This window comes from Asterias amurensis, chromosome 8, assembly GCF_032118995.1.
Source record: "Asterias amurensis chromosome 8, ASM3211899v1".
Taxonomy (NCBI): domain Eukaryota; kingdom Metazoa; phylum Echinodermata; class Asteroidea; order Forcipulatida; family Asteriidae; genus Asterias; species Asterias amurensis.
Window position 1 is genome coordinate 21743152 of NC_092655.1, and position 113573 is coordinate 21856724.

At 37.7% G+C, this 113573-nt stretch overlaps 5 protein-coding genes across 5 annotated transcripts in view; 2 read left to right on the forward strand and 3 right to left on the reverse strand.

Moving 5' to 3' along the window:
- The window catches only part of LOC139940678 (uncharacterized), a 5726-nt gene extending 3091 nt beyond the window's left edge, over positions 1-2635 (reverse strand). Inside the window, exons 1-3 of the mRNA XM_071937042.1 lie at positions 2451-2635; positions 1645-1838; positions 978-1250 (exon numbers count right to left, since the gene is read on the reverse strand). Coding sequence (XP_071793143.1) covers positions 978-1250; positions 1645-1838; positions 2451-2499 — 516 coding nt within the window. The 5' untranslated portion in view covers positions 2500-2635. The remainder of the gene's footprint in view (positions 1-977; positions 1251-1644; positions 1839-2450) is intronic.
- A 4135-nt stretch (positions 2636-6770) lies between these two features.
- On the forward strand, positions 6771-53927 carry LOC139940637 (fucose mutarotase-like). Its single transcript, XM_071936986.1, has 6 exons — positions 6771-6895; positions 23512-23580; positions 24505-24575; positions 35486-35587; positions 42835-42908; positions 48962-53927. The coding sequence occupies exons 1-6, from the start codon at positions 6811-6813 to the stop codon at positions 49020-49022; spliced, it is 462 nt and encodes a 153-aa protein (XP_071793087.1). The 5' UTR covers positions 6771-6810; the 3' UTR covers positions 49023-53927.
- A 684-nt stretch (positions 53928-54611) lies between these two features.
- On the reverse strand, positions 54612-63218 carry LOC139940309 (syntaxin-18-like). Its single transcript, XM_071936507.1, has 11 exons — positions 63058-63218; positions 62194-62261; positions 61335-61450; positions 60822-60899; positions 60281-60347; positions 59175-59269; positions 58163-58242; positions 57741-57799; positions 57034-57103; positions 56000-56080; positions 54612-55096 (listed from the first exon to the last, which is right to left on the reverse strand). The coding sequence occupies exons 1-11, from the start codon at positions 63208-63210 to the stop codon at positions 55004-55006; spliced, it is 960 nt and encodes a 319-aa protein (XP_071792608.1). The 5' UTR covers positions 63211-63218; the 3' UTR covers positions 54612-55003.
- Positions 63219-63289: 71 nt separating this feature from the next.
- On the forward strand, positions 63290-74502 carry LOC139940310 (3'-5' exoribonuclease 1-like). Its single transcript, XM_071936508.1, has 7 exons — positions 63290-63660; positions 64851-64999; positions 65589-65805; positions 66515-66598; positions 67628-67737; positions 70066-70200; positions 71004-74502. The coding sequence occupies exons 1-7, from the start codon at positions 63388-63390 to the stop codon at positions 71143-71145; spliced, it is 1110 nt and encodes a 369-aa protein (XP_071792609.1). The 5' UTR covers positions 63290-63387; the 3' UTR covers positions 71146-74502.
- A 5147-nt stretch (positions 74503-79649) lies between these two features.
- Positions 79650-112748, reverse strand: LOC139940311 (probable E3 ubiquitin-protein ligase HECTD2). Its single transcript, XM_071936509.1, has 18 exons — positions 112355-112748; positions 101851-102113; positions 99900-100002; positions 98993-99144; positions 98696-98741; positions 97717-97826; positions 96315-96463; positions 94103-94226; positions 92472-92568; positions 91847-91954; positions 90924-91056; positions 90214-90302; positions 88265-88426; positions 87612-87686; positions 86367-86454; positions 85346-85568; positions 84169-84312; positions 79650-84028 (listed from the first exon to the last, which is right to left on the reverse strand). Exons 1-18 carry the CDS (start codon positions 112604-112606, stop codon positions 83908-83910), a joined length of 2439 nt encoding a protein of 812 aa, XP_071792610.1. The 5' UTR covers positions 112607-112748; the 3' UTR covers positions 79650-83907.
- Between the last annotated feature and the right edge of the window lie 825 nt (positions 112749-113573).

A 113573-nucleotide genomic window follows, 5' to 3' on the forward strand; every position in this document is an offset into this window, starting at 1 on the left:
TGGTTTTAGACTCTCCACAACGGGATATTGTTTTTATAGAATCATATAGCCACAAGTTTGCTGATGTTTTCCCCGGTTATAGGGTGGTTGGTTAATTATTTTACATTTCGTTTATATCAAAAGCCTTTTCTCAAAAACACAACCTGCTAAATACTCAGGTAATTTCTTTTGCGACGAGAAGCCATCACAAATTTGTCGTGAAAATGTGCAATGTTGGTTTTACTGTTTGCGAAACACTTCAGTTTCCGTTTTAAAAGAAATTTGCAGATTTAATTCGATTTGGTCCCAGTTAAATATTGGCAGAATTGAACTTACTAATTGAACTGATAAATGAATTGAAAAATGAAATGAAATGAAATTAATATTGCTTTAAAAAGGGACGGGTTGTGAAATGGAGTCATGACCAGTCTAAGTTCCGGTTGAGGTGGTGCCTTCAGACCTGTGAGTTGTTTTTGTGTCAATAGCGGCAGACATGTGGGTTGAATTGTTTGTCGGCAATCGGAGGTTTTAAATTAGTCTCATTTTTAGTAGCATTCCGACGGAAACAGACAGGTCACTGTCTGTTTACCAAAACGTCGGTTGACCATTCTTCCCTAATATAGGTCGTAATCTTAATTATTGCTTGTGGTAAATTCAAAACGTCGCTAACTGCCATTTTGATATTGACACAAATAAACAGATTGTAACTGAAACAATCGAACTTGTTTTCAACTTCCATTTTTTAAATTATCCCATAATTATATGTAGTTGCTATAGATCCCAAACCCGGGCCCTGCTAAAAGTTACAATACTTATTTTCTTGCAACCAATCAAACGAACAAGAAACAAGGAAGGGCCGGTCACAAAATAATTTACTTCAATTTGTATTTTGGCTGGTAAAAAGGGTCCTCCATGCTGGAAGGGGGACTTGATAATGGGGCTAAATGTAGTGCGTTTGGGGAGGGGGTTTGTGGGGGGGGGTCTTAAGACAAACTCACCGTTTCAAGAACCCCAGCTAAGACTCGCTCAATCTTCTTCTGTAAATCGTAGAACCTCGACCCAAAGTTATAACTTGCGTTGTTTTTATTCTCGTCAAATATGATGCCATCCATTGAACGGTTAAACAAGCGAAGGATCCTCACGTGCATCCACATGCGGCTGGGCATTACACTCGGCGAGAGGTTGTTTGGAAAGAGGTCTTTACGGTCAGGGAGCTTCATTAAGATGGACATTTTTGGATTTGGTTCGAGTGAATTAAATCGCTCTTGGACCTGTAGGGATTATAACATTCTGGGATTAGTTCTAACATTGGGTATTTTTTCCCCAAAAATTTAACATAATTTATTTTGATAGGTTTGTACAGAAAACGATGCCAGTTTAGAACAGAAACGTGAAACTGGTGGTTGTGGTATTGGTTTGTTATTTGCTACAGAAATGGTATCAAAGATTCATTTGGGTTAAACAAGCAAATTGACTAGAGCGAAGTGTGAACCTCCGGATTATAATTTGCCAACAATCTCTACCAGCTTTATAAGCTTTCTAGCCCTCTGTTGGCGGTCTCTCTAATTTGTCAATATCTTTGTTTGGGGTGCAATTTCAACTACTACAGAAATGAAGAAGATGGTTTGTTCATATTGATTCTGTAACAAACAATTGTAAACTTACGAAATCGTTGCAGATTGATTCAAGTGTTGTGTGTAAGTCCCTGGCGTAATACGTGACGAGCAGTGGAAGTGTTGAGCTATCTGATAATGACTGGTCTTCGTCTGGTGTGCTTGCTTGTGTTATTACTGTACCGGTTGGAAAAGCACTGATTGAGGCAACTACACCGAAAAGTATGAGGATTATGCTGTACAAACCTGTAGACCAAAATAACAACCAAGATGGAAAGGAAGTTTAATAACAATACTACTAATAACAAGCATTTATAGTGCATTTTATGTATATACGCAAACCACAAAGCGCTTTTGTAATAACAACTATAAAATCTAGGCCAGTAAAAATACTCCAATATAAAATACACTAAATTTGCATCGGGGATAAAAAAACACTTTTGGGTTTGACCTATTGGGTACACCAATAATATAAATTGTAGGTTACAAAAAAGTTTGAGTTCCTTGGGAATGTTGATAAGAGGAGAATTGCGCCCCCCAAATTCCACCTGCTATCATTTTTAAGTGATTGGAGTTGATCCACACACCTTTCATGGTACTGTACAAAAATGACTTTCATCAACACAAATATGAAGTGTACGGTGAGCTCGGTAAAAATGCTGCCAGCGAAATTTTTATTGAAATTGAAAATATTAAAGAACGTTATCAAGAGGGAGTGGGAATAATTTTCAGTTGAACCGTGTAGGAATCAATGAATGGTACTTTTTATGAACGATTATTAAATGATTGTAAAAATGAAACTGCAGTGAAAGTGAATGGGTTTCATTATAATGATTGGTGTTTTCAACGGGTACTTACCCCAAATGTTCCCCACACAGCACGAAGTTACAAACTTGTTAGCATCCATCCCTGCTATTAGGTGAAGCTGGTTACCAAATCTCGATTAACAATTACTGAAGTTATAATTCCCGATCAACTTGTGTTAGAGTAGGCTGCTGGCTAATTCTTGAAGCGTGGCTAGCTATTCATGCAGTACCGACAACTTTGAGCAATTGGCTGATTATACAAATCCAACTGTTAGAGGGCTCTTTATATGCGTTGCTGAGTTTCCAAAAGGGGCGTGGAAATTGGTTCCACGGTGTGAGTCATGCTTTGGATATCGCACCGGGATGCGCTGTGTGTGTGTGACGACAATTTTCACGCAGTGTCCTGAAAATCGCCGGTCGGTGATCGACGGAAAGTCTCAAATATTATGAGCATGGTGATCGATCGTGTACTAGCAACGGCAACCACATCGGAAACTATACGTCATCGGTGTTTTTACCGGATGGTAACATACCAAATTACTTCAAAGCTTCCCTTCATGGTCACTGTTGCTAGTTCGGGGAAACCCATCCGCTGGCGTTATCTTGTGTACTGTGCACTTTTGAAACGGATCACAATTTCTTTAGGTTATCGTTTTTTTAATTGTTTTTTTTTAAGGGAATGCAAAAGGAAAGAACCAATCGTACTGGAGTTATTTTAGGTTGTATGTGTTTTGTCCGTTTTTATTGGTAGGCCCCCATCCCACTACTAATACTTATTTATTTGTTTATTGTATACTTAGTTTAGTAATTACCAGGGCAAATGAGCAGGCGTCATACCGGTAAAGCAGGATGGTGGTTAGGGATCGAGTTTGCATGTAGGGAAAGCCCCGAATGCGATCTGGGTTGGGGATTCAAAAGAATGAAAGGTTCCGGTCTGCTTTAACTCTATGGGTCTATGGGGGAGGGGGGGGGGGGGGTTCGAACCAGGGTCCACTGAGCAAACCTAATATCCCCTTTAGTGTTAATTGATTATTTCTGTGTATGTTTTGTTTCATTGTTTTATTGGTTAGTGATGTTTTAAATTATTTAAATATTGCGTTACTTTATGTACATGTACAATGATATTATTTTGGAACATTCTTGAGTCCAATAAGTTACAAAATGGTTACACAATCATTTATAGCCTCATTTAAATTGATGAAGAATTCTCTAAAAACAAATACACCAACCAGAGAGTGAGAGATACACCAACAAATTTCCACTGAGAAATGGGACTTTCTATAACAAATTACATAAAGCATTTTAACATTAATTTTTATAAACACACTAAATACGATGAAGTTGTGCTATATAGTAAAACGTGTTATTTTGAACCACCCATCCTGTATCGGTTCGTGGGAGTAAGTGTAAAGTAAAGGTCAGGTTTTAATAGTTATCCGGCGTACCTTGTGTGCTGGAAACATTGTGACGTAGAAACAATTTGTGGTTATTGTTGTTTATTTGTTTGGAGGGGGTAGTAAAAGTTGCTATCATTAATTTGATGTTATTGTTGTTTTGTTGGACGTGGGTAAATCGCCGGAAACACTTTTTTGCGAGACCTGTGGTTTGAAAGTCGCTCTTCTTTACTCGTCCGGCCATGATGAAGTTTAATTTATCATACATTTCGGATGTCGGAATACTTAATACTCAACAAAGATCACATTTACAGGCTCAGAAACGTATCGAGCTCCCAATAGTACTCAAGGCTGTATATCTCATTTACTTGACTGCTTCTGTAGGGCTCGAGGCGGACATGGCATGCCGGGGTGACACAAATATCAGTTTTATTTTGTTACACAATGTTGAAAGTTACGAAACAGTTCCATATGTTCGAAACATTTCTTGTTCATTCGGAAAGAGAAAGTACTTAAGGCTCTTTACCTCATCTGGATCCGCCATTATACAATCAGATGATATTTAACCGCAACATTCCCTTTGTGTATATGGAGGGAGTCAATCACAATGGGAAATCCTTGATGGATCTTCCGACAGTGAATGAAGCCAGATTTAAGCCCCAAAGGTCAAACTTACAACAATTATTAACATTATTTAAAAAAAAAAAAAAAGGGAAAGAATGAGTCATGTTTTTTTTGTGATTGATGATGTTATCTTGACTGTTAGGTTCCCTTTCTAAAAAAAAAAAGGTTAACCTTGAAGATGCTTTAAGTGGACGACTGACCAAATAGCAAAGCACAGGATGGTCGCGACAAAAGGAACGCAAGTGTAGTATCTATAAAACCCATTTACTCCTACATAATATTCTTCACATACAACGGTAAGTTCTTTGTGCGATATTTAATAGGGGGTGGGTGTGTGTGTGTGTGTGGGGGGGGGGGGTAAGAGAAGGACAGGCTGCATGTACCTTTACTAAGATTCAATTCACTATCCATGTCCAATATGTCACATGCACAGAGTGTCCCCCCACAATGTTCCCATTACTTTAACATACTTCTCCTCTTGACAGATGTAGGCTAACCCTTAGAATACTTTTTAAAGAAATCGCGAGATTCACGGATAGACCGCGATGAAGACACCAAGGGACTCGTGGGAGGTATAGACCTACACCATGCCGCAGATAAGTTAAGCGGCACGAATGACACTTGAGAAAGTGTGGGTCCCCTGTTATTTACAAGGGTGCATTATATACAAGCGGAAGGCGGGGGGGGGGGTAAATGTTGGGTGTGAAGAGTGAGCTAATTACGTCTTGACTGCTCCTATCCATCTTACTAAACACGACAATTAAACATCTCTTAACATGCATTGTTCTGGAACTTTCAATCAGACGAAATTGTCTGGAGATAATGTAGTCATAAATTAGAAACAATCAGTAGATTTCGATCTCATCAGAACCTCCTTAAAGACATTGGACACTATTGGTAATTGTCAAATACCAGTCTTCACACTTGGCGTATCCCAACATTATGCATATTAACTAACAAACCTGTGAAAATTTGGGCTAAATTTGGTTATCGAAGTTGCAAGAGAATAATGAATGAAAACACCCTTGTGGTACAATTAATTTGTGTGCTTTCAGATACCTAAAAAGGCTTCGAACCTGAAGTCTCAGTATTGTGAGAAATAATCCCTTTCTCAAAAACTATACGTTACTTCAGAGGGAGCCGTTTTCCTCACACTGTTTTATACTATCAACAGCTCCCCATTACTCGTTACCAACTACGTTTTTATGCTTAACATTATTTTGAGTAATTACCAATATTGTTCATACAGTGCTTTTTAACAAAGCTGTTTTTTACACCCCTTTAAAGTGCCACGATCTTCTTCAGATGTTGTTTTGTCCAACTTGACCTGAGACTGTGGTCACATTGTGGACGGGTTACGCCTAGATCGGGACGTCAGAAGCTCCATGTTTTTATTCGTCTGCGATGGAAATTAAGGAAACCACCTAGGTTTCACCAAGGGCTTCCTCGTACAGCACGCAAGGCTTCGCGGTTTCCTTTGGTTTTGTCTCAGGGAGAAAAGCACCTCAAGGAACTCATTTTGGGGTGGGTCTGGGTGCCTTCGGTCGGAAGTCACCCGTCAAACAGTACATAACCTTTTCAATCGTCTAGGCCTATCTCTCTCTCTATATATGGTAGGGCCCACTGAAGACCAAATAATGAAATAAACGGTTAAATTGAATTCAAAAGTTCATTCGGAAAAGTTTCCAGCAAAAATAGATTGATTTTCACTACGAATGTGAAAAACTTTTCTTGAATTAAAAAAAATATAAAAAAACGCGTCAAAAATATATGGCAACAATGTGGTAACTTTTGACACTGAACCTCTCTGTCTTTAGTCTAACCATGGAGGTATAATAGTGTAAACTATGGAGTGAGAAGTTGGTCACTGAGCTGTATCCGTGGCTAAATTCCTCCATCCATCAGCCATTTGTATAAAAACAAGGAAAGGAACTTACAATGTCAGTAATAATATTTAGTCTATATGCCTACATGTCTGATTTGAGGACAGTAAACGGCCTTCTTATAAAATAGGAAAATTAGAATAACCGGTAACTTTGATTGCAGACGACACAGCCGTCGATTTCACAAAACTCTTCCTAACTTAACACTAATCTTAGGACTTAGGACGAGTCCCAACCCTGCACTGTAGCATGCAGACCTTAAGATTAATACTAAGTTAGGACGAGTAACTCGTTCTAACTCGAGATAAGACGAGTCCTAACTCTTTGTGAAACCGACGGCTGGTCAGATAACACTCCTTTAACGAAATCAATGAACTCTTATGACCTTTCTAGATCAGGGCAATGGTTCCCAACAGTTGCAATGCAATGACGCTTGACACTATTGACGTTTGAGTAGGTTGTGAAGCGGAAACCAGCGAGACTCAAAACTGCGTTATCGACTTGGGAAAAAATGGTGGTGCTCAAAGGAATTCCCGTAATTTTGTCGCCTGAACTTCTGTATGCTTTGGCGCAAATGGGCCATGGGGATGAAATAGGTGAGTGGGTAGTGGTTTGTCGTATTTTGTGGACGTTTTGTGACCGTTCGTTTGGTCTTTGTGAAGCTGCTAATTGTTGGGAAAAACGCCTCCAAATTGGAGGCTCTAACCGCGAAAGTACAGATTATTATTGCATTGATTGATGTATTGGGGGTGTGTGTGTACATTTTTTGTGTGCACTTTTTGTGTATGCTATAGCCGAAACAGGTCAACTCGTACCCAAGTCAACTCGTACCCAAGTCAACTCGTACCCAAAATATTGTACCCAAGTCAACTCGTACCAAAGTCAACTCGTACCTAGGTCAACTCGTACCCAGGTCAACTCGTACCCAAGTCAACTCGTACCGTACAACGTACGTTGTATGCCGAAACGGAGAATTTCCGTGCGGCGTGATTTTGTAAGCGATAGGAAATAAAAATGATATTCTACCATCATATGGAGCTCACTTTTATTAATAATAATCTCACGAATTTCGTTTTTAATAATGTTTGTTCATCTCATTTCTGCCTTTTTTCCGCTAGGATATTCATTCAGATCCATTGTGGTTTCTTTTAAATTCCCGTGTTGAAGGGTCGCCGTGAAAGGCGTTGAGCAGATCAGATGCACACTAGTTCTTCGTATCAAGGAGGTATAAATATTTCGACCTCCATGTTCATATGAGACCAATTATTTTCAATGAAAAAATATACTATGTATAAAACGCAACCCTTCATGTTTACCTTGGTGTTTTTCCTGTTAAAGTGTTCCCAAAAGAAAATTTCATGGTAAGAATTCATTCAATTCATTCATTTGCGTTATGTTCTGATTATCGTTTTCCGATTCAAACAAGTACATTTTAACAAATATACTGTTCCAATTTTTCCAACCAAAACACTTTGCGTAAATTCTTATTATCTTTTTCCGAATAAAAAAAACCAAAAAATTCATTCTAACAAGCCTATATTAAAAAAAAAGTTCTCTGATTAATTTTCCCCACCGATAGGGCCTCAGTAAAAAAAAAAAATGCAACATGAAAAAAAAACAAGAAAACGAAATCATTGCAACAATGAATAGCTAAATGTATGATTAACAATATAAATAAATAAATTAAACTACAATATTTATCAGGACGAGTAAAAAAAAATTGTAAACATTTATTTGGGTGCGAGTTGACTTGGGTACGAGTTGACTCAGGTACGAGTTGACTCGGGTACAAGTTGACTTAGGTACGAGTTGACTTGGGTACGAGTTGACTTGGGTACGAGTTGACTTGGGTACGAGTTGACTTGGGTACGAGATGACCCGAATTCTGCTATAGCTATAGGGTTTTAGCATGGTTAGGACTGCTGTCTCTGATTCTGAACGAAGCTCTCTACTGTTATTGTCCGGCAAATTTGCCTTTTTCTTTTCTATCTGACTTTTAGAAGTTTGTGTGCTCTATCCAACAGTTATTGAGTAATGTTGGCTTAAATTTGAGGCATGACTATATTTTTTAAAATTAAATTTAATACAGCATTTGTTTGTATTCGTTTTGAATTACTGTGATTTTTGCAACATTAAATAAATGTATTATGATTGATTGAATTAATTCTGGTTTTTGCATGCACTGCAGCATGCCTTTCAACAAGGCATACGACCACATGAATTCACATAATAGCACAAGTTCTAAGTGAATTGCCAGATTCCTGAGTTGTAACTGTATAAATAAAACATGTGCTATGTTATTAATTTAGTACACTACAGCAGGCTTCAAACAGGCTTGCGAGCAGAGCGCAAGCTGGAGCCCAAGCCATACTTTTAAGGAAAATATTAGCTCCACCACGTTGGCTGTTTATCTTTAATCACTCTGGGGGGGGGGGTTGATGTCAGCAGCAGAGTGTTGGTTTACTTGTACCTTGAGAAATAGGTGTCAGAAAATGCATCAGAAACCACCAGAGAGCACCTACAGTAGCCAGATCTTCCAGGGCCCTTGGACCCCGGCCAAGACGAACTTTGTGCTGCGCGCCCATATTGTGTGCTACACACACAATTTGTTTTTTGTTTAATTTGTTTAAAATGTTGGACACATGCCCACTTTTTCAGTTTGCACTTATTTAAATTTCTGGCTAAGACACAGGTTCGAGTCCCAGACATAATACTTGTGTGAGTTGTGCCCTTGAGAAAATCACTTGACCATAATTGCTTCAGAATTGTTCTTGAAGGTAGTGCATTTTTCTTAAACCAGGCTCCTACCTTACATGCCTAGTAGATGATACCCTTGCCTACATTCTTACGTACACCATTTATACAAAGGAATGCAGAGGGGGCAGTCCCCTGTTTCTTCAGCCCCAGAGAAGCAGTGTTGTAGCCGCAGTGGGTGGTGCAGGTCAGGCCTGCTCGCCACTAAAATTAGTTTAGCTACAACTGAGCTCGGACGATATCTCGATATAATAAAAAATCGCGATACCATTTCCTATTACTGTATCGTCTTGATTTTTTGTTAATCGAATATCAAATTATCAGCAAATCGTGGTTTTGAGAACGTATCACAATGTCTTCCCTAATTGAGCCGTCTTGCAAACACAAAGGGCTGTTTCAAAAAATATAAAGTCCCAAAACCAACTGCAAGATTCCTCAATTGATCCCGAAATGACAGGGTTTCTTTGAAAAACAACATCAAAGACTTTGGCGCCCAGGCGTCTCCCACAGACAGAAGTAAAACCATGTATCATTTACCTCCCCTGTCAACCCTGCCCAAGAGTTACATGTACATGTACGGCAATGTGCACCAGTTAGCAGTTGATCTGGGTCGATAGCACAAATCAGATTTAAATGGCCTTGTGATTTGGGTGATAGGCCCTACCTCATAAAAAAAATAACATTAAATAAAAGTACTGAATTTTCCTTCCTTTTGAGGAGGAAGTTTGTGCACGTTTTCTTTACCTGGGTGTCGAGGTAGAAATAACACCCACACATATTTGTTATGTCTAAAAAAGGTTTTTCTCCAGTACAACCTGTAGTATTCCAAATTTATTTAAAGCCATTATACATGTACACTTTCGGAACAAAAAAAAAGAAAAAGTTCACAGATTTACAAATAACGTACAGGGTTTACAGAAGGTAATGGTGAAAGGCTTCTCATGAAATATTATTCCATGAAATGCTTTACTTTTTGAGAAAAAATTAAAACAATATTCAATTCATTGATAGCGAGAATTACGGATTTATTTTAAACACATGTCATGACACGGCGAAATGTGCAGAAACAAGGTATGGGTTTTTCCCGTTATTTTCTCCCTAAATTTTCACAGGTTTGTTATTTTGATATATAAGTTGTGAATACACGAAGTGTGGGCCTTTGGACAATACTGTTTACCGAAGGTGTCCAATGGCTTTAATACTCAGCGATACTATACATCAAATACCAACTAATTTTCAAACACAGCTGATTACTCCAAACTCAATCAATTGAAACAGGTTTTCTTATGTTGAGGGAAGTTGAACATAAACGGATATTAATGCAGTTGTTGTTCCTTTTTTTTCCTCTTAAAAATCTTCTTTTGATACCAATGAACCAACATAAAAATACAGAGTGTTGTGTTGCTGTCAATCTGTGGACATTAGTTACGGAGGGTTACGAAGCATGCTCGAATTGTAAAGGGCGAAAAAAATTTTACCAGATCCCGGAGCGAAACAGTACAAAAATTCCAAGGTTCTATTTTGAACCTGTCGCATTGCCATTTTGTGACTTCCCGATATGTTCAATGCTTTGTTTTTTGGTCAACAAGGTTGAACCACAGGTACCAGCCAATTGAATTGACGACCTGCCAAGCCGCGGCCGAGTTTGACAAGACTAAGTTCTGTAAAAGGGGTGTTGTAAGGCAGTGTGGCAGGGCATGTGCGCTGTCTGTTTATTATGCCCGCCTTTCACTCATATGGCGCGCACGCACTGCCGCACTGCCTGTCAAAATGGTATGTCTGAGTGCTCCAACCAAAGAAATACGTGTACCATTCAAAGCTTCATTGGATGTATTAAATTGGGTAGAATAAAATGTCAGAAATAAATGTTTAATATATAAATTTGAGCCTGGTGGAGTTCCAGTAGCTAACAGTTACTCATGATAAAGAATACAGCTGTAAAAAAACTATCATTGAGGTTTTTAGAGATAAATAAGGCTACAATAGAGTTTTACATCATAGATGCTACCGTCCGTTTTTACCATTTGATTTTGCTTGGGGTAAAAACGCCCACTCAAAAATCAAGCCTGAGCAAATATTATTACTTGTAGAAATGTAATAATTTTTTACAGTGTTCATTACCATTCATAATATCAACTAAAAATTAAAACCCCTTTCTTAATAAAATCATGTACTTGTATCAAAACATTATTTCTCTGTAAATAGTCCAAAAAAATTGTTTTTTTAAAAAACAAGACATCCTGATGTAAAATCCTTTATGATATGATGAGGTTTGGGATTTCAAAAATATGCCAAGAAAGTAATGAATCACCTGAGGGAAACTGACTGGGTAAAAGTATCATGCGTCATATTATTTTAAGCTGAAACGTTTCTATTCAGAAATGTTACACAACAAAATCTTTTAGATTCAGTGGTAGCTAGGGTTTCCCCAAAATTAATTGTTTTTGTTAAAGCGTAAACTCAACGTGTAATGGGAAAGTGAAAGTGTAATAAGCGAATCTTCCTTTTGAGAAAATCAAAAATTGTGCTGATAACTGTTGTAACTCATAATTATCACTTTAAAGGAACACGTTGCCTTGGATCAGTCTTTTGTGACCGTTTGTTATAAAATGCATATGTTTAGAAAGATGTTTTAAAAGTAGAATATAATGATCCACACAAATATGCCTCGAAATTGCATGGTTTTCTTTTTACCTCGGCCATTTATGGGAGTCAAAATTTTGACTCCCATAAATGGCCGACCGTGATAGTTCGCGACGTAAAAAGAAAACCGTGCAATTTTGAGAGATACTTGTGTGGATCATTATATTCTACTTTTAAAACATCTTTCTAACCATATACATTTTATAACAAACGGTTTCAAACGCTTTTTATAGACCAACTCGTCCGATCCAAGGCTAATGTAATAGGTCTGGTGGCATGGGTTTCCTCCTTTAAAGTTCCCTTTAAAGGAAGTGGACACTATTGGTAATTACTCAAAATAATGTAAGAAACAAATTCAGTTTGAGAAGTTTTTAAATTTCTTAAGTTTTCAACATAGTTTACACTTAAATTTCTTAGGTTTTCAACATAGTTTACACAAAACTACCATGTAAACTTTATAAAAAGTTAGCACTCATGTAGGTGAACTTTATTTTCAATACCATCGATGATATAATTGATCCTGTGAAGATTACATCATCATGTATGTTGAACATTTAAACAATAGTCTGAAAAAGGTCTTTTGGGGGCTAGAAAAAGTAATCAAAGAATGGAAATCAAGTAATATTTCTAAAGTAAGTTTTATGATTACATTTTGGGTGAATTTGTTTATCTGCTCTCAAGTTCTATAAATAGCGCAGTGTCTTAATGTGTACCTCTGATGCATCTTAATTGTATAATTTATGCGGCATTCCTTGAAATGCACAGTTCATCTTGGAGAACACGTCATGGTGCGTCAGCCTCACTAACAAATTCATATCACAGTAGCCAACCACAAAATGTATTGATGTCTATGGTATGGAATAGCCGTTAGAGTTAAAGTTAAAAGTCTTATTTGCAGAATGTGTCACAAGGCGACTTGGAGCATTCATGCCGTTGGATTCGTCAGCTGATAAAAATAAAATATGCGTCAGCGATTTTTTTTGTTCTTCTTTCGGCGGCAGTGTTTAACTGTTTTGAATACAGTGTCAATGATGTAATGGTCAGTCAGGGTTGCGATGTACGGATAGCGTAGTCAAGTGTGGCAATCAGTTTGAACCATGTTAGTGAATCATTTTTTTTTTCTTTCTTTCAGTTTATCACTTTTTCAGAATATCAATAATATTGACCCGAAACCTTGTGCAAAGTGAATGTGAGTTACTTGTGGTTTTCATTGATTTAATAATCAATGCACAGTTGAGTTGTTACTGAGGTAGATTTAACGCAGAGGTTAAATTAAGGTCTAGAAATTGACTTCTGATGGGTAAAGTCAGATAACTATTCTTGAAAATACAGTCAGGCCTCGAATGAACCTTGTGCTTTTGCTGGGTGCTCTTTGCATACAAATTGACATTTTCCTCAAAGAAGTACCCCTTACCGGAGCAAAATTGCTGTGCCCCTTCAAGAGCGAAATTCAAGGCCATCATAGTTATTAGGTATTTGGTCAAGACCAAGACCCTGTCGTTGCATAATTCCAGGGCCCAATTTCATAGAGTTGCTTTTAAAAGCAGAAAATATTGCTTAACAATTTTCTGCTTAGCAGAAATTAGCAGGATACCAATCAAATTTGTATGTGACATTATGCTTGAAAAGCATGAAATTGGGTCCAGGTCGGTTTGACTAGTACAGTGTATTCAGTTTTAGATTTGTCGTCACAAGTTGAATTCTATCAAATTGGGGAATAAATTATAATTCACCTGGATTGTTGGTGTCACATTTAATGGTTTAAGTTCATGGAATCATGAACCTTTGATGTCATTCAGCATCGAATCGGACTTCCGACCAAAACCATTACATTAGGCAATTGGATGACATTGTTTTGGGTCAAATTGGATTACGTAGTTTGTACACCCTTCTTGTCTACAATGTTGTGGTTTTAAAATAGGATAAGGTTTGTACAGGATGTTTATGTTCAAACGGGATTCGGACTGGAACTTCCAAGTAGGTAATACAATCTGCCAAAAGCACTTTGGGAAATATGTATTCAGAGTCAATTTGAAATTAGGGCATACTTTGAACCATGGTGGGTTTGAACTCTGCTCTTTAAGCGACTTCAACCCCCTCCCCCCAAGTTACCCCCCCCCCCAATGAAAGTTCACTTCCGCATGATTGTGAGAACAAATTTAAAATTCTATTGGAATTTGACGAAGTGTGTCATACCCAAATGAAGCACCAACGGAAATTGTGGTCCCCCCACCCTCCGTCGCAATAGTTTTGACATTTAGGATAAGCATTCTTAAAATTCTAACAATTAATAAATGACAATACTAAAAATGTATGTCAATGCCAGTACCAGACATCTTTAACAAAAGCATTTTTGGAAGTGCATCTATACCCTTGGGCTACCACTTGGTCTATAGCGTAGCCCCCTTCATTTTTTATATTAATTTATTCAACTAGCAACAAAGTTCAATGATCATTCTTTTGAGGCAAAAAAGGCATGGATTTTCATCTTTAAAAGGGCAAGACCGTTTTCATTTTGCAAAGGGCACTTCCAATGGGAAATCTTACAAGTCAAGTGGAAACTTTTGAAGGGCACAAAGGCCAAGACCAGGGGCCTGCATGTAATTCCAGGCCTCCAAAATAATCAGGGGAAAAAAACATTCAGTTCCAAAAATGTCTATTATTAGAGAACCAACACATTTGCCTGGATTACTACCTTAATGTGATTGGCACAGGTTTTGTTCTTAAGTTTTTTATTTTAAAAAGATTTTTGGAGTTGAACAAAGAATTGACTAAAGTGGGATTTGAACCAAAGACCTCCAGATTAACGTGCCGGCGCTCTACCAACTGAGCTATTTAGCCCTATGTTGGCAGTGTCCCTATTTATTATTATTTTTATTATTTTTAGTTACAGGCCAGCAGGGCTAGTTAGCATACATGTATCATTTCACTTGTCCGCCAGGATTTTCACTTGTCCCTATTTCAAATGAAACTAGGAATGCTTTTCAGCACTGAACTAGTCAGCTGGACCACTTGGAGTGAATTTAACTGGTCCTTTTGCTTTAAAAAGGGCATTTGGCCAGCAGACCACTGTCAAGTGTGAACACTGGTGCAGTAATTTTCCAAAGTCCATTAATGATTGGTTTGGGTTAAACGCTAGCTATAGACATGAAACTGTTTTTGGAAAGATCCTTCATTGATAGCTATGCGGTTCACTGGTCTATACAGTCACTGAATATAAAATAAGGCACTGCAAGCCTACTCTTTGTGATTGTTATATGTAATGTAAGCCTTTATTACATACTTCTCAATGGTAAATGTGGGTTGGGCAGTGGGGCACTGGAATTTACATGGTGCAAATATTATTCCTTCTTATTTTTCCAGACTCACTAAAAAAACTACTTCCCAAGTACAACGTATAATAATTAATATATCTGGTTACAGGCCTTGAATTCATTGTTGAAGGGGCACATCAGTTCTCCTCTGGAAAAGGGCAAAGTTTTGAAGGGACAATTAAAGGAACGTTACAGAATCGGTAAGAAAATCGTAAAGATCACAGATTTACATAAAAGTTACACTGTCTAATGATGATGATAGTTGAAAACATCCCTTGAAATGTTTCTGTCTGAAATGTCATATTTGATGAGAAATAAGTAATGTAACTTCGTGTTTGGAGTTTATTCATTTTTATTTGGCATCGATGCAATTCAAAATTTGTAATCGGTTTTTCACTATTCTCTCGTGACCCAGATGGCTGATCGATCTCAAACTTCTACAGGTTTTTCGGTTTATGTCTATGGTGGATTACATAAAGTGCTTACACTGCCAGCAACTGTTTTGTTAGCAAAAATCAATTCTGTAATGTTCCTTCAAATGTGTAGGCCTATTGGAACTTTGCAAAGGGCACCACAGCAAAAAGCACAGGGCACCACAACAATTGCTGTGGGGTGCCAAGGGTTATTTAAAACAGTTGAAAATGTGGACCAGTTGGGATCGAAGTTATTTGAACTTTCCCTTTGAAACAAAATTCCTAGTGTGGGGGAGTTTTGATGGACCAACTGATACCATAAAAGAGCCTCCCACATCTATTGTACAATGTGTATCCACAACACACAAATCTAATCAAATTGAATATTTTGTTTGACTTGAATATTTTGGTTATTGTCTAAATTCAATATGCTCTTGTTTATTTGTCTGCGTTCGCATTCCAAGAGAGTCAGACAGGAACTCCTTTTTTTCCCTTTCATCTCCGCAAATTTTATTCCTCAAAGAATTTTTTTATTTTGTATTAAGAGTCTGAACCGCATCCTGGTTCTACCTGCAGTACATTTTTTAGAGTGACTGCTTGGAACTTGTCCACCTGTTTTATTTGAATGTCTGTAATTATAATGTCTCATTCCTAAAGTTCACGCTTACCACAATGTTCTTTGGTACAATATTACACCCCTTACGAAGATTTTGTCTTTTGATTTCTTTAGAGGGCATTACATGATATTCATAAATACCCCAGACAGTTTCGCTATTCCTATTGGTGGAAAGCGCGTCACGTGGGGGTGTTTAAACGGCTGATAAAGACACAGCTAGAGCTGTTTAAAGGGTCTATGTAACTTTTGTAGAACAAAAAACACAATGTCCACATAATTACACTAAACTTACACAGTTTTTGGGAAATGAGTAAAACAATGTCATGAAAATAATTTTCGTCTCATGAGACCAAAATTATTTTAATCATTTACAAACAGATTTTCATAACATTGTTTTACTCATTTCTCAAAAACTACAGCACCTCAGTAAGTAAGATTTGAAGGGAAGCTTTCCACTACCATTATCTTCAAACCCTGTAAGTTTAATGTAAATCTATGGACAATTTGAAAAAGTACCCAAATCCTTTAAGACCGGCTAGCTTTGCGGGTTGGCACGCAAGCTCATGTATGCAATTGTCTGATAGAAGGGCCGATATGTGATGGGATTCTGCCTCTACTAAACAAGCAAGGAATGTGGCAAATTTGAACAAATCAGTGAGTGAATGAGCAGCCATTTTGAAAATTGCTTGTTAGTGTAGAAATATTTTTTGAAAACTCAAATCTGTGATGGCCCTTTTTGCCAAATACTGGCCTGGAATTAAACGCAGGCCTTAAAGGTCATGGCCGTCCCTAGTCTTGGCCTTGGTGCCCTTCAAATGTTTCCCCCATGACTTGTAGGTTTTGCAATGGAAAGTGCCCTTTGCAAAACAGAAAATAACCTTGCCCTCTCCAAGGTGAAATTTCAGTCCTGCAAATATCTTTCCCAGACAAAAAGTTGCCTTTATTTCATAATGTAAACTAAACACTTTTATATAAATACACTCAGGCATGCTACTTTTCCACGGATCAGCTAATTCCCTCTGTTTAAGAAATCCTTGAAATTTTCCAATTTCCTCTTTTTTGGTGAAGTTGCAGTTGCATGCCTGTACATTAGGCCCCAAAAAAAAATACCAGTTGATCGTCCAGATTTTTCAAAAAAGAGGAGGATGAGGACCTTTTTATTTATTATTTATTAAAATTTTTTTCAAGATGGCCGCTTAGTATTTCAAATCAAACAGGCCACCTGTTAACACTATTAACAGGGTCGGATTACACTAAAAAGATTTGCTGTCAGGCATTCACTAATATTGTTTTATGAAACGGGCGGTTCATGTGTTCGAGAGCATCATGTTAGATTCGGGAAAAACTCATAGTCCAGTCCTTTTGTAAAAGATGGATTTATTTTTTTAGTTTACAAAAATCGAAAAATCAAAAATAGTATAAAAAAAAGGATGCGGCCCCAAAAAAGGATGCGGGCGGGGACGATCAACTAGTATTTTGATTTATTTGGCCTTACATTGTGCAAATGCTGGACTACTGGTTTGCTATCAACTCAAAACTAAAAATAGATATGAACATACTTTCACTTTTTCAAAGACTCCAAGCAAGAATGTGACCCCCTTTTGTAAATAGACATAGATTTGTTGGTTTTTTTGTCTGCCATTGTCTGGGAGCATACCTCACCTGTCACCCCACCCACATCTCTGGCTCATCCATTAGATCATGAAGGAGTGCTTTAAATGCCATGAATAGTTCAGAAGAATAGGTCTCTGTGTTTTAGAATAGGTGAATATCATCTGCTGTCATAACAAGCTCGATACGGATCTGGTTCTCTGGTCTGGGTATTAAAGACCATATTGACAATACGTAGTGATGTGGAAAACATCGCAAAACACTAGTGATATTTCTAAAGCAAATAACAAGCCTCGGTTTAACCCACAGCACCCATAGCAATTACCATGGTGCCCTGTTCCTTTGCTGTGGTGCCCTTTGAAAAGTTCCATTTCCAATACAAGGGGTTGTGCCCTTTCAAGAGTGAAGTTTTCAAGGCCTGAAATAATCAAACCCTATCATCTGGACTTGTAAATGTATAATATTACCACAATCCAAAATCCAGTGGCATATCTAGAGGGGGTGAAGCTTTAAATTGACGCCGTGGCGCCCCGTTCTATAGACCGATCCATTAAGCTCTGCCCCATTGCGTTATGACCAATCACAACGGAACGAAGGTCCGACAAATAAGGTCCGACATGCGTGCGCGTATGCTTGGCGCGCGCGGCAGATTGTGCAGAAAGGCATTGCAGAGGCTCTCGTGTTCTTACTCACACGTGCGTCGTGGGCGGAGCCTAATTGATTGGTCTATTGCTCTGATGCCCTTTGAAAAATTCCATTCCCAATACAGATTTACATTTTCCACATACATGTAGAAGTGCCCTTACCTGAGAAAAATTGCCCCTTCAACAAGAAAGAAGATCAAAGCTTAACATAATAACATTTCAATACATTTGGTTTTGTGTATTATCCTTCAAAAGTTTCAGTGGCATAATCTAAAGGGTAAAGGCTACCCCCCCCCCCCCACCCCCACACACACACATCACCACTCAGCTTCCCTTGCCCTCAAATGAGATATTTAAAAAAACAACTTATTAAACAAGAGGATGCAAAGCGCTGGAAAGGAACAGAAAATCATTCACGCACTCAAAATATAACAGATGTAAAATAAAAATGAACATTGTAAAACACAGATCTGTCTTGTTCACACAGCCCACAAGTTTGGAAGTGGTATTTACTAGCTCACCACAGTTGTTATTACTAGACAACCTACGCCAGGCTGGTGTTAAAAGTGCAAGCCCCAGTATCATACGCTCTTGGATAGAGCATAGAGTAAGGACAGTAAAGAGCAATACTCTTTTTATTGGGTTACTGTATCCATCCATGCTGTATCCATCCTTTAGATCATTGACCCATTTGTTAAATCATCACTTGAAGTCCACAATGATATAGCTATTGTGAAACCCACCAGTGGTTAGGTAATAAGCAAACCACAAAGCCACATAAACCAACAGTGTAATCAAACAGGTGGTCCCCACTGGAAACTCAGCAATTGCTATTTTCTATAACAGTACACTGCCTGGGCTGATCGTCTACGTACAAGCAAGCTATGGTCTGAACTTCCTAAAGACTGTATTGAATATGACGTCACCATTCAAATACCTGCCCTACAACATGGCGTCTGTGAGCTTGTATGTGTTCGTATGCGTGTGTGTGCCAGAGAAATAAAACTGGGAATGCTGCGGGCTTATTTAGTTGAGACATGCATACGGCCTGCCTTACAAGATGGTGACTTTCATAGCAACAAAAAGGGGTTAATCGCTACTGTCTAGATACTGTTGTTAAGTTCCAATAAAATTTTCCCTTGTTCACAATGTATAGATTTTAAATTTTGTCAAGTTTTTGGGGGATTAGCAAAACTATACATTTTTGGAATCTGTAAAGCATACCGAATCAGATTGCACAATATGTAAATATGGCGGCTTTCATGGATTTCCCTAAACTGATACTTGAACTTGCAAATGGGAATGCGAAGCGAATTTTGACGTCACATCTAGCTGTTTTTTTGCAACAAATCAACTGATGCAAAGTATTTGTTGCGAATTTGTGACGTCAAAATTCAGATCTCATTCGCATTTGCAGGAAGTATGAACCGGGCTTTATTATTGTATGGAAATAAACATGAAACCTAAAAAACAGATCCTGGTAACAGGGAAAAGTTGTAATTTTATCAAGTATCGATCGGTATATATTGCTGTTTTCTTTTTAAAAGTTTTTTGTTAACAAGTTTTCTTAAGCAGTCTTTGTAATCACAGGCTGTACCATGCAGTACCAGATGTTATGTAGACAGACTAGTGGGGGATTTCCCTAACTTGGTCCCACCTGCTATGGTTCTCCATAATAATGAAGCTCGAATGAAATTGTTTGTTAATGTTTCAAATGACATATTTTGTAAAGCATGTGATTTGTGTCAGAGGAAATCCCCCTTTGTTTCATAAAATGGTGCCCTTTCCAACAATACCTACCCCCATTTACTCATTATGTATTGAGAAGCAACGATGGACACAAATGCAATGACTGGGAGCCAACCCTCGTGCCCCCCCCACCCCTTTTAGATGAGTGAGGGCCACGGAAAGTTGAGTTTAGTGCACTAATCTATTTGGCAATGACATGTACCCTGTTTGAAAGTCTGCGAGGTTACAGTACATTTGGTTGTAATTATTTTTCTATACAACAGGGATGAGATTGTTCAGACTTTTGGCTGAATTCAGACTTTTTATGTCGGCCTGGTGCAGAAAATCAGACAATATTTGTTTCCACAAATAAAGAAATCCTGCTCATTGGTCAATTCTCTAGTGCTTTGGATACTGTTCCCAAAAGCTCCTTGGAATCTATAACCCCAGGAGATATCAAAAAGTAGGAATGGCATCATTTCAACATACCTTTGAATTTGTATCCAAGTTTCAGACTTTTTTGTTAGTAATGACTCTCACCCCTGATATTAATTGTGCAAGCACTGTTAACCAATACATGCCCTTGCACAACCTACATACGTAGTAGAATGGTAGAATGCTTGGGACCGGTGGTGCACTTTATCAAACATGTAGGACAATGAACTTGTTTGATTGTTTGATTGTACTGGAGTTGTATCTGGGTCTTAATACATATAGGCCTACACTAGGAGTCTGGCCAGACCATAGAGAAATTGACCACGTCCTGATTGGGCCTAATTAAGTCATTTTAATGAAAAAGCCACTAGTTTGTGGGACAGCTGTATATTTAGAAAGCTGAAGAACCCTACTGTTGTACCGTTTATGCAATTCTGCGGCATACTGTATGTTGTGGTTTGTGGTATCCTCTAAACCAACACATCAAGTATCAGTGTTTGATAGTTTGTATATTCTACTGGTTTCATGTTTTTCTTTGTAAAGGGTTCAGGAGTTTAGAGTGAGATTATTTGATGTACTTCAGTCTAGATACTTAAAAGGTTTATATTTGGTTCTTTGCTGTAGTTTATTTTTGGACACCTAATATGGTTACAAGGTGTTGTTATTTGAGCACAAATTTGCCACCTCGGGATCACCTTCCCTGTTTTGAGGGTGATGGATCTTTGGAGAAAAAAAAAATGACATGATCTTTCATTCATTTGTTTATTATACTTTCAGGGCCCACTTTTTGTTTTGTGTTTTGAACCTAAAATGATCAGCGTTTTTCCCCCAAAAATTCTGTGAAAAAAAAAAAATTATGAACCCTTTTCGACTTTGTTTTGGCTTTTTGAGTTCCTGATTGCCCCTTTTCAATTTAATTCAATTTAATTCAATTCAATCACTCTTTATTAGATTCCAGTCGTGGAATTTCATTCTCGAAAGGGCAAGGCCATTTTCAGTTTGCAAAGGGCACTTACATTGGAAAATCTTAAGTTTTATTTCAGTGGGAAACCTATGAGGGGCACCAAGGCCAAGACAAGGGGCAACGGAGGTCATGGGCATGGCCTCCGTTGCCTGCGTGCCAGCGTGCAATTCAAGGCCTGAGATTCCCCAAAAGGTAAATCAAATGCTTACGTATACATTGAAACATTTTCTAATTTCCAAGCATACTGCAACTACAAAGTATTTTGAGTATACTTTTTGCCAGTGTTGTAGCCACGGTGGGTTGTGCAGGACTTACAAATTTCGTCCAGCACTCTGAGCAAAATACACAGTGCTGCCCAGCACAGATATCCCCCAGATTGCACTTCAGCAATGATGGCCCCATATCTGAACATGAATACATTTGTTTAACTGCTTGCCTTGGTGGACTAAATTGGATTTAGAGTCCACCATTAAAATTTGTCTTAGCTACAAACACTGCTCATTGCAAAAGGGAAGGGTGGGGGTTTACTTGCAATACTCCATTTATTTCTCAGAAAGAAACATCCTCTAAAGGACGGATCTTGTCATCCGTCTTGTAAATCTTTTCAATTGTTCATACCTATTGTTTGTCAATTCATCGGTTAGGAGACGGACATAACTTGCCTTTTTGCCTTTTGTTGAGATTCAAGACATTCTTGTACATATTATTCCATTCTTTATACTTGTAAGAATTCACCTACAATAAGGTGTCGGTGAAAGCAGATTGTGCAATGTGTAATGGATTAGCTCATTCATAAACCATGTGTGTGTTCCCGAATCCTGAGGCCATCTCAAGACGTTCTTAAATTATGATGTAATTATCGGGGTATGGGGGTTGACCACAAATATGCTCGCTATGGATTAGTCAAGTATTTGAGAAACTTAACAGTAGAGTTTTTGTTCCTTATCGGACACTTTCTAGCAACATGGAGGACTTGTTCCTCCATGTTGCAATTTACCCCATGGGCGGTTGGAGTTTATTTGTATCAAAATTGGTAACTATGGCTACGGCTACAGTTAATGCTAAGGGTGTTGCTAGGGATTTCCTATACTTCAATGCATGATGATGCGGAAATCTAGCCGTAGCCGTAGCTGTAGTCGCCAATTTGGACACAGCTGAAGGAAGAAGAGGGATGCAAAAGGGGTGGAGATAGTCTGGCGTCTAGTGTGTAAAATTTACTATGCATAAGTACTGAAGTACTGTGTAGTGAATATGACCAGAAAATCTTTGTGGTAGCACCATGTCCCTTTGAATTGTGTTGGTTCTGAAAAGAACTGGTGGTTGAACCAACACTACTCAGTACTACTCTGGCTGCTGTATGCGCCATAGCACCTTGTAAACCATTATAAGGTGCTAACTGATTGGGTCTCAGAATTCATCACTGCAATAACCTATCTTTCTGAAAGTTTGTATATACTCAGCGCCTTGAGTACCTTGTTTGGTAGATACATGTGCTATATAAGACTTCGTTATTATTATTATTATTATTATTACTCAAAAGAGATTTTACACATGGTGCTATCGCAAACCTCCCCTACGTGTAACTTCCAACATGCAAAGTTTCAAATCTTACAGAAAATCTCTAAAAATCTTTAATCTTAATCAGAATCTCTATAGTATCCTTTACACAGGGAAGAAACTATTGGTAATTACTCAAAATAATTATTAACATAAAACCTTTCTTGGTAACAAGTAATGGGGAGAGGTTGATGGTATAAAACATTGTGAGAAACAGCTCCCTCTGAAGTGCCATAGTTTTGGAGAAAGAAGTAATTTTCCACGAATTTGATTTCGAGACCTCAGATTTAGAATTTGAGGTCTCGAAATCAACCATCTAAACACACACAACTTCGTGTGACAAGGGTGTTTTCTTCTTTCATTATTATCTCGCAACTTTGTTGACGATTGAGCTCAAATGTTCACAGGTTTGTCTTTGACAATTACCAATAGTGTCCACTGCCTTTAATCTTTATTCTTAACCTAAAAGATTGGAAATCATTTTGAGGAATGATAAATTTCAAATCTGCATACTTTACTTTCTTCTCTCACAGTTCTAGCTGATGCTAATTTCCCATCAAGTTCAGTATGTGCTGCTGGGCCACGAGAAATACGGGCAGATGGTAAGATTTCGAACTAAATAAAAGATTTTCAAAAAAATGTGTATTATGTAACAGGAATTCCTTGACTTATTATAGAAATAGTACCATGGAAACACTGCCTTTAAAGGCACTGGACACTATTGGTAATTACTCAAAATAATTTTAAGCATAAAAACTTACTCGGTAACAAGCAAGCTGTAGATAGAACAAAGCATTTTGGCCTGCCTTATAAGGTGCTAAATAATTGGGTCTCAACATTCATCACTGCAATTACCTATCTTTCTGAAAGTTTGTATATACTTGTTTGGTAGATACGTGCGCTGTATAAGACTTTGATATTATTATTATTATTACGATCAGGGATTAAAACTTACAGTGGACCGCAGCCCCTAGGGCAGTGATTTAAGCATCGGTCCAGTAAACTCATGAATGAACAAGTTTGGCAGTCTTTTGTTTTTAACTAGTGATAAAACTGAAGTGTCTTTTATCCTTAAAAATAACCTCAATGTGTTCAAATGTTGACTTTGAGTTTGATAAATATCTTTCAAATCTCACCCGTAAGGCATTAACAAACTATTTGTTTTGGTAACTCAACTTCAGTAATAGATACATTTTTAAAAGGCTTTACAAATTGTCATTAACGGTATAAAACTTGTAAGTTTGTTTTCATCTACATTTGTACGTATGTAAAGTAATCAACACTGATGCTTCATGACAAGTTAATAAGAAATTTTGAGTGGGGATTTTCCCCTTGCATTGGCCGCCGTTGATGAAATGTGCACGCAGAAAGGCGATCATTGGTTGAGAGACACGCGCAGTGCGTACACGTTTCAATTTTTTGTCTATGGTGGTCAAAGACGTCGTGTGCAATCCATACTTTATTGTGTTCTTTCTAACAGGAAGGACAAACGGTTCTAATACAGTTTGTATTTTGTCCTCCTACAGGTCATGGTATACCAGAACTGTTAGAGGCGATATTACAACTATTGCCGCTCGATGCTTTTGTGGAATCACCGGTAAGTCGTTTCCTTGTACCGTTAAGGTTACCTGAGAAGTTGCAAATCAATGTGTGGTCTTGGAAGCAGGAAAGATTTTCACCAATTAACTCTTACTACTGTAACAGTAGCTTTGGTTTGTATGTATTTAGTTAAGTTACTTTCACTGGATCTTTAGAAAGGCAGGAATACTGCTATCTTGTTTGGTTTTTCTGTGAATGAAATTTGACTATTGGGAATTCCCTTCACAGCAGGATTCGCCCAAAAGTTGCTCTGATTTCCTTTCACTTCTTATAGAAAAGTTGTTTTGTTCCCAATAGATACAAAATACTAGAACAAGGATGGAAATTATTAGATCTATAAATTTTATCTGTTAAAGGCAGTGGACACTATTGGTGATTACTCAAAATAATTATTATCATAAAACTTTTCTCGATTATGAGGAATTGGGAGAGGTTGATAGTATAAACAATGTGAAAAACAGCTCCCTCTGAAGTGACGTAGTTTTCGAGAAATAAGTAATTTTCCGCAAATTTGGTTTAGAGACCTCAGATTTAGAATTTGAGGTCTCAAAATCAAGCATCTGAAAGCACACAACTTCGTGTGACCATGGTGCGACAGGGGTGTTTTTTTCTTTTCATTAATATCTCGCAACTTGGACGACCGATTGAGCTCAAATTTTCACAGGTTTGTTATTTTATGCATGTTGAGATACACCAACAGTGAAGACTAGTCTTTGACAATTACCAATAGTGTCCAGTGTCTTTAATGCAATTTAGAGGTGTTCCTCCCCCAACTCACTGCTTGTTTGGAGGCAGAAGGGATTTTACCTATTCACTGATGAGTTTCTTTTCTTAGTATATGATCAGGGCCAAGTTTCAAAGAGCTGCTAAGCACAAAAATATGCAAAGAATGACGTTTCTTCCTTGATAAAATAAGGATTAACAACAAAACTTCCATTTGTTGCAAATTGTTTGTTATGAGTATTCAACTGTTGTTTACTTATCCTGAAAATCACGAGGAAATTTGGTTGGTAATCTTGTTTTTATCAAGGAAGAAATTTGATTATAAGCAAGTTTTTTTGTGCTTAGCAGCTCTATGAAAAAGGGCCCTGATTGTAATTTTAGCATGGTAATTGTCATTGAGTCATGGGATACATCAAATATCATCCTGGCACAAGTCCACAATGCTTAAAAAAAAGTCTTGGAAAAAAGTCTGCTCTTTAGAACACTCCCTGTGGCTGTCTTAGCTTGACGCTAATTGTGAGCAGCTTACACCATTTCTCCTATCCACATAGGGGGACTTTCTTCTCCCATTGTGTGCTGTGTACACACAGGCTGCCGACAGACTTTGATATAAGCTTTCCTTTTCGGCTTCTCGGAGGTGGTGACAAGTGCCTTCATTGTCGGCAAGTTCCTTTGAATGAGAGTTGTTGAGATCCCCTTTCGGGGACATGTGCGTTGTTAACCAACAAAGTGTTGCATTGAATTAGGGAGGGAGCCGTGAGGTGAATGAATCGGAGTTCAACAGATTGGGTTATCAGGGCAGGCAGTCTTGAAGAGTGAAGCGCTGTAAATGGTCTTGAGGTTTTCTTGATTATGACATCATTCGTTAGAGTTTCGGTTAGGCCTTTGATGAGTTTTGAGTTTTCTGTATTGAGTTTGGAGGTTTTTGAGTAATGAGTTAAGGCATTTTGAGTTACACTTTTAGAAGTTTTTGATTTTTAAGATTTTAATATTTGACTCAGTGCAGAGGTTTTCATTTTATGAGTTTTGAAGTGGGAGTTTTTGAACTGAAGTAAATTTGAGTTTTGAGTTTTATTTGACTTTTTTCATTTTAGGTGTGCGAATAAAATATTGATCATGCTTTTTTTCTCAGTTTGAGGCTATTACCATTTATGAATAATATTTCCTTTGAATTATGAATGAAGACGCCAGGCAATCTTGACTCCATTAATGTGTGATTAGGGGGGGCTGTTAGGCTGGCTCTGTCACCCAAAAGGTCAGGCCATCATTTATCATAACTCGCAGAGCCGGGTAATTTGGTCTTAGTCAACCAAAGCTAAAGGCTTCATTGCTAATCAGTGAATTGAGACGTTAGTGTTTGTCTTCAGTGCCAATGGGCCACCCTTGACACTCAGCGTGTTGGGTGGTTTGAGACCGGTGATTTCATCTGCCAGCATGGTCTTATGTTAGCATGACAGACCTCTGTGTGTTATGAGGTTATTATGAAACCCCCAGGGCCCAAGTTCACTGTGTAATTGCCATCACTTACTTACCTTTTTGTCACACTGTTATAAATCACAATTTTTTGATTAAATCTATAAACTTGTCTAGGGTTGTGAACTTTTAATGTTGACTTGCTGGCATTGAAACTGCCTAAGGTTTAACAATTTGTGTGCCAAATTTGTCCCAACGTTTTTTTTCAAGTTCATGTATAGAGTTCAAATGCAATCTTTAAAACCTTTTGTCAAAAGATGTCAGGAGGAGGTGACCATTCGGAAATCACCTCAGAGTGCATCACCATGATCACAAAGCTTACAATGAAAATAAATGGGCTCTTAGGTGGGCCCAGTCTGAACCCCACACCCACCCCAAGGATCCAAGCTTACACATCACAGGGGTCGAAATTAAGTGTATTTCCATGGTAGTCAGCAGGGCTAGTGACCAATAATTTGTAGTAGTCCTGATAAGATTTTGGTAGCCCGAAAGACACATTATGTCTCGCGTCACGGCTCAAACTTTACAATACACCAATAACATAGTTCTTTATTGTTTGTGATGATGATTTTTGCATTATTTTTCCACTAGCCCGTCGGGCTATCAAACTGGAAAAATCAGTAGCCCGGCTGTAAATGTGGTAGTCCCGGGCTAGCGGGCTAGTGGCAATTTCGACCCCTGACATCAACTCCCCAACCTAACATATACCCCAACCCTTCACCCCCCATCCAACACCCCCATCCAACACCCCAGTCGTTTAAATCTATAAAATTGTCCATAAAATAGCCACAAGCTTAGAGATGTATTTTCAACTTTAGCTCGGTTTGTGAAACTGTTCATTTTCTCTCAATTCTAAATATTCTTGGTATGTAAAAAATGCACACATGTTCCAATTTTAATGTTAGTTTAATAAGCTTCCTACAATGTGGCACTTGTAGCCACCACCCCCACTTCCCCCCAAAACCACAACCTTTTTATATTTCTGCTGATAAATTTGGTATTTAGAAATGCGAGACTAATTTCAAAGACAAATTTGTCCAGACACTTGGAGTGTATAGAAGGCCACCCAGGGTCTGCTATCGTAATAGTTTAGGTTTGGAATTGAGGAATGTTTTTACATACTTTTGGAATAGGAGGACCCTTCAATGGGTCACTGGGGAATACTTTCCAGTTTATGGAAAGTGGAAGTGCTATTTTTATTAGTTTTTTCCATCTTTAAGTGTTAGTGAATGGGTTTTTCATTTGATGACAGAAATAATAACGTATCTGGATATATCAATTGTTTTCCTTTTGGATGTGATCCCATCCGGAAAGTTAGAAGAAGGAAAAACAGCTTCAGTATTCCTTCAGTACATCCAGGTGACTGCAGGCCTGGAATTACATGACGGCAATATTCTTTGTTGCCACTGGTCATGGCCTCGGTGCCCTTCAAAAGTTGTCCACATACTTGAAGATTTGCCCCTTGCACAATTAATAATATGCCCTCTCAAAGATGAAATTTCACAAAGAGATCAGGGCCCAATTTCATAGAGCTGCTAAGCACAAAAATTTGCTTAGCATGAAATTTCATCCTTGATAAAAACGGGATTACCAACAAAATTTCCATTTGTTTCATGTTGCTTGTACTGGTCTTCAGCTGTTGTTTGCTTATCCTAAAAATCACGTGGAAAATTTGGTGGGTAATCCTGTTTTTATCAAGGGAAAAATTTCATGCTAAGCAAATTTGTTTGCTTAGCAGCGCTATGAAATTGGGCCAAGATGAGTTGTCGTCCAGATTTGTATAGTGACATCACACTTTGCTTGGCAATTAATAACTTTCTTAAGTTTGTCTTTATTTGGCAATAAAAAGAATATTGTATCTGGGTACATCAAGCCTTTTGTGATCTCTTTCAGAAACTTAGAAGAAGAAATATAACAAGATTTGCTTAGCAAGAAAGATTGGCAGTAAGGTTCCATCTTAGCTCGAAAATAAATCGGCCCAGACTGATAAGATTTCAAAGAGAGGGCTAGAATTCAAGTAAACAGTTTTTAAAAGTTCCCCTACTTATTGGACTGATCCATTTTTTTAATTTTTTTTTACAACAAAGGGGGCTCAACTCCATGGAGGTTTCTTGAACTTTTTCAGAAATCAAGAGACGTACTATCATTCAAAATCAAGTTTCAAATTGATTTTTATCAAAGCTTACTCGTCATACTTCCACCATCAGTTCAAGCAGATTTGAAGGCCTGGAATTTCATCTTTGAAAGGGCAAGGCCGGGAGCCAGGGCAACAGAGGTCATGGCCAGGGTTGTAGCCAGTAGCCATGGTGAGCGGTGCAGGTGGGCCTGCCCAGAACTTACTAGTTTCGCCCAGCACTTTGTTTGTTTGTTTGTTTGTTTGTTTAGATGATCTTCCCATCAAGGGAACTCGGCAAACTCCCACAATTGGGGATATAAACACCAAGCTGGCAACAACCAATCTCTCTCACAAACATTGGTTTAACGTCTATGATTATGAGTTGCACAAATCAAGAAATTGTGATTCAGTAACTGGACGACAATAATTATTCTAGTCATTGTGAAATCAGCGGTTAGCTGGGGGATTTGAACCCACAACCTTGTGATTGCAAGTCCTGCAGTCTATCCACTTGACCACGGTGACTCTGAGCAAAATATACACTGTGCCACCCAGTACAGATTTCCCCCCAGATTGCACTTCAGCAAGGATGGCTCCATATATCTAAACTTGAATAATTTTGTTGACCCGCTCGCCCTTGGTGGACTAAATTTGATTTAGAGTCCACTATTAAAATTGGTCCAACTTTGACCTTGGCCATGGCCTGCCTAGCCCCAAGGCCTTGAATTCAAGGCAGCATCTACAGCGAAGTACGTAACGCATCAGGAAACACTTTAAATTTCTTTGAAATATTCATTGTATTTTTGCAGTGTAAAAGTTTGACGTTTCCTATTTTGATCCATGTGTACGTGACACTTCACACACTACCGTTTGTTGTTGTAATTGTCTCTGATTGTAAGTAATCGTAATGTAGGTTTTGTTTTGGACATTTCGATAGTGCAGAACACTTTAAGTTTGAGTGTGATGATCCTCAGCCTGGATTGTGTTTCAGGAAAGATGGATAACACCTCCGCTTTAAAACTTAAATAAAGCTGACGTATAAAGCCATGAACGTATGGGTATTGACCTAATGCTTCGGTGGTGGGGGGGGGGGGGGGGGGGTGGGGGGGGGTAGGCAGAGAAAGGAGGGCGGTGCTGGCCTATAGGGACCTGACAATCCCATTTCAAAAGAAAAGTAGTATAACACATTTTTGTCCCACCTCTCATTTTTTAGAAACTCAAATGATGTTACCTTGATGTTGGTATTTATTTACCTCTCGATGGATTAGATCCATACAAGTGAATGACCTAAGTGTAATATGAATCTTGATATATGATGTTTAGTATCAAGTACATGGAATAGCCTGCAATCAAGCAGCCACTTCAAGTACACTGTGACACCCCTGAAGAATTTTGTTATGCAAATGTTGACGTTTTATCTTTAGCACTTTTGAGAACAAGTTTGAAGTCCATCAATCAACCAGTGGGTCTAAACTTTGCGGATAGCCGGCTGTCTGGAACTTTTGGACTTGTCGGAAGTAATCCCTCCTCTAATAAAAGTATTCAAAAAAGTAAACAGAAGAATGTAAAGTATGCTCATAACAATTCCTCGTTCCTTCCTTGTTAAAGGGTTTGGTTGGAGCTTTTCTTGGGTCAGGAATTTATTTCGGAGACTGCTGTTTGTGGGGCAAATATCTGTGGTTCCCCCCTATCATTTTATTAGGTTGAAAATGTTGTTTTTGTTCGGTATGGGGTTAAATTTTTGACCTGGAATTTTATTCATATTTTTGAGTTGGTTGGGGGGGGGGGGGTGGGGTAGTTGTGTTTGCTAGGGCACACCATGGTACAAAAACCTCCACCCATAATTCCTGGTCTCTACTTGAAGGTATGCATTTTTTGACGTGCACTTTTTGTCACAATTTGAAAAACAATCCTGTTTTTAGGTCCGTAATTAATACTGTCCCTGGGCAGCGTTTTGAGTCTTTGAATCCTTTCTGTGGATTGTCCATCTGTTCGCATTCACAAAAGTATTTTAAAGTTAACTTTTTCACATTACATAAGTCGAAGCAAGGTCAAAAACTATTAGGCCTAATTTGCCATTCAGAATCAATCGCACAGATCAGGAACTTCAACCCGTCAGTTTGTTTTTGCACATTAGCGTTACAGTATCCGTGTGTACTTATTTACCTCCCTAGGAAAATGTTGTTTTTGTTAAGTGTGAGGTTAAAATTTTGACCTGGAATTGTGTTCTTATTTTCCAGTTGGTTAGGGGGGGGGGGGGGGGGGGGGTGGGTAGTTGTGTTTGCTAGGGTACACCATGGTACAACAACCTCCACCCATAACTCCTGGTCTCTACTTGAAGGTATGCATTTTTGGACTGACACATTCTGTCACAATTTGTAGCCCACCAGTTGACTCAGGAGAAAACATGTCTGGTATTTATAAATTTAATTTAGGGTTCAGTTTTTACTGTTTCTCTGCATTTTATAAAAAAAATTTTAAACAAGTATTTTCTATTTGATTTCATTCTAGATACACGGATACAAAGCATCTAATGGTTAACATAATTATTAATTTGCACTCATAGCTTCTGATTGGTCAAAGGAGGTCATATGGCGAGTGTTTTTAAAAACAAGGTCTGGTGGAATGGAGTCAAAAGAGAGCCTAATCAAATAACTGTGCGGGGTGTGCAAAAATCACGTCCCAGTTTAAGTTGGTAGGTTGCATATTTTGGTTGTGCAAGGGCTAAGCTTACACTGTGTGTGAGGAGCAACATGTAGGTAGTGCCCAACTTTTATTGAAATTGAAATTCAACGCATAGTCTGTAAACTGTCCGATTTGTTATCAACTTTCAAAGGCTTTGTGAAGGGTTTTTAATGGAAAGGCATTTATGATTGGGAATAAAAGAGTATTGACTCTCAGACTCTACGGTAAACAGCCGTTTCAAACCTTCCGCTTTGTCCTATTTCAGGTCTACAATCGACCATGCTGGTTTTAAACGGCCCATTTACACATGGTCTACAATCGACCCTGCTGGTTTTAAACGGCCCATTTGAGAACAAATCGCTTTCATTTACTTCCTTATTAAAAGACAATTACAAGGTCAGAGGTCATTGGTACTATTTTAAGAATGTGATTCATCATTTATAGGGTCTGATTTACCTTGACGACCAGAGATTCATTCAATAGAAAAAATTAATCAAAACAATACTGGAAACCTTCTCAGCCTAAAATGGCTCCTCTGTCATTGTTTGGAAAAGATACATCAGAATTTAATTTTAAACGCGTCACAAAGAGGACAGGTATTTTTAGCCTCAATCGGAATGCAAGGAATCTGTTTGAACTGGTTACGACGCATAGTTTGTAGCCATGGATGCGCAGTTATGAAGCTTCTGTTTATTTTATTCAGTGGGTGTAGAACTTTCCATTCGTACCCAAATAGCTTCACCCCTTTTGGGGGGAAACCTAGGAGAGGACGCCCTGTGGGCTAAGTTTGAGTATAGACTTAAGGCACGACACCCACCAAAGTGCCGGGATCGTGCTTGGACAATTAGAAGGATAAATTCCAACAAGAAACCGTGCAGATTAAATCCATGGGTACACAAAGATATTTTTGTTTGTCTGGTGAGGTTTTTTAAAATGAGCAGAAAACAAAACGGAGTGACGTCAAAAGAAGATTTCTGACCTGCCCACCTACATTCTTTTAGTTTTAGGTCGCCCCCTAAGGGGGGGTCAAAAAAGTTCCTTTATTAGCTGATGTCAGTGCTTTTTCCTTTTGTATTGTAGCGCTTTATCCAAAAGGTGTCAGGGAATGGAATGTACAAGGTTTAAATATCATTCTAGAGTGTGTAACGCTTGACCAATCGTCAGTATACAGAACCTTGATAAAATTGTACTTTTATAGATTAAAAAACAGTGTTTTTAGCTCTTGCAAACTGCTTACCAACCACAAGGAACTATGGTATCAGTGCAAAAAAAATAGTTGGTGGCCAGGCGTTTTGACCCTAGCAGAGTCGTTCTCAAAGGCTTATTTTAGACAACAAACATACAAAGGGTACACTGCAGCGTTGCATATAGTTCTCTCGATAAATGCTGTTAACAATGTTTTAAATCTGTGTGTAAGTCTCCATTATGAACACCCGCTCCAAAATCAAGGTTTGTGGTTACGCCCGTTTTTCACTCTCTATTATGATTAAAGCATTGAAAACCACTGGTGTAAAACTAAGTTTGTGGACAACTATTATCAGGGATTTGTCAGTGAAGAATCTACCAAGTTGTCAAATCATTCCGCCAAAATTGTTCGGAACAGAGTCTTGTTATTGTGTGCCCATGTTTGGACTTCCCAACGGAAGGAATTGATATTCTAGTACCTAGTGTAGGTTCGAGGTTACTGAAGATGAAGATTTCCTTCCTTTAGGGCACTGATAGGTTCCACTTGTAAACAATGATTACCAAGTATTGCTTCAATAACATAACCTGTACTTGCGCCAGAATCTTCATTAAAAAATTTACAATAATATCCTTGTCTATTACCACAGTGATAAACAACAAACAAGCTCTGTGGTTACTGCTCATGTTTACCTTACAAACATTTTATATTAGCACTTGGAATGGAGCCAGATTTGGGACCTTTTGCCAGGTGCTTCTATTGTGCGCAGACACGCCTTCTGTTTACACTTCATATTTTTATGAATGAAAGAGAACCTTATCAATCGGAATGCGCCAGTGTTTGAAGCGCGTGCCGTCTCTTTTTTGTTCGGCATTTTCCGTTGGACAGGTGACCTCCCAATTTGAAACCTCATTGGAAAGTTGGACCCTCCCTGCCGCCAGTGCCTAACCACAGCCCGGAAGCAACGGAATAAATAAACATGCCTTAGGCTTTGGTTTATCGCTGGTTGAGAGGAGGGATAATGGACAAATGATCTCTAGTCATATTGTAAGGAACTGATTCACTGAGGTTTAAGCAAACCGTCTTCGTATCATCGGGGAGTCAGTAAAGCACCACAGCTAAACGGAAGTAACTTGATGTCATAGGATGAATGGACATTAAACACGGTCTATTAATTAAGAGATGAATAGCGGCCTTATGATGAAATTCCTGGACAATGGAGATGGTTGTGACGCGCATGGCTACTTTTGAAACAGAAACTTTCTAGTGTTTGTGTAGGGTTCACAAAAGGTGACATGTGGCGTAATAAAGCAAAGCTTAAGCAATAAAAGAAGAACAAGTTGAGTCAAGAGGGGTTTAAAGCATTGTCCAGCCCCAGACAAGTAAGCCATTCATATCCTATTCAATAAACTAAGGGCTTCTCAAAAAGCACTCCACTTCTTATAATCTGAGTTTTGTCCGGTAATTGTGTAAAGAACAACAGCTTGAATCCTTAAAATGTTCATTTCTTTCTTCTGATGCAATAATGTAAGTCCTGTTTAAGAATTGTACAGGTATTGCCTAGTACTTAAGTTTGAAAGGATTCAAAGCCAATATTTGTTAAGGACAATACTTGTCATTTTAAAGATCTTAGCTGTAACCTCCCCTAACAGACTCACCACCTCACGGACAGAATGCACGGACAGAATGCACGTACGCATTTCATCTGGAGTGAATCGGTATTCTAGTACAAATGAATTCATTCAAGTCTGACATCGTTTAAAATTTGACACTATTAATTCAACAAACAGGGGGATTAAGGTAGCACTATAATGAAAAGAGTGAACAATGTGGCTTCTACCATAACAGGAAGGAGTAAATACCTGAAAACAATTAAGTAAAATGGGATGAGATAATTAAAAAGGTAATGGTTTAATTCAAATGACATACACTACTTCAGACTGTTTCCTGTGAGAGTGGTAAATCTCTAAGCATTGATTAGCTGGACTATTTGTTGTCGATCGTATTTATGATGTAGGCTTTTTTTAAATAAATTTTTCTTCTAATTAATTTATTATTTATAATTCCTTTTTTTTTTTTTTTTTGGGGGGGGGGGGGTGGTTCAAGCCCTGCCCAAATCACCTTCTTACTCTCTCTGCTTATATGTGCTTCTCAATGTATCCAAATTTGGTATTTCAATAACTCTTTTTTAAATCAATGCCCCCATTACATGTACTTCTTTGCTCTTGATATTCACATTTGGCCTTGACTTAAGTGCTTTAGTGTCTTTAAAATAACACTGGACACTATTGGTTATTGTCAAAGACCAGTCTTCTCACTTGGTGTATCTCAACATATGCATAAAATAACAAACCTGTGAAAATTTGAGCTCAATTGGTTGTCGAAGTTGCGAGATAATAATGAAAGAAAAAACACCCTTGTCACACAAAGTTGTATGCTTTCAGATGCTTGATTTCGAGACCTCAAAATCTATGTCTGAGGTCTCAAAATCAAATTTGTTGAAAATTACTTCTTTCTCGAACACTGCGTTACTTCAAAGGGAGCCGTTTCTCACAGTGTTTAATCAAAAGCTCCACATTACTCATTACCAAGTCAGGTTTTATGCTAATAGTTATTTTTTAGTAATTACCAATAGTGTCCACTGCCTTCAAGGAGATACAACGTTTTTGCACTGACAGCACAAAACGATTATCTGTAACCGTTTATTTTGTTGTGTTATTACCTCAAGGCCATGGTGATGGAACTTGTAGAGAAGCACAAGGACGAAAAACTACCGACTCCCGTCTGGGACAAATATCAACGTCTTCTAGATGCTTCAGAAGAACAAAAAGTAAGTGTCTTTCCCATGCATCAAGTCTATTTACATTGGCTCTTCTGCTGTTGACTTGACAAAGGGGGAAAATTTATTTAATTTCCACTTATTTTTGGGTTAAACTAAAAATTTGAGCAGAACTTGAACCTGCAACCTCCTGCTTAACATAGGCCCTGGGTGACTTCATCACCGCAAGAACTCTTGGTGGCGCTATTTTGGGAGTCAATTTCCCAGAGTGTTATAGAGTGCCATGCGCATTTAGCCAAGAGTCTTGTGTTTCTTAACACAAAATTTGACTCCCGAAATGGCAGACAGTATCCTCATGTGATGTCAGTTGATTTTTTAATTTTTTTTTTCAAACTTAAAGGAACAGGTTGCCTTGGATCGGTCGAGTTGGTCTTTGGAAAGCGTCCTGTAAATGTTTTTTATAAAATCGATATGGTTAGAAAGATGTTGTAAAAGTAGAATACAATGATCTACACAAATATGCCTCGAAATTGCGTGGTTTTCGTTTTACCTCGTTTTCGTTTTACCTCGTGTTAGTTCGCGACGTAAAATGAAAACCGTGCAATTTTGAATGATACTTGTGTGGATCATTATATTCTACTTTTAAAACATCTTCCGAACCATATGCATTTCATAACAAACGGTTTCAAAGCTTTTCATAGACCAACTTGTCCGATCCAAGGCAACGTGTTCCTTTAACCATGTTTGGTTGGTTTACTTGGTTCGAACAAACTATTTCCATGAGAAAATTATGCACCCACACAAACAAGAAATCCAGGATTTGTATTGTACACTTGACGTTTATAAGTAATTGAAACTTGTGATAGGAATTTGGAATTGCCCCCATCTCTTGTTGTCCGGTATTTAACAACCACCCACGGTCAAGTTTCCAATCTCTGGGCTTAGTCCTCAACAAAAAAATAGCCATTAAAAGTTTCAATGCAACCAAATATTCAAATCCCCTGATAAAAAACACATGTGTATGACCAATCTGTGGATGGGTAACTTGTTACCGTTCAGCTTTTTTTCAAATATTAAATAGATTTGGATCAAATAGAAGCTAAGAAAAATGAGTATTTTGGTAAAACTTATTTTTTGTTTAAATCGGCCTAATTTAACTGGATAGTTTTTTAACTTGACTTACCTATTTCTTAACTAAACTCTTATATTAACTAAACTAATAACTTATCATTATAAACCATTTCCTAGCTAAATTAGTATACTACTCATCAGTAACCATGGTCTCCCGCTTGTGTTATGCAATAGTTCTGTTTGAAAATTGTCTCAGTTTTTTTCTTCTTCAGGCCTTACATTATTCCTACTTTTGTCTGTTTTCTGATCTTTTTTTGCCCCTGGAAAAATCTGACAACATTTGATTTTATAGCTTGAGGTGTCTGTTAGAGCCTAAGATCAGCCCTTGTGCTCTCCGTAACATACTTTTTCAAAGGACCAAATATCATTCCTATTTCTTCCAATGTAGATGAGCGTCAAATTCTCAGATCACAGGGATCAAATTCATCCAGCAAATTTGCATAGCAACAAATTTAGACTGAGTTTTTTGTGCACACAAACTGCTAATATTGAGTAGAAAATCTTGTTTATTAGGGAAGTTATTGAAACATTTTGTGCATTATTTTTCTCTGCTATATAGAAGAGAAATATTTCACTGTGTCAAAAGTCTAGAAGTAATTTAGGTTCATATGTTTGTGTGGTGAAAGAGTCAAGCTGATTTGTGTACAAAGGTTGTGTAGCTATATTTAGTTATAGCCCCCAAAATCACCTGTTGTTGGTTATGAAATAATTGTTTCATTTATTGTTTGATTCAAAACAGGTTCATTGTATGATCATAATTTCCTCCGTCAATTGACTTGTTTACAAGAATTGCATACATAAAGACTTTTTATGCTCCTAATACAATATTTTTTCGAGTTTGTGGGATAATAATTACGTTGGTCTTTTCATTCTTGATAATAGCACGCTCCGTTCATTTTAATATCTGTGTTGCCTTGGATTCTGTTTTGTATTTTCTGGTGATTTTATGATCATTTGAGGAAAGCAGTTTTATTGTAAAGCTATTGTTAGGAGCTGTGTTCCACCGAAAGACTTTACAATGAAATATTATAGCTGCAAAACAGGGCAAAATAAAAGACCACCCACAAAAACACATCAGATCACAGGACAAAAAAAAACACTTAAAAGACAATTGTTTGTAGACAATTGTTTGTCTTTTTATAACAACCTTTTAAAGGGTAATAAAAAATATATGGATACACCCACAATTACGCACAACAAAGCTGTTTTTTAACAAGTTGTACAACAACAGGAATTGTAGAGATCATAAAAACTTATTCAGAATAGGAAATGAGAAAAGTTTTGACAAAACCGGTCAGCAGACTTTGTGTTTATCTCACCTGAAATTTAACTTGAAAATAGTACGGACATTGTTAAACAACAATTACCCCATTGGTCGTTAGAATGTTATTACATTTACCAACTTAACAAACAAAGGAATTATTTTTGAAATAAAGGCGGCAGCTTCATTTTCATTTTGCTCTTAATGACAAGTCCTTAAAAAAAAACCAACCTCTATGAATAAGATTGTCCGTAAAGATAAAGAAAATCTGTGATTTTTGTTAATTTATCACCAACCACTCTGCAAAGGCAGTACCGGCATCGCGTTTCATGTTCTCTTTTGTGACTTGTGGTTTTTGAGGAGAGAATAGAGAAGAAAGGACTTGTGTGCCCGCCACTTTTTGAATTCTTCAGTTGACTGCCCAGAATTGTAACCTCCCTCCCAGGTGGTATTCTAACCTTACTTCCTGATATCATTGACTCCCATATAGGCCTAGCACAGACACCACTACATTCCTGTGGTTGCCTTCTCTTTTTTTATCCGAAAATTAAAATTCCACAACTTTAGGTTGGCACCATGCCCATTATGTGGCTCTTCCATATTTATAATTGTGTGGCACCATGCCCATTATGTGGCTCTTCCATATTTATAATTGTGCGTTACGGCTGTCAGTTGACAGTGAATAGGAAAAAATACAGTCCTCTGGTGACATTATAAATCCGTCAAAGAGTAGAGGAACAGAACAACGGGAGGGGGTAGAGTTTAGAAGTTTGAATTGACTAAAGAACATTCCATTGGGTCTCCTTTTGTCCGCTACAAATGGGGGGAGACTGTTGATATTTATTGAGTGTGGTTTTGTTGTTCCGCACTTCACATGGGGTCTTGTGAATTTTGTAGATCCTTCATGTTGTAACACCTGCTCTCCAATCACAAATGCACTCCACTGTATCAATTATGCAATTTGTACAATTCAGAGACCAGTATTTTCACTTGGTGTATCCTTAAACATACATGCGTAAAACAACAAATCTGTAAATTTTTGACTCAACTGGTCATCGAAGTTGCATGAGAATAATGAAAGTGTGTGCTTCGGGATACCCAATGAAAGGCTTTAGACCTGAAGTCTTTTAAAGATGCTATGTCAGATTTTTGGCCGATTTGACCCCAAATTTTGATTTAAAATTCAATAGGTATTTTGATGGAGGTTGAGAAAGTTACAAGCTTTCATTTGAGCCATTGCTCGGAAAAGTTCGCCAATTATTAGTAGCAGTGAAATAAAGTGCTCAAAGGATCTCGACAATATATCACGTACCAATTCTTATGTGTTTTATAAGAAACGTTTTAAATTTTTGTCATGGTTCCTGATCATTAAAAGTAAAAGTTAAACTTTTTTTCGTTAGAGCGGGTGATACTCTTTAAAATACCATTCACTCAAAAAAAATTTTTTTTTAATGTTTGGGGCCAAAAATCTGACATAGCATCTTTAATAGTTAGGTGAGAAATAACCTCCTTCTCAAAACCTACAATACTGTCAACAGCTCTACATTGCTTGTTACAAAGTAAGTTTTTATGCTAAACAACTATTTTGAGTAATTACCAATAGTGTCCAGTGCAGGAAAAGTAGCTAGAGCTGACAAAATAGTCGCAGACAGTGTTCATGCTTCGTGTGATCAATAAAACAAATGAAATAACGAATTTGTGAAATTCGGGCTGAATTTGCCGTGTGATTCAGGAGAAAATAGTGAAAAACCATTCACAATTTTCAGCACAAACCACATGTACTCAGTTGTTCTAGTTACATGTATGTCCTAACAAATCTTTGTATCATATAAAAATTACTTCCGATTCCATGGAATGTCCGATGGTGGAAATGTCACATCGAATTCAATGAATGAATATAAAACCCATTTAGTACGATAATTGATTGGTCCACCGCATTGACATTTGAAACTGTTATGAGGGAAGTTATTGGGTCACCGCCGGGTAACTGAATAGGAAGTGTTTATGCTTCAGTCACGACATTTCATTTGTCAAACTTTCTAAATACTCCAAACCCCAAATACCTAGATGTGTAGGTAGTGATGGCTGTATTTCATACAATTTAATTGTGATGAACACCTTGGAAACATTGAAATGGCAAACGAAACATTGTATCATGAAGTGATTTTGATGTTTTTAAAGGGAAGGTATACTATTGGTAATCATTTTTCACATTTTAAAGTCATAAAATACTGAAGTTACTAAAAACTTTAGTTACAATTCTACAGCAGCTTACTACAACAGCTTTCGATAGTATAAAGCATTTAAAATTTTACTAATATCAGCAGGGAGTCTCCTGACGATGACTAGGGAGAGCCAGTCGAATTGTTGAGACCAATTAAACAACTGACTCCGCGTTAGTACAGTTAATCACGATCCTATAAGCTCAAGTAGTAGTTCCAGCCTATTTTCTATACCATCCTCCCGGGTAATAGTTAAAAAAGCAGGACAGTTCTTTTCGGAACTGAGAAGTCTCCCGAACATCTACCCACGGTATAAGAAGAAAGCAAGACAGTTCTCTAAAAACAAACTCTACCTGGCAAATAGATACACACATGGTGTTACCGCAAACCAAATTATATATATTAATATCGTCTTGTAAAGCACTTCATGATATTTGTGCAAGATGCTTTACAAGTACAGCGTATTGTTGTTGTTTGTAGCAGTAGTATTATATGAATCTTATTCTCAGACAAACTGTACCAGGAACATTCTGAAAATTCTTGTTTATTTCCTGGAAATGACATTGATCTTTTTTGTCAAGATGATGTCATTGCCTGTACCATGTATAATATCAAACCTTATGTCATTTTACTGCCCGGATGCAGTAGTATTATATGAATCTTATTCTCAGACTAACTGCACCAGGAACATTCTGAAAATTCTTGTTTATTTCCTGGAAGTGACATTGAGCTTTTTTGTCTAGATGATGTCATTGCCTGTACCATGTATAATATCAAACCTCAAGTTATTTTACTGCCCGGATGCCCCTGCCATTTACATGTACTCCGTGTGCTCCCTAGAGCGCCTCAAAACTCTGTGCCATTTACTCCCTGGACTGCCCAACAAAACGGCCACTGTCATTTACTCACGAGACCGCCCAAAACCCCCGAACAAAGATATTGACAAAATAGGGACACCGCCAATATAGGGCTAGATAGCTCAGTTGGTAGAGCGCCGGCACGTTAATCCGGAGGTTGTTGGTTCGAATCCCACTCTAGTCAATTCTTTGTTCAACCAAAAATCAAAACCATTTCAGTGAGGAAATGGCTGTGTCATTTCGGGCGGTCAAGAAAGTTAAAGGTAGGGCAGTTTTTGGTCAGTCTGAGGAGCAGACATGTAGCAGGCAGGTTTCTTTCCGTTCATGCAAGGACCTTAATTCTTTAAAGGATTTGGGTACTTTTTGTAACACAAAACACAGTGTCCACAGATTTTCATTAAACGTACACAGTTTGAAAATAATGATAGCAGAAAGCTTACATTAAAATATTACTAGCTGAGGTGCTGTAGTTTTTGAGAAATGAGTAAAACAATGTCACGAAATTACGTTTTACATGCTAAAATATTTTTCGTCTTTAGAGGCGAAAACTATTTTCAGGACTTGTTTTACTCATTTCTCAAAAACTACAGCACCTCATCAGCAAGTATTATTTAAAAAAAAAAATGTTTTCAACATGATGAATGTATTAGTAAATGAGTAAAACAATGAGTAAAACAATGTCGCGAAAATACGTTTTACATGCTAAAATAGTCTTCGTCTCCTTGCACCTCATTTCTCAAAAACTACAGCACCTCGGCAAGTAATATTTTAAGGGGAAGCTTTATATCTTCATTATTTTCAAACTGTGTGAGTTTAATGTAAATCTGTGGACATTGTGTTTTGTGTCCCACAAAAAATACCCAGACCATTTAAAGTCACCTGGAAGTGGTATTTTTTCAAAATAAAGCTTTTTTCACTAATATATGTGTTTTGATGAGTGGAATGTGAATAAACAGTTAACTAAGGTTTTAAAAAATCAGTTCTTATGTTATTTACAAATTTAAGAGTAGACCCCGACCCGAGAGGGCGCTGTTCGTGACGTCAATCGAGGCAGACTTTGCCTGTAATGCGTAGAGTAAACACAATTTCAAAGTACATGTACGGACCAAGTCGTGAGCTTGTACGTTTCAAAAAAAAATAAAAAATTGTTTTTTTCCGGCAATGCCGACCAGGTGTATTGCTGCTGAATGCAGAAAAACACTTTTTGAAATGTACCAACTCACGACTTGGACGTACATGTACTTTGCACGTGTGTTTACTATACGCATTGCAGGCAAAGTCTGCCTCGATTGACATCACAAAAGGGGTAGGCAGAGTCAGCCCCCAAACAACTTTATATATTTTTTAAACATATAAATCGTGACAAACAATTACTAAAAAAATTGTTTTATTGTTCGTAAGCATATACTCTTATGTTTGAAAGAAAAGAAATTCTATTTCCAGGTGACTTTAAGGTGAAATATCCCCACAGTAGCATAACATTATTTTTATTGTTTATTCTTTTTCTGGGAATTTGTTGTTTTTACCTGATGTTCACACTGCCTAGTAGTAACTGTTACCAATGATAACTTTTTGGGACACTAGTTGGCAGCAGATTTGCCTGGTTTCTTTTTTTTCTGGAAGTGTGCAAATGTACATGTACAGAACTGAGTTATTAAGTATATTGCTATCTACTGTTTTTCACTTGAATTTTTTATCTGTCAAATTTTTTTCAGAGACAAAAATATTTTTACAAATATTTCTTTCAATGGAAATCTGGCCATGCAACTGTGTTTTAATGAAGAATAAAATAATTAATTTTTGTCTTTTCACTTTTGATTAATTCAGGTCAGTATCCAGAAGATTGAAAGATTTGCGTTCTATGAAAGAGCCAAGAAAGCTTTTGCTGTAGTGGCAACAGGGTAAGAAACAGTCACTTAGCGCTCTCTCATAACAGTGGTCAAATGCTTGTCCATTCAAGCACCTGGGCCAAATTTAATAAAGCCTGTAGGCACAAATACTTGCTGAGCACAAACATATCTTGCTAAGCAAAAATAGATTACCAGCCACAAACCATACATTCACCATTGCTGAGACTGGTACCCCACTCGTTTCTTGCTTAGCAGAGTTGTTCTGCTTTTAAACACTAAAACAGCTTTATGAAATTGGACCCTAGGACCCGTTTTGATTCTTTCCAGTGGTCCTATACGGGCCAGTTCAGTTTTGAAAAGCATCTGTATTTGGTATGGTTTTTGTACTAAGTGCAAAAGCTGACGGACCAGTGAAAACAAACTGGTCCTGCTGGCTAGTTACTAGAAATGTTAAGGGCAAACCCTGTCACTTCATTCCTTCTTTTCTTGAACATGTTCTCCGTGAATATGAAGTGAATGAAGCCAAGGATTAAATAATGTCAGAGACCAGTATCTGCGCTTTAAAGACCCCAACATGATGTCATAAAAAAAAACTGCTCAATTGGTCATCGGAATCACTAGCCTTGATCAAGGCGCTACAGCCAGCCGCGATCTGCAAAATCCCAGTCCCCGTCACTGAATTCCGCCAGCGCACCTCCATACATAACACAGTGCATATAATACGTGTACTACAGCGTATGTACACATACTTACTGTACATGTACATGTACCATCTGTATATGGTACACTTACGGTACATGGGTACCTCCCAAGTAGCGCCTTGATGGTTTTGTATCTGCCAAAATTTAGGGCGGAGCTCATTATGCTAATGTTTACTAACAACCCGTTCTCATTGGTTGTTGGTTGACCTATAAACTCTCGCTGCGATGTCAATCACAACGTTGTTCTGCAAGCACTCGCACACATGTGCTCGTCGACGTATTGTAAACAAGCAGTGGCTGTAGTATAGTTGCAATAATGGCGGCGGGCAAGGGAGAAATCCCTACTAGTAAAACAAAACTGTAAGTCGCTGGAAATCAGTGGTGTATAATTTGCAACTCAACTACAGAAACTTTCAACAAAATATAACAGCCGCGTTTAATGCATCAATCATGGGTTTAGAAATAGAAGGAAGAAAATTAGACCATGTGAAATGTGTTTGAGAAAGGTTAAAAAAGTATCCAGGTGTCATGGGTTTCCGGCAAGATGGCTACTTGGTAAGAATTCTTAGGTGTTGGGCATATGACAGTACAACACACCCCATCCCCTTGAAGCACAAACACAGACCAGATGAGATAAGAAACCCAGCTGTTTATTTTGTCTTAATGTAGAAATATATTATTCATTACGTTTCTCGCGGTAAATCAAAGTTGGGGATCGAAAATATGTGTTGTCGACAGACGGTAGAAGATGGCGTGTGGCTGAACAACAACTAAATAAAGTTCAATTTCATAAACTAACTCTTGCCATACTACTAGTGCTACACTACAACGTTACACTTATAGTACAGCAGCTTCCAATTCAGGGACAAATCTACCAGCTACGTTGTAATTATGATGCTAGTCCTCGTGTTATAATGAAACGCAAGACAACGGAAGTTGTTCGAAGTTGTTAAACACCATTACCGACCGGGCGAGTCATGTCCGGCTCACCCGTCCGGCAGCGCATTCAGACCCCTTACAATCACAGCTAATATACACCACGCTCCCGACACTGCTATAAAAAGCACGTAGTACAGTACATGTACATATACAGCTAGCTTTCAGCGTACACACACATGGATGTGGCATGATTGCTAGCAGTAATACGTCATTCTCAATCGCGCCTGTGATTGGCCAATGTTTAGAATGACACGCCCACATCATGAATACCCTTTTATCGGAATTCCGATAAAGCTTTACAAACCCATCAAGGCTGTTGTTTGAGCCACGTGTATGAGGTTGAAAATACAAAGACACGACCGTTCTCACGACTACGCTACACTGTTCTCGCTGTACAATGTATGGTAATGTACATTTGTGTATGCACTGCATGCGTGTGCAGCGAACCGGGCCGGGGAACAGTACGTCAACAGCCTTGATCAAGGCTACGGAATCACAAGAAAATAGTGAAATAAAAAACATGTTTTTCGCATTTTCAAACAGCAGGTTTTGGACTCTTGAGATCAACATTAATTCTCTTATTAATTTCTTAAAAACTAAAGCGTTTAAGTCAAAACTAGTTCTGGCTAACTTGTCCCAACAGTCTTTGTACGATGTTAAAGTAATGTGCAAATCTGTGAACCTTATATTGTCAACTGTACCAACCTTGTTCCCAGGGGTGATCGATCTTGCCTCGGGCCATTGTTTCCAGCACACAATGCTCACTTACAACCCCTGGCATTGGATAATTAGAATGCGTCAGTGTATGGCACATTTTTTATTAGGCCATCCACTCTATGCACATGCTCAAGTATAGTACTAGTAGCCCGCAAAAGAGGCAAAATGTGAAAGAGCAACTGGTCCCCCCTCATTATTCTTTGATCATGTGACATGTGTAACTCATTGTAAGGTGGCCGTGTAAAAACATAATTATTTTTTTTGAACCGCATCAAAATATTTGCATTTTGAAATGCGCGTACTAAGCATCTTACAAAGCATCATTAAGTGCTTGAAAGGTTTTAGCGAGGCTGCGCGCAGAGCAGTCACTTTAGGTAGCGGTCTTTTTTGGTACATCCCTAGGAGGAGAAATATCGCCATGGCGTGCTGTCCATGTGATCTACATCAATATTGGTAGACAAATGTGGGGTTTGTTGATAATAAGTAGAGATGAAAAAATAACTTTGAAGTGATTTTACTTTGAGAATTAAAAAATTAAACACCCAGAAAGTCCTACATGTACACATGCTAGTCCGATTTGAAATACATATTTGCCCTTTTGATTGTTAGACTTTGTACCTTCGGGGGTCATTGCTAACTATGTCACATTTACCTGAGGGTAAAGCAACTAGTCTATCTCCGTGTTTGTCAAGTCTAACCATAAACATACAAAGGATACTTCAATCAGTCGTTGAGAACACGATGGACCGATAAAAAAAAAAAGACTACATACATCAAAACAAAACAAAAATATTTAAAAAACAATGCCACAATAGTTGACATTCTTGTCAGATTTGTCCAGATAATAGGTCTTGTTTATTAGACAGTAGGGCCCAGTAAAAGTAACCCATCCATGCCAGCTTTTATCGGTTAGGAAATCCTCCTTACAAACAAACACACTGGAATATGAAAAAGAAATATAGGTCAAAGACCTTAGAGGAACAGTCTATGCCCCCAATTTGAACCTGTGTGGAGAAAATCATGGGGCAGGGACGATGGGAGTGTCTGGTAACCTGTTTGAGAGGTTTTATGAGCAGTGATCTATTGATTGTGGTACCAGACCGTGTATCTGAATACAGTAGTCACAAACAAGTATTATATGTAAATCAAAGACCCCCTAAATCACCCGTGGGGAGGCTTGTGTTAGGGTCACTGGGATAAAAAAAAAGTAATGGGGAGTAAACATTTAGTCTCCTTTCAAATAATATCTTGTCAACACTGAAATCGAATCACAAAAATACTTTCGATTGCGGGGAATGAAAATGTTGATTGATACAAACATGTTTTTTTTTCTTTCTTTTTTCTTTTTCTTTTCTTATTTGCGGTTTACGGGACCCACAAATAGGTCTCCCCTGCCGGGCAGAGGTCCCAAAAACGGAACTGGAGTTAAGTTGTCACACTGCTTAATGTATTGGTGACAGACAGACGCTGAGTTGTTGAGGCTTATTACACCTGACAATGAGTGTGTGGGAACTATTAAAACTCAACCCAGAAAATCAAACAATTTGGGGAAGTTTTTAAAAAACAGGGTGTTTGTTATTCTGCCTGCACCTCCAAATCAAATAAACATGTTGACAGATTTTTCCTTGGCGTATGTTTTTCAGCGAGTCGTTGTCGTACCGAAAGGGGAAAAGGTTAAAGTTACATTGTATCATGGGTTGGATTTTTTTATGCTTTCTAAGGGAGCTAATTGTGGTCATTGATGTTTAACAATAGACAAGTTGGTTTAGTGGTCCCACTTAACATTGTGAGAAGTTGGAGTGGAGTAGCCATCAATTTTGTATCATAATAAACCCCTGGTATTCCAGGTATGCTGGCATTGTCGGATTAGAATAGAGAAGGGGCGGTAGGGTGCTGGTCCTATTTTGACTTGTTGATATGGTATGCGTTATTGCCTTCCTTCTTTTGAACGACCACAATGGAATAATTGGTATAAAAGTGTTGTCAGGAAATAGGGACAAAAGAAGTTGATAACAAGCTGGATTTTACTGTTTTGGAGTATTATAATACTCTTTTATTCCGATGATAATGCACAATTTGTTTAGAGGAATAATACCCGACTAATAATTTATGTTTCAGAGTAACCAGTATCTCTTAGTTTGGCTTGAACACACTTACAAAAAGTACAAACAAGTTTTTTTTTAGCCCTAACTTTGACTTTATGTTTGATTGGTTGGTCTTTTCAAGGGGTGTACAACCAACCTTGGGCACAAGGTTGTTAAGATTGAAGATATTGTTCACAGATGTGCTCATAACTTCAAGATGGTATAAAGATGGTCATGGTGGAAAACTTTACTTGAAATAGACATGTATTTGCCTTAAATGCTATTAGTTTTTGAAAAATGGATATGAGTAAAAAAAAACAATGATTTTTTTGTAAGACTATTTTTTCTTGATAATGTTCTTTTAAAAATATATATTTTTTAAATGACCAGAGTCAACAAACGACTCGTTTTGGTTGATCGCATCACATATTATGTGACATGTACAATGTACCAAACAGGTTGATTGTTTTCTAGACTTTCTTAGTCCTATTGTTTTAAAATTTCATTTTTTTATTTTTTTATTTGTCCATACAACTGTACCTGCTTAGTTTTAGACTAGTGCCCTTTTTCAGTGCCCTTGAGCATGTCAACATGATTAAAGTGCTACTAAAGCCATTGGACCCTTTCGGTTCAGAAAAAAAAGAAAAAGTATACAGATTTACAAATAACTTACAGGGTTTACAGAAGGCAATGGTGAAAGACTTCTCTTGAAATATTATTCCATGAAATGCTTTACTTTTTGAGAAAACAGCAAAACAATATAAATTCTCGTTAACGAGAATTACGCATTTATTTTAAACACATGTCATGACACGGCGAAACGCGCGGAAACAAGGGTGGGTTTTTCCGTTGTTTTCTCCCGACTCCGATGACCGATTGAGCCTAAATTTTCACAGGTTTGTTATTTGATATAGAAGTTGTGGTACACAAAGTGTGGGCCTTGGACAACACTGTTTACCGAAAAGGTCCAATGGCTTTAAGCGTTTGGTAATATTGTTGTTACTATGTGGGTCGACTTAAAGGTGCATTTATATAAAAGAGCTCTTTTCTCCCTGTATTTAACATATGCTTAAATTCTCAAACTGTTTTGCACCAAATGTTTGTTTTAAGTCAAAGATAATGATTAATTGGTCATTAAATATTTTCGTTTTCCTGTCTTTGTCCAAACTGTCCGTCCGTTTACTGTTGAGTTTCTTCTGGTTTTATTTGTCCTTGTTAGGCACTTCACTACAAGCTTCGGCTTCTAGAAGAAGCCTCTTCCTTCGTCTGCTCTCTTTCACACTTACTACAACTTCTTATTATTTATAGCAATTTCCTGCATTTGCATTGTTCAAAAGGGTTTTTTCTTCTTCAAGGAAGTATGGAAATAAAAGTGTGTTTGAATTGAATGGGAGACTTAGGAACGCTAGGTGGCAGCAGACTTACCAGGTAAAAATTGTTTACGTAGTTCTGAGCATGCGCACATTGCCAAGAACAATGGATTTTACCTGGTAAGTCTGCTGCCACCAAGCGTCCCAAAAGTTCCCCATTGAATGTAGGTCAGTCTTTGTAAATGCCTTTTCTGCCTTGTCTAAAGGTCATCATGCCTGTTTTACACCCTCAATATTTAAAGTGTGGTCTACAAACAACATATCAGGTTCTTGATTCCTTCTTCCATTCACAGGGAGAAGGCACTCTACGGAAACCTCATCTTGAAGAAAGGAGTGATATCCTCCGGTCAGTGATCCTTCACCTTTACACTTGGGGACTATTTAATGACAGAGTCGATACCTCTTGTGGTGGTTTGTGGCATGCCACATTAGCTTGTAGGACAAGCTGTAAGTAATCCACGACCCGGGTCCGTAGAGATATGAATTTGATATACAATGCAGATTCGTTACAAAGTCAAAAGATCAGGATAGAACTACATACAATTGGTGTTTAAAGGGGAAATACACCTTTAGTAATTGGAACTATTCAATTATTCATATTATTATTACTATTATTTTTTTGACTTCAAATTTAACATCTGTTCATTTTAATTTTTTTTTTAAATAAATGTGGATACTTAACTGTGTATATTTCATTTCAAAAGGTGGTCGCGCTTTTGAGATATTGATGAAAATTGAGAGCGGTTATGTCCACGTAGGGGAACGATTCGTAATTGGAAGACAGGAATTGGGACTTTAACTTAATTTGGGGATCAAACTGACATGTTTTTCCATGACCACAGAACTTCCAAGTGAAATGATTCTTAAAATGCTTTATATAATCAAATGGTGCTGTAATACCAAGACAGTTTTTATTGCCTTTAATTTAAGAGTAACTACCAAATGTTTACATTCCCTTTAATGATAGATCAACACAAGAGAACACCATTTATTGAAAGGTATTGCTTTTACATCAAATTGTAATTATTTATCATGTTATATCTTTAAGAGAAAGTTGTTTTACTATTGGTTTTTTGGTTCAAGTTCGGTTCTAGTAGATTTTTCTTTTTCGGTTCAAACCCCAAAACTATTTAAAAAAAATTACTCAGTCAGTTTCCCTTGTGATGTTACTTGATACAATTGGTTTTTGAAACAGATTTGTTTCTATTATTGTTTCCCTTTGCACACTGATGTGAATTAACAGTCATGTCTGTTAAACCAGACAGATACCTGATTATTTTAAATTGGTATCATTTCAGTTGGAATGAAATAAGTATGATAAAAAACCTGAAAGAGACCTTTTGTTAGGAAGACCACTTGGACAAACAGTTGTTACTTTTAACACAACATTTTGTTTTGGAGCCTTTTTTAATTTAAAGTTCTTGACAGTCTGATTGATTTTTTCAATTGTTGACTTGTCTTGTAACCACAAACACATCATCTCAGAAGAAACGTGATTATTGTCAACAAGTTCTCATTGGTTTTTGGTCTGAGGTTTCGTCGGGGTAGTTTATTGCCAGACAAGAGCGGAAATAGAAGTTTAAATTGTTGAAGCAGCGCCTCGTAAGGAGGTCTGACCTCAACACACACCTCGGAGGTTAGCGTCTCTGTCTTGTAGATGGTTAAAGAAGTCAATGACTAAGAAGGTATCATACCCAAGAGGTCAAGCCGATAAAAAACTGATCATGATGTAAAGTAATCCACCTGTTTCAATCAGTTTAAATGGCCAAGCCCATGGATATTTAGGCTGTGTGATATGAACAGTTAATTGGTAGAGCTTTTCTTGGCAGACTTTTAGTAGGAGTGCCAGGTTTATTGCCAATGACAATTTTATAGATTTGGTCAGTTTTCTTGCCTGGGGGCTGCAAGTCTACCAAAGCTGGGCGTCTCGGTTTTTAAAGCCAAGCACTTGAATAGGGTGATTGTAATCGGTTGGGTACAAGTTTACTCCTCGCAATATGGTTTTTATCATCTCAAGTCAAAACCACAGTCGGTGGCAGGTGTATGTTGCACTACATCAAGGGTGTGTTTTACCTGTGTGACTCCATCTGATTACGGGAGTTTGAGAGTCTTTGAAGTACCGAGGTTTGGTCAGGTGTAGATGAAACCTAATTGTAACCATTTGGTGTAAACTACCCACCCTGCTGCGTCTTGGATAAAGGTACCATTCAACACAAGGTCATGGTGTTGGGTGTAATGCCTATGGCACTGTCATGTTCAAGAGACTCCTTGTGTTTTGTGGGTCATCGGACCCTACCCTGATGTTTCTCAAACCCAACCCTATCATTATTGTGGAGGCATGGGTAGGAGGTCGAGATGAGGTCATCGTGAGAAGAAGTTGGTCAGAGTTTGCTTGAGGGGTACGAGATGATCAATTGGAGTCTGCTAACCCCAGCTGTGAGGTTATGTCTTAGCGGAGTCTTAGGCACCCCCCTCCACCCTACCTTCATGGGGGATCACAGACAAGGGAGTGGGTTGGATCGGAGCGTATATTACAATTTCTCATTCTGAGCCTAATACATACTCCGTTTGTTGTGGGCTCTTGAGCTGTCAACTTCCTCTGATATTGAGACCCGAACCTCCTCCAGGTTCACCTTGCGGCAATGTTGACACTATCGACAGGGTGCATTGAGACGACAACAAAGGCCCGAGTCTAGGTTAAGTAGTGTTTGAATTGTACTCTAATGCCAAGTGTACCTGAGGCTCAGTATGTTGTATGACACAACGGAAAGGGTTAGCATAAGGTAACGTTAATCTTGGAGTAAGGAATTAGCATCCCGCAGGGCGAGCTGGATTTCTGGCTGGGTTTCCGATAACTAATATTGAGACTTCTCGGAATATATTTCATTGGAGGTCTGTCTGGTGGTAACAAATAGAACTAGGCAGGTTAAAAACATTGTTGGAAAGTATTGTATTGGAAAAAGGGAAAGTGGTTAATGCCCACGTGCTGATGAGGAGTTACTTGAGTTAAGAAACCTACTGGGTTTTCTTGGTATATCTTAGTCAGAGAGTGGGAGATTTATTTTTGTCTTCAATCGGTGTTGGAGTTAAGAGATGAGGGGCATTGACCTACACCTGTTGCCCAATGAGTCCATGGATTGTTTAGGCTGCACGTGGGTCGTAAAAAATATCAGACTTAAAATTATTGCACTGTTATTTTAAGAATGACTAGTCTCAGACGACTTGTAGATTTCAAGGAAATTCTTTGTCTTTGCTTCTATTGTTTACGGATTAACGTTACCTCTGACCCACAAGAAAGTTGCGTAGCCACGGTTTTGTGTTTCCATTGTAGCTTTTGTGAGCTTTAGGGCCCAATTTCATAGAAGTGTTTAACCACAATAAGTAGCTAAGCACAATCAAATTTTGTTCACCAGAATAGGGTTACCAGCCAAACTACCATGTCACATGTACAATTTGTAAATGGTATCCTGCTAGTTTCTGCTAAGAAGAAAATTGTTAAGCAATATTGTCTGCTTAAAGCAGCTCTATGAAAATCGGCCCAGGTCTTTTGTATTTATTTACATGCTTGATTTCCATTTCTGTTCTTTTGAAAAACTAATTTGATAAAACCAATTCTCTTGGTAGAATAATTTTGTTCAGTTAACCATTTAGCCACTGGACCGCCCAGCCGCCTATCGATATACTGTATGTGGTAGGAGGAAACCTTTCTAGCTTGTGTTTGTAGAAAAAAAGGAACATCAAAAGAATCCTCGATAGTCATTATTAAGCTAATGAAGCTAATGATGATGAAATAATTTAGCTCTTACCCCAACAAAACGCTCATTAGTAAACACAAAGGAAACTGTATTTATTCATCATTCATGATAATATTGTCGAAAACTCATGCCTTCGCATTTAATCAGTATAATAATTGAGTCAGATAAAAGCCTAGAAAAGCTATTGTGTCCATTTTATCCTTACAAACAAATGTTCGCCATAAAAATTACCGTAGCCGTTTAACGAGAGACATTTATTGTTCTCATGCGAACTTGTACTTTTATACAAATATCAAGGTTCAAATTGTGCATAAAAAGTTAAGCTGTGGCTATCTTTTAAAATTTGAACTACGATTCCAGTAATTAACTGCAAGAATCTTGTGATATGTTAGTTTTCAGCAAACTCGGGCGGTGCAGGGACTACAGGGTTAATCATCCATCTAATTTAATGGAACATGGGTTCGGTTTATTTTTTATTTTGCTATTTTTGTCCTGGATGTGTGCTAGGTCTTGCTGGAAAATATATTCCTATCAAGATTCTGTGCAAAAAAACTCACAAGTAAAAGGGAGTTGAAAATTGAAACATATAACATTTAAAGTCAATTGAATAATATTTGCTATATTAAGCGTAGCAGTTATTTTTACAAGTTTTGTCAATCCATGATGCAATAAATTATATTTTGTAAAATAACTTATAAGAAACAGTATTTTGTATTCATAAATTCAATGCAGAAATAAATGATTAAAATGTTATAATTTTTTTTAATAACTCTGCTTGGAAGCTTCTTTTTATTCATATTCCATCAGGTATATTATCATGTAATACACCCTTGTGGTTTATTATGTGATAGCTGAAATAAAAAGTTGCATTCCCTTAAAGGGAAGGTACACGTTTGGTAATTACTCAAAACGAATATTAACTTAAAAACTTACTTGGGCGAGCATACGAGCGCTGTTGATATTATAAAACATTGTGAGAAATGGCTCCCTCTGAAGTAATGTAGTTTTTGAGAAAGAGGTTATTTCTATCTCAATTAACTATTTGAAATCACACAAATTCGTCCAACAAGGGTGTTTTTTCTTTCATCATTTTCTCCCAGCTTCGATGACCAATTGAGCCCAAATTTTCACAGGCTTGTTATTTTTTGGTTATGATGGGATACACCTAGTAAGAAGACTGGTTTGACAATTACCAAACGTGCACCCTCCCTTCAAAACCAAAACTTCATTCCTTGTCTTCTCTCCATTGGGTTCTTGGCTAGTACAGTGATTGAATTCACTTTTCTGATTTCACAACCAGAATAAATGAAATTACACAATTTATAAGTACACTTTCTCACTTTTCAAATCTTATTTATGCGATGATGAAATAGTTACTAGCAAGTTATTTGGGTCTTTATATCTGGCGTGATATTTGGTCCTTGGAGAAAAGTAGGAACATGTTACAGAGTACAAGGGCTGACCTAAATGATGTAAGTTTTAATGAATAGACAATTAGTACAAATTTTGGTGATTTTTATGAGGAAAAAAAAGAAGGATGATGAATATCCTGCCTGCTAAATAGTTATAATTGTCCATCTTTGTTTACTTGCAGAGGAAAACAAAATAATAACACATAACACTAGGAATACTTTCATAAAAAGACGGGGCAACTTTGGGGGTGGATAACTTCATTTGCCTCTTGTGCAATAGGGAAGAAGAACCCTCAAGCTTTCATGATTAACTCAATGTGCTTCACCCCAAGAGGGCGCTTCACTAAAATGAAAAGCCAATTTGGATTGGTCTACAATATATCTAAATACAAGTGGTGTTGAGTTGAATTGAATGGCAGAAGCAATGAGTTAACATTAGTTGTATATCTTGCATTGATTAACTCATTAAAGGAACACGTTGCCTTGGATCGGTCGAGTTGGTCTTTGAAAAGCGTTTGTAACCGTTTTTTTATAAAATGCATATGGGTAGAAAGATGTTGTAAAAGTAGAATACAATGATCCACACAAACATGCCTCGAAATTGCGTGGTTTTTCTTTTACCTTGTCGACTAACACGTCGGCCATTTATGGGGGTCAAAATTTTGACTCCCATAAATGGCCGACCATGTTAGTTCGCACAGTAGAAGGAAAACCACGCAATTTCGAGGCAAACTTGTGTGGATCATTGTATTCTACTTTTAAAACATCTTTCCAACCATATGCATTTTATAAAAAACGGTTACAAACGCTTTTGTTTTGACCAACTCGTCCGATCCAAGGCAACGTGTTCCTTTAAATGTCCAGGTCGACATGTTTGATATGTTTTATGTATTCCAAAAGTGCCATTATCGTATATGTACGATAAATTTTCATGTACTCAAAAAGTGTCATATATATATGATCCATTGAGGGCATTATCACTCAAGATACACTATTGACTTTGGGATGTACTGAAGCAACAAAAATAAGCAAGATTTTGGTAAGACAGACTTATTGATATATTTTTTTACACAGAATTTTGATAAATGTCGCCAAAGAAAGCGGGCACTAAAATAGTTAATTAATATTAGTTAGTGTTTCTTGGTTAGTGTATCTTTTGGCTCTTTCCTTAGCTGTACCAATCCAAGAAGAGCAATGAGAAGGAACACATGACGAGAAAAAACAAGATCCAAACTCGGAAGCCAGCGTTATTCTTGATCGCCTGGAAGCAAAAAAAGAATAATTACCCAAGAATTAGGGATAAAAATACTTCAAGAGATTCAGAATTTTTTTTTAAATGTTACAAAACTATACACCAATCCAGGCGCTGCGGTGTACCTGTGCCTAGTTTTGTGCACAAGGACACGAGAAAATCGTTTTCCTTTTCACTTTTTATGGAAATTGAATGTCATCCTCGACAATCTATGCAATTTCCCTGACATGGCTGCATGATCATACGATTTACTACATTCTTGATAAAATATTTAAAATTAATAAGAAGGTAAATACTAAAATTCTGATAAAATACCTTGCCGATGTACGCATTGAACTAGTGACTATATGCAGTTTCCAGGTCTGAGACCCTTAAACTCACTAAGACATGCACCGTTTTCAAGATAATTCGGTTTCTATTTAGTTGCAATTATTTGTGGTCAGTGATCTACATTGGTATATCATGATGTCCTGTCAAGGAAATTGTGTAAGTCGTTGAGGAAAACATTTAATTTCCATGTCTTTGCGCACAAAACTAGGCGATGCCCAGCACTATGCGTGCCCGGATTGATGTATAGCCAGGTTCGAGTTATAGGCTTCAGTAGCGGCTATGGCTGGGTCACAGAACAGTCCTATTCATCAGGAATTGCAATCACAAGGTTGTAGGTTCGAATCCCAGAGCTAACCGGTGATTTCATAATGACTAGAATAAGTATTGTTGTCTAGTTACTGAATCACAATTTCTTGGTTTGTGCAATTCATAATCATTCATAATTTTGTGGGAATATGCCGAGTTCATAGATCATCTAAACAAACAAACAAACAAACAAACAAACTGTTTAATCGCTACAGTCAACAGCAAAAGCCAAAGTCGCTTGACTTGGACGCAACCTTTCATGGTTTTCTTTCTTACCGCTCTGATGTCTTCATTTCCTTCGATGATATTCTCTGTTGTTGCGACGACGGTGTCCGCTATCATGTCTATTTCACCTTCCTGGAGGAATTAATCAAACAAATCAAACTTTGAAGATGGGTGGTGAAAAGGAATGGATGATGGTGAAAGGGTGATGGTGAAAGGGACGGGTTGATGGTGAAAGGGACTTGTAGATGGTGAAACGGATTGGTAGAGGGTGAAAGGGATTGGTAGATGGTGAAAGGAATTTGTAGATGGTGAAAGGGAATCGTAGATGGTGAAAGAAATTTGCAGTTGGTGAAAGGGAATTGTAGATGGTGAAAGGGAATTGTAGATGGTGAAAGGGAATCGTAGATGGTGAAAGAAATTTGCAGTTGGTGAAAGGGAATTGTAGATGGTGAAAGGAATTTGTAGACGGTGAAAGGGAATTGTAGATGGTGAAAGGGAATTGTAGATGGTGAAAGGGAATAGTAGATGGTGAAAGGGAGATGGTGAAAGCGACTGGTTGATGGTGAAAGGAACTTGTAGATGGTGAAAGGAACTTCTAGATGGTGAAAGGAACTTCTAGATGGTGAAAGGGAAATGGTGAAAGGAATTTGTAGATGGTGAAAGGGATTTGTAGATGGTGAAAGGAATTTGTAAATGGTGAAAGGGATTTGTAGATGGTGAAAGGGATTTGTAGATGGTGAAAGGAACTTGTTGATGGTGAAAGGGAGATGGTGAAAAAAACTTGTAGATGGTGAAAAGGACTTGTAGATGGTGAAAGGAATTTGTAGATGTTTAACCAAAATTGTAGATGGAGAAAGGGAAATGGTGAAAGGAATTTGTAGATGGTGAAAGGGACTTGTAGATTGTGAAATGAACTTATAGATGGTGAAAAAGTGACGTGGGTGGGCTCATATATGACTGATAACCAACACTCTCTGAAGAAAAAAAGAAAAAAAATTAATCAAGTTATTAGGAAGTTTTCTGTCAAGAGCTTGGATCCGTTGGGGTACAAACCCAATAAACAAGATAACAAGATTGTTTTTTACCTGTTGGAGAACTTTGTCGGCAAATATCTCCTGTAGTTTGGTGATTTCAACCACTTTGCCCTCTATCTGCCTGGGATCAAATGGGATTCAATCAGATTAGTTAAGATTAAAGGAGAATGGGGTGTCATGGCGGAGTAGCCAAGAGCACTGGGCTCAGGTTCTGGTGTTCCTGATCAGAGTGTGGGTTTGTGTCCCGGTCATGACACTACTGTTATTAATCGGATAACAATTAAAGAAAATGTACATCAAAAAGAGATAAAATCAATTTTCTCACCATAGAATTTTCATACACAAAAACTTGGCTATGTAGATAATTTTTGCAATGTTCGACGGTGCCAGTCAGAAGCCATTCAACCTGTAACTGCCAGACAGCCAGGGATCACACCCAGCGCTGGGCACCCACACACGACAAAGATATAAGGTGATCCCCTGGCTGCTGCTTCTGACTGGCACCCACGAACAAAGATATCTAAAATAGTGAGATGGACAAAATAGGGCTTGATAGCTCGGTTGGAGGAGCGCTAGCAGGTTGTTGGTTCAAATCCCGCTCAAGTAAATGTTTTCCTTGTTCAACCTAATTTTTGTATCTCTTTACAAATTTCCACTATTACTATTATACCAAAATTGAACTCTTACAAAGGGCTGGGGGTCATTCTAAGATTTGATAGAAGTAGGTTTTTAGCTCTTACAATCAGACTTCATCTTACCTCACTTCATCTACCAAGCAGTTCATTTCATTGAATAGTCTCTTGTTTTCCTCTTCAAACTGAAAAAAAAAAAAAAAACCATTTAAAAGTTACAGCTGTTTATATGATAGAGTGCATTTCAGGGGAATGAGGATTGTCAAGCTAGGCAATAGCACTAAAGTTTGACTCCATGACAATAGAGGGCGCTATTTAGTTTATCCAGTCAAATGTTTTCAAATCCAAGAACCTGATGTAAATGGTGTCACTCTTTGCAGTGACAATTTTTTTTTGTGGGGGAAGGGGGTTAAAATGATGTTAACAAACTGTCTACTAAAATAAATCAAATATAGCTTGGAATTGAATACCCATTTTAATGAGTGATATTTGGCCACATTTTAACAAAAACAAAAAACTAAAACAAAAAATCAAATGAAATTTAGTACCATTTGCATTTCTTCGGGTGAAAACTCCTCCTCTTCTTCTACCTGCTGATTGGACGATTCTAGGTCGTGTGACAAGGGATCTGAAAATTAAATCAGAAAGCAAGTTATTAAAAAGTAGAGGAATGGAAATATTTTGAACTTTTCCCGATAATTATTAAACCTTCCCCTCAGGGAGTGTATTTTTTTTTACAGTAGGGGTTAATTTATTTTACACTGGACCACAGGCCTGATTTTACTGTCGAGGCCAGTAAACTATGACCAGACAAGTCTGGCGGTCTTGTCTTTATCGGGTTGAAGAATAATACATGTCGTGTGCCTCACTATACTCAACAAATTATGAATGTTGACTTTAAGTAATGTAAACAAAGAGACAATTGAGATGAACCTTAAAAATGATCCACTAAAAGCTAAAGTAGTAGTCCCGGCCAATTTTCTACCTTCCGCCCAGGTAGTAGTTAAAAAGCAGGACTGTTCTTTTTAGAACCTGAGAAGTCTCCCGAATTCTGAAAATCTACTCTGCGGTAGCAGAATATAAAGCCAGACATTTCTCTAAAGAACAAAGTCTACCTGGCAAGTAGATACACATAGGTGTTACAGCAAATCAAATAAATATTGATACCTCACCATTCAATGCCTCAAGTCCCATTGAGATAAATCTTCTCTTAAATGTCTTAGTGCAATAAAAAAAAAAAAATAAAAAAAAAAGGAAAACAGTCAGGAGTCAGGAAGTTTTCTCATTTTGATTCTGCAGCTGATTTCAAGAAACGCTGGGATTAATCTTGTCTCAAGTTGGGACGAGTGACTAGTCCCAACTTAGGATGGGTTCAATGCGTTCTCTGTCTATGGAACTAAACTCGTCCAAAGTCCTAAGTTAGGAAGAGTTTGGTGAAATCGACGGCTGGTCTTGTAAAATAAATTCTGGTCCAGTAAACATGTGGAGCTACAATCCCTGTGGTCTTGTGGCCTTTTCCTGAATTCCAGCCCTGTTGTAACAGGAATATAATCCACAAACCTTGTTGTTGTTGTTGTTTTGCTGGAGTGCTGGTGGCTGTGGGAAGAGGATGACGCTTTGTTGCAAGAGACGTCTGGCTAGGTTGGAGTCTTGATCTGTAGTACAGAAAAAAGAACTCTTTGATTATTCTTATATTCCTGGGATTAATAAAACATTTACATAATTTTAAGGCTCTGGACACTTTTGGTAATTACTCAAAACATTGAGGTAGAAAAACTTACTTGGTAACAAGCAATAGAGAGCTGTTGATAGTATAAAACATTGCGAGAAAGGGCTCCCTCTGAAGTAACGTAGTAAAAGAGGTAATTTCTCATTCAAATATTAAAATAATTCAGTCCTGAAGCCTTTTTTTATGGGTCTGAAAGCACAGAATTTTATGCAACAGGGGTGTTTTTCTTTTATTATTCTCTTGCAACTTTGATGACCAATTGAGTCAAAATTTTCACAGATTTGTTTTTTTATGCATTTATGTTGAGATACACCAAGTGGGAATAATGGTCTTTGACAATTACCAATGACCAGTGCCTTTAAAGGTAAAGTATATCTTTGTTTTTTGGAATAATCAGATTGTTTAAATCCTACATTAAAGTAGATGTATACAATCAAACTAACTAGAAGCAAACAAGAATGACTGGGGGACTAAAGACACTGGAGGGACACTATTGGTAATTGTCAAAGATCAGTCTTCTCCCTTGATATATCTCAACATATTATGCATAAAATAACAAACCTGTGAACATTTGAGCTCAATTGGTCATCGGAGTTGCATATAATAATGAAAGAAAAAACACCTACATTGTATGTCACACGAAGTTGTGTGCATTTAGATGCTTGATTTCTAGACCTTACAATCAAGTTCTGAGGTCTCAAAATCAAATTCGTGGAAAATTACTTCTTTCTCGAAAACTACGTCACTTCAGAGAGAGCTGTTTTTCACAATATTTTAAACTATCAACCTCAACCCATTACTAGTTACCAAGAAAGGTTTTATGCCAATAATTATTTTGAGTAATTACCAATAGTGTCCACTGCCCTTAACATTTACGCCAGGCAGTGATTTCGCCTGGTAGGGATTCTAATAACACCATAGATGTGTAAATACTCACATTCTCTTCTTGTCCACAACTCGTTTGACTCTTACTGCTATCTGGTCGCTGTATAACTTACACACAGCTGTAAACAAAACAAACATCAAAATAACAAATAATACATATTTAAAACAGGTTCTTTTACAATAGCATAGTATATCAAATCTATTTAATATTTTGTTCTTATGAGTTGAGGCGATGTTATATATTTTTTTGCACCTGTCCAGCTATGAAGGAGGTATTAGGCACATGTTTTTCTGCCCTGCCGCGTCAATACAAAAACGTATCTAAATTTTGCAAAAATGTTGTACCTCAATTTGGCAAAAACGTTGTATCCACACAAAATGCTCTGTGCAAAAACGTTGTATCTTCGAACGTAAGTGTTTTGTGTGTACATCTATTTTAGGCGAGAAACAACATTTTCACAGTTTCAAACTTGTGCATGATGTAGTGCTAGATTAGGAGATACGAAGAATTTGGACTGACGCAATGATTTAACGAACTTGCTCAGTGAGCAGACCCCAAGAGTCAGTTCATTAAACCATTGTGTAAATGTCACCTTTAAGATATTCCTGTAACAGATCGAAAACAGCTTCTCTGTGTAGCTTTACTTGAGCAACCATCGTCTGCTTGAAAACTGAAAAGAGATGATCAATAATTCTTTAAAAGTAATAAGTCAACAAATCAACAATTCTTAGGGCCTTGTCACACCAGGGCCCAACTTCATAGAGCTACATACCCCCATCACACCAACCTTGTTCTCTTTTTTAGAGAGAGGTAATTTCTCATTCAAATAATAAAATACTCTTCGGGCCTGAAGCCTTTTAGTAGGCATCTGAAAGCACACAAATTTGTGCAACAAGAGTGTTTTTTTTCTTTCATTATTCTCTTGCAACTACGATGACCAGTTGAGTCAAAATTTTCACAGATTTGTTATTTTATGCATATGTTGGAATCTACCAAGTGAGAATATTGGTCTTTGACAATCACCAAAGGTGTCCAGTGTCTTTAAGATGAATGAGTGGATTTATCAAGACTTAAGGGGGTGACTGTGGAGGAACATGTATTGTACCTTCATTCTTGAAGACTCTGATGGTATCTGAACAGGTTCTCATAAATTCCTGAGCGTCAGTGTCGATTTGATCCCTCTCTGCATCGGACATTCCACCCACATCGGATATCAAGTGACTGAAGATCAAAAATAAATTCTTTTTTTTTTTCCATTTTTTTTTCTTCAAAGATGATATTCCCGTCAAGGGAACTTGTCAAACTCCCACAAGGAGATATAAACGTCAAGCTGACAGGGCCAATCTCTCTTATACAAACATTGTTTAAACGTCTTATGATTATGAATTGCAAATATCAAGAAATTGTGATTAAGTAACTAGATGACAATATTTATTCTTAGTCATGGTGAAATCTCGGTTAGCTGGGGGATTCTAGTGATTGTGAGTCCTGCAGTCTAACCACTGGACTTAGGGTTAGTTGAGTTAGGAATAGGAAAATACATTTGGGAGGTTGGAATGTAGGTGTGTCTGAACGTATGTGTAGACCTGGGCCCAGGTGAAGGGGCGGGAGGGGTCTGAAAATAAGGATGAAACAGCCAGTTATGGAGTGTTCGTAATTTTATTGTGTTGCCTCACTCACAGTCATCCAGAATATGACTGGGTGAGGGCCACACACAAAACCACATCACTCCCCTATCTGCTGTTCCTCACTGGGGGGTCCAGCATTAGGCTGTTGATAAACTGGTGGGTTAGTGTGAAGGCTCTTAAATTTTTAGGGGGGTGAAAATAAACTACTTATATTTTTATTCTTACAAGGGGGCGGTCCCTACATATGGGTGAAATAATGTAGGCTTGTAATTGGGACTATAGATTTACAAGGGTTACTGAGGTGACACTGACAGGAGGGGAGAGCTACACTCATACCTGGCTTCATTGATATAGTCCTTGCGATGCTCCAATAAGAAATCTTTCAATTTGCTTATCGTGGTAGCCTGGGGAGGAAAAACAAAGGTTTTTAGCAAAATACTTCTTGTTAAAATGTGGAGTGTGAGATACTTTAAAGGAGATTTAGAGAAACTAAATAGGAAGTTGTTTAGAGGTTGCATACTTCTAGAAACTATAAGGCTCCCTGTGAGCCTTATAGGGGTCTAGTATTTTGGGCCTCCGTAACGCTATACGTTTTTCAAATCAGCGTTGATAGGTGAGAGTTTTACGACCGTTAGCCAGCAATAACTGAAGTTTCTTTTGTACTACACTACCAAAACTTTCCCCACATACTCAATATACATTCATAATGCTTGCATTTCCTTTTTGTTGAGTGAATACTGAAATTAAAAAACATTATCAAAAAATGCAATTTTCTGCTCAGTACTCACTGTTGTTTTATAGTTTCTAGAAGTAGACTAGAGGTTGTGTATCAGTTTGGATAACATTACATTTTCTAGAACAAAAGTTATACAATCTAAACTTCTAAATGAAATCATATTTTAATCAATAAAATTTGGGAAATGGGAATAATTATAATCTCATTCAATGAATCAACTGAACTAACTAAAGATTCAATCAAATGTTTTCGCAATGAAGTAAACATCTTTTCCCTTTGAAGCAAAAGAAAATCAACCCAACATTTCCTGCAATGCATGCAAGTAACAAAATTAGTAATTTAAAATGCCAATGTTGCCAGATATTATCAATGATGAGATTGCCAACGTGGCCGCCCGTGCGTGGTAAGATTTGTGATCATGAGATGGAGAAAAGGCGTTGTTTTGGGCCACCATATCAACTTACCACTTCCCTCGCCTTGATCGCAAACTCTGTTCTGTTCTTCGCATGACCCAATATTGAGTTATTCCCCGTCTCTTTAGTTCCACCAAGGCCCTTCTTTCGAGTTCGAACTGTTTTTACAGAAGCTTTAAAAAGTGACGTTATGTCGGCTGCCATCTTGTCTGTCTCTGGAAGAAGAAAACAAATGAACAGCGCCCTCTAGCGCGCTTTCAATAAATGAGCTTGAAAAAAGAAACATGGCGAACATTCCGAAAGTGAAAGAAGTGTGAATGGTTTTTCTTTTTCAACATTACTCGAAATGTTGTCAATGTCTTCAGAAATTTTTAACGGACAATGTTCAACAATAACTTGTGTATTCTGTGTGGAAGTCTTTTCGTGGGATTTGCAGTGATTTTCGTCGTGTATAAGCTTTTGTTCATGCGGAAACATTCTTCAGGGGATAACTCAACGTTGTTGGGTTCCCAATATTTGCAAGCAATTTTTGGTGGTGGACAATCGCTAGGAACATTTGGCAGTATGGCGATGGCAGATTGGCAAAGAAAACCAGAACTTCCTACTGAAATACAAGGTCAAGGGAAGGGATACGTCAGTGCACCAGACATGAGAGTAGGTTTTCGAAGAGTGGAAATACTTGGTTAATTTGTTTCTGAAGTTATTTAATATTTTACAATAATTAATTATTATTTTTTTTATTTGTTTTACCTTTATTAACGCTTTAATTTATTAAATTATGATAACTTTCCGTATGGCGCCACCACTTTTCCACTCATTTTTACAAAAAAGGATATCTCACTGAGGTAAATTAGATACTATATATTATTTCATATCGAATGAAAAACTGGTGGCGCCATACGGAAACTTTTCCTTAAATTATATCACTCTATGATTATATTATAGCTCGATGGTTTACTAAGTAAAAGTTAAAACAAACTGGATGGAATTTGGTTGCATAGCGAGGATAAGTACTTTCCCGTGACCCCTGTGTGAACAAAATCACTGGCTTATTATTACATGGGTGGTGGGATTCAAACCCACAATCCAAATCTTTGCAATTCTAGAGCAGTATCGGAAAACTTTCCGTATTATACTTATTCATTCGATATGAAATAATGTAGTATCTAATTTACCTCAATCAGATATCCCTATTGTAAAAATTAGTCAAAAAGTGGTGGCGCCATACAGAAAGTTATCACTGATAATATAAGCAGTGATGAGACTGATGTTAAAAGCGGAGCCATTTACAGCTCAACAAGGTGGGCTAAGCAGTATCTTACACTAGACTACTTAGATTAACTGGCTAGAGGTTTAGACTTACCCCTAGTTACTGGCCAATCTCGGTAGTCTACACTTATTGGTAAGACTAGAGAATTACTTTTGCTCGAATTGCAAAGGTTGTGAGTTTGAATCCCACACAAATAATAATATGCCCCCCAGGCAATGTTCCATACTTTAACGCACTATTTATTACAGAAGAACCCCCCCCCCCCATCTCAAAAATTCTCAAAGAATTCCTGACTTTACAAGCCCACAATGGAGTAACAATTTTGTTAATTCTTATTTATTAATTTCTTATTTTTTTATATATATATATATATATATATATATTTTTTTTTTTTGGGGGGGGGGGTGGGGTAAGGCCATAAAATTATATTGAATAATATAACTCAAGGGAAATTGACTGAGTATGAGTAATTTAAATTGAATGATTTGGAGTTGAACAAAGACAAATTTCATAGGGCAGGATTTGAACCAACAACCTCCGAAATTATAATCTAATATTATTTATCTCCCTACAGAATAATTCGCTGACTTATCCAGACACAAAGTATGTGAAGGATCTGAGGAACCCAATCTACCGAGCCATCTCCAGACAGAACGGTGAAATCAACAGAATGAGCAAAGAACAGATGAAGGCCAAGTTGGCCGAGCTAAGCCTCAACACAAGGTACATGTAATAAGAAGACCTGATGTGACATAATCATTATGTTTAATGTCTCAGCGACCTCTATTGAAGAGTGGTATAAAATAGGAGAAGCAGTCATGTTTTTAAGCATTTAATATTAATGTGAATTGCCAAAATAAATAATAATAATAATAATAAACATTTCTATGGCGCTCTACAATTAACACAGCGCCTCACAAGTAAGAGCAAAACAAAACATGTTTACAACAAATTTCTGTTTTTAACTAATATCACAAAAAATAACAGAAAACCTTATAGAATGCTCTATATTGCACAGTAAGGCTTTTTAAAACCAAACAGAAAAATGTCCAAAGAACTTGTTTCAATTCAGCAGGCTTTGGCCAACAACCAAAAAATTGAAGGGAAAAAAAAAACACCTGGAGAGAACCATGCTGGTGTCTATGGCTACAGACCCACCTGAATCTTTTAGAATTCTCAACTCAAGGTCACTCATCACTAATGTCAAAAGTCACTCGATCACCCAAAGGTCACTCATCACTCGATTCAAGACTCAGATAAGCTTGGTGGCATGTGATTGTATTCACCTATGTATTTCTTTTCCAAACTGCAGTGGTATCGGTGAAATCCTGCGCACAAGATTAAAGACTCATTATAAGAACCATCTAATGGGGCAGGATGGTTTGGAGACGCCTTGCACTCAGCGAAACTACGACTATCTATGTGTGATCGACTTTGAAGCGACGTGTGAAGAACCAACTCCAATAGATTACATCCAGGAGATAATAGAGTTTCCTATCGTACTGGTCAACACAAAAACCATGAAAATTGTGAGTTGCTTTTAATCAGATTATTTAGATTTTAGTTCTGATATTAACAATAAAAATGAAAATCTAAGCACTTATAAAGCATTGTTTCGCAAGAAAGGTATCACAATGCTTGACAACAAATTTTAATTTGTTGTCAAGCATTGTGATACAACAACAAACAATAAAAGAATGAGAATGAAATAGATTGCCTAAACAAAATGAATCTGGAAAAGGTGAGTTTTAAGCAATGTTTAGAATTCAGTATGTGAACAAATGGCATGCTGTTTTGATAAGGAAGATTGTTCCAAAGGTTTGGAAGAGCTACATAAAAAAAATTGGAAGATGAGGAGTATTTGGTGTCAGGTTTGGTGAGAATCCTTGTACAGGGAATCTGAGCTGGAACAGAGTTGTTAAAAAATCTACTTTAAAATGTATCTTTTTGCTCAAGTGCCATGAGTATCTTGTTGGTACAAGTGCACTGTTTAAGACTTTGGTATTATTATTATATTATTTCATTTTATCACAGCATGCAAATCTCATTTTCTTTTTATTATGCCATTGGGTTATTTTGAATTGGCGTGTCGTATTTGTATTTTTTTAAGTCCAACTATATCGGACAAAATTAGGTTTGTCATTAAACTGAGACTCATAAAGTAACAGGTGCTTGTCATGTAGTTTTTGTTATTATATCTTTCTATTATTGATATTAATTTCCTTTTTATTCTCACAGGAGGATAAGTTTGATTCCTTCATCAGGCCAGAATTAAACCCAAGGCTTTCTACGTTCTGTAAAGACCTTACAAGTATTACTCAGGTATTCCACACTACATTTTTTGTGTATTTATAATTTTTCAGATTGATAAAGCACCAGGGTTCGATTTCATAAAGGGCTAAGGTTGATTTTAAGATGTGACTTAATTGCTAAGACAATTTCAATGTCAAGATACAACTCCATATGGCAGTAATGGCAACTCGTCCAAGTGTATTTTGAAATCAAGCTCAGAATGACTATAAAATAATATTCTTTGTTTTTTTAATCTTTAAAGACACTGGACACTATTGGTTGTCAAAGACTAGCCTTCACAGTTGGTGTATCTCAACATATGCATAAAGTAACAAACCTGTGAAAATTTGAGCTCAATCGGTCGTAGAAGTTGCAAGATAAATAATGAAAGAAAAAAACACCATTGTCACCACAGTTGTGTGCTTTCAGATGCTTGATTTCGAGACCTCAAATTCTAAATCTGAGGTCTCAAAATCAAATTCGTGGAAAATTACTTCTTTCTCGAAAACTACATTACTCCAGAGGGAGCCGTTTCTCACAATGTTTGATACTGTTAACCTCTCCCCATTACTCGTTACCAAGAAAGGTTTTATGCTAATAGTTATTTGAAGTAATAACCAATAGTGTCCACTGCCTTTAAGACTTTCTTGACTAAAAGTATTTAAAAAACGTATAAATTTTCAGTACGCATGGCAGAAGTGCAGTACGAAACCAAGTTACCACTCATATGCAGTCCCGCAGTCTTAACCAAACACAGAGCAAATCCACTCTCTTAAGTACCCATCTCACTCCTTGATGAAGGGAAGCAGTTCATGTTTTCTAACTTTATGACCAGTTAGCCCTAGAATCAAACAACTGTCAGTGACAAGAAATTCAGCATAGTTGTTAAGCAACTCTATTATTTGACAGACATGGGTAAAACCAAAATTAATATTCTTTCAAATAAATCTTCGATGCAAATTTCCATCTACACATGTATTAACTACTGTTGCAATCTTTTTTATGTTTTTCAAAAGAATTTGGTGTAATTTCTCAAAATGACCTGTTTTTCCTTCTCAGAAACAAGTGGACCGAGCTGACCTCTTCCCGGTAGTCTTAAGCCGAGTCCATGAATGGATGAAGACTAAAGCGTTGGGTAAAGAGCACAGTTTCATCATAGTAACAGACGGGTAAGTGTTCCACTGAACAAAACACAGAGTCAATTTGAAAGGTCCCGCTGCTCTCACTTAAAGGAACATTACAGGATTGGTAATAAACAAAAATCGTGAAGATCACAGATTTACATAAAACTTACACGGTCTAATGATGATGATAGTAGAAAACATCCCTTGAAATATTTCTGTCTGAAATGTCATATTTAATGAGAAATAAATAATCTAATTTCGCGTTTGGAGTTTATCACTCAATGAGCGTTTTATTCATTTTTGTTTTGGCATCGCTGCCGTGCAAAATTTGGAATCGGTTTTCACTACTCTCTCGTGACCCAGATGGCCGATCGATCTCGAACTTCTACAGGTTTGTCAGTTTATGTATATTGTGGATTACATAGAGTGCTTATGTTGGGCGCGATTGGTCAATCTGCGCGATCAACCGATCGCGCTGCGCTATTGAACGATCAAATTAAGATCAATTGGTCGCGCAGCAATTGGTCGATCGCGCAACAATCGGTCGATCGCGCAACAATCGGTCGATCGCGCAATGACATCTTTGCGCGATTGACCGATTGCACTACGAGTATTTTTTCCTGTTATCAGCGGATCGCGCAGGAAAGGCTTTGCGCGATCTCCCGATCGTGCAGGAATGGGTTTGCGCGATCGACCGATAGTGCAGGAAAAGTTTGCGCGATCTACCGATCGTGCAGGACTGGGTTTGCGCGATCGACCGATCGTGCAGGAATGGTTTCGCGCGTTTGACCGATTGTGCAGGTAAACTATTCCTTGGGGCGATTTCTCAAAGCAATAAAATTCATAGCAGGACAAATTTTCAGTATCACCATAGTGATTTATATAGTGACGTCACACTACGATTGATTTGAAGTTACAATCAATGTTACATCTTTGTGAATTCGGCCCCTGAACATCAGCCGATCGCGCCAAACAATTCCTGCACAATCGGCCGCTCGCGCAAAACCATTCCTGCACAATCGGCCGATTGCGCCGAGCCATTCCCGCACGATCGGTTGATCGTGCATGCTCGTTGCCGAATGTTGCGCGATCGACCGATTGTTGCGCGATCGACCGATTGTTGCGCGATCGACCGATAGCTGCGCGATCGACCGATTGCTGCGCGACCAATAGATATATCAATAGCGCAGCGCGATTGGTCGATAGCGCAGCGCGATCAACCGATCGCGCAGATTGACCGATCGCGCCCAACACTTACACTGCCAGCAACTGTTTTGCTAGCAAAACCAATTCTGTAATGTTCCTTTAATTTTATTAGATAGGGTGCAGAAGCGTATTGTAAATCTTGCAGGTGAAGTGTTGGGATGAACGCTAAAACCTCTTTCCCTCTGTAGGTCTGTAGCCAGCCTCTGTAATTTCTACAGATTTGTTCATTGTAAATGTGCCACCAGTGTGTCTGACCTGGTTCCTCCTATCAGAGGTTTTGAGCCTGAAACCAGACTTTCTGCTTCTTCTCACCCATACGCTTTTGATTTGCTAATATGTAGAACAATGAGCCATTCCAACAGCTTTATTCCACATATTGCATCTCTTCGGAACTCCTTGCCTGGTGCATGTTCCCCTCCATCCACATTCTAGGCTGTTTCCCTGAGTTCTTTCCCCTTTAAATAAATATTCTTCTTGTAGCCCCATACCAAGAACGGTTTTAACTTTATTTTTGGGCCAACTTGCAAAATAAATGTGCATGTTCAGGCCTCGGGGTGTGTGTCATGATTATTTGAGCAGCATCATCTTCACTCTTCACTCATCTGGGCCCAATTTCATAAAGCCTGTAAGCACACAAATTTGCTTAGCATGAAATTTCTTCCTTGATAAAAACAGGATTACCAACCAAATTTCCATTTGTTGTATATTGCTTAATACTGGTATTCAGTTGTTGTTTTTGCTCATCCCGAAAATCATGTGGCAATTTGGTTGGTAGTCCTGTTTTTATCAAGGAAGAAGTTTCATGCTAAGCAAATTTGTGTGCTTACAGGGTTTATGAAATTGGGCCCTGGGCTCACTCCGAAGATGCCCATTACTCATCTCAAGACATACATGTATGGGGACTGGGCATTTTCCTCTATTGCTCCTTGCCCGTGGAACTCCCTCCATTCATTTCTTCGGAAATTGACCACTTCAAAGCTTTTCTCAAGACTCCATTTTCCATCAGATATTTAAATGCTTACTTTATTGGAGGAGCTTGCGCCTTTGAATGTTTTTGAAATAGATATATGGCGCCATGCAAATGCTGTGAATTATCATCATCAAAGATTTGAAATCAGTTTTTAGTTAGTGGAATTTTGAATGTTTTTCCCCTGATTTTCATTTCAGGCCGTGGGATATGAACATGTACCTCAATGTTCAGTGCAAATTAAGCCAAGTGCGATATCCATCCTATGCACGTCAGTGGATCAACCTTTGCAAGACGTTCAGTAATTTCTACAAGACCAAACGCATGTGCCTCAGGTAAATATCAACATTCTAAATCAAAATAGTTAATTTTCAAAAGTTATAGAATAACAACCTTATGTGGGATTTGAGGCATTGCATGGTGAGGTATCAATATTTACTATAGCTACATATTCATGACCGAGAGTTGAGTTCTCATTGGTCCATTCATCACCACGGGCCAGGTGTTAATTTGGCTAATTACCAAGTGCTCACGTGAGTATTCACGCAAGTGGTAAATGCACATGACAAGTAATTGCTCCCCAGAGTTATTCTACTTGTCATGAGCACTACCATTGTGCGACGTCATCCCCGGGCGCTATTGATCGTAGTACTGTTTTGTATACACGCTTCGCCTCTGGAACTAGTTTGTCAACTTCCAATACCTCGGGGAGATAATATCGACTAGTCACCCTCGAACCATGTTATATTTGCATAATATTTTGTTTGCGGTAACACCATGTGGGCATCTTCTTGCCAGGTAGAATTTGTTCTTTTAAAAGATGCTTGTCACTTTATATTCTACTACTGCGGAGTGGATTTTCTGAAATTGGGGAGACTTCTCAGTTCTGTAAAGAACTGTCCCGCTTTCTACTACTACCTGGTCGGGAGGTAGAAAATCAGTTGGGACTACTACTACTTAAGACTTAGTGGATTGAGGGGACTTCTTGTTAAAGATTTTTTTTGCCCCAAACATTAAAAAATATATTTTTTTGAGTGAATGGATACCTGTGAGAGCAGAGATGGTTCATGTGACTGATTACCTTTTACTTCTGATGGTTGATAATAATTACTGAGAGGTCCGTCTTTTAACTTGACAGGAATATGCTTGCAGCATTGGAGATGGGGTTCGATGGTCGGCCACATCGGGGGATTGATGATGCTATGAATATCGCTAACATTGCTATCAGGCTTATGGAAGATGGGTGTGAGCTTGAAGTCAATGATAGACTCTCCCAGTAGCCACACCCTACTAGTGACCACACCCGCTAAAAAAAAACCTTAGAAGCTGGATCTGGATATATATTCTCAATGCTCTAATTAGAGCCAAACGAGAAGAGAAGATGATGAAGAAATTTCAGTTTTAGATGTTGGAGGAAAACACCAGAGAATTATTCAAGAGAAAAACCCACACAGTCAAGTAGGGACTGAAAACCCAATCCACATACTGAACCCCGTTTGGATTCGAACCGGGGTCCTAGAGGTTGAAGGTGAGGCAAGACACCTGCACCAACCGGCCTATGTAGAGGATTCCCATTTGAATGTCTCTTACATCGCAATCAGGCTGATTGAAGACTAGTGTGAAGAGGAAGTCATTGACAGCCTATCACAATAACCACACCCTAGGTAAACCACGCCCGCTATCAACCACACCCGCTGTCAAAGAAACCTTTAAAGGTATAGCCTGTATACAAGAATGTACATGTGAATACCGCGACAAGCATGAGGACGACAGGTGTAAAGAGAAATTCATTAACGGCCTATCACAATAACCACACCCTCTGTAAACCACGCCCGCTATCAACCACACCCGCTGTCAAAGAAACCTTTAAAGGTATGGCCTGTATACAAGAATGTACATGTGAATACCGCGGTAAGCATGAGGACGACACAAGTGTTAAGAGAAATTCATCAACGGCCTATCACAATAACCACACCCTCTGTAAACCACGCCCGTAATCAACTACACTCGCTGTCGAAGAAACCATTAAAGGTATGGCCTGTATACAAGAAACTACCATTGAATATCGCATCAAGCATAAGGACAACAGGTTTGGAGGAACTTCTGAACAGCTGCCAAAGCAAACGTGCGGTATATTGACCACACCTACTATAAACCATGTCTACTGTCACACCCCATCTTTTGGATGGAATGTCATATTAGACTTGAGGTACAACTCCCATCACAAGGAATGAGTGTCAATGGCAAATCAGTCAACATGCAACCTTGGTAGTTTCATCACATGACCAAATCTCACAGGCTGTTCAGAAGCATTTAAGGAAAATTTCTAGATTAATATAAGATACAGTTGTAAAAAAAAAAAAAAAAAAGTTTTCAAAAAAACAAATCAACTCATTTTTTCAGGTTCATTCTTCCATTGTATTTCTATGAAGTTTCTTAAAAACATTTAAAAAAAATAGAGGTTATTATCCAAGAATTTGATTAATTTTAACTAAAAAGGTGTTGCTTGTTTTTAGTGCATTGTTTGCTGTGGAGGTTGCTTCCCCTTAGAATTTGAGGAAAAAATCTCCCATCTGTCTTAAACGTTGTAGCGTCATGATTTTCTCGCATAAAGAGTCTCTCAAACTACCTACTGACTCAAGATTGTCTACTCAAAAATCTTGCTTGCCCCGATGTTCCTGGTTTGATTGGCTGCATATTGCGACACAGCACCTTGTAAACTATTACATGTACATAGTGCTATGTAAAAGGAGTAGGTCTCATAATTCAAACGTAGTCCCACATACATTGCAGGAAATACTGAATGTTAAAGCCCCTTGAGCGTCACTGAGTGACGGATATGTGCGTTATATAACCAGAAGAGAAACTGGACTCGTTCAATTTAAAATGATTTTGGGTTTAACAAGGAGGCCCTTTGTTCAAATCCTGCTCTGGTCAGTTGTTCAACTCCAAATCAACTCCAAATCAATAATCTTACATACGTGGATTAACTTGAATCATCATGGAGTGATTTTTTCTCCAGTATTTTTGTGTCACTGTCGTCTAAGGCTGTGTGTGATTCAGTGGCTGTGGCTACAAGCATGATACCTACAAGTTCTGGACGTTAGCCGGTCAACTGTCTCCCAACCAAGAAATGACGCTCCAAAATGGTTCTGTGCGCTTATAAATGTTCATCGTAATCCTGTTTGGAAAAGTTGGGCGGGAAACATGTCATCCAAGGTGAAATGGTTTTATTGTTTTTTAAAGACAGTTTTTAGAAATATTAGAAAAGAATGGTGGAGTTACAACTCAACTATCAAATTGACGATAGCGAAACAGAATTAGCAAGCTAGTGCAGGTAGCCAGTTGTCTCTGTAGTACGTACCGTAAAAATATAAACGACGATATGACATTGGTAATGTGAAAGTTTGTTGAATACTTGGAAGTACTTGTGGCGGACACTAAAAGTTTAAAATCAAGATAGAAATCCGGATATTATAAATCAAGGATAATCCCACTCCAATCCTTTCAACTAATCTGTGAACTTTTCACCAGAATGCTGGATCATGATTTATTCTTGAAAGTGATCAAACTTTTTGGTTGTTTTCCCTTCAAATAAAAGCATATCATCAGAAATATAAATCTGAAGTTGTTTGAAACATGAGTCGAGGTGGCATGAGTGAGCTTTCTGAAAGATTTTTGGACAATTTCAGTTGATTTACTGTATCATGTCTTTTAGGTATCGGACTCTGAATATTTGTCAGTACTGTAGCAAGACAGTGTGTGTGCTTTGATAAGTAGTCTATGTGCAAGATGGTCAACAGAAGTTAATGATTAGAGCTAATAGGTAATATTTAATAGGTATTTATAAACAGGTTTTCTACCAGTTTTGTGTTTTTTGTTGTTGATAGAAAGGTTTTAAAGTTATCAATATTGCAAATGATAGTTCGGATAAAGATATTTATGAGAATTATTTTCAGAAAGTCGGCATATTAACAGGAAATCTGGCAGTGGGTTTGCTAGTTTACTTAAAGTGGAAACTTGTGTACAGGCCTGTATGCTTTGTTTTTGAAAGGGCAAGGGCACCAAGGCATTTGTAAATTTCTACTGGAGGATTTCAAGGGCACCAAGGCACTTGTCCTTCGTTGCCTTTGTGAAGTATCAGGCCTGTGTGTAGAAGGTCTCCTTTGAGACCCTACCCCAATTCTTGAACACTTTAAAGAAGCCAAATTGAAAATTAGCAACTCCTTGTTTTAAATTTTTTTGAAAAGAATTTCCCAATTGGTAATAACAGCGTAGTGCAATTCTCCTTTCCCGATTACTTGCAAGGTCTTAATCCTGTGGCAGATGCTTTTTGGAAAATATCCTTTTATAATTTCAAATATTGGACTGAATGTATTTGTGTTTTGTCAAATGTCAAAAATTATCTGAACTAACGGATGTTTGTTGTCTTTATGGTGTCATTTAAGTTTTCAAGGGACCGACAGTCCTAGACGTCAATTCAACAATCTGAGAGAGTTGCCAATAATTCAGTAGACTTTACTGAAACAATAGTTTAGATTCTCCTTTGAATTGGCTCAAAATTAGCTAAATATTACAGATGAGCTTTTTACTCGGTGATCAAGGTGATCAAATTAAATATTTAGTAGAGGACAAGAGAGGAGTATCTTGTGATTTTGTTATTTATTATAGTCAAAGTTAATGTATGAGATCTGTGATTTTTCATGGTTGGGTGGGGGTTATAGGAACTGGACTTGGGGGCAGGATAAATGTTCGTTGATGGGTAAGATTGGGGGTTGGGGAGATGGGTTTGGTTTTATGGTTGGGATTGGGGGGTTGGGGAGATGGGTTTGGTTTTATGGTTGGGATTGGAAGTCTGCGTTGGGCTGATGGTTAGGGTATGGCCGGATAAGGGGCCAACTCAATTGTGAAACAAACTTTATCAGAATGTTTGACTTGCTCATTGTGGTTTTTTTTTCAACCCTTGTGATTTTTCCAATTTTTTAACCCAAATTTAAACAAAATGCTATACTTACCCCTTGTGATATTTTCAACTTTTGACCCAAATTTGAACAAAATGCTGTCACTTGCCCCTTGTGATATTTTCAACTTTTGACCCAAATTTGAACAAAATGCTGGACTTACCCCTTGTGATATTTTTAATTTTTGACCCAAATTTGAACACTTGACTTTCCCCTTGTGATATTTTTAATTTTTGACCCAAATTTGAACAAAATGCTGGACTTACCCCTTGTGATTTTTTCAATTTTTGACTCAAATTTGAACAAAATGCTGGACTTGCCCCTTGTGATTTTTTCAATTTTTGACTCAAATTTGAACAAAATGCTGGACTTACCCCTTGTGATATTTAATTTTTAACACAAATTTGAACAAAATGCTTGACTAACACCTTGTGAAATTTTCAACTTTTGACCCAAATTTGAACAAAATGCTTGACAAAATTTGAACAATATGCTGAACCCCTTGTGATATTTTTAATTCTTAACACAAATTTAAACAAAAAGCTGGATTTACCCCTTGTGATATTTTCAATGTTTGACCCAAATTTGAACACAATGTTGGACATACCCCTTGTGATATTTTTAATTCTTAACACAAATTTAAACAAAAAGCTGGATTTACCCCTTGAGATATTTTCAATTTTTGACCCAAATTTGAACAAAATGCTGGACTTACCCCTTGTGATATTTTTAATTTTTTTGCCAAAATTTGAATAAAATGCTGGACTAACCCCTTGTGATATTTTTAATTTTTGACCCAAATTTGAACAAAATGCTGGACTTGCCCCTTGTGATTTTTTCAATTTTGGAACCAAATTTGAACAAAATGCTGGACTTACCCCTTGTGATTTTTTCAATTTTTGACTCAAATTTGAGCAAAATGCTGGACTTGCCCCCTTGTGATTTTTTCAACTTTTGACCCAAATTTGAACAAAATGCTGGACCCCTTGTGATATTTTCAATTTTTGACCCAAATTTGAACAAAATGTTGGACTTGCCCCTTGTGATTTTTTCAATTTTTGACTCAAATTTGAACAAAATGCTGGACTTGCCCCTTGTGATATTTAAATTTTTAACACAAATTTGAACAAAATGCTTGACTAACACCTTGTGAAATTTTCAACTTTTGACCCAAATTTGAACAAAATGCTGGACCAAATTTGAACAAAATGCTGGACAAAATTTGAACAATATGCTGGACCCCTTGTGATATTTTTTAATTCTGAACACAAATTTAAACGAAAAGCTGGATTTACCCCTTGAGATATTTTCAATTTTTGACCCAAATTTGAACAAAATGCTGGACTTACCCCTTGTAATATTTTTAATTTTTTTGCCAAAATTTGAATAAAATGCTGGACTAACCCCTTGTGATATTTTTAATTTTTGACTCAAATTACAACAAAATGCTGGACTTGCCCCTTGTGATTTTTTCAATTTTTGACTCAAATTTGAACAAAATGCTTGACTAACACCTTGTGAAATTTTCAACTTTTGACCCAAATTTGAACAAAATGCTTGACAAAATTTGAACAATATGCTGAACCCCTTGTGATATTTTTAATTCTTAACACAAATTTAAACAAAAAGCTGGATTTACCCCTTGTGATATTTTCAATGTTTGACCCAAATTTGAAAAAAATGTTGGACTTACCCCTTGTGATATTTTTAATTTTTTTGCCAAAATTTGAATAAAATGCTGGACTAACCCCTTGTGATATTTTTAATTTTTGACTCAAATTACAACAAAATGCTGGACTTGCCCCTTGTGATTTTTTCAATTTTTGACTCAAATTTGAACAAAATGCTTGACTAACACCTTGTGAAATTTTCAACTTTTGACCCAAATTTGAACAAAATGCTTGACAAAATTTGAACAATATGCTGAACCCCTTGTGATATTTTTAATTCTTAACACAAATTTAAACAAAAAGCTGGATTTACCCCTTGTGATATTTTCAATGTTTGACCCAAATTTGAAAAAAATGTTGGACTTACCCCTTGTGATATTTTTAATTCTTAACACAAATTTAAACAAAAAGCTGGATTTACCCCTTGAGATATTTTCAATTTTTGACCCAAATTTGAACAAAATGCTGGACTTACCCCTTGTGATATTTTTAATTTTTTTGCCAAAATTTGAATAAAATGCTGGACTAACCCCTTGTGATATTTTTAATTTTTGACCCAAATTTGAACAAAATGCTGGACTTACCCCTTGTGATTTTTTCAATTTTTACAAAAATTTGAACAAAATTAACTTACCCCTTGTGATATTTTCTAATTTTTACCGAAATTTAAACAAAATGCTGGACTTAACCCTTTGTGATATTTTCAATTTTGGACCCAAATTTGAACAAAATGCTGGACTTACCCCTTGTGATTTTTTCAATTTTTGACTCAAATTTGAGCAAAATGCTGGACTTGCCCCCTTGTGATTTTTTCAGCTTTTGACCCAAATTTGAACAAAATGCTGGACCCCTTGTGATATTTTCAATTTTTGACCCAAATTTGAACAAAATGTTGGACTTGCCCCTTGTGATTTTTTCAATTTTTGACTCAAATTTGAACAAAATGCTGGACTTGCCCCTTGTGATATTTAAATTTTTAACACAAATTTGAACAAAATGCTTGACTAACACCTTGTGAAATTTTCAACTTTTGACCCAAATTTGAACAAAATGCTGGACAAAATTTGATTAATATGCTGGACCCCTTGTGATATTTTTTAATTCTGAACACAAATTTAAACAAAAAGCTGGATTTACCCCTTGAGATATTTTCAATTTTTGACCCAAATTTGAACAAAATGCTGGACTTACCCCTTGTAATATTTTTAATTTTTTTGCCAAAATTTGAATAAAATGCTGGACTAACCCCTTGTGATATTTTTAATTTTTGACCCAAATTTGAACAAAATGCTGGACTTACCCCTTGTGATTTTTTCAATTTTTACAAAAATTTGAACAAAATTAACTTACCCCTTGTGATATTTTCTAATTTTTACCGAAATTTAAACAAAATGCTGGACTTACCCCTTTGTGATATTTTCAATTTTGGACCCAAATTTGAACAAAATGGTGGACTTGCCCCTTTGTGATATTTTCAATTTTTGACTCAAATTTGAGCAAAATGCTGGACTTGCCCCCTTGTGATTTTTTCAACTTTTGACCCAAATTTGAACAAAATGCTGGACTTGCCCCTTGTGATTTTTCCAATTTTTGAACCAAATTTGAACAAAATGCTGGACTTACCCCTTGTGATATTTAAATTTTTAACACAAATTTGAACAAAATGCTGGACTTACCCCTTGTGATTTTTTCAATTTTTACAAAAATTTGAACAAAATTAACTTACCCCTTTGTGATATTTTCAATTTTGGACCCAAATTTGAACAAAATGGTGGACTTGCCCCTTTGTGATATTTTCAATTTTGGACCCAAATTTGAACAAAATGCTGGACTTACCCCTTGTGATTTTTTCAATTTTTGACTCAAATTTGAGCAAAACGCTGGACTTGCCCCCTTGTGATTTTTTCAACTTTTGACCCAAATTTGAACAAAATGCTGGACTTGCCCCTTGTGATTTTTTCAATTTTTGAACCAAATTTGAACAAAATGCTGGACTTACCCCTAGTGATATTTAAATTTTTAACACAAATTTGAACAAAATGCTTGACTAACACCTTGTGAAATTTTCAACTTTTGACCCAAATTTGAATAAAATGCTGGACAAAGTTTGAACAATATGCTGGACCCCTTGTGATATTTTTAATTCTTAACACAAATTTAAACAAAAAGCTGGATTTACCCCTTGAGATATTTTCAATTTTTGACCCAAATTTGAACAAAATGCTGGACTTACCCCTTGTAATATTTTTAATTTTTTTGCCAAAATTTGAATAAAATGCTGGACTAACCCCTTGTGATATTTTTAATTTTTGACCCAAATTTGAACAAAATGCTGGACTTACCCCTTGTGATTTTTTCAATTTTTACAAAAATTTGAACAAAATTAACTTACCCCTTGTGATATTTTCTAATTTTTACCGAAATTTAAACAAAATGCTGGACTTACCCCTTTGTGATATTTTCAATTTTGGACCCAAATTTGAACAAAATGCTGGACTTACCCCTTGTGATTTTTTCAATTTTTGACTCAAATTTGAGCAAAATGCTGGACTTGCCCCCTTGTGATTTTTTCATCTTTTGACCCAAATTTGAACAAAATGCTGGACTTGCCCCTTGTGATTTTTTCAATTTTTGAACCAAATTTGAACAAAATGCTGGACTTACCCCTTGTGATATTTAAATTTTTAACACAAATTTGAACAAAATGCTGGACTTACCCCTTGTGATTTTTTCAATTTTTACAAAAATTTGAACAAAATTAACTTACCCCTTGTGGTGTTTTCTAATTTTTACCGAAATTTAAACAAAATGCTGGACTTACCCCTTTGTGATATTTTCAATTTTGGACCCACATTTGAACAAAATGCTGGACTTACCCCTCGTGATATTTAAATTTTTAACACAAATTTGAACAAAATGCTGGACTTACCCCTTGTGATTTTTTCAATTTTTACAAAAATTTGAACAAAATGGTGGACTTGCCCCTTTGTGATATTTTCAATTTTTGACCCAAATTTGAACAAAATGCTGGACTTACCCCTTGTGATTTCAATTGTATATTATAAGTCAATCATTCCTTTAGTGTAGTCTATTCAACTTTAAGTAACAAAACAGAACACAAGCGATAAAAAAAAACCACAGCCTTTAAAGTCATTTTTAAGCGACACACTTTTATTCAATAAAATATTCTGTCACACAGTCATAAATAAAGGCTGAACCTGAAGCAAGGGTCTGGCTCCTATTCTACCTTCCTTATTTACATTAATTAAATGTGAAATATAGACCCAATTCATCTGATGTCATTCACCAAACTAAATGTGTAAGTCTTTGAGTAGTATTGGTTCTGTAAAGAACCGGTGGTTGATAACTCAGCATTTCAATCAGTCTCTCTCCTGAAGACGATCGGAGCATACTGAAATGTTGAGTTGTCAACAACCAGTTCTTTTCAGAATCAAATCTACGCAAAACCACAGTCTTAGTGATACTTCCACCACGCAAAAGCTTTTATTTGGGGGTTAGCTCTTTCACCAATTTTAATGAGGTCTTGTTTACTGGCTACTTTGCCCGAGTTCTGTGAGAAAATCACTTGGGTGGGATTCGAACCCACAACCTTTGCATAGCTATAGAGCAGAAGTCTTCACCACTTGACCAGAGCCATATAATGAGATTTGGAATAACTTGATATAAAAAGCTATTTCACCCTCCCCCCCCCCCAAATGCACTGGCAAAAACACGGTGCTAGACTAGTCTGCCCATTGTGTTGTGCTACATTTGGACTGAAAATGGCACCCAGCAACCATGTGACCAAAGAAAACTGGTCCTTCCATGTCCCGACTGTCTCAATGCACAGCTCTGCATTAGAATATTGAGCTACCCCAGTGGCCAGAGGCTGTTTTTTATGAACGGTTTTCGCAATGATGTCATAGGGCCTTTTCGAATCCACGGCTTTGGATTCGGCTTCAGGCTCTGTTCTCTTGTCTGAATCCCCAAGCACATACACAGTGCACACGCAATTGTCAAACGACCGACAGCCAAGCTAGCCTGAGCTGACTCTGGAGCCGAAGCTGTGGTTTTGAAAAGAGCCATAGATGTTAATTGGTTACAACCAATTAACATTCTCTTCCCATAGATGAAAAAATTAACATTGAGTTTAAAGGCACTGGACACTATTGGTAATTGTCAAAGACAAGTCTTCTCACTTGGTGGATCTCAACATATGCATAAAATAACGAAGTTGCGAGAAAACAATAAAAGAAAAAACATGCTTGTTACACAAAGTTGTGTGCTTTCAGATGCTTGATTTCGAGACCTCAAATTCTAAATCTGAGGTCTCAAAATCACATTCTTGGAAAATTACTTCTTTCTCAAAAACTCTGTTACTTCAGAGGCAGCCGTTTCTCACAATGTTTTATATTATAACACCCCTTGCAAGTATTCTCCCTGCTCAATGGTTTAGAGCGCGTCACATGACATGTCTTAGTTTTGCTAGACGACGGCCGTGTGATAGAGCTTCGGTTTGCCATGCGCTAGTCCGAAGACTAGCACATGGCGCCGTGCGCTAGTCCGACAGACTAGCACACAGCGTGCAGTACCCAGACGTCCGTTGCGTGTACGAGGATGATACATTAATAGTCTGTAACCATTTCGGATTGTCCGACACTACATGCAACACAGTAGGTAAAAGTGTTTGCAATCTGTGTTCGCGCCGTCCGTGGATTGTAGCATTCAGGTCTGTAACTTAATAATAATAGTACAGTATTTAGAAATGTTTGGGGTGTTATAAAACAAATATTGACTGCTTTTACTCGTACAATGGTTAAAAACTATGACTCCCTCGGTGATTCCCGGAGCGGTCTATATTCACGCTCCAGGGATCACCTCAGGAGTCATAGTTTTAACCATAGCACTCGAAGCAGTCAATATTTGTATACTATCAACCTCTCCCCATTACTGGTTAACAAGTAAGGTTTTATGCTAATAATTATTTTGAGTAATTACCAATAGTGTCCACTGCCTACTACTCTTTACCTTGACAACAATGTAGAATTTTAACAAACTTGAAGGCACTTTTTACACTGAATTTTAAACAGGCATATTTTGGAATGTATTACAGTTTGGAAAATACTTTGAAGTTTTGGTTGAACTCCGAGGCTTCAAACAAATTAATATATACAATACATCAATACATGAATACATAAATATTTGAATATCTAAGGCAAGCACAAATTAAACAGTTCTGGAATTTAAGGAAAAATTGCAGATATTCAGACGGAACATGGAAACAATAGAAATGCTGAAAGCGATAGAGCAAGGGTTTTCGGATTAAACAAATAATTATTGCTTTTAAAATGTACAACAAAAACAGGCAAGACAAACCAAGACATATTATAATCTCAGAACACATGAATACATGATTTCATTAAACAGAACCTCAGAAATGGTCAGCAAAAACCCGATAAGCCAATGAAAGAAAGGATAACTTTCCGTATGGCGCCACCACTTTTTCACTCATTTTTACAAAAAGGGATATCTCATTGAGGTATATTAGATACTATATTATATCATATCGAATGAAAAAAGTGGTGGCGCCATACGGAAACTTTTCCGAAAGAAAGAAAACATTGGTAAAATAAAGATGCCATAACTTGTTTGAATTTAAATTTTGGTTTTACCCATATAAACCGATGTGTGTAAGCACTGTATACTCAGTACTTTCCCGAGCTCTGTGAAAAAATCATCACAGGCATACTACTTGGGCAGGATTCGAACCCACAACCTTTTCAATTATAGAAAAAATAAGTAAAAAAAAAAAAAATGGCATAACTTGTCTGAATTTGAATTTTGGTTTTACCCAAATAAACCGATGTGTGTAAGCACTGTATACTGGGTACTTTCCTGAGCTCTGTGAAAAAAAAACACAGGCATATTACTTGGGTAGAGTTCAAACCCAAGACCGTTTCAATTCTAGAGCAGTGTCTCACCAATTCTGTTCCAGAGGAACTTAAACCTTATAATGCTACAAGATTTTGTAAGACTCACCAAGAAATGAAGGCACATCAAATAAAAGGCACTTAATGATAGCATATTCAGTATTCTTCGGAAAAAAAACATTACATTCAAGTAGAAAAGCAACCTGTGGTTGATCAGTTGAACAAACAAAACTTTCTATTCACCTGGCCAAAACTGTTCTTCTCATAGAAATGGTATGTGTAAGTCTAAAAATGGAATGCTGTAAAGAATAAATAGTTTCTCCTAGGTGGCTATAAAATCAAGGCAGATCCCGTAAGAAAATAGACAGATTTGAATACATATTCACACAGCACTCATGTACAAATAAAAACTCTGCAAAAACAAAGTAATAAAATAAAACCGTATATTTACACATTTATATATCAATATTATTTAACAAATTTTACAACTTATTGCTTTTTTAAAGTAGGAATAATATAACTTTTTGTCGGAAGGACCATTCTACTCAAATCATCTTTCATTCTTTCTCCAAGGACCATTTTCAAAGAGCTGCTGAGCAAACACTAGCAGGATACCGGTCACAAATAGTACATTTGACATGGTATTTTGGCTGATAACCTCATTCTGGTTAGCACCTTCTTTTTTTTTGGAGCTATTTTATCTATTTTTATTTTTTAAATTTGTTTAATGAAATATCGCCTAACATCACAAGGCCGGACAGCCACTTCAAGGTGAGGGCTACCTTCACCCAATTTGGGCTGTCGACCCAAATCAACTGTCATCGGGGGCACTTTGCCACCTACTCTTAGAATGTTACCCCCTTCACAGTCCGTAAGGATGTAGGCATGGTCATCCACTAGGAGCCTGGCTGGCAGAGCAGAATGCACTACTTCCCAACTTTCTGTCTAAGCATCTGTAAGAATTTGGGGCCAGTTCTGTTTCTTGTGTACACTTTTTACATGTGTAAGACAGCGTTCTTACGTATTAATTTCCAGACTCACATTCCAAGCTTTATTTGTACTTTTCACTCCATTGTCAAGTTTTTGTATGAATGGCCCGTCCTCACTGTTAGACAACCTTATATAGCACACCATTTAGTCTTCTTATTTTATTTACAACACACTTTGTTTTGGCAACATCACTGTACTTTCTACCACTCATTCTAATAACTCGATCCCGCTGACCCATCGACCTCATTAAGGTCAACTGACAGACCTCACTGAGGTCAACTGACCGACCTCACTGAGGTCAACTTACTGACCCCACTGAGGTCAACCACCAACTGAGGTCAACCACCCACTGACCCTAAAGGTCACAACATGGTGAAGCTCAATGATTTACAAGTATAAAACCTTTGAGTAGAGGAAAGTGGATTATTCGGACTTACTGGAAACTAGAGAATGAAAGTCTTTGAAGCAACTTGGCAATGGCGACAGGGGTTTCATTCTAACCCAAAACCTTCAGCGTTGGAGATAGCGATGGTGACTTTATGTTTTAACTGTCGTCTACTCTTGTAGGGGGGTAGGATGAGCTGATTGAAGCATGTATGAGACATCGGCAACCTGTCAAGATGAACATGAGGAAAAGTTGATTTCCTTTTACTTCAACTAAGAGAGTCACAAAACAGTTCATTTGTTACGTCGTTAGAATAGCTAACAAACAAAAAAGGAATGAAAGATATTCTAGAGTGCATTTTACTTACATGCTAGTTGAGGCGTTGACTTTAACAATCTTGAATGTCATCTCTCCCATTCCTCCGATTGGGATGCGATCACTTCCTGTTGCAAATAGTAAGACCTTCTTCTGAAGAGGGATTGGGAATGCCTTCACAACCTCCCAAAAGTATCTAAAAATCACAGACAAAGAAAAAGCTAATTGTTATGATCTTGAATAACAGGTCAGAGACTTATATTTTAAATGCATAGACACCAAATAACATTAATAATAACTGCTTCCTATAGCACTTTACATTAGCGCCCTGGTCAAAGGGCCAATAACATTCCTTTAAAGCCATTGGACCCTTTCGGTAAACAGTATTTTCCAAGGGCCACACTTCGTGTATCACAACTTCTATATAAAATAACAAACCTGTGAACACTTAGGCTCAATTGGTCATCGGAGTCGGGAGAAAACAACTGGAAAACCCACCCTAATGTTTCCGCACGTTTCGCCGTGTCATGACATGTGTTTAAAATAAATCCGTAATTCTCGATATCGAGAATTGATATTGTTTTACTGTTTTCTCAAAATGTAAAGCATTTCATGGAATAATATTTCAAGAGACGTCTTTCACCATTACCTTCTGTAAACCCTTTAAGTTACTTGTAAATCTGTGAACTTTTTTTTTTTTTTTATAACCAAAAGGATGCAATGGCTTTAATCTTTCTCAGCTCCCTGAGGATTATAGAACCAAGGGCTGCCGTTGCACTCAAAAGGCTCGAGTCCAGTGCTCTTACCTGCTTGTCCACGACACTCCAGCATACTTATTTTTAAAATTCAATTCAATTAGGTTTATTATGAACATCTCAAAAATTTCACAACAGAAGTGAAAAACGACTTATAATGATGTGTTTACATTGTAAAAAAATTACAAAAATTAAAAATTAAAACAATTTAAACAGGAAACCTGAAAAGCGATATATATTTTTGGGGTTATATAACCAAAAAAATATGTTCCTATCATGAACAGTTTTAGTGCATTGATGATACCCAAACCTACATCCGTATAGACTGTAAAAGGGGTAACCCTGTTTCAGCCCTAGGAGAAGGTGGCAACGTCCTCTGGAATAAAATAATTGTAGCCCACACCTTGAAGTGGCCTTCAGGCCTTGTGTGTCTTGCGACTTGCATAAAAAAAACAAAAAAACTTGACAACTCACCTAATAGTCTGGTCATTTTTTGTGAATCCATCATACGTAGTCACTTTCTCCAGAGCATCAAGGTCTAGATTGGGACTCCCACACACCAGCATCTCAACCTCTTCAGGTCTGAGCATAATGAGAGCATTGGAGGCACAGACACTGTGGAAGCCGTGGTAGAATGCTGCAAACTGCTGGTAGATGGACTCATTCAGAAGGTAGTTCTTGTAAAGATCAACATACTCTGAAAATAACAAAACATGGAATGTTTAGTAAATACTCCGTCAAATCTAAATGTGACCCGCTCTGTGAAAATGAGTCAGATGTACATGTAGGCAATTTCAGGAATTGAGTTATATGCATGGCTGGAAAGAACACATCAGCAGCAGTAATTTGGTATGTGTCTAAGTTTTGGGGTGTATCACGTTGCTGAGTTACTCACGGACATTTAAAAAAGCCAGGGTGGTTGCCGTGTGATAAAGGCCCGAGCCGAAAGCGAGGGCCTTTATCACACGGCAACGACCCTGCAAGGTTTTAAACGGCCGTTAAAGAACGAGTCACTACTCTTTTATTCCCATTCATATATGCCTTTTTGGTTAAAAGGTGTAATAAAGTAAGAAACTCTGTCAAACTTATTCGTTTCCAACATGCTTGAGCTCTGTATGTACATGTACGACGTCTGTGTGTTGCATCGTAATGACTGAGACGCCTATATCCGACAGTTTCCGGTTCCGTTCGTGCGCGTATAGTCTTGGTGCAACACGTTCTAGTTTTCCTTTCACACACAGTGCGGCCAACTAACCAACAGCACCCGCATCGCCCGTAACAAGAAAAGTCTTGCACCAAGACTAGCGTGGAGTATCCGCTCACAACCGGTTATAAACACTGGTCATTATTAAAGGTTTAAACACCACCATGTGACGCGCTCTCCACCAATAGGAATAGGGAAACTGTCTGAGGTATTTATGAATTACCTTTTCTGTTGTCAACGCAAGTTTTAATTGAATTGAATTAGTGACTGGTATGGGGGGCATTAATTTACCTTGTCTGTTGTCATTAGTGACTGGTATATTGGCCCCATCAGCCTTCAAGTCAACTGTGTGAACCGTACCATACACCGGTAAGGACACCTAAATGTAAAAACAAAACAAAATACGTGAGAAATAAGTTCAAAGAAAGGGTTTGAAGATGATGTTTTTAAAAATATAAACGGTAAGGTTTTTAAAATAGCATTATCTGTAAGATCTCATTCAGGAAATTGAATGCCATTGTAGGCTTTAGGTAATGCAGGACCAAATAACAATTGCTTATTATTTGATAAGACACCAATCTTATAACAGTTCCAACATTTGAGTGTTAGAGTTACCCATAGCATAGAGTATTTCGTAGGATAAAGAAACCCTTTACAAAATACTCTGCTGCCGATTTCACGAAACGCTAGGATTAGTCCTAACTCGAGTTAGGACGAGTAACCCGTCCTAACGTAAGATGAGTTCAATACTTCCTACACATTTGGATACAGAACTGAACCCGTCCTATGTCCTAAGATTAATCCTAATTAGGAAGAGTTTGGTGAAATCGACGGCTGGCATTAGTGGGTTTCGGGTCTAAAACGTTTCACTTTGGGTATAATGTGACTTTAAAATAAAGCATATAAATGCGGGTTCACCCCAAACAAGACTTAAAGCCATTCTTGCTAAGGGCTACAAGACAAAAACATTTTAGATGAAAATAACTCTGGAGCTGAAGGTAGGAATTGATATTCCTTAACAGTATAGATCGTTTGATGGAGGGAAGTATGCACCGGGTAAGGAGTTCCAAAGAGATGAGGTATGTGGAAAAAAGCTGTTGGGATGGCTCAACAAAACAACAGTCTATTAGGGTAAGAAGAAGCGTAAAGGGTTTTTAAAAGCAGTGGACACTATTGGTAATTACTCAAAATATTTACTTGGTGACGAGTAATGGGGAGAGGTTGATAGTATAAAACATTGTGAGAAACGGCTCCCTCTGAAGTGACATAGTTTTTGAGAAAGAAGTAATTTTCCACGAATTTGATTTAGAGACCTCAGATTTAGAATTTGAGGTCTCGAAATCAACCATCTAAAAGCACACAACTTCGTGTGACAAGGGCGTTTTTTCTTTCATTATTATCTCGCAACTTTGACGACCAATTGAGCTCAAGTTTTCACAGGTTTGTTATTTTATGCATATGTTGAGATACACCAAGTGAGAAGACTGGTCTTTGACAATTACCAATAGTGTCCAGTGTCTTTAAAGATTTACTTACCTGGAAACTTGTACACAGATCGTCCTCTACATTGCCATCATAGGCAAGGAGTTCATCTAAGCCATGGGCTAACTCCTGTAAAGAATAACAACAGAAATATCACGATGGTCAGAAGCTAGAATATAAATCATTCATAACAGTTAAAGGGCTTGATACCTTTTGCAGATCAAGTTTTTGGCCATGACATAAATCCCTACCCACTGTGAATGAAGATGTTTGTAATATAATTTACCTGTAGAAGTGTGAGCTTCAAGAGTCGTCAAGTTTTTGAGAAGAAAAAAAAAGTGAAAATCACAGAGTGATGTTTTCAGAGAGGGCGTTAGCGCAGAAGGTGCTTGTGCAATGCATTGCAAACGTGAGCCCATCATGGCATCCCTAATGCAAATGCAGGGCAGCAATAAAAATAAATGTGTAAATAAATTAAATGAAAAATAATCTCCGAAGATGAACCCCCCTCGGAAATCACGGCACTCGCCTTATTGAGGCCCCAGTCCAGAACAAAGAATAAAATTCCTCATGTATTGTCAAAATAACCAATGATCAGGTATACATGTACATGATAAATCTATAATCAATTCCTATTAAAGTAATGTAACTTAACAACAATAAATATTATATCCAATTTGACGGACGGATCATTAAGAATGACTTACAGGGTTGACCTGGGCAAGATCATCATGCGAGACTGGGGCACGTCCAACCTCTGCTCCTGGGTTGTTATAAGGCACCACGGCTGGGCTAAGAAGCTTCTTGTATGTACTCGCTGGGAAATGAATATCTAAGATGATACTGTTGTAAACAGCTAGGCCCATAAGCTGAAGGTTCGATGCCAAGTCAAGGAGACTAAAAATATGAAATGCTGAAAACCTACTGAACAAATCCTCAACACGCCAACCCATTCCCACTAGCATTCCCCATCTACTACAATATTTCCTAAAAACACAATTATGTCAGGGCCCAATTTCATACAGCTGCTTAAGCAGAAAGTATTGCTCAACAATTTTCAGCTCAGCAGAAATGAGCATGATACAAGTCAAAAATTATACGAGTGACATGGTATTTTGGCTGGTAACCCTGTTCTGGTAAGCATAATTCTGTTGTGTTTAACTACTTTTTGTCTAACCTTTTAACAGTCAGTTTTTGAACTTCATGGACGGGTTCGAACTGGTTTGATCGGAAATGATGGTCTCTCAACGCCTCTCAACCTCCAGTTCAACCCTCTACACTCCATCACTTCCTACCTGGCCCACCTAACCCATCGCCTACGTAGTACACCCTACCCCAGCCGAACCCACTCTCTCCAAACCACTTCACCACGCTTGTCCAGCAGAAGTCCTCTAAGACTCTCACCCACCCCTCTCAACCCCCAGTTCAACCCTCTACACTCCATCACTTCCTACCTGGCTCACCTAACCCATCGCCTACGTAGTACACCCTACCCCAGCCGAACCCACTCTCTCCAAACCACTTCACCACCCTTGTCCAGCAGAAGTCCTCTAAGACTCTCACCCACCCCTCTCAACCTCCAGTTCAACCCTCTACACTCCATCACTTCCTACCTGGCCTATCTAACCAATCCCCTAGTACACCTAAACCCAACCGAACCCACTCTCTCCAAACCACTTCACCACGCTTGTCCAGCAGAGGTCCTCTTAGACTCTCACCCACCCCTCTCAACCCCCAGTTCAACCCTCTACACTCCATCACTTCCTACCTGGCTCACCTAACCCATCACCTACGTAGTACACCCTACCCCAGCCGAACCCACTCTCTCCAAACCACTTCACCACGCTTGTCCAGCAGAAGTCCTCTAAGACTCTCACCCACCCCTCTCAACCTCCAGTTCAACCCTCTACACTCCATCACTTCCTACCTGGCCCACCTAACCCATCGCCTACGTAGTACACCCTACCCCAGCCGAACCCACTCTCTCCAAACCACTTCACCACGCTTGTCCAGCAGAAGTCCTCTAAGACTCTCACCCACCCCTCTCAACACCCAGTTCAACCCTCTACACTCCATCACTTCCTACCTGGCCTATCTAACCAATCCCCTAGTACACCTAAACCCAACCGAACCCACTCTCTCCCAACCACTTCATCACGCTTGTCAGCAGAAGTCCTCTTAGACTCTAACCAACCCCTCTCAACCCCCAGTTCATCCCTCTACACTCCATCACTTCCTACCTGGCCCACCTTACCAATCCCCTAGTACACCTTAACCCAACCGAACCCACTCTCTCCCAACCACTTCATCACGCTTGTCCAGCTGAAAAACTCTTAGACTCTAACCAACCCCTCTCAACCCCCAGTTCAACCCTCTACACTCCGTCACTTCCTACCTGGCCCACCTTACCAATCCCCTAGTACACCTTAACCCAACCGAACCCACTCTCTCCCAACCACTTCACCACGCTTGTCCAGCTGAAAAGCTCTTAGACTCTAAACCAACCCCTCTCAACCCCCAGTTCAACCCTCTACACTCCATCACTTCCTACCTGGCCCACCTTACCAATCCCCTAGTACACCTTAACCCAACCCAACCCACTCTCTCCCAAACACTTCACCATGCTTGTCCAGCTAAAATAATTTATTAAGGATACAACTCCAACCAGGTTGAATTCTTGATTGCAGTCCACGCATGCAGGGTTAAACCAGAAGCACCTTGACTTTTCATTGTATGTGAACATACCTGTAGAAAAAAACACAGAGCACAAAATTCAACAACTTCAGTAAAGCCCCCATCACACCCAACTCGTTCTCACTATGGGCTTATACTGTGCGCAAACGGAGTGGGCGTAGTAGCGACTTTTTACGGTCTGTTTTTTTAACTTCATGGACGGGTTCGAACTAGTTTGATCAGAAATGATGGTCAAATACTTTGAGCCTGCTAAAACATTTTGGGTGACCATCCCGTCCTGCAATTAGACAGAGTTTCAACGTACTTAAAACGAGAAGGATGCAGTACGAACAGAATTGCCATACTTGGGACAGCCTTGGCGAGGTGTGGTCGGGCGTCATATTGAAGTCTGTGTGCACACAGACCGTGTCCGTTTGTAGCGTGTTCATCCCGTACACAGACAGACCCATACTATTACCATATTATTAATTTAACTGACTAAGGTCACATTTTCAGATACATTCTGTCCAGACCAAACTAGTTATACGATTTGTGAAAGACGAGTTCGGACATTTTGAGAACTAGTTTGGTGTGACCAAGCCTTTTTACCATTGCAGTTATGTCCTAAAATTTCACCCTTTTGCAAGATTAAATTGTTTTAAAACAAAAGTTACTATTTTAAAATAAACTGACCGTATTCTTCCTTGAATATTTTTCTGAGCAGCAGAAGAAACCATTCTTTGGTCAGGCCTCCCATATCTAAACCAGGCTCATTGTGAAACTGTACTCTCAACTTCTTCTTCAGATCAGCTTTCTTCCTTGCAACCTGAGAAGAAGAAAAACCAAAGTTGTAATGACTATGTACACAATGCCAGGCTCGAACATCGTGGCAGAATCCACAAGACTGAAGGGCTTTTTTAGCTCAAAGTTTTTACTGGACAAGAAAATATTTGTCAAGACCAGATCAAATTCAGAAACAAATCTATAATAGAAGTTAAGTTTGCTTCGGGGGTGAAGAATACTATTTTTAATTATTTTTTTTTATATACTTGAACACGGATGTGAGATAGTACTGCCTACAGAGCATTTTCAAGTTTAATCTATAAACAATGATTTAAATAAACACTAAGAGGGTTTGTCATTTTGTATTATTGATAAGAGTAATTATGTTTATCATTTGTTTCAATTAAGTATTATTGTTCAATTGAAAAAATACAAAACTGCTGGACTTGTCTGGATGTAAGTTTACTGGTCTGATGTTAAAATCACTGGTTTTGGCCTACGATCCAGTATAAATACAAGCCCAAATTCAGACACATTGTGTCCAAGTTTATCGCGCCTGGACCCCGGTGATGGGTGCCGGTGTCCAAGGGAAATCTGTCCACCAGAGATTCTGTGTACACGAAAAAGTTATCATAAGCTTTAATGAAGATGTTTCAAAAGAGGGCGCACTATTAGATTCTATGCAATGTTTTTTGACATCAATACTTTAGATTCTTCAAAAATACCTCAGTCCTTTTCAAAACAGTCTGACTCAGAAGTAACAGGCAGTTTAGAAATAAAAATAGTATTTTTTTCCTTTTGTCTGTTTTTAGTTTGCTTTTGCATTTACATACCTCATGTAACGAGTCCGAGACCAGATGAGATCGGCGTACTTTGAGGTTGAGGAATAACATATTCATGTTTGGCATCTGCCTCTGTTGAACCTTGGCTACCAGACTCCTCTATAAGAGAGAAATTATCATCAAGATTATAATTAATCAGTGGTTATTGACATTTTAATTTTGTAAATTACAGTTTTTCGAAGGCTCATTAAAGCGGATAACTGAGCAAGGTAATATTTATTAATATGTTTGATTGTATTTATGAATGTTTGATTGGTTATTGACCATTATTACTGTATGAGAGGCCATTATGAAGGCTGAGTTTCTCTTTGACATTTGAAACTCCTTATCTATCATTAGCTGAGTCTCAGATCAATGCATATTGGACATTCTTTAGAAATCTGTGCAGGGCGGCACATTCTATTTTGCTAAGAGTGCTGGGCAAAAGTTGTGAGTCCTGGGTTGGATTTCACAAACAGTTAACACTAGTCTTATCTCGAGTTAGGACGAGTTACTCGTCCTAACTACGGACTAGCCACACGTTTTGTATATCCCCTAGGCCCTGGGCAGGCCCGCCCAGCACCGTCCACCATGGCTTCAACACTGATGAGGTATTTTATCTATTTGTTTGACTTACCCTAGCGGTCATTATCATCTGCTGTTCAGAATCTTTCTGCATGATTGTACGTTTGGCTTGTAGACTGAGAATGAATGGGTACTGGCAGAATGTGAACCTAGAACACAAAATAAGGAATGACAGAAAATGATTGTACGCTTGGCTTGTAGACTGAGAATGAATGGATACTGGCAGAATGTGAACCTAGAACACAAAATAAGAAATGACAAGATAAGAGATGTAGACTTCTTGTGTTTGTAGGTTCTTGTTTTCATTGGGTTTGTTTTAAAATTTTGGGTTGAACAAAGAAAATTGATTGGGGCTGGATTTGAACCTGCTACCTCCGGATTAGCGTGCAGGCGATCTACAAACTGAGCTATCTAGCCCTGTGTTGCTATTTTGCTTTAAAAACATTGGTTAGTGCTGCCAGTCGGAAGCCATTCAACTTGTGATGGAGTTTACTAATGGAGTTTACTAATGTATGCACAACTTGTGGATATTGGAGAAAACATTTTCATTCGTTCATACATGTGTACCATAAATTTCAGAGTCCCACGTGTTGCGGCAGTAAAACATGGTAAAATTAAGTATGACGCGTGACCCATGTTTCACATTCAAATGACAAGGATCTATGTGTATAACCATAAACAAAAACCAAAATTAATATTCTTTATCCCCGATTCAAATTTCCATTTATAGACCTATTGCATATGACGTCACGCTCGCAAATCTTTGGACAATAGCTGTTCTCTGTGCGTAAAATGTGCTTGTGACCTCAGCGTACCTATAGCGTTTTGCGTTGTGCAAGGGGGAGCTATTGACTTCTTACACAAAACAGACACGCCTTTGAACAATGCGCATAATTTTGGGTAGCAACTCTCCTTTATGCATGTTTCTATACGATTTTTGACACCCAAAATGACACCCAGGAAATGCACATTTGAGTACGCTGTAGTGCTGGGCGAATAGTGAAATTTTGTTATTCGGATACCGCTGCCCAACTATCCGAAATTAACCGGATATTCGAATAGTTTTTAGTTTTTTCACCGCTAGAGGGCGCTATTTAAAAAAAAAAAAAAAATGATTTTTTTTTTTTTTTTTGCCGCTAGAGGGCGCTGTTCGTTTGTGAATGAGATCTTATTGGCGGATTGATATTAGTTTTAGACAGTGTCACTCGGTTCATTCATAAAAATGACTGGATCTAATTTAAAGATGGCGATTTGCTTTTTCTTTAGATCGTGATTGACTCTACGTGAAGGAAAACTTTTGTAATCTTTGAACAAATTACGTCAGAAATGTCATTGTTTTAACTCTTCACGGAGGTGAGCATAGTTTAATACTTAAATTATGCTGTTTTATGCTGTCTTAATAGAAGTTTCATAAGGATTCAGACAAATCATTCATATCAGTTGTCGCCCGACGTCCTTGGATATTCGGATATTAAAGAATATCCGGTTACTAGGTTGTAATTACAGAACTATCCGGTTTATAAATAGCTATTCGCGCCCTATGCGGATATCCGGTTAAGAAAAAAAAGGCATTCGCGGTTACGGATAGGAAAACCTATTCGCCATTAACCGGATATTTGAATAATTCGCCCAGGCCTAGTCACTGCGCGTATTGCAAGGGGTCTATAAATAATTTGATCTTACGTTTGATAGTTGTTCGGGTTCTGCCATGCATAATATTCCTTCATTAGATCCACATGATCCAAGGTGTTGTTATAGAAGCTTGTATATACAATCTTGTTTGGAGTGACCAATGAGTTAGCTGCATCTAAAACAGGAAGAAGAAAAAATCAATAAGAATTACATAACTTCCTTTAATAGTCGTTGGACAATTACCATGCTCGTTTTATTTTTCACAAAATCAATAAAAAAAAATTATATTACAGACATGATAAGTTGTCCTTGGAGTAAACTAGGAAAGCTTAATTGAGTACAATGGCTGACCTACATGAACACAATGGTGTAGGCTCTAATAGACTTTTAAGGCTGTTTTTTTTTTTTTTTAATTCTGATTTTCAAAGGGCAAACAAAATTGAGAATAAGACTAATGTGGACATGGTACACAGATAAGAGCAAAATAGATTGTGCACATGGTAGTACCTGCAAACCAAATAAACATTGATACCTCACCATAGAATAGAATAGAATAGAATAATGTGTTATTGTCACTTGTAAAAAACAAATGTTAGTACAGTGAAATTCGTTTTGGTTTTGCGTGTCTAAAAATATGTTATATAAAAATTACGCTAAAAATTTACCATTTAAACAAAAAAACATCGAATGCCATGCAATGCACACAGGCCCCGATAACAAGAATGAAAACGAGAGCGATAAAAATGCACATCCTCTATTGGTTGAATAAGCGTGGGCGTATTCTGCGTGGAGCAATTCAACCAATCGAGGGCGTGCATTTTCATCGTTCTCGTTTTCTTTCTTGTTATCGAGACCTGTGTGACCGGGCTTTAAAGCAGAAAGAATATCATGCCATATTGACAATAGCATGTATTTTGTATTTTGTTCTGAAACTTAGGAGGTGCTTAATTCCCAAATGTCTTCAAAGTATTTCCGAAGCTGTCTTTAGAAAGAACATTCAAAGGCACTGGACACATTTTGTAATTGTCAAAGACCAGTCTTCTCACTTGGTGTATCCTAACATATGCATAAAATAACAAACCTGTGTAAAAATTGGGCTCACTTGGTCATTGAAGTTGCAAGAAAATATTGAAAGAAAAAGGTTGCCTGAGAAAAGCTTCAGGCCTTAAAGCCATTATACACTTTCGGAACAGAAAAAAAAAAAAAAAGTTCACAGATTTACAAATAATTTACATGGTTTACAGAAGGTCATGGTGAAAGACTTCTCTTGAAATATTATTCAATGAAATGCTTTACTTTTTGAGAAAACATATAAACAATTATCAATTCTCGATATCGTGAATTACGGATTTATTTTAAACACATGTTATGACATGGCGAACGTGCCGAAACAAGGGTGGGTTTTCCCGTTATTTTCTCCCGACTCCGATGACCGACTGAGCCTAAATTTTCACAGGTTTATTTTTTTATATATAAGTTGTGATACATGGTCCTTTGGACAATACTGTTTACCGAAAGTGTCCAATGGCTTTAAGTCTTTCTCAGATTCAAATTTTTGAGTGAGAAATTACCTCTTTCTCAAAAACTATGCTACGAGTTGTTTCTGACAATAATTTATACCATCAACACTTCTCCGCTGCTTGTTACCAAGTACATGTAAGTTTGTATGCTAAAATACATTATGAGTAATTACCAAACGTGTCCAGGAGCAGGTTTCACAAAGAGTTAAGACTTGTCTTATCTCGAGTTACTAATCCTATTTTAGGATTAGCCTTAAAGGCTGTGGACACTATTGGTAATTACTCGAAATAATTATTAGCATAAAACCTTATTTGGTAACGAGTAATGGGGAGCGATTGATAGTATAAAACACTGTGAGAAACGGCTCCCTCTGAAGTGCCATAGTTTTCAAGAAAGAAGTAATTTTCCACGAATTTGATTTAGAGACCTCAGATTTAGAACTTGAGGTCTCGAAATCAACCATCTAAACGCACACAACTTCGTGTGACAAGAGTGTTTTTTTCTTTCATTATTATCTCGCAAGTTCGATGACCGATTGAGGTCAAATTTTCACAGGTTTGTTATTTTATGCATTTGTTGAGATACACTAACTGTGAAGGCTAGTCTTTGACAATTACCAATAGTGTCAAGTTTTTAATAGCTCCTAAAAAGGACTAGTCCTATGTTAGGACCCCAGAAGAAAGAGTATTTCTGAAACTGTCTTTGGAAGGAATGTTTCAGAGAGAGAGGAGGTAAATCTTACTTAGAAGAGCCAAGACTTTGGCTACAGATGGAATCCACCAGGAACATTTGCCGATGGGTGGGAGGTCAGCTGGCTCAGGTGGGAACAAACGGATGGATACAAACTGCAGAAGTCGATTTACAATGTCTTTGAAGGAATCCTTGGGAAGTCTGGAATAGAGAACAGATAATAAAAATAACAGTGGCTTCTTATATAGCCCTAATATCTCTCACTCAGTGACGCTCAAGGCGCTTTGACATTCAGTATTTTCCTGGAAGTTATGTGGAGCTGAGTATTGAAGTATGAAACCTATTCCTTTATAGCACCATGTAATGGTTTACAAGGTGCTGCAATATGCAGCCAATCAAACCAGGAATACTGGGCGAACCCCTGGACCCAATTTCATAGCGCTGCTTAACGGTAAGCAAATTTGCGTGCTTACTGTAGCAGAAAAATTTGCTTAAGCCTTAGCGTATTTCACAGGTTAGCAGAAAAATTGGGCGGCCATATTGCGTGTTTACTGTGGATTTGCATTGTGACGTCATTTATTTTCGTGCGGTAAGCACCGGAAGGTTCGCATGCATTTTCATTTGCTTACGGTTAGCAGCGCTATGAAATAGAAATTGCACAGTAAGCACAAAATCGGCCGCTAAGCAGCCCTATGAAATTGGGCCCAGCTCTTTACGATAAGATTAAATGTCATTGTTTTGATTTGTACATACATGTAATACTCTTTCATTGACCATACTTTGTACTTGAAGTATAAACAAATCCATTGGGGATGTACTTTCCCGCCATTACTGGTACGCAGATATGCACAGCATTAATTTGTATGACATACATTGTACCATGGGCATCTCTGATATATGAAGTTAACACAATTATAAATAATGACAGCGAAACAACAGTGTTGCTTAACCGAAGTGTTGAAGGCTTGGTCAATCTGCAAAAGAATCCCTTAATACGACCTGGGAAATGTGCAAGTTCAATTTGGCAAAGATGAACTGGATGGACAGGATACGGATAGCCCACTGTCATGGCTCAGTTAACCGTAAGCAAAGAATCAACGCTTACAAAAGCAGGGAACTCTGCGGTAACGTCAAGCGTATTTCACGTGTAAGCAGGGAATTTTTGCTCATGCGCAGGCTTACTCCAGGTTACTAGGTATGATACAGATACAAGGCTAGTGTAGAAATTCGGCAAGCAGAGAATAGTGATCGAAAGCACAGAATTCAGCGGTAAACAGAGCCATGAAGTTGGGCCAAGGATTGCACCACAACCAGGCTTTGAGTATCCATTGAATTATGTATTTAATCCGCACGTGACACCATGAATGAGTGCCTTGTGAAATAGAGTCCTGGCCCAAAACAGAGAAATACAACTTTGTCTTTATTGGATGGTAGAAGAAAAACTTGCCACTGACCTTTTAAACCAGTGGACAAGATAATGATGATCTTGATCACACAGTCCTGACATCTGACGTAGAAGATGAGCAAAGATGACGTAGGTGGAGGTCTGATTAAATTGGGGATTCTGGAGATCAAAACAAATACTCAAATAAACAGACAAGTAAAACTCAAATGTCAATTTCTAGAAGATTGAGAAAATATAATTAGTTGTTGCAAAAGATAGTTAATGGCCTGATGTTTTGATCGTAGCAGAGTCTTTCTTTAAAGACAGTGGACACTATTGGTAATTGTCAAAGACCAGTCTTCTCACTTGGTGTATCTCAACGTATGCATAAAATAACAAACCTGTGCAAATTTGAACTCAATCGGTCATCAAAGTTGCGAGATAATAATGAAAGAAAAAAACACACTTGTCACACAAAGTTGTGTGCTTTCAGATGCTTGATTTCGAGACCTCAAATTCTAAACTTGAGGTCTCGAAATCAAATTCGTGGAAAATCACTTCTTTCTCGAAAACTATGTCACTTCAGATGGAGCCGTTTCTCACAATGTTTTATACCATCAACCTCTCCCCATTACTCGTTACCAAGTGAGTTTTTATGCTGATAATTATTTTGAGTAATTACCAATAGTGTCCACTGCCTTTAAGCCTAAATGACAACACACACAAACAGACTCTGCTTGGGTCGAAATGTAGGCCACTAACTAACAATTTTTATTTTGGTGGTCCGGATTTAGAACGTGGTATAAATAAGTAATTGGTGTAATTTAAGGATAGTTTGTAGGAAGCTTGGTAACACTTTAAGGAGTTTTATTTTCTCTGAAACAGTTGTGGGTTAGAGACCATTCATTTCCGTATAATTATCACAAAACGCCCATTTATACACCCTGGGTGAAGAAAAGCAAGTAGGATAAAGTATATTGCTAAAGGACACAAGTGTCACGAACGGAACCCAAACCGAGATGACTAAATTATTTGTTGTTATAACTTACCTGTATCAATACCAAGTATGCCCTCAAATCATTCTTGTCTCTAGGTCTGCAATAAAAATAAAAAAAATGTATAAATGAAAATTTAGGGAAAAATTTAATTTCTTTAGTTGTTTTCCTCTTCACCAGACAGAGTAAACATGTTTATTTGAACAGAAGTTTACTTGCATCATTTGCACATAATTATGATGAATGGTACAAGCCTACATCATTATGGACTGTAAAAGGGGGTAACCCTGTTTCAGTTCCAGGTGTAGGTTTTTGTAAGAAAAACAAGATACTACAGCCTAAATTGACTACCTCTTCATGTCTTTGAGTAAGCTATTGATGATCGCTTTTAGTGTAGTCTTCTGAATATCTTCTGGTACTTCTAATAGAGAATTAAACGCTTCTAGGATGTATCCCTGAGCTAACCCCGATTCCTCAGTACTGCGTGGGTCTTTACCTGCCTCCTGTCAGTATAGAAATAAAAACCAAGATTAAAGTAGCATGTACAGTGTACAGGTACATGGTTTCAGGTACATGTAGTCTTGGTTCAAGAAGTTTTTGATGAGTTGGTAAAACCTCTATGGTAAAATCGTTGGCCCTTCGTAATGCAATGCACATACACTCAATGCTACACATGTCGTGACTATTCCACCGATAGAGAGCGTTTCTGTAAGCTGTGATCCCGCCAGCAAGAGTGTGGGGTGGTGGGATAATCTGGATATTTTCCAACAGTGCCCGCCATCGTTTGATAGTAAGGTGCATGGCGAGGAGAAGTGGAGAGGGGGATTGCGATAGTTGAGTGATAGTTAATACAACATTTTGCACCAATATTTGATTTCAGGCCTGGAATTAACCCACTTAACCCACAGCAATTGCCATGGTGCCCTGTGCTCTTGCTGTGGTGCCCTTTGAAAATGTCCAGTACAAATTAAATTTCCCTCTGAAAAGTGCCTCTTACCAGAGGCATATTACTTTGCCACTTCAAAAAAGGTTCCAGGTAATACCGAATACCGAGGTCATTTGGCGACAGTATATCGTGGCTGGGCAAGCCTCAACATGATTACGACCTCAGTTGACTACACATACACTGAAGGTTTGATGGGATTTTTAGTATTGTAGGCTTATGGCTAGAGAGAGAGAGAGAGAGAGATATCGTGGATCCAAAAGTCGAAAACCACCCCAAGCCTGTTATTGAGCTTAGGATCTCAGATTATCTTACCATGAACGTTGCATTGATGTGAGCGAAGGAACTGAAAACTATCTCGTAGAAACCTTGAACCTGTTTATAGTTCTCTGAAGCTTTGGCTTTACTCATGCACTCTCTGGAAATAATCAAAACATTTCAATGAAACTATCTTGCAGATAACCAAGGCCAACAACCATTACCCAAAGTTTCTTTAGCATCTTTCCTTTTTTTTGGCCTCCAATCTTGTATAAAACTTGTCTTTCCTGAGCAGCTTCCCTGGGTCGACCCCGCGGTGCTCACTCAGGTGAGCCCCTGACAAGAGCTAATCGAACGATCACACTCGCCCGCGCCCTCTCGTGGTGCGTCATGCACCTGGGGCCAGCCCCCAAGTGACCAGTTCCACAAGCAGGGCACTGGGCGCTGACCCGGACGAGCCCCTGGAACGACGTCAAAGCTATTCGAACTTACCAGGGTACACCGGGGGTCGACCCAGGGAAGCTAAACGAACGCACCTATATTCTGCCACACTAAATAAGATAAAGACCAGCGGTCCAGTATGAAGCTCAAACCCTGAAGAGTAAAATAATGCTAAATTTTCTCATGCAATTTCCCTTTAATTCACTTCAAGACTCTTGTTTGATTAAAAAGCAGCAACTCATCGAACCCATTAATTATTAACCGCTCCGCTGTTGCAGTTTGTGCAAGTCCCAACCATTGACCTGTGTACACCAAGATGTGGCTCCTCTGTTCAGCATGTCATTGTAGTTTATACACAGTGTAACAACACATTGTAAACATACAAATATTCTTTTTGGTTTTTACCCATACACCGATGTGTGTAACAGCACTGTACAGTCGGTACTTTCCCGAGCTCCGTTAAAAAAAATCACAGGCATATACTCAGGTACATGTAGGATTTGAACCCACGACCTTTGTAATTCTAGAGCAATTCTAGCCACAGAGTTGTGGGGACTTTTACACAATAGACCGTATTGAATAACCCCTTTTTGCTATGAAAAGTCGCCATCTTGTAGTTCAAACCGTATGCGGGTCCAAACGCGTACATCATCGAAGCACACAGCACGCAACATTCCTGGTTTGATTTCTACGGCACATGCACGCACAAATGCACGCACACGCACAGACGCCATCTTGTAGGTCAGATATTTGAGCCGCGGTTTTTCTTTGTTAAATTGGGTCCCCTGAAGTGATTCGTTAGAAAAGGGAATACTAGAACAATAACAGCAAGTCCCTGAAACGGTGCTTGCAAAATGTAGTTCAGTTCACAGGTATAGTTTAGCTGTCGTACATGTACTATACTTGTAAACATTTGAAGGGACCAATTTCAAAAAGCCACTCAGCAGCTCAGCAAAACGAGTCGGCACCGGTGGCATCAATGTAAACTTTATGGAAGGCTGGCTGGTAAGCTATGACTGCTAAGCGAGAAAGTTTTTGTGTTTTCGAAATTGGGCCTGTAAAGACAAAAACTGGCTTAGCACAAAAAATCAAAAATAGAATTCATACATACAGTTACAATTGCCGCAACTGGTACTTCGGTCATTTCTTGCTTCTAGCCAAGAAATGTGTTAACGAAATTGGGCCCAGGCGTTTTGTGCAGATAGGGTGTCATGGCCGAGTGGTTAAGAGCATTGAATTCAAGTTCTAGTGGTTACGTCATCGGAGGTAGGGTTCGAATCCCGGTCGTGACCCTTGTGTCCCTGACAAGATACTTAACTATAATTGCTTCTCTTTACTGAGGGGGGAGGGGGGAAGTTAATGGGTACCGGTAGAGGTTGGTCTTATATATGAAAAAGCCTTTGTAGCACTACGGTTGCCATGGTGACTCCCAAGGGAGCTGAGAAAGATTAAGGGAAAGTTATTGGCCCAATGACCAGGGTCCTAATGTATAAAGCGCATTGAGACGGTTATTGTGAAACGGCTATATAAGAACTAGTTATTATTATTACTATAATGAAGTACTTACTTAAAATGCTTTAACTGCATGGGTGTATACCCGGTCGGTAGTTTCTCCTTTCTCCTCTGGTTCCCATTGCCACTTAGACTAGGAGCACTCTGAGACACCATGCCTTGGCCAGCGTTGATTGGAGGTAGACCCTGCTCCGAGGACGGTCTACCTTTGGTGTTCATTTCTTGTTCATTGCTCTTCCCTCCTTTGTTCTTACCACCTCCGAGTGAACTGAAAAATGTTGTTATTCCGGAGAAACGGCCCCCTTTGCTCGTTTTGTCCTGCAAGCAAGGAGAGAATGATATAGATAAACTTCCAATTCAAATCAAAAGTGGTTTAAATCATGGGAAAAACAAATGGAGAGATCACCAGCCGGAGGTCGGTTGCAAGAGTCTGCTGTGTCTATAAATTAAATTGTACCAACAAAACTGAATTATACTCTTTGTCATGTACATTAATTATCTACAAAAAAACCGTGAACTTTAAGATCATTGGTTTATTCATTACACAATCCATCTGCAAGCATGATACCATGACCACTGACCTGACTTAAATGGTACACACAGTGTCAAGGTGTACCATACATGGTTCGTAGCGTAGCGGAATTGTCTTTGTGTGATGAAATGTAACCACAGCAACAGTTTCCTTGCTAATAGAAATGGCCATGAAAACAGCATAGCGCACTTACTGCACATAGCAAAGGTATGCAGATAAATTGTAGAGTGAAAGGGGGCTAATGTTTAAAGCCACTGGACACTAAGACTATTGATAATTACTCAAAATAATTTGCAGCATAAAAAATTACTTAGTAACGAGCAATGGAGAGCTGTTGATATAGTATACAAAATTGTGTATGTGAGAAACGTCTGAAGTACATGTAACGATATTTTTGTGAAAGAGGTAACTTCTCACTCAAATATTGAAATAAAATACTTGAGGCCTGAAGCCTTTTATTACGCATCTGAAAGCACACAAAAAGGTGCAACAAGGATGTTTTTTCTTTTGTCATTCACTTGCAACTTCGATGACCAATTGAGTCCAAATTTGTTTTCGAGCTTGTTCGATATAGTGTTTTTTTTAATTTAGTTTGAATAAAGACATTAACTAATTGGGGCCTGGACCATATTTCATTTAAAAAAATGCGAACTAAAAACAACAAAATTATGCTTGCCAGAATAAGGTTACCAACTAAAATACCACAATTTCACATGTAAAAATGTACATGTAACTGGTTCCCTGCTTACATAGTTGTGCTTAGCAGAAACAAAATGTGAAAGCAATATTTTCTGCTTTAGTAAGAAGCTCTATGCAATTTGGCCAGAGAAACTTGTAATTAATTAACACTGAGCAGTCACTCCGGCTCAAACCAATCATGTTTTCTCTCTCGAAATGCTACATCCCCACCTACCAGTTAATTACAGACAAGTCTACATTTCATACACCCAATTTATCCAGTTCAAATATACTTACATCATGTACCTGGCTCAAAACAAACAATCAAACATCAACTTGTATAGGATCCTTTGATTAGTTTTTTCGTAACCTTACTCTACAGTATGTTCAGAGTGACAAGTACATCAAAGCTTGCAATGTTAATTAAGTTGAATTAACTTGAGCATTTATTTGTGTTTGCTGGCCTCACCCCCAGCATATTCTTAGTGTTGTATTAAATGATTTGGTATTGAACACCAAATCATTTTGAATTGTATGAAGTCAGTTTCCCTTGTGGTTTATTATTTGGTATAAGTAAATAGTTAATGGCCTGCTTTTCGACTCTAGCAGAAAGCAGAGTCTTTCTTGATAGACTCTACGTGTCTAAAAAGACTCTGCTAGGGTCGAAAAAGACTCTGCTAGGGTCGAAAAGACTCTGCTAGGGTCGAAAAAAGACTCTGCTAGGGTCGAAAAAGACTCTGCTAGGGTCGAAAAAGACTCTGCTAGGGTTGAAACGTCAGGCCATTAACTATATTTTGCATTTATAAAGACCATACATTTTCCTTTTGGTTGGTAAGCAGTTTGCAATCCGCTAATTATTTTCCCTGGTGTAATTAAAAAAATTAAATTTCTACTCATTATAATAAAACCATCCAGAAAATTACAAAAATGGATTCGACAAATAAATGAAAACAGTAAGCAATCATGCGTGTAGTCTGTATTAAAATGCTAACTAATTTATAGAACAATGCGATAAAAACGTAAAATTTCCATTCATTGTATAAAATCATCTACCAGAAAATTACAAAGTGGATGACAAATATATTATGGATGAAAAGTTTATCAGCATTCATGCATGCAGTCTGTATTAAATACTCAGTAATTTATAGAAAAATAGGAAGACAAGACAAGCTTCTAAAAGAGAAACTAAAGACTGCAACTGTGAGAAAAGACCCCCCCCCCCACAAAAAAGAAAAAAACCAATGTCAGAAACAGCTGGAAATTTTTTTTTTTAACCAAGATTTTATTCACTAAACACATTTTTACAATGCTAATTGCTCCTGGTTCAATGTATATTGATGGAAAAATTTTGTTTGTAATTTTAATATTTCCATTTTTTATGTGTTATAATAGGTCTGTTATTTATATTATTAATTAATTTGTACCAACTTTTGTTTGTATTATTGAATCTTTTTATGACGGTTATTTTTGGTTTACTTAGTGTTTAGCCCAAATTTTAATTGGTCTTGTTTTTTTGCCGTTTAGTTTTTATTGTTAGGCGCATTGAGGAATGTGTGATTCACAATGTGCCTTATATTTATGCTGTTTATTATTATTATTAAGACTAAAAGAAAATTGGCTGGAATTTACATTCCTGTCAAAAAATGCACGTTCATTTGTAGTTTCTCTACAGTTTATAAACATCAGGATGTTGTTATGGGGTCACAAAATATTGAGTCCAGAATATAATCTTTAAGAGAAGTCTGCCCACACATTGCATATTTACAAAGGAACCATGTCTTTGGTAACACACTTAAATATTGATCAGCTCTTTTCGGCAATGGAACGATCTTTGTAGCCCAAATCTTTTGATGCAGACAATGAGACACCTCCAACCAATGAACGATCAATAATGGAGTCTTGTCAATAATTACTACTTACATACAGAATGCTGGATATGGGATCTATTTAAAGGAGCGCTTAGGGTTATAAACACATTTTAACGCAATTCATTCAGGGCTCAAATTTCACACTGGACCGCAGGCCAGTAATTTTATAGTGTGAGGACAGTAATTTTAGCATCAGCCGTCGATTTCACAAAGAGTTAGGACTCGTCTTATCTCGAGTTAGGACGAGTAACTCTTCCTAACTTAGAATTAATCTTAAGGTATGCATGCTACAGTGCAGGGTTGGGACTCGTCCTAAGTCCTAAGATTAGTCTTAAGTTAGGAAGAGTTTTGTGAAATCGACGGCAGTAAACTTAAGAACTAACAAGTCCGGTGTTCTTTCTGTTTTCTAATGCAATATCTTTGTTTTATAAAAATAAAAAAATAAACAAATGTGAGTTTGGGTCTCATAAATATCTTTCAATATCTTTCAGTATCATCCATAAAACAGAAGAGAGAAATCTGTTGTACGTGTAGGCCTCAGGTTTTGTTAAATTAAAGGAACATTACAGAATTGTGTTTTGCTAAAAAACAGTTGCTGGCAGTGTAGGCACTTAATGTAATCCTCCATAAAATGACAAATCTGTAGAAGTTTGAGATCGATCGGCCATCTGGGTCACGAGATAATAGTGAAAAACCGATTACAAATTTTGCATTGCATCGATGCCAAAATAAAAATGAATAAAACGCTCACTGAGCGATAAACTCCAAATGCGAAGTGACATTATTTATTTCTCATCAAATATGACATTTCAGACAGAAATATTTCAAGGGATTTTTTCAACTATCATCATCATTAGACCGTGTAAGTAAAATGTAAATATGTCATCTTTACGATTTTTGACTCTTACCGATTCTGTAACGTTCCTTTAAAAAGCAGTTTAGATTCATGATGAAATTGTGTTCTCATTTTGATTCTAGTCTCTTCTTTGAGTCAGGTCTTGTAAAATAAAATCCTGAGTCCAGTAAAGATTCTTAGCAACAAGTCCTGTGGTCTTCGTGGAGTTCCCCCCCCCCCCCCAAATTCGAGCCCTTGGTTTTGTGTGAGCTATTTTTGACTCAGTGGTGAGCTGTATATTTTTTACAAACTTTAATTTGTGCAAATGATTGTGAAGCTGATAAAAAACGGTACAGTAGGCCCTAATAAAGTAATTAGTATACAATGAGTGTCATTTAAAAAATCTTATCCATGATTAAAGATGCTATGTCAGATGTTTGGCCCCAAACATTAAAAAATAGAATTTTTTAAGTGAATGGTATTTCAAAGAGTATCACCCGCTCTATCGAAAAAAGGTTTAACTTTTACTTTTAATGGCCAGGAACCATGACAAAAATTTAAAACGTTTCTTATAAAACACATAAGAATTGGTCACGTGATATATATTGTCGGGATCCCGACAAAAACTCATTTTGAGTACTTTATTTCACTGCTAATAATAATTGGCGGACTTTTTCGAGCAATGGGTCAAATGAAAGCTTGTAACTTTCTCGACCCCCATTAAAATACCTATTGAACTTTAAATCAAAATTTTTGGGTCAAATCGGCCAAAAATCTGACATAGCATCTTTAAATGTTAAATTCCAATTTTGCTTGATCATTGAATAATTTCCCTTGTATCTGCATCACAAAATGCTACACTAATCGTATCAATTTGCTTAGCCTTGCTCAAGGCAGTCGCATTATTCGCTCCGAAAAGACGCAGCTGTAAACCCACCCGCCGTATACCCTGTGCATGGTGTGTGCGATCACATCGAATGACCCACCCGTATACAAACTGTCACATCGCACGAATACTGTTTACACAAGTCATCGCACTTGTACACCACTAACCGCATGCGGAGGCCGTCAGGCATGCGGATAGTGTACAGGGGCATCGTGTCGTGCGATGTTACGCACAGTGAATACGGGTGGGTTTTACGCACAGTGAATACAGGTGGGTTTTTATACAGCGGCCGTTCTTTTTCGGAGTGAATAGTTCGACTGCCTTGAGCAAGGCTACAATTTGCTATACAAAAATCACAATAAATGCTAAGTATATGTAGTATCCAGTGTTCACAAAAAAAAATTTCAGTCTACAAACTAATATTTTGCTGAGAAAAATTACTGGGGAGGAGATCAAACCCTGCTTTTTTATTAGTTTGTGATATTATTGGTTGACCTCAATTCATGACATTATAAATGACACACAAAGTTAATCAGTTGTGATAAAAAAAACATTCAGTCTACAAATTAATATTTTGCTGAGAAAAATTGCTTGGGAGAAGATCGATCCCTGCTTATTAATTTGTGATGTTATTGCTTGACCTCAATTCATAACATTATAAATGACACACAAAGTTAATCAGTTGTGATGCAAATCTCCGAAATATGCCTTCAGGTTTATCCTGAGGATTTATTCAAAATTGGTTATTACTCAAACAAATTGTAAAAAATTGCACCTTGTATTGTTTTAGTCATGTTTTATTGTTTTAGTAAAAAACTCAACGTTTTGTTTTCCTGGTGTAAATAGATTTGCATTTTGCAAGACTCTTGCTTTCTTGATACTTGATACTTGACTTTGTCGATTATAAATTAATGCAAATTTAACTATTGTCCTAATCCAAAAGGCCCAAATTCTACAGCTCAAATTTTGAACGCTTTTTGTTCTTTTCCTTCACTATTGCCTTTATTTTGCCTAAAATTGCACCACAAAGCATCTAGAACGCAAAACATTTCAGGCACTTAAGCAGGCCCCGTACGCTTTGCAGTATAAAGGCCTCGTGCTCTGCGCTCGACCTTGAGTACATTTTTATTGCCAATAATTTTAAGAGTCATTACGAAACAAACATGTGTAAACAGACCCTTACATGTAACACTAATTGGTAATTACTCCAATAAAAATAAGCATAAAATCTTACATGGTAACAAGCAGTACAGAGCTGTTGTCGATTTGTATAAAAAAAATTGTAGTTTTTGAGAAAGAGGTAATTTCTCACTCAAATAATAAAAGACTTCAGGGCTGCCTGAAGCATTTTCACTATTCTCTTGCAACTCGATGACCAATTCAGCCAAAATTTTCACAGGTATGTTTATATGCATGTTGGGATACACAAAAATACTGGTCTTTGACAATTTGTCAAAGTTGTCCAGACCCTTTAAAAATGCTCTGAAATTTTGTGTGTTTTCACTATGTCCTGTATTCTTTGACTTAATCTCTAGACTCTGTTCAGCGCTGTGTAACCATAGTTAAGAGAGCTCTAAAATGTACGCTTTATATTAAACTGGGTAAACACATTCTGCGATGCACTCCAGGGGAGATGACAAATAATTGTGTTGGTACTTGGCTGAACAGCCTTCACTCGTTCATCGGTAATCAATGATACAAAAGGGCATCAGTTCATCTTAAAAGAAATTCATCAGGCTGGTAAAATATCAACTTATCAAATGAATTTTCTGCAAAACTCAGCCAATACTCATGTACTAGTCGAAACAAAAATTATATGGGTATTGGCTGTGTTTTGTAGAAAAATCATTTGATAGGCATCAGTTCATTTCATAGGAACAGTGCTAAGAATATAGAATTGGAATGCACACTTTTCTTTCCTTCATTCTGTAAAGCAAGGTATGGTGAACCAAAGTGGTCCCGATAATGTTTGAATATGTACATGTATGTACTGTATGAGCGAGACTGGCGAAGTACACTTTTTGTACACAAATTAACATTGGGACAATTGTCATAAACAATATTGTGAATAAAATGAAGACAACTGCTGGCTATAGAGTCATACACAGAGTCTATCAGAACACTTGCAGTCACTGCATATATTTCTCCCACGTATGGCTTCACCGGGAAACCATTCTTTCTCGTTTGCCTTGAAAACAGGAAAAACTCGAAACAAATGGGACCAGTTGAAGTCATTGAAGATCAGTGTGTGGTGTGAAAATTCAATGTCCATCAAGTTTTAATTTATGTTTGCATACTTAATATAAACAAGTAAAGATAATTTGGGCATCGGTTGATATATCACATCATTATTTTTTTCCTAATTCAAAGAAAAAGGCATAATATTGTGAAAACTAGTAGGCCTATGTGGAGGATATGATAAACAAATTAACTTATAGCCTTATATATACATATGGGTCATTCCGTGTCAATTCAACACGCTTTTGGACCTGACCCTCACGGATTTAAATGAAATTCGGTGTGCTGATTGGACTCCTTGAGAAATGCCCAAATCCCAAATTGTATGTAATTCGGATCATTATTTTGGGAGATACGGCTTAACGAACTTTTGACTAATTAGCATGATCTGCTACGTTTGGACAATCATATCTCCAAAAGTAAAACACCTACCAAGATAGTATTTACATCATTTTGAAGCTCTTGACATGGCCCACATTTGATAAAATAAAATCAAAAAATTTCCACGCACCACCGAAAAAATACGCAAAAATTTGACCTTTGACCTTGATTTTCAAGTTTCTGCTTTATTGTTGTCTCTATTCTCTTAACTTTGTTTTCCATGTAACTTCCATGAGCTTTCTTATTACTTATGATGGGAGATACACCAATAATTGTAATAGCCTCATTGATAATGTTCATGTCGGTATTTGGCTGCACAAAAACATCCTGATGTGCAGATGACATTGATGGTCCCTGAACTTCTGGATCACTGCTAAAACTTTCAGTTGTTGAGAGTATTTTCTCAGGCGACAGTTCAGATATCTTCTTGTGACAGCCAGTGCATAAACTGTGTGCTCGAGTGAAATAAAGACTTGGATGCTCCAGTATAAACCTTTATGATACCTGCCTTAAGCCTGCTTCTTTTTTTTCTTGCTGTGTGATTTAAATGGGTCACAACACATTTTTCTCTATGATCATGACTTGACTTTTAAAGCACTAAATAAAGCTTTTAAAGCACTAAATGTGAATACTCTGTACACTGTACATTGTATAACATGTATACAGTATGTCGGATACACAGTGTCTCCTATATTAAATTAAGGGGATGAAATGAATTAGCTCATTAAGTCATGTCATGAATTAGCCTTTTGAACTCCATATTATTACCAGGGTAACATGGTTTTTAATGTGTGTGTACACACTCCCACACAATACTCTGTACACTGTACATTGTGTATGTTGTACAATGCGTTTTTATGGTTTTGGTCTTGATAGCCAATGTTCAAAAAATCATTAAAAAAAAACTGTAAAAGTGCCCATCACAATTTTTCAGAATATTGTTGCTTACATCTTAAACTTGCATTTAAAAAAAAAATGTTTGATTTTAAGTTATCAAATGTGGGCCATGTCAAGAGCTTCAAAATGATGTAAATATTATCTTGGTAGGTGTTTAACTTTTGGAGATATGATTGTCCAAACGTAGCAGGTCATGCTAATTAGTCAAAAGTTCGTTAAGCCGTATCTCCCAAAATAATGATCCGAATTACATACAATTTGGGATTTGGGCATTTCTCAGGGAGTCCAATCAGCACACCAAATTTCATTTAAATCCGTGAGGGTCAGGTCCAAAAGCGTGTTGAATTGACACAGAATGACCCATATATATATTTTTTTTCAGATTTGCATTCACAATTGTATCGTAGGAGGTCCTGTTTTTGAGGTGTCACTAAAATCGTGGCAAATCTTTTACCTCTCTGTGCGCGATGTAAACAGTCCCTAGATAAAAATTGTGTGGTTTTATTTGCCAAGCAAAGAGTCTCCTCTCCCTTGACCAAAACTTAGAAACACGTAAGGCTCCACTGGTTATTTGCACTTGTGAATGCAAAAAGTTTGGTATTTAGGCTTTTCTACAAGGCACAAAAGTATGTCATAATGTTGAGGCCATATAAAAATATTTGCCTACCGAAAAAGTTTCATCAAACACTATTTCAATTCACAATTCACGATGATCAAATCATGTGACTAAATATTTTGCTGAGCATTCTGGAAAAAAAAAATACAGAGGCTTAAAGAAGCCATGTGCCTTATATCATTTTTTGATATTTTTGATGATTTTTATTTTTTAACCATCATATCAATATTGTTATTATTATTAAAATACAAACATCAGCTTGTTGATTCAATTATCACTGTTTGTTTATACGCTTTATTATAAATATTAAGAAAAAAAATTATAAATAAATAAATAGAAAATTAAATTTGAAAGCTAGTTATTATTCACCCTTTTTTTTTTTTTTTTGCAAGTTACCATGGTAATTTTTAAAATTTAATAAAAAAATATTTTGAATAAAATGAAGCCAACTGCTGGCTATAGAGTCATACACAGAGTCTCAAAGAAGAAAGAACACTTGTAGTCACTGCAGATGTTTCTTCCATGTACGGCTTCACCGGGAAACCATACTTTCTTGTTTGCCGTGAAAACAGGAAAAACTCAAAACAAATGGGGCCAGTTGAAGTCATCGAAGATCGGTGTGTGGTGTGAACATTTCAATGTCCATCAAGTTTTAATATGTTTGCATACTTCATATTAACAAATGAAGATAATTAGGGCATCAGTTGATATTTTTTGGCATCATTATTTTGTTCCCAATTCAAAGAAAAAGGCATAATACCGTGAAAACTGGTAAGAGGAGGATATACAAATTATGTTAATAATAAAATATTTAATTTAAAGCCATTGGACCCTTTTGGTACAGAAAAAAAAAAAAGGTTCACAGATTTACAAATATTTTACAGGGTTTACAGAAGGTAATGGTAATAGACTTCTCTTGAAATATTAGTCCATGAAATGCTTTACTTTTTGAGAAAACGGTAAAACAAAATAAATTCTCGTTAGCGAGAATTATGGATTTGTTATAAACACATGTCATGACATGGCGAAACGCGCGAAAACAGGAGTGGGTTTTCCCGTTATTTTCTCCCGACTCCGATGTCCGATTGAGCCTAAATCTTCACAGGTTTGTTATTTGATATAGAAGTTGTGATACACGAAGTGTGGGCCTTGGACAATAGTGTTTACCGAAAGGGTCCAATGGCTTTAAATCAATCAATCAGCTGACATTTTGCATTCCCGGAAAACTTTCTGTATCCTACAACCACTTTTTTACGAACTTTTTAGTAAAAAATTATACCATTTTGTTTCATAGCGAATATAAATGTGGTGGCAGGATACGGGGACACTTTTCCACCAAATTAATTTTTCTGAGGTAATAAAATTGTTTTTCGCCACAAATAAACAAAAAGATGGCAGCGAATTGTTTTGGAGAAGTAAGCATTTTTTAGTCAGTCTTGTCAGTCAGTCTCAAACTCACTCACTGACGAATTTTAGTAAACAAACCATAAACCTAAATGTTTGACAGTTCAATTCGTGCTTGTGTTTAAAACTGTTGAGTTGACACAAACAATAGATAAACAATGATTGATAATAAAATAAATGTTGACAGTCGTGCTATATTAAGCTACAAACTATGTAATCCTTACATTTCCCCCGGCAGATGGTGTCTGCAAAGAAGGCAACCGGTTGACATCTTCCTCGTTCATATCTCCACCTGACTGCTCCTCCGTAAAGTCACTGGGGGCCAACGGAGCGGCAGCCCCGGACGACCGCCGAGACACTCCAGTAAAATTCCGGGCACAAGACGGACAAGTCGCTCGCTGGCTTTGCAATCCCTGAGATATTGGCGCTTGACATGAAGCACAAATTTGGCCAGCCATGGGCCTGAGGGCAGCCATGAATTGGTTATCTATGCTGGTGTCGATTACATTGTTGAGAAATGTTGTATTTTAACCGGTTTATAAAATCATTTTGGTGACTTGAAATAGGTCATCCGGTAGCAGACGTCACTGATGCTATTGTGTTTATTATCGCATTTGTTTGTGTACAACTTTCTTGCCTGTGTGATAACACGCGGCTAGCTCGCGATGCCAACCACAACGATCAATAGTGTATCGATGGCACCCGGCTGCATTCATTCCAAAAGATCATTATCTTGAAAGAGAACCAGCGCTAATCCAGCCCCCCCCCCCCCCCCAATAATAACTGCATTGGTAATAATTATTAAGTTTTGATAGGGGAAAAAACACACAAACCACATTAGTCAACACTCATTTTTTTGTTCACATTTTGATTTAACACAGTGAGAATCAAGCGGTAGTTTATTTAATAAACACACTATGAAACAGATTTATGCAACAACATTCTGGCACAAAGGAGTCATCTTTTTTCTTCCCCGGCTATTTTATTTACATTCCCATCTCTCAAAGTGTTAAAAAAAAAAAAAAAAAAAAAAAACATTAGAAATTAATTCATTTTAAAGACATCTAAGTTAGATTTTGGGTGAGGGCTTGGTATGGTAGCTGGGGTGGTGACCGGTGGTGAGGGGTCCCATAATAAGATAAACCCATGACACAAATATATCGTCTTTATTCCTTCACCACACTTTCAAGAAACTTTTGTCATTTCAGCCCTTTAAATGTAACATTTGCTTTTGCTTTAGAACTGCATCCATACTTTTCCAGTGAGTTTTGTTTTTGTTTTTCTCTTATCAAAACAATTCATTCAGTGAAGCTGGGGGGGGGGGATATTACCTCTATTTCAAAATCTATGCTACCTCAGTGGGAGCCGTTTCTCACAATGGTATATCAACAGCTCTCCAATGCTCGTTACCAAGTCAGTTTTTAAGTTTAATATTTGTTTTGA

Coding starts and splice junctions, on each gene's coding strand:
- LOC139940637 (XM_071936986.1), top strand. CDS start 6,811: ATGGTGGTGCTCAAAGGAATTCCCGTAATTTTGTCGCCTGAACTTCTG. Junction 23,581..24,504: donor ACGAGAAATACGGGCAGATG/GTAAGATTTCGA, acceptor GTCCTCCTACAG/GTCATGGTATACCAGAACTG. Junction 24,576..35,485: donor ATGCTTTTGTGGAATCACCG/GTAAGTCGTTTC, acceptor TATTACCTCAAG/GCCATGGTGATGGAACTTGT.
- LOC139940309 (XM_071936507.1), bottom strand. CDS start 63,210: ATGGCAGCCGACATAACGTCACTTTTTAAAGCTTCTGTAAAAACAGTT. Junction 60,348..60,821: donor GTTACAGGAATATCTTAAAG/GTGACATTTACA, acceptor TTTTGTTTACAG/CTGTGTGTAAGTTATACAGC. Junction 58,243..59,174: donor AAAACAACAACAACAACAAG/GTTTGTGGATTA, acceptor TTTAATTTTCAG/ATCCCTTGTCACACGACCTA.
- LOC139940310 (XM_071936508.1), top strand. CDS start 63,388: ATGTTCAACAATAACTTGTGTATTCTGTGTGGAAGTCTTTTCGTGGGA. Junction 63,661..64,850: donor TCAGTGCACCAGACATGAGA/GTAGGTTTTCGA, acceptor ATCTCCCTACAG/AATAATTCGCTGACTTATCC. Junction 65,000..65,588: donor GAGCTAAGCCTCAACACAAG/GTACATGTAATA, acceptor TCCAAACTGCAG/TGGTATCGGTGAAATCCTGC.
- LOC139940311 (XM_071936509.1), bottom strand. CDS start 112,606: ATGGCTGCCCTCAGGCCCATGGCTGGCCAAATTTGTGCTTCATGTCAA. Junction 102,114..112,354: donor CACCATCTGCCGGGGGAAAT/GTAAGGATTACA, acceptor CCTTGCTTGCAG/GACAAAACGAGCAAAGGGGG. Junction 84,029..84,168: donor GTCAACGCCTCAACTAGCAT/GTAAGTAAAATG, acceptor TCATCTTGACAG/GTTGCCGATGTCTCATACAT.